This window comes from Centropristis striata, chromosome 23, assembly GCF_030273125.1.
Source record: "Centropristis striata isolate RG_2023a ecotype Rhode Island chromosome 23, C.striata_1.0, whole genome shotgun sequence".
Lineage (NCBI taxonomy): Eukaryota > Metazoa > Chordata > Actinopteri > Perciformes > Serranidae > Centropristis > Centropristis striata.
The window spans coordinates 5,010,695-5,154,873 of NC_081539.1; the positions used below are offsets into that span (position 1 = coordinate 5,010,695).

At 36.9% G+C, this 144,179-nt stretch overlaps 7 protein-coding genes across 10 annotated transcripts in view; 5 read left to right on the forward strand and 2 right to left on the reverse strand.

Moving 5' to 3' along the window:
* The first annotated feature begins 13,466 nt into the window (after nucleotides 1–13,466).
* On the forward strand, nucleotides 13,467–71,748 carry unm_hu7910 (un-named hu7910). 4 transcript variants are annotated; one of them, XM_059327082.1, is made up of 26 exons: nucleotides 13,467–13,668; nucleotides 20,170–20,370; nucleotides 25,111–25,155; nucleotides 27,411–27,479; nucleotides 45,489–45,542; nucleotides 47,157–47,270; nucleotides 47,638–47,682; nucleotides 48,958–48,993; nucleotides 49,169–49,213; nucleotides 55,277–55,306; nucleotides 55,396–55,428; nucleotides 56,450–56,485; nucleotides 57,696–57,743; nucleotides 58,807–58,905; nucleotides 59,798–59,839; nucleotides 59,964–60,049; nucleotides 61,086–61,172; nucleotides 61,791–61,941; nucleotides 62,875–63,011; nucleotides 63,598–63,696; nucleotides 64,127–64,216; nucleotides 65,080–65,217; nucleotides 67,299–67,434; nucleotides 67,681–67,772; nucleotides 68,960–69,093; nucleotides 70,229–71,748. In XM_059327082.1, exons 1-26 carry the CDS (start codon nucleotides 13,629–13,631, stop codon nucleotides 70,377–70,379), a joined length of 2,238 nt encoding a protein of 745 aa, XP_059183065.1. In that variant the 5' UTR covers nucleotides 13,467–13,628; the 3' UTR covers nucleotides 70,380–71,748. The 4 variants fall into 4 exon arrangements, with proteins under 4 accessions (XP_059183065.1, XP_059183062.1, XP_059183063.1 ...); XM_059327079.1 differs by lacking the exon at nucleotides 13,467–13,668 and adding an exon at nucleotides 15,952–16,625; XM_059327080.1 differs by lacking the exons at nucleotides 13,467–13,668; nucleotides 48,958–48,993 and adding an exon at nucleotides 15,952–16,625.
* On the forward strand, nucleotides 37,984–43,846 carry LOC131962117 (uncharacterized abhydrolase domain-containing protein DDB_G0269086-like). Its single transcript, XM_059327084.1, has one exon. The coding sequence runs from the start codon at nucleotides 39,303–39,305 to the stop codon at nucleotides 41,160–41,162; it is 1,860 nt and encodes a 619-aa protein (XP_059183067.1). The 5' UTR covers nucleotides 37,984–39,302; the 3' UTR covers nucleotides 41,163–43,846.
* LOC131962119 (E3 ubiquitin-protein ligase TRIM35-like) lies at nucleotides 51,660–53,492 on the forward strand. Its single transcript, XM_059327086.1, has one exon. The coding sequence runs from the start codon at nucleotides 51,900–51,902 to the stop codon at nucleotides 53,298–53,300; it is 1,401 nt and encodes a 466-aa protein (XP_059183069.1). The 5' UTR covers nucleotides 51,660–51,899; the 3' UTR covers nucleotides 53,301–53,492.
* A 632-nt stretch (nucleotides 71,749–72,380) lies between the features above and the next one.
* Nucleotides 72,381–84,699, reverse strand: LOC131962120 (clavesin-1-like). Its single transcript, XM_059327087.1, has 8 exons — nucleotides 84,341–84,699; nucleotides 80,235–80,786; nucleotides 79,008–79,178; nucleotides 77,875–77,993; nucleotides 76,709–76,883; nucleotides 76,138–76,248; nucleotides 75,198–75,430; nucleotides 72,381–74,292 (listed from the first exon to the last, which is right to left on the reverse strand). The coding sequence occupies exons 2-8, from the start codon at nucleotides 80,331–80,333 to the stop codon at nucleotides 74,214–74,216; spliced, it is 987 nt and encodes a 328-aa protein (XP_059183070.1). The 5' UTR covers nucleotides 80,334–80,786; nucleotides 84,341–84,699; the 3' UTR covers nucleotides 72,381–74,213.
* A 10,811-nt stretch (nucleotides 84,700–95,510) lies between these two features.
* On the forward strand, nucleotides 95,511–110,744 carry riok3 (RIO kinase 3 (yeast)). The gene is made up of 13 exons (XM_059327085.1): nucleotides 95,511–95,861; nucleotides 98,581–98,696; nucleotides 99,478–99,623; nucleotides 99,732–99,839; nucleotides 100,439–100,548; nucleotides 100,632–100,775; nucleotides 101,716–101,843; nucleotides 103,638–103,820; nucleotides 104,720–104,879; nucleotides 105,398–105,478; nucleotides 106,954–107,043; nucleotides 107,774–107,887; nucleotides 108,929–110,744. Exons 1-13 carry the CDS (start codon nucleotides 95,826–95,828, stop codon nucleotides 109,040–109,042), a joined length of 1,530 nt encoding a protein of 509 aa, XP_059183068.1. The 5' UTR covers nucleotides 95,511–95,825; the 3' UTR covers nucleotides 109,043–110,744.
* Nucleotides 110,745–111,726: 982 nt separating this feature from the next.
* Nucleotides 111,727–129,180, forward strand: rmc1 (regulator of MON1-CCZ1). The gene is made up of 21 exons (XM_059327083.1): nucleotides 111,727–111,964; nucleotides 113,228–113,304; nucleotides 114,131–114,215; nucleotides 114,381–114,437; nucleotides 115,350–115,436; nucleotides 116,469–116,609; nucleotides 118,257–118,360; nucleotides 119,186–119,275; nucleotides 119,524–119,629; nucleotides 119,744–119,852; nucleotides 120,797–120,841; nucleotides 121,414–121,467; nucleotides 121,854–121,982; nucleotides 122,594–122,700; nucleotides 122,781–122,900; nucleotides 123,949–124,026; nucleotides 124,127–124,231; nucleotides 125,986–126,054; nucleotides 126,152–126,239; nucleotides 126,797–126,934; nucleotides 128,128–129,180. The coding sequence occupies exons 1-21, from the start codon at nucleotides 111,866–111,868 to the stop codon at nucleotides 128,205–128,207; spliced, it is 1,968 nt and encodes a 655-aa protein (XP_059183066.1). The 5' UTR covers nucleotides 111,727–111,865; the 3' UTR covers nucleotides 128,208–129,180.
* Nucleotides 129,181–129,756: 576 nt separating this feature from the next.
* The window catches only part of LOC131961733 (NLR family CARD domain-containing protein 3-like), a 15,057-nt gene continuing 634 nt past the window's right edge, over nucleotides 129,757–144,179 (reverse strand). Inside the window, exons 2-8 of the mRNA XM_059326592.1 lie at nucleotides 142,978–143,094; nucleotides 141,965–142,152; nucleotides 138,784–140,587; nucleotides 136,905–137,081; nucleotides 131,956–132,129; nucleotides 131,178–131,351; nucleotides 129,757–130,652 (exon numbers count right to left, since the gene is read on the reverse strand). Of these exons, the coding sequence (XP_059182575.1) occupies nucleotides 130,646–130,652; nucleotides 131,178–131,351; nucleotides 131,956–132,129; nucleotides 136,905–137,081; nucleotides 138,784–140,587; nucleotides 141,965–142,152; nucleotides 142,978–143,094 (2,641 nt within the window). The 3' untranslated portion in view covers nucleotides 129,757–130,645. The remainder of the gene's footprint in view (nucleotides 130,653–131,177; nucleotides 131,352–131,955; nucleotides 132,130–136,904; nucleotides 137,082–138,783; nucleotides 140,588–141,964; nucleotides 142,153–142,977; nucleotides 143,095–144,179) is intronic.

Below are 144,179 nucleotides of genomic sequence, written 5' to 3' on the forward strand. Positions count from 1 at the left end.
TCACATTGGAAAATATAAACAAGTTGGAGATAAGAGGTTTCTTGATACAAGCAGTTTTATTGTGTTTTTTGCTGGAAAAAGTCGAGCAGATACACGTCACAGTTGGAGGGTGAAAACCTTGTAACAGAGAAAAACTATCAATCCTTCAAAGTCCAGTTTTGAGTGTTTTTCGCTTCATCGCTGAATACTTTTTAAACATGTATAATGTTCCGTATTTTTAAAGTCGATTGCAAAAAACATGCAGGAATGAGTTACAAGGTTTTCCTCTGACCTCAGTGGTTCTCTCGCTCCGCAACCGTTGGCAAAAACCGGTGAAACCTCGGTGTAAAGGAGGCGAAAGCCGTGCCTCAGTGACCCCACCTTGGTGTTTTAGAGACAATAATAATAATTACAATGATTATGATATGAATATATATAAATATATATATATATATACTTTTTAGTACTTTGAGTTGAAATACTTTTTAGTATTTTGCAAATACATGTCTCTGTATATAAAACAAAAGCCTCCTGTAATAAACGAGAAAAAAATTTAATACTGAATCTGTTGTGATGGTTTTATTTTGATGGTTTCAGTGTTCTCATACTTTGTTTTCACATGTAAATAATGTTTTCTGAAGAGATCTGAGGGTGAAAAAATGACTTTACGTTTACTTTATGTTCTAGCACCACAAACAATAAAGATTTCTAATGTAAATAACATAAAGAATCGGTGACACAATATGCAAGCAAGGGCTAAAAAGATATCAAAATGCCTGTAATGAGCTGAAAACATTTTTTTAAGCATTTAAGCTTTGAAATTATTATATAAGCAGACATGTTAGCTTTTAGCAAGCCAATGTTAGCTATGTGTTAGCAAGCTGATGTTAGCTACGTGTTAGTAAGCTGATGTTAGCTACATGTTAGTAAGCTGATGTTAGCTGTCTGTTAGCGAGCTGATGTTAGCTATGTGTTAGAAAGCCGATGTTAGCTATGTGTTAGCAAGCTGATGTTAGCTACGTGTTAGAAAGCTGATGTTAGCTACGTGTTAGCAAGCTGATGTTAGCTACGTGTTAGAAAGCTGATGTTAGCTACGTGTTAGTAAGCTGATGTTAGCTACGTGTTAGTAAGCTGACGTTAGCTATGTGTTAGCAAGCTGATGTTAGCTATGTGTTAGCAAACTGATGTTAGCTACGTGTTAGCAAGCTTATGTTAGCTATGTGTTAGCGAGCCGATGTTAGCTGTGTGTTAGCAAGCTGATGTTAGCTGTGTGTTAGCGAGCCGATGTTAGCATGTTAGCTGTGTGTTACAAAGCCGATGTTAGCTATGTGTTAACAAGCTGATGTTAGCTGTGGGTTAGCAAGCTAATGTTAGTTTTGTGATAGCGAGCCGATGTTAGCTACGTGTTAGCAAGCTGATGTTAGCTACGTGTTAATAAGCCGATGTTAGCTACGTGTTAATAAGCCGATGTTAGCTACGTGTTAATAAGCCGATGTTAGCTACGTGTTAATATGCCGATGTTTGTTTTGTATCTCAGTATTTTTAGATACAGGGGCGTCTAAAACATCTTACATTAAACAAGCAGTAAATACTTTATGTTCAAAGCTAACTGTGAGAAGTGAAGTTACTGTATACTGGAAGTAAAGTTAACAAAACGGATATCGACACTCTAAATTGCTACGCTGAAGATCTGATTCTGTGATAAGTATTGTTCTGCCCCTCACAGCTGGAGATCCACTTCAACAGGAAAACCTTTGAAAACCTTGAAGATGGATTGATATTAGAGTCAGAGGATCAGGACCTCTGAGACTTTGTGTGGTGCTTGTTTTGGACTGCTGCAAACAAAGTTGTGATTAAATGTGATTATCCAGTAAAACAGTTACTACCAGGTATAGACGGGGCCGGAGCTGCATGTCGTTCCCCTGACAAACAGATCAAAATCACTCGCTTTATGGCGTCCGCTATCTCTCACGGCATGCTGGGTAAGATTCGGGGCCTGTGGCAGATTGCTTTTGCACACTATCTCGACTCCACACGCTCGTCTGCATCCGTCTCTCTGCCGTTTCCTCCCTCCAGATCACGCTCGGCGCCGGTTTGTTCACCATGTCACGCTCGCCAGCGCTGGTCATGAAGCCCAACTCATGATGTAATGCTGTCTGAGTGTGTGTGTGTGTGTGTGTGTGTGTGTGTGTGTATACATGTGAGTTTGTTTGTGTATGTATGTATGTTTGTGTGTGTGTTTGTGAGTGTGTGTATGAGTGTGTGCATGTGTGTGTGTGATTGTGTGTGTATACATGTGAGTTTGTTTGTGTATGAGTGTTTGTGTGAGTGTGTGTGTGTGTGTGTGTGTGTATACATGTGAGTTTGTTTGTGTATGTATGTAAGTTTGTGTGTGTGTGTGTTTGTGAGTGTGTGTGTGTGTATGTGTGTGAGAATGAGTGTGTGTATGTGTGTTAGAATGAGTGTGTGTATGTGTGTGAGAATGAGCGTGTGTATGAGTGTGTGCATGTGAGTTTGTTTGTGCATGTGTGTGTGTGTGTGTGTTTATGAGTGTTTGCATGTGAGTTTGTGTGTGTGTGTGTGTGTGTGTGTGTGTGTGTGTATCAGAGCAGATTGAGGATGAGACGTGAAGTTGTTGTGTTTCTCTTCTTCTTGTCGTCTCCTCTGCTTTGTTTCCCTCCTGCTGGTTTTTCAGGAGAAGTCGATATTCTGTGTATCTTCCTCTTCTTCTGTGCCACAGAGCTCCATTGTTGTCCAAAAAACTAATAAACACACACATACACACACACACACACACACACACACCATGAATGTAATTTAAAAATGTTTTTTTTACTAAATTATATTACAAAAATGATGGCTAGAAGTGTGTGTGTGTGTGTGTGTGTGTGTGTGTGTGTGTGTGTGTGTGTGTGTGTGTGTGTGTGTGTTTCTATGAAAAAAAAATTCTTAAAATTTGGAATAAAATGGAATTTTTATATAAACACTTTTCCAATTGCCAACAAGTGTCACAAATGTTGTAAAATAAAGACACAAAATGACACAAATTTACCAAAAATTCAATCAATCAAAAAGTTACAACATTACCAAAAAATATGTTAAAAAAAACGAACAAACAAGACACATATTGTACACATTGAGGTATTGTCATGTTTCCAGCCTCTCCTGTCCTCTCCTCTCTGCTCTGTGTAAACAGCCTCTCCTGTCCTCTCCTCTCTGCTCTGTGTAAACAGCCTCTCCTGTCCTCTCCTCTCTGCTCTGTGTAAACAGCCTCTCCTGTCCTCTCCTCTCTGCTCTGTGTAAACAGCCTCTCCTGTCCTCTCCTCTCTGCTCTGTGTAAACAGATTCTCAGTGAATATTTGTCAGGTGACCGTTGGTCTCAGCAGAATCAATCATGTCTTCACAGAGTCTCTGAGGAGCAGAATTTAATGTTTTTAACAGGATCTGGTTCGTGCAAACACTGTATTTTAAATGACACATGGAGAATAAAGAGATTCTGACACAAATATCAACATTTTAGCACAAGTTTTGGAAGATAATGCCTGTTTTTACAGTTTCCTTCTACAATAAACGGGGTGTTTTGGCGACCTTTTTAAAAAAAAAAAACATACGTTTCAATCCTGCCAGCAGGACAGTGGGATGGTTTTACTATCAGGAAAAAATCTGAATCACAATAATAGTTATAGAGTTAAGTTTAATTTTCAGTTGTTTAATGAACATTACTTGATAGTTAAGCAAATTTTTTCAAATGCAAATGTGACGATCATCATCTCAGTGAACACACACAGGAACACAAGCTGTCCTCTCCACCGCCTGGATGCCCTTGAGCAAGGCGTGTGTGTGTGTGTGTGTGTGTGTGTGTGTGTGTGTGTGTGTGTGTGTGTGGCCAGAGACAGGGTTACATAACCAAGTAAACAAGTCAGTGCACACACACACACACACACACACACACACACACAGAGGGGTGCCAGAGTTCCTCAGCATATGTTAAATGGAGCTTCCCCATCTGTCTGCTTGCCAAAAAATCTGACTTTACTCTCTTAAACGAACAGTTCACTTTAGTGTCCTCCATAAAATCCTTAATTTTTACTTTAATCCATTTTAAAAACATCATGTGTGTGTTTATTATCCACACCAAACAGTCACTGAAGTTACTGTGAGAGTCACCAGTTAACAGGGTCACCAAGAGAAAACAAACTGAAACAGTCGTGGATCTGTGGATGAATCTGTAGATAAATCTGTAGATGAATCTGTAGATAAATCCGCTGTTGGAATATCGATTAGTGCTCCGTCAGCACTTCTCTAAGGTTAGGGCCAAACAGTTCCTGGTTTGGCTCTAAAAGACAGTTTAAAGAGGAAATAAATGATGTAAATGCTGGAAGTTAAGTAGTTAGGAGGACGACGTGACTACAGGAAGTGACATAGTTCAATAAAAACCTGATGCAGGAAGTTAAGAGATGTTTGAATCACATGCTGCACTTTGGTTTCACATGGACACCAACACTGCTCTGATGGGAGAGTTAGAGGCTTTTATGACTTAATATTTGGTTATTTTGTGTCTTTTTTGGGTAAATTACAGGGATTTTTTGTCATTTTACATATTTTTTGTGTGTCATTTTGTGACTTTTTGTTCACTTTACATATTTTTCTGGTGATTTTTCATATTTTTTGTGTCAGTTTTTGACCTTTTTTAGTCATTTTGCATATTTTTCTGGTGATTTTACATATTTTTGGGGTCAGTTTTTGACCTTTTTGGTCATTCTGCATATGTTTCTGGTGATTTTACCTATTTTTTTGTGTCATTTTGTGACATTTTTGGTCATTTTACATATCATATATTTTGTGCTGTATACTCCGCCTCGCTGTCATTCCCAATTAATACAGACACCAGCGGGCGGGGGAGGATGTGAACGTAAATTTGGGTCGTTTTCTGGTGCTTGTATAAATTTGCTGAGGCACCAAAAAGCAAATTTTTCCTGCCTCCACCTCAGAAATCAGCACTTCAATCTCACACACCATGAAAAGTTTCTAGTTTTTTTCATCAAATTGTTTAGCTGTTGTTATTTGGACAGCGTGCTGACACGTATTTGTAGGTTTATTGCATCGTGAGTATCCACCGGTCGATCCATGAGGCAGAAGAGCCTGTTTACATTCTCCCAGCATGCAGTGGGAGTCTGTTTATATTTACGTTTTACAGCATCCAATCGTCTTTGGAGTCAGGGCTGTAATGCAACTGAAAATATAGAAAACACACACACTCAAACACACACACACACACACACACACACACTTGACCTTGCACAGGGTCAGTTGTTCCTGTTGGATTGTGTGTGTTTTCCTTCCAGTGGGGCTGTACTGAGCGCGCTCAGAAGAACTGAAGGCTAAACAGGAACAGATAGACCGATCTGTGTGTGTGTGTGTGTGTGTGTGTGTGTGTGTGTGTGTCCCTGTGGTCTAGTCAACTTTTAAAACAAACTGACAGGTGTCAGCTGAGGTCAGCAGAGAGATTGTGTGTGTGTGTGTGTGTGTGTGTGTGTGTTTATGTTTGTACAAATATACATGTGTTTATTGGAGAATAAACAGTGAATCAGGAATATTTCTAATTTAATGAAAGTACATAATGATGTAATGATTTGATAATTCACTGTTTAGAGATCAATGCAAACAACATCACAACTGATTCATTTAGGAGAAGTGCAACTTTGACCATTTTTCAGGCAGATTCCTGCATTTTTATGTTAATTTTTTAAAGTACTGAATGGTAAGTAATGTCAAAATATCACATATCACATATTGATAGACCTATAGACCAAAAAATATTATTATTAAGTTATTTGTTAAATTAAGTGAATTTATCAAGAAAATTATATGCAGGTTTAAATTATAAGAAAATTATGTATCGGTAATTTTGATTTATTTAAAATCTGTTGTTTTTACGTCATTTTTGTGAAATTTTGTGACTTTTTGGTCATTTTACATATTTTTTTGGTCATGTTTGTCATGTGTTAAAAGTGCATTATCACTTCCATCTCAACACACTTTACATTCAGTAAAAAACATCAATACACATAAATTACATTACAATGATGTAAATGTAGGCAGATATGTATTTATTACCATCTTTAGCGACAATTTGTGAGATTTTCTGTTCAAATAAGTGTTTCTCCACAAATTTATGAGAATATGTCTTTTTTATTTTATTTTTATTTTCATCGTATCATATTATTCTGTGTGTGTGTGTGTGTGTGTGTGTGTGTGTGTGTGTGTGTGTGTGTGTGCGTGTGTGTGTGTGTGTGTGTGTGTGTGTGTCTGTTTGTACTCATTCTGACTGTGTCTCTCTCTGCTGGTTAGGATCAAAGAGTGACACCATTGCAACACACACATACACATACACACACACACACACACACACACACACTTTAAGTATATGCAGGACAGATGCTGACACAGCAAAAAAGTCAGTGATGCCATTTGTTTCTCTTAGTCATGAAACACACACACACACACACATAAATATATACAGCGGTGGAGGAAGTATTCCTTAGTAAAATAAATAATAATAATTAATAATAATAATAAAAATGTTCTGATTACACTTTAACTAAAGTATCACTTTCAGGGAGTACTTTTACTAGAAGTGGAAAAAAGGTACAAAAAAGTAAAAAACATTTTTTTTAAATAAATAAATAAAATAATATATATTATATAAAATTGAGTACAGTGGAAATTTCCAAATAAATTATATATAATTATAAATACGCATATTATATTTAAATATAAATAACTCATATGTTTAATAGTTTAGTTCAGTAAATATAATTCAACTGAAAAAAAGATAATTAAATAAAATAATAAAAAATTTAATTTATAATTGAAAACAGTGGATGAACAAAATGTATTTATTAAATATGATCAAAATGAAAAATATCAAAAACAGAATAAATAAAATATCTAATATAATAAATTATATATAATTATAAATATACATATTATACACATATAATTGAACACACACACACACACACACTTACAGTTGTTTACTGTTATTCATTGAACTTTTTCAGCTGTTTTACCTGTTTTTAAGATTTATTTTTAAAGTGTAGTCATGGTTACAGACTCTCTTCATTAAGATAAACTTTTTTAACCTGAACTTTTGAGTTTGATTTATTTGCCATAAAAATGCACAATAAACAAGATTAATTCAACTAATGCCATTATTATTATTATTATTATTATTATTATTATTATCATTATTATTATTATTATATTAATATTATTTATAATTTTCTATAGATATCGCAATAATATTGTTTTTAGGAATTATTTTAGCCATGATACTCATGTAGTGAAAATTCTATATTATTTATATTATTTTTTACATTAATATTGTGATATTGTGACAGTCCTAAGTGTAACATGATGAATAAGATGTGTGCATGTTGTTTTCAACACATTACTATTTATTTATAGTAAATAAGTTCTGTGAGGCTGAACATCAACAGACGACACTAACAAAGTAAATCAGATGTGTGCTGACAAGGCAAAGACAGACAGACAGACAGACAGAAAAAAGGTGAAAGAAAGAAGGAGAGGGAGGAGGAATAAAAAGAGAGAAAGAGTTGAATGTCAAGCCCACACTAATTGTTTCTATTTTAGAGAGCGGAGCTGCTTTCAGACTGATTTAAGGAGAGTCGGTGTAAAAGTGACCTAAAAACAAAGCAGAGAGCCGGCTGACGCTCACTGATAACACACACACACACACACACACACACAGACAGACACACACACACAGACACACACACACACACACACAGATAACATTCACTCACTCTCTGACGCAGGCTAACCACAAATTTTCTGTATCTTGCATTAATCATCCTCATCTCAATCATTATTATGTCTTTATTATCAGCAAAATATTAATCAGTAAACACGTTTAGAGAAACCGCTAAAAATAAAAATGTTATGGGATTGAACTGTCTGTTCAACAAAAAGAAAATAAATATATATTTAAAGACGTCAGTTTGGAGTCTGGGAAATAATTATATTACAATCTTATTAATGTTTGGGCGATATACATATATTTATCATCAGCAAAATATTAATCAGTTAACACGTCGATGAGGACGACAGAGACAAGAAGTCAAAATATTGAGAAAATAAAGAGAATGTGACACAGTGTTGGAGGCGGGGCCCCATTCATTCGTATGAAAGCTGCACAGTGATGCATGAAGCCAAAAAAGTTTAAGATCTGTGCATCAAAATTCCTCAGTCTTTCTCACCTATAAAGAGGAAACAATGACAAACTGCTAAAAATTGAAAATAAAATCAATACTTTGAACTATGACAACAAAGGTTCACATGCTGACCACTACTTGTGTTATTTTTTTAAGCAAAATGCCAAATATTAACTGCTTACAGCTTCTTAAATATGAATATTCTATTCCTTAAACTTTTACATAAAAAACTGAATATTTTATGGGTTTAAGTGTTTGCTCAACAAAAAATAAATATTTGAAGACGTCAGTTTAGACTCTGGGAAAAAAATTATATTACCATCTTATTAATTTTTGGGCCATAAACATATATTTATCATCAGCAAAATATTAATCAGTTAACACGTCGATGAGGACGACAAAGACAAGAAGTCAAAATATTGAGCCTGTAACCATGAACGTATAAAGAGAACTGGACACAGTGTTGGAGGCGGGGCCCCATTCATTCCTATGAAAGCTGCACAGTGATGCATTAAGCCAAAAAAGTAAAATACCCCGATCTTTTGCACCTTAATTATGATAACAAAAGTTCACATGCTGACCCTTCCTCCTGTCATTGCTGGATGCTTCTTTTTTTTTTTTTTTTTTTAAATATAATGGCAACTTCTGGTTATTATTCCACCTCCTGCATGAAAAGGTTATACATGAAGAGCCTGTAGAGATGATAATTTGAGACAAAGAACAGAATGGAAATGACAGAGGTGGATGTTAAAACGACAGTAATGAAGAAGAAGAATCACATGATAATTAAGTGGTGATTTCAGGATAATAGGCTTTCACTGTCTGACACTTTGAAAGAAAGTGTGAAACCTAAAACTTTTCTTCAACCAGATGATTTCTTCTGTTGTGTTAGTTATATTCCAGCAGACCTTTGTTTATTTATTTTTATTTTTATAGCAACATGTTGTTATTTATAGATGTTTTGTTTGTATTCTCTGTCTTTAAGCTTGTCTAATAATTTTCTATTGACACTTATTGAAAAATATTTTACATGCCAGACTTGGTTTTTGTTTTTATTTAATTTAAGAAACTATTCACGTGTTAATGAGGTTTTATGAGGCATCGCTCAGCTGACTGTGTGTGTGTGTGTGTGTGTGTGTGTGTGTGTGTGTGTGTGTTGAGGGGTTAATGCATGGATCGTGGCTGGTATGTGACACATGATCTCCATCAATAAACTGTGTGTATGTTTAGTTTGTGTGCAATTGTGTGTAAATATACCATGCACGTCTCTATGTGTGTGTGTATGTGTGTGTGTGTGTGTGTGTATGTGTGTGTGTGTGTGTGTGTGTGTGTGTGTGTGGGAGAGAGAGACTTGAACACCTGTCAGTCTGGCTGTAAAAGCTTAAATCCACCATCTAAACTGTTACTTACACCATCATAAAAAAAGCAATTCTGCTTTAAAACGGGTCATGTTCTGAAAAATAAACTTTTGTTATGCTTCATAATTACTCTTATATATATGTTATATAAATTCCATACAAGGTTATTAGTGCACAACATGGTCTAAAGTGACCCCACTAAGTTTTTATATTCTATATCTTTGCAAGAAATTAATTTCATCATTCAGTATTCCAGGTTTAACTCAATTAACTTGTTTTTGATCATCATGCGTCCTAAAGTTTTGTTTTCATTTCTTACTTTTTGAATAAAAACCCTTTTTTGTATCACTACGCTTCTAATGCACAAGGCCATTTTTGCCCCATGTGTGTAAACTTGATGTAATAATACAAAAACTATTTTTCTTCATAAAGTATGAAAGGAAAAATAGATATAATGATCTGTTGTAATAATAATAAAAAAAGATATTCAAAAACACAAACGCCAGCATGAAATAACATGGGAAATTAATGTGGGTTATTTTTTACCCATGTTGTGCATTCGAAGGTGTTTATATGTTGTCACCAATTTAAAACCTGACAAAGAAGACACTAATATTAACTATCCTATTTTGTTAAATGTGTGTTTTTTCCAATGGATTTTATTATTTGGTGGCTCTAATAAGTCTCAAATGTTAAAATATGTGATTTTCTAATGTAATCTGGTGGTTCTAACAACTCTTTTAAAGTTAAACCTTCAAAATAAGACAAACATAGTTACACATATACTCAATGCAATAAATTTATTTCATCATTCAGTATTCCAGGTTTTCCTCAAATAACTTGTTTTTGATCATCATACGTCCTAAAGTTTTGTTTTCATTTCTTACTTTTTGAAGAAAAACCCTTTTTTGTATCACTACGCTTCTAATGCACTAGGTCATTTTTGCCCCATGTGTGTAAACTTGATGTAATAATACAAAAACTATTTTTCTTCATAAAGTATGAAAGGAAAAATAGATATAATGATCTGTTGTTATATATAAAAAAAGATATTAAAACACACAGCCAGCATTAAATAACATGGGAAATGAATGCAGGTCATTTTTGACCCATGTTGTGCATTAGAAGGTGTTTATATGTTTTGCATCAAAGGGTTAAAAAAGTGATGATACTCGTGTTAATTCAGTCTAACAGAAGAGAAGGTGTCCATTTGTTATACTGCAGCGCCCTCTGCAGGTTGAAGCCATCACTGCTCTTCAAAACTTCCCTTTTTAATTTGTGCATTTAACTCTCATGTGTCAGAGATTTACCTTTCATACATTTTTATATTATTGTTATTATTGCAAATGACACTGGTGTTAAACTCAGCCCTGTAAGGCGTGACGAGGAAACTATAAATGCATCTATAAGTCTAATAATTTCATTTTCAATAAGGCAGTCCTGGAAGATTTACTGCAGACAATCAGAAATTCCCCAGGATGAAACATGATGACAGTAGGTTAACTCTATGAAGTCTTATTGGGCTATTTTTGAATCCTTTTCATGTCTTTTTGTGTCTTTGTAAGTCATTTTGTGTTTCTTTTGGTCATTTGTGTCTTTTTTGGTCATTTCGTGTCTGTTGTGTCTTTTTTTAGTTATTTTGTGTCTTTTTTTTGGTCATTTTGTGTCTTTTTGGTCATTTTGTGTCTTCTGTGGGGGTTTTTTGTCATTCTGTCTTCTCATTTTGTGTCTTTTTTGGTCATTTGTGTCTTTTGTGTCTTTTTTAGTTGTTTTGTGTCTTTTTTTTGTGGTCATTTTGTGTCTTTTTGGTCATTTTGTGTCTTCTGTGGGGTTTTTGTCATTGTGTCTTCTCATTTTGTCTCTTTTTTGGTCATTTTGTGTCTTTTTTGTGTCTACTTTGGTCATTTGTGTCTTTTTGTGTCTTTCTGTGTCTTTTTTGTGTCTTTTTTTGGTCATTTTGTGTCTTTTTTTTAGTAATTTTGTGTCTTTTTTGGTTATTTTGTGTCTTTTCTAAAGAAATTTAGTTTTTTTTCTGTCATTTTGTCTCTCTCTCTCTCTTTTTTTTCCGTCATTATGTGTCTTTTTTTTGTCATTTTGATACTGCCTCCAGCGGCCCCCAGGTAATTTGAGTTTGAGACCCCTGATGTAAATGAATCTGTCTTTTCTGTTGTAGCTAGTTTTGGCAAAAATGTATAGAAGAATAGAAATGGCGAAGAGCCAGATGTTCATAGGCTATGATGCACATTTCAGTCGACTAAAATATATTTTTTCCTGTCTATAGGGTACACATTTTTAAAATTGGAACATGTATGAATCACAACAATGATGTGGATTAAATTGTAGACAAGTTCCATATAATTTTGTTTTGGTCAAAGCAACAAGGAGCCACTGCAGACGGCCTGAAGATCCACATGTGGCTCAATGAGCAGCTCAGAAATGTAAAGCCTGGAAGCCAAACCACAAGCACTTGAGGTTTATTCTGTTTTGCACTAGGTGATTTAAGTGTGTGAATATTTTTAAACCTGATTGCAATAAATGCATGACCTAGAAGAAGCGTTTGTCACTACAGATAATGACATATAATGACATTAGGCTGCATATTTATATGCACATGCAGGTGAAAAATAGATGCAAACTTAAGATAGAATATGCTAAAATTGCACTAATAATAGGGCACTTATTGTGAAAATACTCTAGGGGGAGCTGCTCACTCAATTAATCAGCACATCCCTGTAATAAAACCAGATAATGGTGTTTTCTAACCCATAAGAACCCAGACCCAGTTATCCTTAAAGGGGAGTTATGGGGGATATACTACAGACCTAGTGGACCACATAGAACACATTTATTATGTTTTTTCAAAAATTCTACCCCTAAATGTCAAAGATCTGTGATGTGACATATACGTTGCAATGGGTGTTTATGGTATTTATGTTTCTTTAATATTTCTTATTTTAAAATTTTAAAAAACTAGACACATTTTCTGCTTACAGAGACACAAATTTGCCTTTTCCTTTGCATCTCCACAACATTTATCAAAATTGTGACATTAATAGTGCTGTTTAACAATAAATTAGTTTTCAGATTTGTTCTTAAGTAGCATAATAATAATAATAATAATAATAATAATAATAATAATAAATCAATACTAAATAAAAACAAATAACCATTTGCCTTTTTGTTTGCATCTCCATAACATATATCAAAATTGTGACTTTAATTTGTTCAGGAAATATGGTCAGAACATCCTATTAACGGATTAGAGTTGTTAAATGGGTTTAAACTGAGCCTTGTAACAAAAAATAAGCTCTCGAAGATTTAAAGTGTTTGTTACACGGGTGTCACCATGGGTTCTTATGAGTTAATTATAAAAATGTGATGAATGATGATAAAAATGTGATCATGAGGAGTAATTAGTGAAGAAGGATACTGATTCAGTTCATCAGTTGATAATACTGGAAGGGAGAAGAGCTTGGAAACAACATTAACTGATAGTGAAAGTATTTTTTGGTGAACATCGATGTCATAATTATATGTATTTCTCTTTAATAATGTGATTTCTCTTCTGTTTTGTCGTTTATTAGGCCGTTTAAATGTCGTTAAAACCTACGATTTAATGCATTAGCTGTCACAATAAACTTGATTAAATATTATAATGATTATTTGTGTTGATGTCACGTCTGCTCTCCACCCCAGATGTTTAAAACTCTTCTTCTGCTGCCACGTTTTTGCTCCTTTCCAAAGAGAGGGACGACGCTGGGAAGCTGTACCGCCACCTGATTGGTCCAAACTCGCAACCCGCCCGCCTTTGGTCCCGCCCCTGAGCCGTGTCTCTCTGGCTCTGATTGGCTGAGAGTGAAATCAATCACGGTTACTATGGACTTTGGCTTTGCTGGTATCCAAGTTGAGTACGTGATATTTGGTCAGTTCATCAGTGAAAGCAGAGGACATAAAGCAACGACTTCCTTCATGTTTTTGTCATAATTAAAGCAGAGTTAGCTTGTTAGCTCGTAGCAACATACCTGGAAAATTGCATCGCAGAATTTAGGGAGCAATGACTCAGAGAAAGAACCCCAGAACCCACTCCAAAAAAGGTCAGTACCCTTTTCCTTGCTGGTTCTCTGCCGCCTGCACGCGCCTCTTGTCTCCTCCGTCCAGAATCCCATTTACTTTTTATGCAATTTAAAGTTGTTTTCCATATCGGCAAAGATGTGTATCTGCCAGAACAACACAAAACATGTCTAACGAGTCATTTAGACACATGCTTTAATTCGGCTTACATACCAACACATTAATCCAACACAAACTACCGCTGACACAGCTGCATCCCCAGCGGTTTCCAGGCAGAAAAAGTGCGTCCTGCTAGGCGTCTAGTCGCAGCAAAACACAAAAAATAACTAAAAAGAAGGGTAGTTTGTGTATTTTATCTATGCCGAACTAAGCTATGTTATGTCTAAGTTAATGCACATGCCTCAATTTGTGTTTTCTAAAGAGTTTGTGTTGCCACTGAACGAAAGTATGTTAAACTGGAAGTTTTTTTGAATGGAGTCTGGTTTGACGTTCTCGCGATACTAGAAAACAGGGGCTGGTTTAGCCATTTTTTCCCCCTATATTCTGTCAATATTTGCAGAATATAGAGGACATAAGCTTTCCAATTGAACTAAATGGTTCAGTTGGAAGCAATGGATGCTCTGTGTGACTGCTGGATTGTTAGCAGGAAAGTGGCCCTGATTATAAATGACGCTAAGCTAAGCTAGCCATCAAAGATGACAATCCGCTAAGCTAACAGGCTAATAACTTTTTAATAGATGTCAGTGAGTGGTGATGTTCTGGTGTTAACTGCGTGTTTCTAGCCATCAAACTCAGATAAACCCAACATACTCACTTTATTTGTACGTCTATAAGCCTGCATAAACATTTAAGGTAATTCTAAAATTATATCACAGCTTAACCCTATAAAGCCAAGTGACCATATTAGATACAGTTATTTTTGAGACCTCTACATCATCAAAAACCTGATGTAAACATGTGTTGAAGATAAACAAACTGAGCAACAAATTGCACAAAAATACCAGATGTAGCAAAAATGATATGCAGGTTCCACGAATGGATCATTGCTGCATTAAAAAACTTCATATCAGCAGATGTATGATGTTGTGTTATATGGAAAAAATATGTATTTTGCATGTTTGAGGAAAAAGGAAAAGTCAAAGTCTTAATAGGTTAGAAATGTTAGGGTTTATATGTTTTTGTTAGTTCGAGAAAAACAAACTGTGAGCAACAAATTGCACAAAAAGACCTGATGTATCAAATATGATACAAATTAGAATTCATATATGCAATTCATTTATTTCTTAAAATTCGTCAGCAGGTTAATAAGCACTCAGTTTTTACAAAAATTGAATTATTGGCAATTATTTCATGGTTCAGGTTTTATAGGGCTAATAGATGTCAGTGAGTGGTGATGTTCTGGTGTTAACTGCGTGTTTCTAGCCATCAAACTCAGATAAACCCAACATACTCACTTTATTTGTACGTCTATAAGCCTGCATAAACATTTAAGGTCATTCTAAAATGATATCACAGCTTAATCATGATCATTATTACAAACATATTTCTTTTCATATAAGTGGTGAGTTCAGTGACCTTCTCATACTTGTATTTCAATCTTTGTTGTTACAGCAATTATTCCTGTGATACTCGGATCTACTGTGATATTTATGATATTATATTTACACAGTAGCATAATAAAAGTAAAATATAATATTCATAGTTTATAATTGGGAAAACACTTTGGGGTATGTATTTATTTGTTTATGGAATAGAATGTAATGCCTTTATTGTCCCTATATGCTTGTACAATGAGATTAAAAGCCGTCTCCAAAAAGCAGTGGAACAGTAAAAGAAATATATATATATAATATACAAATATACTATATAAACATAGGCAAGTAAATGCTAAAATATATATGGTATACTATAAACATGGGCAAGGAAGCACAGTCTTCATTTGCCAAAGCAGATATGATGCTATATACTGTATTACCCATATATATATATATATATATATATATATATATATATATATATATATATATATATATATATATATATATATTGCACATTATAGGGACAAATACTGCACGTTGCCAAGTATTGCACATTGAAAAAAAATATTGCACAGAGGCCAAAGTGAGTAAATTGTGACGGGACACTTACTGTCCCTTTAACTCAGGTGACATATCCTGTGTGTGTGTGTGTGTGTGTGTGTGTGTGTGTGTGTGAGAACAAACAAGTGTCAAGGTTATTTGTTGGGCTATTCTGTCCTCTCTGGCATCTCACCCACCCACACACACACACACACACACACACACACACACACTGAGTGTCCCCGGGTTTTGTCAGCTCTAATAATAGTGTGGATCAGGTTCTGGACGGCCAGTGGACTGTAGAGCTGCTGTGAGGAAGAGGAGGAGCTCTTTCTTTCTTCGGCTCAGCTCAGTCACTCTCTGATGTCCTCCTCGTCCACTGCTTTTATTTTAGTCACCACCTGTTGTTGGAATATTTGTTTTTTGGGATTATTTTCCACCTCCGTTGATTTTTAAACTTCTTGTACTGTTGTTTTAAAGTACTTGGTCATATTTTGAATCGCTTTGAATATTTTTATAACAGACTTATGATTTAAATTCAGGTTTTTTTTCTGGCGCTTGAACATCACATATCCACCACTCCACAATCTAAAATATATATTTTGATTTAATTTGATGGTGTTTTAGTGGGTTGGTGTGCTCTGGTTCTGGTTCTGGTTCTGGTCTGGCTCAGGCTGCTGTCTTTGGGTTGAGCTGAGACCTGAGACGCTCCATGCAGCGCTACCGCCACTATGGCACCTCCTACTCCTCCTCACCCCCCTCAGCTCCTGTAGAGGTGATCCAGGCCGAAGAGCAGGAGGTGCAGGAGGAGGAGGAGGAGGTTTACACAGAAGAGGAGGTGTGTGAGGAGGAGGCTGAGCCGCTGATACAGGAGGAGGTGGAGCCCGTGGACCAGGAGACAGGTAGGGTCGGTGTACAAATGAGGTTTGACCTGGTTTGGTTTGGTTCTTATCCAGCCTGCTTTGGCTCGGTTAGGAGGCGTTACTGAGGAGGAGGTCCCAGTGACGAAGGAGGAAGTGCAGCCTGTCGTCCAGGACTCAGGTAGGAAACGTGTCCGAGCTTGGTTTGGCATGGATTGGTTTAATTTGGCATGGTTAGACGGTGTGTAAAGCTCAATAATTCATTGCTAGATATCTGTCGGACTTTTGTTGGTTTCGTAGTGCAGCAGAGTTGTGTGTTGTGGTTTTGATTGGCCTGGATTGGTTTAGTTTGGCCTTGTATGTGTGAAGCGTGATTTTAATGCAAATTCAATATATCCTGTAACTTATTTTCACAATAAAAGCCTTCCAGCGAAGTAATTTGTGTAGTAAGCACTAGGGCTGGGCGTTATGGACCAAAAGTCATATCCCGATATATTTAGGCTGAATATGGATGTACGATATATATCCTGATATTTTTATTGCAAAGTAAGAGCAAAAAAACAATTAATTGGTCTGTGGCCTAGAGGTTAGGAAATCAGCTTGCTACCACAGGGGTCGCCGGTTCGAATCCCAGGACTCACGGGTCAAGAACTATTTGTCAACAATAGCAACTTCCTCGAAAATAAACTCATATTCTAGTATGTCTATTTTTGTCAAAAATGGTAAAAAAAAAATGCTTTAAATGGGTCAATTATAGTCTGTTGAAACATATTAGAGCATCATATGGCCAAAAATATTTATATTTATATGAGAAAAGAACAACAAACATTACAAAACAACTAAATATGACTTGTATTGATATATGCAATATGGTCAAATTCCATATCACATTTAAAAATATATTGATATATATTTGACATCAATATATCGCCCAGCCCTAGTAAGCACATACAATTTACAGTCAAATTGGATCCAGGTGTCCTATATTTATTAAGTCTTATATGATCAGGCACAAGATGGTTTATTTGGCGTTGTTTGTTATTTTTAATGGAAGGATTTAGATGGTGTGGTTTGTCTTTACATTGGTCCTTCTAACAGTATGAACCAATCACAGTTAACCTTGTGTTAGAGGCTTTAGAAAGTTTATTGAAAGCTGCTGATTATTTCTCTTCCACTGACTTTAAATTCTCGTTTCAAGTTTTCTTCTGTACTTGAGTCTTCTGGATAATGTAGCAACTCTATCGGTTTATAGCCACCAGTGTTTTCATTATTTCCAATAGGGTTTTTCTTTTCGTTTGGCCTAGCAGATGGCTATAAATACTGCCGTGTCCATGAACCTTGGTCATGGTTGTTGGGAAGAAGACGCCATTCAGAGGCATGAATCAGAGCTCTGTTGTAGCTCCTGTAAACAAAACCACAATGTCATAGCATGCAAATGAATCTGAAATTAACCCAGAGTCAGAAACTGAGTAAGTTTAAGATCATATCAGCATCGTATCAGCCCATTAGCTACGCAGATCACAGAATTAGAAGCTCTGTCGCTATCTTGTTATTTTTTTTCATTTTTTATCTTCTGTCCTGATGTACTGATCCAAAACTTGAAAAGCTCCAGCTGTCAGTCACACAACATGCGGTGGATGAGAACATGAATTTCTAAAATAGCTCCTGAAACATTGCAGCTCTATTGGTTGATGTTGTTTCTCTTTCAGACAGCACGCATGCTGTTACCAGTGGTGTAACAGCCATTTAAAACCTGGACCATGTCTTTGTGTTGCATCACTGCAGTAAAGAAACCTTCTCAAGGCTTCATTGCTTTTAAAAACCCAACAAACTAAGAGGCTAATAAAAGACCAGGCTGTGTTGGTGCTATCATAAACATAAGGCCATTAATTAGACCTGATTGTGATACAAACACAGACAGCTGTTGGGTGATTCTCATGGTGCAGCTCATAGCAAAAATCCAAGAGCATTGAATACATATTTTCTTTGACCCTTTATAACATATACAATCTAAAGTCACTGTTTAGTATGAATTTATATTCTATTTTAAAAATTTAAGGTATTTTCTGACAGTTTTACAGACACTGTGAGCTAAAGTCATTACTGTAACACATTTTTAAATAAAAAAAACAACTAAAGGTTTTTTTTTTCGTTTTTTTTTTCTTTGGCAAGCACTTAAATATGCTCAAGAGTAGCTGGTATCACCAAAATGTATTTTATTAAAATATACACATATTTTTAACGCAAACGATTCTATCATTACCGTAACATTTAACCATTTTTCTCATCAATTTTTTATTCAGATTTTGTTCTTTATACATTGTTAAAAACCATTACATTTTTTATAAAGTTTATTAAATATTTATTGTATGTAAGTTTGGGGAAACCATGACATTTTTATCTGGACGCATTGCGGGTAATGAATCTGTGAATCAAAAATATGTTAAAAAATACAGAAAATATTATTTTAACACAAAACAATGAATTGTGCCTCATTATGGCTATATTGTTCATTCATATAAAAGTGAAATATGTTTAGTTTATTAAAGTATGTCCTTATACTCTTCACAGACAGAACTTAGACTGACTTCATGAGAATCAGCCTGTTGTCTGTTCTCAGTGTTGGAGGACAAACAGCTGTTGTCAGCTCTCTCTCTCTCTCTCTCTCTCTCTCTCTCTCTCTCTCTCTCTCTCTCTCTCTCTCTCTCTCTCTCTCTCTCTCTCTCTCTCTCTCTCTCTCTCTCTCTCTCTCTCTCTCTCTCTCTCTCTCTCTCTCTCTCTCTCTCTCTCTCTCTCAGGGTCATGTTGACTCTATGTCTCTCTCTCTCGTCTATTCCTGGTCGGCCTGTCCTTTTTCCGGCTCGTCTTTTCACGTGTGGCTCATGAATACTTGATATCCCAACAGAAAACCACTGGATGTGTTCGGGTCTGTTTGTCCTTTTGTGCAGGATAGTTTTCATTCTCGAAAGTTTTGAGTTTTGGGATTTTTCATAACTAGACGGGTGATTTTTTTATGTTTTGTGTCTATTTTTGGTAATTGGAGTGGGTTTCTTTTGTCATTTTACCTCTTTTTTTGGTCATTTTGTCTCTTTTTTTGGTCATTTTGTTACTGTTTTGGTAATTTTACATGTCTTTTGGTAATTTTACGTATTTTTTTGTGTCATTTTGTGACTTACTTCGGTAATTTTATGTGTTCTTTGGTCATTTTACGTATTTTTTGTGTCATTTTATGACTTTTTTTGGTAATTTTCACATTTTTTTTGGGTCAATTTTGAAAATTTTACAAGGTTTTTTTTTACGCCTCCTGGTGAAAGTCCTGGTTTGTTTGACCCATTCACCTCCCCTCCCTAACTGACACTTTGGTGCTTTATACTCAGCCTCACCGTCATTCACAATTACCAGAGGGTGGGAGAGGACAGTCTAAAACGTAAATTTGGGTCGTTTTATTGGTGCTTCTATAAACATCTGAAGAACATGAATTTTTCTTCCTTTTGCTGAGGCACCAAAAAGCACTTTTTTTCCTGCCTCTACCTCAAAAAAATCCCCACTTCAATCTCCATCCTTGAACCTCATTTTATGTCCTCAGAGGGGAAGACAGCGTCGCAGGAAAGCAAGAATGGGAAGAAGACGGAGAGAGGAGGAGCAGGAGGAGACGCAGCAGCAGCAGCAGCAGCAGGAGGCTCCAAGTACTCCATGTTCACCTGGTTTGTGGTCTTGGCTCTGCTGGGGGTCTGGAGCTCCGTGGCCGTGGTCTACTTCGACATCGTGGACTACGACACCGTCATCGGTAAGTTAGATGAGTTGAATGTTTTTTTTTTTTTTTTATCATCTGCCCAGTCAAGCAAGTGGGTCATAAATCTACTTACCTGAAGTCAGTCTTTACTCGCACCAAGACTGATTTTTTTATTTATTTAACTAGTAGTGCCCGTAGGAAGTATGTATTTGTTAGCATGCTAATGGTGAGATAGCACATTACGCAGTATGCTGCACTAAAAGTACATTAACATGAACCCAATTAGCTGATATACTATATTGCATGTAAGTATCTCATATCAAATGATTATAGGCATTACGCTAAGCAACATGAATGTCATCCCTGAATTACATAGTAATGCAACATAAGAAGTGAATAAAGCTAAATCTCCGCTTAGCATGCTAATCGCAAATAACAGAATTTGCACATTACATGCAGACCGCTACAACGTCCCCTAAGAGGGGCGGAGCTCCCCTAAAAGGCGTCCGATCGGAAACAGTGCCATGCCGCAACACGTCCTACGTAAATAATGATATTTTTAAAAATGAATTCAAAAATCTTCCAAATCGAGGATGCACACCTTCGTGCCATGAGCAAGACACATACGAGATCTGAGGTCAGTCTGACTAACGGTCAGAGAGATATGAACTAGACACACACACACACACACACATAGACGCTTCTTGCTTTTATAGATAGATAGCAGCAACAAAGACAAACAAAGACACCAGATTAAACTTCTGTTTCCAGAAAAATATTTAAATGTTTGCTTTTGGCCTTGAACTTTGTTCCGCCATTTTCTTGCAAGTGCCCGATCAGTACTGCACATGTGCAAAACTTAACAAACATGAAAAGGAAGCAAAATGGATAACGTTTTAGTTGAGATAAGATCAGACTTTAATTATCCCACAGTGAGGAAATGTAGTTGTTGTAAAGATACAGACACAAACGGGTGCATCTCAATACATTAGAATATGATGGAAACGTTCATTTCCAGTAGTTCAAGTTGTCTTTAGATGGGAGCTGGTAGTTTTCCAGGAGTCTTTTCCAAATCTCCAAAAGTCTTCTGGTGTATAGGTGGCATAAAAAAGAAAATCATCAATTGGTTGATGAATCAACAATGAGTGGGCTGGTATCATAACCATTTGAAAAGAAATTGATGGATTTTTCACCTCGGCTGCTTTCTTTCTTTCTTTCTTTCTTTCTTTCTTTCTTCCTTTCTTTCTTTCTTTCGCTCTCTTTACATTCACAATATTTAGGAGATGTTAATGTCTTAAAAATGTTTTTAGGATGTTGACAGCTGGAGCAAAACAAATACTGTTGTCACATTTACTGGCCTAGTTTCTAGTTCACAGAACACACACACACACACACACACACACACACACACACACACACACACACACACACTCCCTCTCTCAGACATTGCACTACACGTTTGAAAACCTGCTTCTGTCTTTATGTGGTTCCAACAGTCATACAGGGCTTTCTCACACACACACACACACACACACACACACACACACACACAGACTCACACTACTGTACGTGTCAGATGACATGTCTTATCTGAGACCTGATCGAGCCAGAGCTGACTTCCCCTCAGAGCGTATGAGATCAAATCTCTTGTATATTGAGCTCTGTGTTCAGCAGCAGAGTGAGCTGACCTGTGTGTTTTTCTCCTCTTTGCTTTGTGTTTTGTATTGTCTTTCAGGGCTGCACGATCTGGAAAAATACATACAGTCATGGAAAAAATTATTAGACCACCCATGTTTTCTCCTTGCTTTTCCTGTTCATTTTAATGCCTGGTGCAACTAAAGGGATATTTGTTTGGACAAATATAATGAAAACGACAAAAATAGCTGATAAGAGTTTAATTTAAGAGCTGATTTCTAGACATTTTCCATGGTTTTATTGATAATAACCAAAATCATTATCAAGAAAACCATGGAAAATGAACAAGAAATTAAAGAAAACAAAAGTGGTCTCATCATTTTTCCATGACTGCACATTCATTGTTGGTTTTGTTGACAATAAGATGCAGAATATCATCAGACTTTAACAAAATGATTCAAGTAATCGTGTCAACAATTACAATGTGAGAAAATTAAGATAAAAAACCTGAAGGTGATATAAACATTCATACTTTTATAAAGACATGAGCCATTTATAAGTGTGTATGTGATAATAAGTGATAATAAGTTGAATAATTATCTTGATGATAATTTTGATTATAATCAAGAAAACCATGTTAAATGTCTAGATATCAGCTCTTAAATTAAACTCTTATCAGCTATTTTTGTTGTGATCATTTTATTTGTCCAAACAAATGAACCTTTAGTTGTACCAGCTATTAAAATGAACAAGAAACTGAAGAAAACAATGGTCTAATAATTTTTTCCACGACTGTACGGTAGGGTTGTCACGATACTAAAATTTTCAACTCGATACCGATACTCAGGAAAATATTCGATACTCGATACCATTTTCCATACCACAAGGATAAAAACAAAGAAATATTTTTAACAACAAGAAAAATGCATCATGTAAAAATGAACAGAACCACAGGTTAAATATCTATAATAAAAAAACAGTTGTGCAAAAAGAAACTGCAACTATGATAACAAGCTTCAGGTCTGAGGTAGTGCAAAAAATAAATAAATACAATAAACAATAACAACAATATTTTCGGCTGTGTGTGTTGCTGTTTGGTCGACTTTTCTCTGCTTCATTCTGAGAGAAAATAACACTTTTCAGTCACCAACATTTATGTAAACTTATTAACTCTTAATGCTTATGTATACTGACACTGTGTCAATTAACGTAATATTAGCTGCAGCTAATGGCTAATAATAACACGGGCAACATTAATGCGAGCCACCAGCCACGATAACATCAGTAATAAGTAAGTTTGAATCAACACTTTTGAAAATGAGTATCATATCCGGATACAACGTTTTAGTATCGATACATTTTTTAATAACAATACTTTTGACAACCCTACTGCACGGCAATTATACAACAAAGCAGATGAGGTGGGCCTCATTCAGAAACTTTTACAAAAAAATATAAGAGAAAAATCTGAATGTTGATGCATGCATACAGAGCAATGAATCGTTCTTACTCTTGTGCAAATGTTTTGTGAGTGCAGATAATTCTTATCTTGGATGCAAAGCAAACCTTATCAAGGAAATGTCTAAATAATCCTGTAAACTATTTACTGTTTGAACCAAAATGATGCCAAAGTGTCGACATCTCTTACTTGTTTTGCAAGTAAAATGTTGTGAAACATGCTGACTGCTTACCTCTTTTGTAATATTTTATATCTGATATTTTCCGGGTGACATTTGTTGTTTGGTGACCAGAACTGTGTGTGGTCCGACCCACTCTAAATTTGAGTTATTATCGGCTTTAAACACAGAGAAAATGTGAATAAATCAGGCAGATTATCTGAAGTTAAGATCAAATGTGTTTCATGAATAAGGCCATTGTCTATTGATTCTACAGACCACAGAGCCTGAAAATAAAATCACTGTTGGCTGAAAGCTAAATGCATTCATAGATCATTTCACTTTAACTCTATGGAGTCTGGGGCTATTTAGTCCATTCTGAATCCTTTTCATTCTGCCTGTATACAACACTTAATTTTTTTAAATGCCATGTTGGTATATTTTTTCACCTATATGACCTGATGATAATAATAATTTATTTTTTATTCTGACTTACTGGATCAACATTTGAACCAAAAAGAAACAAAGAAAAACCAACATAAATGTGATATTGTGATTGTGTTTGATCCTGTCATCAACTCTGGTTTTTATTCTAGTGGGACTCCATTTTATTTGTGTCTTGTGTGTTTAGCCTAACAGTTTTTGTCATTCTGTGTCTTTTTTGTCTTTTTTAGTTATCTTGTGTCTTTTTTGTGATTTTGTGTCTTTTTTTAGTCATTTTGTGTGTTTTTTGTGTGTTTTTTTGGTCATTTTGTGTCTTTTTTTTTAAGTCATTTTGTCTTTTTTTTTTAGTCATCTTGTGTCTTTTTTTAGTCATTTTGTGTCTTTTTTGTGTCTTTTTTGGTAATTTTGTGTCTTTTTTTAGTCATTTTGTCTTTTTTAGTCCTTTAGTCCAACATAAAATGTGATATTGAATCTTTTTTTTACTTTCAAAACACTATCATGCTCAATAAAGAATTTTAAATGTTGCAAATGTGAACAAAGGTGTCAAATCTAACATATAAGAGGGTTCCATCCAGTTCTATCATTTTATACTAAATCTATTTGAGCTTGTCTCCAGTTTTACTTGGTATATCATCATCAAACTGAAACTGGCCTCATGGAGTTTACAGCCAGAACTTTAGAGGTAAATTTACAGTAGGGCTCCACGCTGCTTTGTTTTCTAGTCTGGATGGAGGCAACAAGTCTGGATTATTGGGAGCTTTTGGAGACTCCAGAGGGTTAAACATTGGACAAGAGTAATAAAGATATTCTGTGTGTCTCGCATACATTTAATAGTGTAGTTTAACAGTGAAAGCCTTTATCCTTGCAGCACTGATCTTCAGCTGCAGTCATTAGACTTTAACACATTGCAGAAGCTAAATTCGTGTAATAAAATGATAAAATGACACATCTTGCTGCCCAGTGTCTCCTCTGTAATTCTGTGTTTACTAATCTGTTCTGTTTACTGCTTCACCACTGCAGCGCTCTAACCTTTATGCTCTAATCTGTCTTCTTCTGCTCCTCTTCCTCTTTCCTCTCTGCGTGTTGTCTCTGCATGCAGCCAGAGCCAAGGAGTTTCGAATGAACTTTTCTGAAGTTTTACAAGGTACGGCCTCATGATTTTAAACTGCATTTACAGCTCCACGTTACGCTGTGTGCTTCCATCACAGCCAGCAGGATGGGACGGGTTGTTTCAAAGAGGATAAGATGAAGTGAAAGAAGAGTTGAGATGAAGTTAAGATCAGCGATAAGATGTGTGTCACCCTCTGAAAGTCATTGCAAGCAGTTTCAGATTTCACACTTTACACACAGTGTAAAATGTGGCTATATATAAATATGTATATCCTGCACCGCGATGAAACAGCACAGTCATAGCGAGAAGTAGAAGAGAGAACTCAAACATTCCATTTGTGCAGAATAACACAGTTAGAAAACTGTAAATTAAGTTTATTATAAAGAAAAACTGCAGGTTGAATCTATTTGATCATTTTAGTGAAACAAAAATGGAATAAAATACAATTTATACATACATTTAGTAAAAAAAAAAAAGGGGGGGGGGGTTGCTCCACATATACAGAAATCAGAAAAAAATCAGAAAAAAATTGGAATTAAATTTAATTTACATATATAAACACTTTTCCAAGTGTCCACAAGTGTCCTGAATGTTGTTAACAAAACAGACACAAAATAACCAAAAAATGATGAAAAAAGACACAAAATTACCCAAAAATATGAAAAAGACAAAATTACCAAAAATTATTAAAACAAATACATAAAATTACAAAATTAACAACCCCACAGTTTTCTCCACATATATTGTCTTGTTTCCAGCCTCTCCTGTCCTCTCCTCTCTGCTCTGTGTAAACAGCCTCTCCTGCCCTGTCCTCTCCTCTCTGCTCTGTGTAAACAGCCTCTCCTGTCCTCTCCTCTCTGCTCTGTGTAAACAGCCTCTCCTGTCCTCTCCTCTCTGCTCTGTGTAAACAGCCTCTCCTGTCCTCTCCTCTCTGCTCTGTGTAAACAGCCTCTCCTGCCCTGTCCTCTCCTCTCTGCTCTGTGTAAACAGCCTCTCCTGTCCTCTCCTCTCTGCTCTGTGTAAACAGCCTCTCCTGTCCTCTCCTCTCTGCTCTGTGTAAACATGTATTGGTGCTTTTACTTCAGTAAGGGATCCGAACACTTCTTCCACCTCTGATTCAGAGCCATTAAAACATGATGTATGTCCTGCACAGCCTTCCAGACACTAAACCACTTAGATATTAATAAAAACAAATATCATAAACTTGTCTTGTGTGAATCAAAGTGCATGCTTGAGTTGTCCCGGTCTCTGTGCCTGTGAATGTGGACGTTAACCAGACGTCTGCAGCGATAGTGATGTGATGGTTGGTGGTGTGCCAGCATGCTTGTAGACCATCGTGCAGAGAGTCTGGATGCTTTGTAGCTGCAGTAGATTCAGATTCTGAAACTCAAAAGATGACAGACGACTCCACATCCTTCCTCTTTACTGTTCCTCTTTTATATTCTAAGAATTTGCACTTCGGCATACTCTTATGTGCTGCTATTAATATCTTGTTCTCTGTGTTCTAATTAGTAGCTTGTATAGCTGTTTCTCCGGTTCTAACAGGCGCTTAGAGTTGAAACTGCAAGTAAACCTGCAGCTTCAGTGTTCGGCCTCTGAACTCCGGTAACTTTTTATCCAAAAGCTCCAACAACTCCACAGATACATTCAGTCTTTTATTTGGAAATTACATTACATTTTATAGCATCTCATGATCTTTGAAATGCAAGAAAATCAACATAAGAGTTTAAAAAAAAACACAGTAGAACAGCAGAAAACATGAAAAGGATGAAACAATGAAAAATATTTGTATGTTATTAATTTTTTAAAAGTGAGACATCCTTGTCACAGTTACTGTCCTAAGATAAAATAAATTGCACCTTATTTAAGAATTTATTAGGGTTGGTAATTATCAAATTAACATGATATTTCAGGTGCATATTTAGTAACATTTGGATGTCTTGACATTTATTACTTTAAAAGTTTCCATTAGAGTTGCAACGATATATCCACTGATCCACTGATAACAAGTCATTTTTTAATGCAAAAATGCCACAAAATGCTGTTTTTAGTTTCTCATATATGGAGATTTCCTGCTTTTCTCTGTTTTGTATCATATTAAACCGAATATCTTTGGGTTTTAGACCGACCAAACAAGACCAATAAAGACATCTTCTTGGATTTTTTTTTGCTATTTTGTGACATTTCCTAGATGAGATCATTAACAGAGGAAAGCTAGTTGCATGAACTTGTTTCCGTGTGTGTCGCTGAGCCTTCATCTCCTCCTCTTCCTCCTCTTCCTCCTGCAGGGAAACTGACGGCCTACGACACAGACGGAGACGGAGACTTTGACGTGGAAGATGCTAAAGTTCTGCTCGGCAAGTCCACTTTCATTCCTCTTTGTGCTTGTGTCTGACTGATGTGGTTTACAGTTCTAGTGACCCAGTTTAAACAGTAACCAGTCTTCTTACTCTGGTTTAAAGTGAAGCAGTGAGCCTGATGATTGCTGCCTGTGTGACTCTGTGGACCTCCTCCTGTTCATAGGGGTCTAAAAGCAGCTCGTACTAACTGATAACGACTCTTCACTCTCTGTTTGGTCTTGGACGACGTCTTCTTAAAGTCCAACTCTACCCCTTTGACCCATTAGCGTGTGTGCACTGTGGGCTTGGACTGAGCTGGCACTTTGTAGTTTGGGTCTGGTGGTATATTATAGAGGTGGGTGGGGGGGAATCAATGCAGTATAAATGCCAAAAACGATGAAAAAAGGACACACAAGTAGCAAAAAAAAGACACAAAACTACAAAAAGATACAAAATTACCAAAAATGATGAAAAAAGGACACACAAGTAGCAAAAAAAGACACAAAATTACAAAAAGGCACAAAATTACCAAAAATGATGAAAAAAGACAAAAAGTAACCAAAAATGATGAAAAAAGACACAAAATTTGAAAAAGATACAAAATGACCAAAAATGATGAAAAAAGACACAAAATAACCAAAAATTATTAAAAGACACAAAATTACAAAAAGGTACAAAAATTATTTAAAGAAAGCCACAAAATTACCAAAAATTATGAAAAAAGACATAAAATTACCAAAAATGATTTAAAAAAGGCACAAAATTACCAAAAGATTTTAAAAAATTTAAAAAAGAATTAGTTTTCTCCACATATTGTACATATTCAAATATTGTCATGTTCCCATCCTCTCCTGTCCTCTCCTCTCAGCTCTGTGTAAACAGATTTTCAGTGAATATTTGTCACGTGACCGTTCGAGAACCACAGTGTCTCTGAGGACTGCTATGTTTTGTGTGGCAATATTATATCAAATCTTGGCCGCGAAAGTTAGTCTATTTTGGTGATTCTCAATGAAAATAGTCAGTAGTAGTAGTAGCCAGTTCACTGCAGTGAGGGCATTTCTTGAGTCTGGACCTCAGTGTATAGAATGAGCTGCTGTGCCCTCTAGTTTATGATTGTAACGTTTCATGAGGCTGTGATTATCCTAGAGACCCGGAGCATTCAGAGGAGGTGCAGCTTCCATAGGTATATTGACAATAAGAGAGTTTATCAGCAGTTTGTAGAACAGAAGTGCTCATCATCCAATCACTGAAAATACAGAAATCTACAAAATGTCCTATGTTGTTCCAAAGGTCTTGGTATATTGATGTTATATTCCTGAGGGTTTTTTGACCATTTATAGCATAATATTAATGTTATGACCCCTTATGCACCTTAATATATTTCAATAAATAAATAAATAAATAAATAAATAAATAATTAAGTCATTTTTTATTTGATCTTTTTGACCAGAACAACTTGACACACAGTGCTGAGCTGCATCTCAAATTAATCTTTCTAACAGCTTTCAGATGATGTCACCACTTCTATGTGGCATTTATGGTTGACCTGCTATCTCCCCCTAAACATCCACTGCCCACAACCACCAATTCTCAAAAAAAAAAAACCACACACACATTTATTGTTAAATGACGGTTCCGTGTACGCTCTAACCGCGGCTCTCACTCGGGTACTTCGTGGTGGATTCATTCAGTTCGGACTCTTTCTAAGAAAAAGAAAAAAACTATTTGAGATTGAGCCTGACGAGACTGAGACAGGAAGTAAAGGCTTATTTGTTGTCTGTGGTTCATATGCGACTTCTTTAACTCACTATCTTTCTCTTTCCTGCTTCTTCATCCTTTTATTTTTTGCCGTATTTGTTCTTTCGGTTGCTCTCCCTCCCTTTGTACCACCTCCCTGCTTCCCTCTGCCGCTCTTATTCACTGCTCTTCTCCTCCTTTTTCCTCCTCCACCTCCTTTCGTTCTTTTCAGCCTTTTTCCATCTCCACCTCTGCTCCCGTTGTGTTTTTTCCCTTTCTCCCTTTCTCTCCCCCTCTCTCTTTCGTCAGGCTTGACCAAAGATGGCGGCGGTAGTGCGAACGCCGAGTCGCTTGAGGAGGTTCTTAATATTTTAGCAGAGGAGGGCTCTGATTGGATCTATGGCTTCTTCACCTTCCTTTATGACGTAGTGTCCTCGCCCGTAGAGCGGGGCAAGGAAGAGGAGGAGGAGGAGGAGGAGGAGGGGAAGGAGGCGGCAGCTGAGGTGCATGAAGAGGGTGGCACCACCTCCTCTGATGGCGGGGAGGTGAAAGGGGTCATACTGGACCTCCAGAACCAGTAGGAGGACAGGAAGCAGAGCCCACAGCCAGTAGCAAGGCTGCCTGGTCCCACTGCCGACCAATGGGGACCAGACTGGGACCAGACTGGGACGTAGCCCGGTCCAGCTGGAGGAGCGTTGGGGAGTCTGAGTGGTGGAGGACTCGCTGGGTCCCACTGCAGGGCCGAACTGGGCCGAACAACGTTAAAAAGGACTTAAACTGTCCGAAAACACAAGTTCTGAGTTCATAATGCAGTACAATTATTGGATTCTGGTTCGTTTGATGGTATTATTACATAATTCAGTATCAGCCTCTACTCAGCTTGATATTTTACTATTTGTATATATGTTGCACAAATTAAACATAGTAAAATGCGTAATTAATTTAAGTTTAAGTTAAAGCTAAATTTCCAGCCACTTGAAGAAAGTTTTATATTTCACAGTAAAGTTCCAAGTTACCTGTCAGTTTTTAGATTTATTTATTTTTTCTGGAATAATCAACTTTTTTGCCCTCTGTGGATTTGTTTAAAGAAAACATGTTTTTTCAAAGCGGCTGGGGTTCAAAGTATGCCATTTATCACAGACAGAAACAACAACAAGAAAAAAAAAACAACTATTTTGTCAGGAAAAATTAACAAATCTCATCTTAAAGTAGTCACATTTCTTCTTCGTGCCTAATTTTTTTTAAAAATCCAAAATTAAACATCTTTCTCTTATCAGATCATGTTACGAAACCTAACTAAACTGCAGGCTGTTTACACAGAGCCGAGAGGAGAGGACAGGAGAGAAAAATGGAAATAATCCATTTATATGATGGTATTATGCCATAATTTAGTGTCAGCCTCTACTCAGCTTGTTTGTAAGATATTTTACTATTTGTATATATGTTGCACAAATTAAACATGGTAAAATGCATAATTAATTTAAGTTTAAGTTAAAACTAAATTTCCAGCCCCTTGAAAAAAGTTTTATATTTCACAGTAAAGTTCTAAGTTACCCGTCAGTTTTTAGATTTTTTTTTCTTTTTCTGGAACAATCAACTTTTTTGCCCTCTTTCTTTAAATAAATCCACAGAGTGACAGAAACTGATAAAAACAACAACAACAACAAAAAAAACACCTTCGTCAGGAAAATTAAACAAATCTCACCTTAAAGTAGTCACAATTCTTCTTTGTGCCTCACTTAAAAAAAATCCAAAATTAAACATCTTTCTCTTATCAGATCCTGTGAAGAAACCTAACTAAACTGCAGGCTGTTTACACAGAGCCGAGAGGAGAGGACAAGAGAGAAAAATGGAACTATATATATATTTCACTTGGTCTTCTTTTTATTATGACTTATGTCATTACGTTTTTTTTATTCTTGCTACTCTTCCAAAAAAACCCCAGCCTGACACCTCTTGAGGTTGACTTATTTGTATGAATTCATAATTTTAATCGTCATAGTTATAATATCTTTACATGAGGATGCAGTTAAAAGCAGGGGCTGCTGTTCTGATGTTAAAGCTGATATTTTTAAAGTGCAGAAATGCCTTAAATTTGTCTCCATGGAAGCTTGTTTGACTATTAATTACTTACATGAAATATAAACTTTAATTTCTAAGGAGATAATACAAATTATTATTATTTAAAAGGGGCAGAAAGCATAAAATCAAACATTCCTGTAATAAACTAGATAGACGTTGTGCTTCAGCGTTCCTGTGGCTCTGTGTGCTCCGCTGTGTTTCCTCTTCGCTGTCGGCTGATGTTGAACTCTTTGAAGCAGAAAATAACAACAACAACAAACAGACTTTATTTGTTGTTCCTGGTGACTTGAAGATGATGATGATGATGATCATAAATCTGGACATGAAGTCAGCGAGATGTTCCAGTCTTAAGTAGGGTTGCAAAAGGGTGGAAAATTCCCAGTAAATTTACAGAAACTTTCCATGGGAAGTTAAGATGCATAGGGAGTTTTGGAAATATTCCAAATCAGAAACTTTCCAGGGGAATTTTGGAAATGAATGGGAATTAACTGGTAATTGATGGGAATTAACTGGTAATTGATGGGAATTAACTGGGAATTTATGGGAATGAACTGGGAATTGATGGGAATTAACTGGGAATTGATGGGAAATTAATGGGAATTAACTGAGAATGTATCAGAATTTACTGGGAATGTAAGGGAATTAACTGGGAATTTATGGGAATTTATGGGAATTTATGGGAATTAACTGGGAATTGATGGGAAATTAATGGGAATTAACTGAAAATGTATCAGAATTTACTGGGAATGTAAGGGAATTAACTGGGAATTTATGGGAATTAACTGGGAATTCAAAGGAAATAAATGGGAATTAGCTGGCAATGTATGGGAATTAACTGGGAATGTAAGGGAGTTAACTGGGAATTTATGGGAATTAACTAGAAATTAATGGGAATGACCTGGGAATGTAAGGGAATTAACTGGCAATGTATTGGAATTAACTGGGAATTTAAGGGAATTAACTAGGAATTAATGGGAATTAACTGGGAATGTAAGGGAATTAGCTGGCAATGTATGGGAATTAACTGGGAATGTAAGTGAATTAACTGGGAATGTAAGTGAATTAACTGGGAATGTAAGTGAATTAACTGGGAATGCAAGGGAATCAGCTGGGAATGCAAGGGAATCAACTGGGAAAAGTAAGGGAATTAACTGAGAATGCAAGGGAATTAACTGAGAATGTATGTGAATTAACTGGGAATGTAAGGGAATTGACTGGAAATGTATGGTAATTAACTTGGAATTTATGGGAATTAACTAAGAATGTAAGGGAATTAACTGGGAAATGGGGATAATTTAAATGAACTGTATCATATCCAAACATCAATATAAACATTTTGTTTTGTCATAACCAGCAAAATAATACAATTAAAATAATTTCAGCCGATTTATTTGTAAGTTATCAAGTTATTATTATATATATTATTTAATTGAAAAATAAGTTAAATATTACTCATCCCGCCGACCCCACGCATTCAAAAAAGTAAGTAAAATGTACTTGTATGAAATCTGGTTGTTTTTAGTCAAAATTATAAATGTAATCTATAAAATATATATTACCCAACTATATCTAATTTTCCTGTTAAGGGCCAACCTTCAATTTTGTAAATTCCCTGTTTATTCCAGTTCATTCTCGTTTATTCCCGTTTATCCCAGTTTATCCCAGTTTATTCCCGTTTATTCCCCACTTTTACTCTGTGTTCTGTGAATATTAATGTGACTCACTTTATACTAACAACACTTTCCTGCCTGTTAATCATTAATAATCACATGAATAGATTACACTCTGCTTTGTGTTTGTGGAACAGTAATATTTAGAGTTCATGATAGTTACAATACTGACTTCTGAGCAGGATAATAGTGTCGGAGCTCAATAACTCCTGTGGTTTTTCCTGTCAGCAACACTTTATCCAACATGACAAACAGGTTTTCCAGACTGTTCTCAGACCCGGGCTCAGAGCCTGAGCATGTTTTAATAGAGAAGAGAAATAAAACATAATTTCTGCTCTCTTCTTTTATTTATTGATGATTTTTTTCTTCACATGCATCATGTGTGAATATTCTTAAGAATAAAAAGTTCATTGTTCTGTGAAAGGGTCTCCTTGCATTATAATCCTGTTATATTTTCATTATATCAGCAGCATAAATTGGTCTTAAAATTAAAATTATACCATTAATCACAACCATTTCTGGTTATGGTGACAACAGGCCTTTATTCAGAGTTGTTCTGATACTGCTGCCTAAAAATTGTAGCATTAGCATATTTATAAATATAGTACATTTCAGAAATTCAGGTAGCCTATAGGTAGGTAGACCTTTTGTAAACTAGAATACTTTGGTTTTTTAACTAAAACACAATCCATGCTAGCTAGCACACTAGCCGCTAGCTGCTATATGTTTAGCATTGAGGTGATACTTGAGGCTCGATGTGCTGCGGTGATATGTGAATTCCTTGTTGCATAGCAACACCACCATGCTCTTATCGACGCTTCCATCCGTTGGTTTTTTTGTAACAAAATGTCCCATCATCCACGGGGCCAACCAAAGCGTCTCATCAGCTTCTCCCTTCATGTTCACTGTGTTGTTCACTTTGTTGTTGTCTGAACTCATGAACGAGTGCGATTAAATGCTTCCATTTTTTTTAACGCATTTATTTTTGTGTAATTAATTCATCTTAATTAACACGTTAAAGTCCCAGCCCTAATATACATATACATATATATATATATAAATATATATATATACATACATATATATATACACATATATATATATATATATATATATATATATATATATATATATATATATATATATATATATATATATATGCATGTATCCCAATCATAAAATGCTTAAAATCGCAATAATATAGTATCGTGACACAAGAATCGGGTACCTCTGCTGAACCCAGACATTATATATGAATCACATCACATGATTATTATTCTATTATTTTATTTCTGCCTTTGGCCTGACTCTGCTACTGCAGCTGCTGCTGTCCTGTAACTGTCTGTCTGTTCTGTTCAGATGAGAAGAAGTTGAAAGCTCCTGCTGTCAGGAGAGACAGGCTGAGGAAAGGTACCGACCGTGATAAATGTGTGTTTCTGTGTGTGTGTGTGTGTGTGTGTGTGTGTGTGTGTTCACCGGTACCCCGCTAACCGCTCAGCTGACAGATGTGTGTGTTTGTACACCTTATAGAGGACAGGACAGAGGGGAAGAAGAGAGGTAGAAGAGAAGGTACTGTTTGAGTTTCTTCTGTTTCTGCACGACTGTTGTTGATCGTGAGTGATGACCTTTAAATCCCGCCGTGGTTTCAGGGCTTCAGGGAGCGACAGATCTCTTTCAGCCTCTAAACCTGCATGTTGACAGGGCACACTGATAATTCCTTACATACATTTTGAAATAATTTTTAAAGTAACAGCATCCTCATTTTTGCACTAGTTGTTGGACTCTTAGGTACATAGGTGGTCGCCTAGTGCGCCATCTGCTGGAGGGGCGTCGCCAGTCACCCTCGAGGGAGAAAAAAAAATAATAATAATAATTTTCGATGCCCATTGTCGCCCTCGCTTCGTGTTCTGTCTTGAAAATAATAAATATTAACAAAATAAAGAAACAGACAAACAATTACATTTTCTCAATTGTGGTGCTGAGTCACGTGATGTGTGGTCATTGCCTTGCCCCCCTTTAGACGGTCAGATCGGTGTGAGAGGTCAGGTCACCTTAAGTGACAGACACGTTTTGTTTTCATATATCTATCTATATAAACGGCCGTCAAAGCTCTCCGGTGTGCAGTATCGAAAGAGAAGAAAAGAGGAGGAGGAGATGAAGTCCCAATCTTTTTTGAAATGCTGTTTTGTGTGAAGACGTTTCATTTGTATTAGCTTGCTTGCTAGGTTGAAATAAAGCAACGCTAGCTTAACACAGTTAAGCACATTTTTCACGGGGTTTGCACTTTCATCGTCTCTCTTGTCTCTTAATTTGTTAGTGGTCTCCAGCTGTGCTTCTTTGAGAATTGACTTGTAAGTTAATAATTATATAGACAGACAGTTGTATTATATAGCCTGGTTGGCACCATGGGTAAACAAAAACAGGAGTTCAACCCTCCTTGATTTGGCAAGCGGAGCTGTTCAACACCAATGGATCTCGCCTATAGGGCACCAAATGGGCTAGAGCCGGCCCAGAGGTCAACTATTTGAACTCAAAGTAGCTTTAATATGCAGCAGCCTGTATGATGCATACAATAGCCCTGTTTTAGGGATCCAATCACAGAACGGGGAGGGACGGCACGGTACTACGGTACTACTCGGCAGAAGGAAGCTTGTAGTTTTGTAGTTTTCTTACGGATCCAACATGGCTGCAGCAGACGCAAAACTCTCTTTAGCTGTAGACGACGTTTTAAATAGTTTAGAGCGAAAGTTGATTTCAAAAGAAGAACAACGTTTGACTTTAAACTCCTGTTTCACCACGAAAAAGGATGTTTTAGCCTTGCTTCCAACAGGATTTGGCCTACCAACAAGCAACTAGCCCCGCTACCGCTCACTGCTGTAACGCCGGTGATCTCACAGCGAGCTAGGGGACAGCGGACCCGCCGAGCACTGCCAGTAGATTGTGAGCTGAAACTATAGAGCAGCCAGAGTCAGAACATGCTGCAGAAAAACGTTGCAGAAGCAGAATTGAGCATTTTAGTCTCAAAGTAGTAGGGATGGAACGGTTCATGAAAACCGTCAGAATTGTTCGGTTCGACTGTCTCGGTTCAATTTGCGTGTGTTGCGTTCGGTTCATGCGCTGCTCATTTTTCTCATGAGGGGCGAAGCGTGTACACTCCAGAGCAAAAGGTGGCGCTACTGCGCCTAAAGCCAACCACCAGTAGTAAACAAGAACAACAAGCGAAGCGGTGTAGCCGGGTGTAGCAGATAGAAAAAGTAGTGGGTCAGTTGTTGTGGAGAAATGTGTGGGTATGGTGAGTGGGAAAGAGCCAGAGTTAGAAGATGCGCCAGCAGCACTCTATAGGTCTGCTGTATGGGACCACTTTGCATTTAGAGTGACCTACGACGGCGGCGGTAAGAAAGTTGACAAAAGTGCGACAGTGTGCAAGCATTGTGCAACACGTGTTGTTTACGCTAACGGCAACACTATTCCGTTCTATTATTAAAGCACTGGAGCCACGATATAAAATCCCCTCCCGCAAACACTTCAGCAACACGGTAATTACCACACTTTATGAAGAGACCCAACAAGGAATTGTTTAAGAGTTGTCTGACACAGCCTCTGTAGCGCTAACTACTGATGGATGGACCTCTAGGGCTACTGAATGTTTCCTGGCTGTGACTGCCCATTACATTACCTCAGAATGGCAGATGAAAAGCTCCGTTTTACAGACACGCCCCCTTTATTAGAGCCATACTAGCGAGCATCTCTCTGAAGCACTGACAGAATGGAAGTTGCAGTGCAGTATGTGTTAGTTTGATTTAAGCTACATTTTATATTGATGATTGTTTACTGGATGATTTATTTTGTTATTTTAGATAGCACAGTGACACTTAAGTTTGATAAGAAATCCAGCCTTAATTATTTGATTTGTATTTCAAGCACTGCACTTTTAAGTTCAAGAGGAAAAAACTAAGTTTTCCATGAAGTACTGATAATCAGGCAATTGATACATGTCAACATTATTTTTGAGTTAATTTCAAACAAAAGGACCTCAGTCAAGTGTGTAGAGCCTATGCTTCTTTGTTAAAGATATCTCTGTTTGCCAAGTAAATGAAGCACATGTTGGAACTAGCAATGTCTCTTCTCTCACAATGATGTATCAAATGTTAGACTGCTTTATTCTTTCAGTTTTAACATGACTATACAAGACACAATTGATTTTCCTAACAATCAACGTATACCGAACCGAAAACCGTTACCATAAAACCGTGAACTGAACCGAACCGTGGAGTTTGTGAACCGTTCCACTCCTACAAAGTAGAGATGGGCTAGGTAAACATCAATTTCTGTCGCTCTACATACGTCATCTGGTATAACTGATACGATTGGCTAAGAGCTACCTACAGATGCTTTTGATAGACATTCATATCGCCCAATAAACGGCTCTGGAGGATCGTAAACCACACCTCTACGGAAAAATGAATGGCTGGTTTCCAGACTAATCTCATTTGTGATTAGTCTGGCGTTAGCCAGGCTAGAATCTTATAGCAACTCATTTATTATGTTTAGATGACTTGTAATTAGCTGCTTGTGTGTTGTGTGGAAAAAAAACAATTAACCTATTAATTATGTGAATTGTGCAATACGTAATACTAATGTGCTCAGCATTGGATCATATTTAGTTTCGTTACTATCACAGTTCCTCTTTTGTGTTTAAAATGGAGAAATAAAGTTGATGTCAGCAGAGACTTCCCCTTTTTTAAATCAACCTCTTTGGGAGAAGAAGTCTTCTTTTTTTTTGAAGGGAATGTTTTGTTCTTGTAAAATTAGTTAACTTGTTCAATTAAATAATCCACATTGTGTGTGTGTGTGTGTGTGTGTGTGTGTGTGTGTGTGTGTGTGTGTGTGTGTGTGTGTGTGTGTGTGTGTGTGTGTGTGTGTGTGTGTGTGTGTGTGTGTGTGTGTGTGTGTGTGTGTGTGTGTGTGTGTGTGTGTGTGTGTGTGTGTGTGTGTGTGTGTGTGTGTGTGTGTGGTTGTAGAAGACAAAAGTTGACATAATTTATTGCCTGTTTGCAGCAGAGAAAGTCTCACTGTGTGATCAATAATCTGATATGTGACCTCTAGCTGCAGCCGAGGAGACTGCTGCTCCAGAGAACACGACCCGAGGTAGAGAAACCTGCATTTTGTTGCATCGCAGAACCACAAATAATCTGATTTAACACTTTGAATCACTAATATATTCTGTGGCACTTTATAAACACCGTTCTGTTTATACCATTAATATCTCATTAAAAAGCTTGATTCTCACTGTGTGGAATCACTAGGACCAGCAGGCTTGATTTTAAGGTTGTTTTCCTAACAAATACATAGAAATGTACTGATTTGTTATTTATTAAAATATTAAATCCAGCAACGTGGTGAAGAAAAATCCTCAAATTTAACAGAGTTAACCCTCTATGGTACAGTATTGCTCCATTTTTGGCCTGTCAAATTTCTACAATGCATGTTTTTGAGTAATGCGATACTTTAAAAAAAGAGTATAGGGAACCAATAGCAATGCTTTAATTTGTCACATGACCCCCAGGAGGCCATATTGAAACCCTATTTTGCAGACCTTTGCCATTTTGCGCCACAAAAAAATCACTCAAAACGTCATTTCCTGGTCCTTTTCTATCTGGAAAAAATATATTTACTACTGATAGGAGAGTAAACCTTCATTTTTGATAGTTTCATACATTTTTTAACAATGACACATTTGACAAATTACATCACTGTAATCAAATATAATTTAAAGCAATTCTGATGGAAAATATTCTGTTAAGGAGTCCACAGATCAGTGCATCGTTCCATAGATGTTTGTGATCATTGTTGCAGACCAATAAGCGAAACAAGTGTGTTCCATTTAGCTTTATTAGTTTTCTGGAAGACTCTAATAACATTTGGTTTCACAGACTTAAAGATACTTAAGTTGACTTTGTTCTTTAACTCAGATTGTTTGATCTGATGTTTTTCTCATGATGGTTTTCTCTGAGTTTAATTTGAAGAAGTTACTGAAGTTGTGAGCATTGATTTAATGTCAGTTATAAAGTGTGAAGAGTTCTATAACTGATACAGTCAGTGATCACATTAACTGAATATTTTCCGTCATTTATAGACTTTTTTTTAACAATGACACATTTGACAAATTACATCACTGTAATCAAATATAATTTAAAGCAATTCTGATGGAAAGTATTCTGTTAAGGAGTCCACAGATCAGTGCATCGTTCCATAGATGTTTGTGATCATTGATGCAGACCAATAGGCAAAACAAGTGTCTTATGGCAGTTTGGGGTTTTATTGCAGAGTTTTGCAGGTTGTGTGTGTGTTAATGCATGCACGTGAGGATGCATGCACGTTCTCGGTTGCAGGTATTGCAAATTTATGTTATCAAAAGTGTATTTCAGACCATTTAGTTTTCTGCATGCAGTGTGTGATGATGCTTCCTGGGCTGATTTGTGCCGACGAACGCCGTGATTGGTTGATGTTTGAGAGCGATATGCACGCTGCGGTTAAAGCTCCGCCTTCAATCCAAACCTCAGAGCGGCCCGTCAGAGGATCCCGGCTGCGCTCCGCCCTGAGGGACGAGCTGAGGATGATCCATGAGAAGATGGAGGCCAAGAGGATCGCTCGCATCGCTCTGGCCGAGATCAGGGCCTTCCTCGCCGAGGAAGAGGAGGAGAAGGAGAAGGCCTGGGTGCTGAAGATGAAGACGCTGGAGGCTGCGCAGGAGCAGCTGAGGGAGGAGCGGAGGAGGGAGGCAGAGAGGGCGGAGAAGGAGAGGAGGGAGAGGGAAGCAAAGGAGGAGGCCGAGAAGGAGAGGCTGGAGAAAGAGAGACAAGAGATGGAGAGATTGGCCAAAGAAAAGGCGGCCAAAGAGGAGAGGGAAAGATTGGAGCAAGAGAGGGCGGAGAAGGAAAAGATGGAGAGAGAGCGTCTGGCCCGGGAACGAGAGAGGGCAGAGAGGGAGCAGCAGGAAAGAGAGAGGGCTGAGAAGGAGAGGATGGAGAGGGAGAAGGCAGAGAAAGAGCAGTTAGAGAGGGAGAGACTGGAGAAAGAGAGAATTGCCAAAGATAAAGAGGAAAAAGAAAGAGTGGAGAGGGAACGAATCGCCAAAGAAAGAGCCGAAAAAGAACGGCTGGAGAAAGAACGAATTGCTAAAGAAAGAGCTGAAAAAGAACGACTGGAGAGGGAACGAATCGCCAAAGAAAGAGCCGAAAAAGAACGACTGGAGAGGGAACGAATCGCCAAGGAAAGAGCCGAAAAAGAACGACTGGAGAGGGAACGAATCGCCAAAGAAAGAGCCGAAAAAGAACGAGCAGAGAGGGAACGAATCGCCAAAGAAAGAGCCGAAAAAGAACGTCTGGAGAGGGAACGAATCGCCAAAGAAAGAGCCGAAAAAGAACGAGCAGAGAGGGAACGAATAGCTAAAGAAAGAGCTGAAAAAGAACGAGCGGAGAGGGAACGAATCGCTAAAGAAAGAGCTGAAAAAGAACGAGCGGAGAGGGAACGAATCGCTAAAGAAAGAGCTGAAAAAGAACGACTGGAGAGGGAACGAATCGCTAAAGAAAGAGCTGAAAAAGAACGAGTGGAGAGGGAACAAATCGCTAAAGAAAGAGAACGAATTGCCAGAGAGAAGGAGCGACAAGAACGGGAAAGAATCGCCAAAGAAAGAGCAGAAAAAGAGAAGCTAGAGAGGGAACGTATTGCCAAGGAAAACGAGAGAATTGCGAGGGAAAAGGAGAGGATGGAACGAGAGAGGGCCGAAAAGGAAAGAATAGAGAGAGAACGAGTCGCTAGGGAAAAAGAGAGAATCGCCAAAGAAAAGGAAAGAGTTGCCAGAGAGAAGGAAAGGATTGAGAGGGAAAGGGCAAGAATAGCTCAGGAGAAGGAGAGAGCGGCGAGAGAAGAGAAGGAGAGGATAGAGAGAGCAGCGAAGGAAAGGGAGAGAATGGAACAGGCGAGACAGGAGAGAGAGCGAGCGGTGAGGGAGAAGTTGGCCCGCGAGAGGGCTGACAAGGAGCTGATGGAGAGGCAGAGGCTGGCCAGAGAGAAGAAGCAAGAGGTCGCCATCGAGAGAAAACCAAACGCCTCCCAGCCCAAAGCTCCGGCCGCCGAGGAGAGGAGCGAGAGAGCGAGCGTGGCGGCCGTCAGGAGGGAGAAGAGCGTGGCGGAGGGGAAGAAGAAGTGACGCCACGGGGCTGAGTGACTCTTAATGGTGCTAGAAGAGGATTAAAGGAGGTTTTGAGGAGTTTTTCACCAGATGTGAAATATATATATATATATATATATATATATATGTATATTTCACATCTGGAATCTTGAAATAAAGTGCAGTACTTGATGAAATTGAGCTGACTGGTGAATCCAGCTGCCATTAGTGGTGATTGTTGATATTCTGCTGGTGCAGTGGTTTTATTTCTCCTCAGAATTGAATATTTTCTAGTTTTGGGTGTTCAAATGTTTTAAAGAAATCCTGAAATGTCGTGTGCAGATAAAATGGGAGTTAAAACAGTGTAGTGTTCTATCCGTCCCACTGTTGGGAGCGTCTTGCTTCAGTGTGCATGTTGGGTTATTTAGAAAATGTTTGTTATTGTGAGTTTTATTTTGTTGAAAAAAGCGAGTAAATGTGAGGAGAAGAAGAGTCGTCTTATCTCATGATGCCAGCGTCATGCCGTCCGTGTGATGGATCCTTTTTCTGTCCTGTGGAGGAAAAAATACAGATATCAGGGTTACCGCTATATTAATTTAGTAGCAGCGGCCCACCATGTTAGACCTGCCTTCAAAATAAAAGCAAACACATGTACCTTTCAAAATAAAAGCACATGGATGTGTTAACAGAGTCCACTAAATCATTTTCAAGAAGACTGTTAAAATATGATGCCCTAAATAAAACGGAAGAACCCTTTTTCTCCGATACAATATTTCATTAAAATATGCAATGATCAGGAAGGAATAGTGGCATTAGAATGTGCGAGAGGCACCAAATTTACCCTTTTATGGCAAAAACATTCTCCGGGGGAGCATGCCCCCAGACCCCAATCATAGTCTCATAAAATCCTGTGGGAAACACTGGTTCTAAAGCTTGTTTTGCAGTCGAGTGTCATTTTTTATACTTTTTAAATAGCTGATTGATATTTACATGTGCAGATCATCCAGGGGACAGAAAACCCTTTACCCCCGCTGCTGAAAAAAAATCCTACAGGAAACACTGTCTAGTTTGGGGTGTTTCAAATGTTTGAAGAATGGTGTGCAGATCAATCCGGGAGTGAAAAGCGTGTAGTATTTATTTCAAACTCTTGAGACTTCGTCCCACTGTTGGGAGCGTCTTGCTTCAGTTTGCATGTTGGGTTAACTAGAAAACATTTGCAGTTGTGAATTTTATTTTGGTGAAGAAAACGAGTCAATCTGAGGAGTAGAGGAGTCGTCTTATCTCATGATGCCAGCGTCATGTCGTCCGTGTGATGGATCCTTCTTCTGTCTTGTGGAGGAAAAAATACAGATATGGGGGTTTCCGCTATATTCATTTAGCGGCAGCGGCCTGCCGTGTTGGACTCGCCTTCAAAATAAAAGCAAACACAAGTAGCTTTCAAAATAAGAGCACATGGATGTGTTAACAGAGTCCACCAAATAATTTACAAGACGACTGTTAAAATATGATGCCTTAAACAAAAACAGAAGAACTTTATTCTCCTTTACAATAATTCATTAAAAAATGCAATGATTAAGATGGAATAGTGGCATTAGAATGTGCGAGAGGCACCAAATTTAGGCTTTCATGGCAAAAACATTCAGACCCCCATCATAGTCTTGTAAAATCCTGTGGGAAACACTGGTTCTAAAGCTTGTTTTGCAGTCAAGCGTAATTTTTTATACTTTCTAAATTGCTAAATTCCAGGGGACAAATAACCCTTTACCCCCGCTGCTGAAAAAACTCTAGAGGAAACACTGTATATAATTAATGAGCATCCACTATGTTCCCATCAGGCTGTTACACTTGAGGATATCATATGAAGGATAGCAGTGAAAGTGTCACAGATTGGTGTTAAAACTTCACAGATTTATTTGAATCTGTTCATCAGTGTTGGAAAGGTTCAGTTTCAGAGCTGAACTTACAGATACTTGAGTTGAATTTGTTGTTTGTTTTCTGTCTTTTTGTTTGATCTGATGTTTGTCTCATGATGGTTTTCTATGAGTTTAATTTTAAGAAGTTACTGAAGTTGTGAGCATTGATTTAATAAGTGTGAAGAGTTATGTAACTGATACAGTCAGTGGTCACATTAACTGAACATTTTCCGTCATTTACAGACTTTTTTTTTTAACCATGACGGAAAAATCTGAAGGCTGTCCAATTAACACATTTGACAAATTAAATCAACTGTAATTTAAATCATTTCCAGCCCTGCCCAGCTGGTGGCCTGTGCACAATAATTATCTTCTGTATCTTTACTGGATATTTTCATGTTCATGTGTGAATATTCTTACAAATTAAAAGTCTGTTGCTCATTGAAACTTGCATTATAATCCTGTTGTATTCTCATTATATCAGCGGCATAAAGTGGTCTTAAAATGACAATTATATTATCTATTACAATACTTTCTGGGACAATATTTCTTCTTACAAAGATAAAGTTAAAGTGACATGTGTATAGTATTTATAGATTATTGTTGTTTACTCATGGAGATGAATCCTGCTCTGGTTTTTGTTGTTTACTTTAAAGTTAGAAGAAAATCTCATTAAAAAAAATACATAACAAAAACAAAAAATGTGTCCTTCTTCTCAGCTTGTTTCTGATTTTATTGAACAACCTTTCTGCTCTGTTCTTTTATTTATTGAGGAAATTTTAATATTTTTAACATTTATGTGTGAATATTCTTAAGAATTAAAAGTGTATTGCTCTTTAAAAGGGTCTACTTGCATTATAACCCTATTATATTATTATATCAGCGGCATAAAGTTGTCTTAAAAATACACAATAATATTGTTTATTATATATTTGTATATATATATATATATATATATATATATATAGGAGCGACATTAGATTTGTAGATTTGTGTTGTTTACTCATGGAGATGAACCCTGCTCTGGTTTTTGTTGTTGTTTACTTTAAAGTTAAAAGAAAACCTCATAAAAAAACCATAACAAAAACAAAAAATCTGTGCTAAAAAGAGAATAGTTCTTCTCAGCTTTCTGCTCTATTCTTTTATTTATGGGGGAAGTTTTGTGTGAATATCCTTAAGAATTAAAAGTTCATTGCTCTTTCAAAGAGTCTACCTGCATTATAATCCTGTTATATTAATATATCAGCGGCATAAAGTGGTCTTAAAATGACAATAATCATATTTATTGCAATAATTTTGAGACAATATATCATCTAACCTGATGTTCTTGTGAGAAAATATGTTGCTCCTCCTGCAGCCGCACATGCAAATCTCCTTTTTAACAGTTAAAACAAGGAATGACTTCCTTCTTCCTCTGCTCGGTGCAATCTCGCTGCACCACAGCTTCCTCCTCCGCTCACTCTGTGCTTTCGTATCGTCAGCTCTCAGTTTCCTTCCCAAGAAATATTATTATCAGGCTGCTGTGACTCCTGAACTCATTCTCCGCCCTCTAACGAGCGATATGAACGTGGTTAATAAAGTGAAGGCACTGAACTGTAAACCAACATCAGTCATGAAAAGCTTCTTGTGTTGTGATTTTCCTTCTCATGCTGTTTTTATGTCTTTGGTGGGGGTGAGAGAAGTTCTGATCAGATCATTACTTCAGTGGAAAATGTCAGAATCACTGTTAGAGCTGCTTTTTTAAAAACTACAATTATATTTTAGGTGAAGCTTCAGCAACAACTCTTTCTGTCCTTCACGAATTATATTAAATTATATTAAATTTCCAGAAACTTTCCATGGGAAGCTATGCTGGGGAATTTAGGAAATATTCTAAATCAGACACTCTCCATGGCAATTAACTGGAAATTGGGGGTACTTTAAACAAAACTGTATCATATCCAAACATTTTGTTTTGTCATAAGAAAAAATAATACAATTTAAATTTAATTAATTAATTAATTAATTTAATTTAATTTAATTTGTTCATTTTGGCCATGTCTTTACGTAATTTCCAACTCAGTTCCTAAGCGGTCAGACATATAGTAATAAAAAATTACAAAATGAACATATCTATTTGATCAAATAATCATCTAGTGATATTCTCAATAACTTTAAATGATTCCTTGACCCAGAAAATGTAGATTTTGACACCAAGATTGACCTTCTAAGTGGCTTGGAAGATATATTGGTTCTCATAGACCTCATATGGCTGCCATCAAAAATTGAAACCGATGGAGATGGAGAGCATGTGGAAAAAATGTGGTGCTTTTGTCCGACGTGTCCCCATTCTTCTCAAATCTGGTCCTCAGCCTTCTGACTATATTTACTATGGTGTTTTACCTTAGTAAAGACCTCAGCGCGCCTACATGCTAACTCATCTCCTCCACTTGAAACTCTCACCAACAAACAGGGCTGAAGCCGGCAGAGAGGCCACATGTGGGAGATTCACCTGAGGAGAAAACAGGTGAGTACACACACACACACACACACACACACACACACACACATTCTTGTACTTCTGTCTTTGTGAGGACCCTCATTGGAACAGTAAATTCCCTATCAAGGTTATAATTGTGATTTTTTGTTTTCAAATTCAGTTAGTTTTAATGAGTTTTTAGAGTGAGTTTGATAGTTCTAGTTTAGTTTTTATTTATTTTTTAAAAAGCTTTAGTTTTAGTTTAGTTTTTATTAGTTTTAGTTGTTTTGTAATGGGGTATTTGTTGGGTGAGAGATAAAAAGAGGTCACAGTAAAATTTTTTCCTTTATTTCCTTTGTCTGATGGATCTTCATTATGTATGAAAAAAGTTGACAAAGACGAAAACGAAGGACATTTGTTGGACATCAGTTTGTTTTTGTAACCACACAATACAGTTTCAGTTTATACATAAACCTGATTGTAACATTAACCCTAAAACAAAGTCTGAAATCTCCAAAAAGGAGTGAAAGGAGTTAAAGGAGTGAGGACCGGCCGAAATGTTCTCACTTTGCAAAAATGTCCTCACTCTGTTGGTTAAAAACCTGTTCTGGTCCTCACTATGTAGGAAGTACAAGAACACGAACACACACACACACACACACACACACACACTGTCTGTTGTGGAGCTGACCTGATACCTGAGGAAAACGTCTCGTTCCCACCTGAGAGTTTCAGCCCTGAGGGGAGTCTGCCTCACCTGACCTCTGCTGAGCGTAACTCTGATCCCAGATCTGCGTCACACCTCACTGTGAACTGGGTTACACCAACAATGCAGCTACACACACACACACACACACACACACACTTTTCATCAGCTCCACCCAACACTTAAACAATAACCTGCTGGTGCAGAGTAACTACTGTCTATTGTTATTTATACTTTTACTCCAACACATCTCAGAGGTAAATATTATGTTATAGTTTAATTTCTTTCCAGATCCAAACAAATAATAATAATCCTTTTTGATAATAAGACTGTTATGCTTTTAACCTGTAGCACTTTGAGATTACCTTTAATATAAAGTGCATTGTCAATAAAATGTATTATTATTATTATTATTATTATTAAAAATAAAACAAAATAAATAGATTCAGTTCGGCTGAATTATTTTGAAAAAACATCCAGTTGCGATAACTTAGATTCCAGTTAATACAGTGATTTTTATTTTTTATTTTTTAACCTTTTCTGTGTTGATTGTGCACAAATATGACTCTGCAAAGGTACACAGGATGATGCCTTCTTAAATAAATAACTTTAATATATAATATTCCACATAATTATATGCATTACATTGTCAACCACTTTTAGAAATGAAAACTGAAGAAATAAATATCATAAAAAAATCATAATTTCTACATCAATGCATTATTTTCACATTATGTAAAAAAAAGAATAAAAAAATAAAAAATATCAAAAAATACAGATATTCTTTATTTTTATTAGCGACCTCTTTAATACAAAAACAATGAATTGACATAATAATGATGTTCAGTAACAGTCATCTGTCAGAAACTATATGATGGTTATAAGCAATGGTTAAACGTTTAAAAAATATAAATGGATCATACTTGTATATAATATATCTTGTTCTTTATCTTTAGAAAAGATTCTGGCTGAAACGACCAATCAGGACCCTGCAGAGCCACAGGAGGCGGAGCCACAGGGGGCGGAGCCAGCAGAGGCCACTCCGTCTGAAACCCCAACACAGGAGACAGGTGTGTGTGTGTGTGTGTGTGTGTGTGTGTGTGTGTGTGTGTGTGTGTGTGTGTGTGTGTGTGTGTGTGTGTGGTGCATGTTTAAATTATTATTATTATTCTTTATATAAAATTAACCCTCTGAAGCTCAAAATGTGGGAACAACTCAAACATGTCTTTGTGCAGAATATCAGTTATAATGACATAAATCATTAAAAAACAATGTTTTTGGGAAGAAGAACCAAAAAAAGAATCTGTTCTGTCGTATTCTGGTATTCTTTTATTTTAATCAGAACATTATTTAGTGTGTATATATATATATATATATATATATATATATATGTATGTATAAACACTGCTTGAATTCAAAGTGTGCATGTTATTTCAGAGAGCGGCCCGTCACCTGTTCATGATGACGATGATTATGATGAAGGTGTGTATTTTATAACATGAATGAACTTTAAAGATATTTCCTCTACTAACTGATGAAGCAGACGAGCAGCTGAACTGTGTTTTTTTTTTTTTTTTACATGCTTGAATGCTTCTTTATTTCCTTCTGGTTGCACTTCAGATTATTTTGCTTGTTTTGTATTATTATCAGGTGCACTTTATGTCCAAAACTCTTCACTTACTTAACCCTCCGAACCCCAACAAGTTTCAGGGTGGTTTTTGTTTTATTTTTGCTCCTTTTTACATTTGCCTCTCTGTGTCCTTGTATTTCACTGCAATATATAAAATCGATATAAATCTATCTGTCTATCTAAAACTATAAATCCTGCAGCTCTGTGGAATCAGCACAATCAGAACAACTCAAACAGTTAGAATGACAGAAATCAGAAAAACAGGTTGAATTTCTCTGATGATTTAAAAAAAAAAATGGAATAAAATGTAATGTATATATAAGCACTTTTCCAGGTGCCCACAAGTGTCACAAATGTTGTAAAAAAGACACAAAATTACCAAAAAAAATACAGAATGACAAAAGAAAGACACAAAATTACAAAAAATGGAGAAAAGATGAACAAAATTTTCAAAAAGAGACACAAAATTAGCAAAAAATTACCCAAAAATATGTTAAAAATAAAAATCAGTTTTTTCCACATATTGTACATACTGAAGTAGTGTCATGGTTCCAGCCTCTCCTGTCCTCTCCTCTCTGCTCTGTGTAAACAGCCTCTCCTGTCCTCTCCTCTCTGCTCTGTGTAAACAGCCTCTCCTGTCCTCTCCTCTCTGCTCTGTGTAAACCATTTTATACAGTCTATGGTGTAAACAGACTTTCAGTGAATATTTGTCACGTGACCAGGATCTGGTTGGTGCAAACACTTTATTTTAAATGAGATTCTGACACAAATATCAACATTTTAACACAAGTTCTGGTCATTTTTTTTACAACCAAAACTTTCAGAACTGATGATCCATTCAGAGTTCAGATTCTCACAATAATGCCAGTTTTTACAGTTTCTTTCTACAACAAACGTTGTATTTTTGGTGATATTTCAGTTGTTGTTTTTTTTTATAGAAAACATGCCTTTCAAACCCGGCAACAGGTTTTGGGGTTCAGAGGTTTAAGTAAATGCTGAACACTTTGCCTGTGATGTCTGGATGCACATGTTAGCTGCTGCCTGCCCTCACTGTGATCAGCCCGTGTGATCAGCTGACATGATGATGTCGTGAAGGTAACATTATTACCTGTCTGTGTCTGATCCAGCCTCTAGATCTCAGGATGTGGAGTCTGAAATACAAGGTTGGTCCTGCAGTGAGTTTAGTGGCTGTTGTTTGGATGAGACGCTGCCTGCATGTTGGATGAACATTTCAGTTGATTTAAACATCACACACTTCCTGTTTATCTGCTGCAGGACTAATCATAACTCATTACATCACTCTGTGTGTGTTATAACCTGTGTGTTTGGTGTCTCCAGCTGCCGTCCCTCTGCCTCCGCTGGTGGAAGATGATTTTGTCCCAGGTTAGTTAAACAAAGTACTTAAACTTCAGTAATAATACTTCTTCTGTCGCTGTTAAAATACTCAACATAAAATAAAAAGCATTTATAATTCTGCTTGGGGGGACAATTATGTCTCATAAGTTGCTGCAGACATTTTTAGGTCGATACCATTTGTTACACAGATTTGGTGCTAGATTTTGCAATTTCTTTTACCCTTAAATTAATTTTAAAAAATGGTCAAAAATCCTCCAGAATCCCACATTAATACACCAAGACTTTGAGGTACACCAGAGAAAATTTCAGTATTTTTGGCAATTGGATAGCAAGCACTTCTGCAAAGATTTCTGCAAGATTTGCATTTTTGGGGAAATAAGAAATGATTTAATCACTTAAAATCAAGTGTATTATAACAGTTTAGATCAGTGTGAAATCACTATATGAAATTTGTTCTCATGCTAAATTATGTCTCATAAGCAATTTTTGGGTTGGTTCCATTTGTTGCACACATTTGGTGCTAAATGTTATCATTATTTTTACGTGAGAATTGATAAAAATGGTTAAAAAACCCTCCAGAATGTCACATCAAGACACCAAGACCTTTGGAACAGCAGAGAAAACCCCAAGCTGTGATCTGGTTTCAAAAACTTTTCACAATTTCCCCACTATTCTTGTGTTATGTTGCATGCTGGGCAACCCCTTATTGTCAACATAGTGTGTAAAGCCATCCATCCTCTGAATGCTCTAGGTCTCTATGAGGCTATGATTATCATATTATTAAACCAACACTGGCCTGGCCCAGGTGGGAAACTACAGACCTGTCTCAATCCTACCATTCCTTTAAAAAATTCTGGGGCGCACAGTCTTGAACCAAGTCTCCGGGTTCCTTTCAGAGAACAACCTGTACGATCCAGATCAGTCTGGCTTCCAGCAGGGTCACTCTACTGGGCTCTCGGCTCGTATCTCTGCTTGTCTTGCTGATATCTCCACATGATGACAGAACATCACCTTCAGCTTAACCCCTCAAAGATGGAGCTCCTCGTCATCCCACCCCGTCCCACCTTATATCAGCCTATCAATCTTCAGCTTGGATCCATGCAACTGGTGCCCACAAGCTCTGCACGAAACTTGGGTGTCATGATTGATGACCAACTGACCTTCAAGGTTCATGTATTCTCAACTGCCCGATCTTGTCGATTCTCCCTGTACAACATCAGGAAGATCAGACCCTAGCTGATCGAGAAATCGACACAACTCCTGGTTCAGGCCCTCCTGACATCACATTTAGACTACTGCAGCTCTCTACTGGCAAGTCTTCCTGCTGCACCACCAAGCCTCTGCAGATGATCCGTCTGGTCTTCAACCAGCCCAGGAGAGCTCATGTCACTCTGCTCCTCATCTCCCTGCGCTGGCTCCCGGTCGCAGCCTGCATCAAATTCAAAGTTTTGTCTCATACTTACTAAATAGCAACGGGCACAGCTCCTGCTTATCCTTGGTTCAGGTCCACAAACCCTCCCGTCCACTACGCTCTTCCAGTGAAAGACATTTGGACATCTCTTCTCCTCTGTAGAGCCCCGGTGGTGGAACGAACTTCCAAACTCCGTCCGATCTGCAGAGTCCTTATCAGTCTCTAAGAAGAGACTGAAGACCCAACTCTTTGGGGCGGCTGGGGCTCAGTTGGTAGAGTGGTCATCTTCTGATCTGATTGTTGGTGGTTCGATCCCTGACCCTGGCAGCCTACATGTCGAAGTATCCTTGAGCAAGATACTGAACCCCAGATTGCTCCCTATGCTGCGTTCATTGGTGTGTGAATGAATTCCCAATGGTGGCAGGTGGCACCGTTTAGGGTAACCTCTGCCACCAGTATGAATGTGTGTGTGAATGGGTGAATGAGCCCAGTCTGTAATGTAAGTCGAAAAGCACTTGCGTCCTAATGGACTCAAACTGAACCCACGGCACTTACTCTTGCTATGTTTCTTGACTTCATCCTTGCTAGTGTTGCATTAACTCTCATTTGTACGTCACTTTGGATAAAATCGCCTGCTAAATGACATTGTAGAATTGTAGAATCCTAGAGCTCACAGCATTATTATTATACTCTGAGCTCAAGTTTCACTGACTAACATCATCACAAATAAAGAAAACTGGGCTCATTGAATCCACAAGAGTCTCAGCTTTCCAGTCAGACCCGATTTATGCAGCTCACAGACTGTTTAGGGACCCCAGGATGTACAAAGATTCACACACAACAGGACTCAATAACACATTTCACTGCATGTTACAGCATGTCTGTAAAGAGATTCAAAGCTTGTTATCATTCAGATATCTGCAGCTCAGAGTTATGAACCAGTTTGGAATGAGACTCTGACCTGATAAACTGTTGTGTTAAAGCTCCGCCCCTCAGCTGAATCACCTGAGACAAACCAGGAAACAGCTGTCATTCTGCCTCACTGAGACGAAGACACACACACACACACACACACACTCTGAGAGACGGAGGATAAGATTCAGCTTCAGACTAAAACCTCCACTTTGACTGAAAGAGGACGACTTCAGGAGATTACTGGGAATACTGGAACAGCTCCACTTCACCAGCTGCTGAATCCACAAACTGAACGACAGTTTTACAGGAAAGTGAAAGTAACTTTGAGAGAACAGGGAGCGGCTGAGCTGTTTGTCTGCTGTGTTTTCAGCTTCACTCAGAGACTAAATGGCTTCCAGATTAGAGGAGGATTTCTGCTGTTCTGTCTGCCACGACATCTTTAAAGATCCTGTTCTTCTGTCATGCAGCCACAGCTTCTGTAAAGACTGTCTGCAGAGCTGGTGGACGGGGAAACAAACCAAAGAGTGTCCGGTTTGTAAGAGAAGATCTTCGAAGGATGATCCACCCTGTAACCTGGTGTTGAAGAACCTGTGTGAGAGTTTCTTACAGGAGAGAGATCAGAGAGCTTCAGAGGCTCTCTGCAGTCTGCACGCTGAGAAACTCAAACTCTTCTGTCTGGACCATCAGCAGCCAGTGTGTGTCGTCTGCAGTCACTCAAAAGAACACACCAACCACAGATTCAGACCCATCGATGAAGCTGCACAACAACTCAAGGAGGAACTTCAGGAAACTCTGAAGCCTTTAAAGGAGAAGTTAGAGGAGTTTGAAGAAGTTAAAGTGAAGTTTGATCAAACAGCAGAACACATTCAGGACCAGGCCCGACGCACAGAGACGCAGATTAAGGAGCAGTTTAAGAAGCTTCACCAGTTTCTAGAAGAGGAAGAGGAGGCCAGGATGGCTGCACTGAGGGAGGAAGAGGAGCAGAAGAGTCAGATGATGAAGGAGAAGATGGAGGCTCTGAGCAGAGAGATAGCAGCTCTTTCAGACACAGTCAGAGCCACAGAGGACCAGCTGAGAGCTGAACACGTCTCATTCCTGCAAAACTACAAGGCTGCAGTGGAAAGAGTCCAGCAGCGCCCCCTGCTGGAGGCTCCACAGCTGCCCTCAGGAGCTCTGATAGACCAGGCCAAACACCTGGGCAACCTGGCCTTCAACATCTGGAACAAGATGAAGGACATGGTCTCCTACAGGCCTGTCATTCTGGACCCAAACACTGCTGGTACAGAACTCATCCTGTCTGAAGATCTGACCAGTCTGAGACCAGGAGAGGAACAGCAGCTTCCTGATAATCCAGAGAGGTTTGGTTACTGGTCTGTTCTGGGCTCTGAGGGCTTTAACTCAGGGACTCACAGCTGGGAGGTCCAGGTTGGAGACAATACAGACTGGGAACTGGGTGTGTTAGCAGAGTCTGCCCCGAGGAGAGGAGCCAGGAGGTCTGGATTATGGAGAATATATTTATATGAAGATGATTACTACTCATGGTCACCACCAGATGAAGTCACTGTTCTCGTAGTGCAGAAGAAGTCTCAGAGGATCAGAGTGAATCTGGACTGTAACAGAGGAAAGCTGTCGTTCTCTGATGCTGACACTAACACACACATACACACCTTCACACACACTTTCACTGAGAGGATGTTTCCATATTTTTACAATGGGGATGATGAGGATCATCACCCACTGCAGGTTTTACCAGTGAAGGTCTCTGTGGCTGCAGGACAACAGATATAGACGATGTTTGTTTCTCCGTCAGTGAGAGGAAATGATGTCATGATGATGTAACAACTCAGATCAAAGAGCTGTCAATCACTCTGTGACTTGCAGGCGTCTCTGTGGTTTCCTGTTTGATTATTGATCAAATCTTTAAAGTGAATTCTCTGCTAAACTTGATTCTCATTGATTGTTTTTTTCTTTTATTAGTGTTTGAGAATGTTGTTTTAAAAATACTGTCAATTAACAGAAAACTTTTTTGTTTGATAATTGATGTAAAAAATAAAGATACTATACAGTTAATATCTGTATTTAAAATATCTATCTGTAGAATAACTATATTGTTTTTATTTTAACTCGACGATAAGTGTCTGACAACTTTTGATTTCTTTTTACATTTTTTTTACGTTAAATTTTAAAGTTTTACTGTAAGAAAACAAAAAGCAGCCTTAATCTTAATCTTAATGATGTGTATTTTTTGTATTTTTACATGGAATTTACTGTCATTTAACATTCAAGACCATTAAGCAATTGAAGAGTCCTGTAAAAAAAAAAATCTGTCCCATTGTTTTAATTTACAGATGTCATCTTCCATGTTCTGGTTAATTTTTGTAATTAAAGTAGTAAACTTTTTGGCATTTGCACTGTCCTTGCATTATTGGGCTTTTATTGTGAAGGGTGGAGCAGGTTTGTGACAGTAACCAATAATCCCACATTCAGACTCCAAGAGAGAAAAATCCATGCTGTGATTTGGTTTCAGAAGCTTTTGACATTTAGTAGATTTCTGTACTTTGTGCGATAGTATGGCAGCACTTGTGTTCTGCTGCTGCTTATAGTGAATGTAGTGTGTCAGCCATCCATCCTCTGAAAGCTCTAGGTCTCTAGTTTGTGGTTGTAAAGTTTCATGAGGCTGTGATTATCCTAGAGGTCACAGCAGCTCATTTTATACACTGAGCTAAAGTTTCACTCACTAACATCATCACACATGAAGAACATTGGGCTCATTGAATCCACAAGAGTCTCAGCTTTCCAGGCAGACCTGATTAATGCAGCTCACAGACTGTTTAGGGACCCCAGGATGCACAAAGGTTCACATGCAACTGACCGTTCGCAAAACTCTTCCCCCTAACGCTCCTCGTCCAACCATATCTTAGCAACCATATCTTAGCAACCGTTACTAAGAGAAGAAGGTCCGTCAAGCTTTGAGCTCTGAGCAACAAGGTGAAACGTGTGTAAATCTGATGAGGTACCTCAGACTTGAGCTGGAGTAGTCTTTTTTTTTCCCTTTTCCAAAACTCAAAAAACGTGGCGCATTGCTGGCTGTGGAATAAATCGTGTGGGAGAGACCACTCCAACTTAATATCTCCAAGATCAATAGACACACATGTCTGCTCCAATGTAAGCTTCTAGCTAGCTGACATGAGCTAACTAACGATTGTCTAGCTGTTAGATGAAGTAACCCAAACCAGATTTAACAGCTGTGGTTCCTGTCAGCTAGTATTCTTACCACTACTAGTGCAGAACTAGTCCAACAAACTGATGTTAATGACACCGTGTGTAAAATTAGCATGCTAAGCTAGCTAGCAATGTTGCTAGAAGCCTAACATGCAGTCTTGGAAAAAATGATTAGTATTTAAAAGTTGACTTACAACCAGTGGCTATATGTATGAGAAAGATCACTCCCTGCAGATACATAGTTTTTTGTTTAATTTAGTTGTTGTTCTTATGGTTGTTTGTTTTCCTTCTCATTACTTGTATATAAACTAAAATATAATTTCGGAATTTAGGGCAGACACCAGATGCAAGAAGTATGCTCACACGATGTATACATTGTACATGTTCGATTCTGAATGTCAATAAAAAAATAAATTACAAAAAATTCTGAACATTTTCCCTAATTTCAACATTTCCTGCAAACTGTTTCTAAAATAATGTTTATGTAACTCACACTAATAGACAATTATAACATACGTAAAAAACATCTCTGTGTGTTGCAGATGATCCTCGAGACAGCCGGCATCCTTATGGTGAGTCCAGTTTCTTCTTCTCTGTCCTCTGCTTTTAATTAAAGTTCTCATCATTTTTCACTGATGGTTGTTTTTTCTCTTTATTTCAGAAGATCAAGCTGAGAGCATCGACACGACTGGAGGTGAGGCGTTCAAATAGAGGATCATCTATATATAAGATTATTATTACTAGTTCATTAATGTGAAAGCAGGATTTTACAGTTTTTGTTGGTCTGAGGTGGAGCTTGATCGGAACTATGATTGTTTTAATTTTTGAATTATTTTCTCCATTAATGGATTAATTGTTTCATTTTATGAAAATAGTGAGAAATGGTGTCACAATTACCCAGAGCCCCAAGTTTTGTGCAAAACTCAACATTATTACTTGTATATTAACATTATTAGCATTATTGAAATGAAATACAGCCGTGCCATGAAATGTTTTTCTTGAAAAATTACAATTTTTCTCTTAGTAGATTAATCGTTTTATCGTTTTACTTTTAAATTCTCATACGTTTAGTTTGGAAGTAACTTATTTAATTATTATGAAGACGCCTTAAAATGAAAACAGAAATAAATCATAATGAAATTATTAGCTGATTTTTCGAACATATATTCAACTGAAAGCTATATTTAATGTTTTACTTTATCTGATTGGATTTTTGCAGTGCTGGAATAAGTAACCAGTTTACTTTACTATAGTAAAAGTATTAATATCACACTGTGAAATTACTCCACTACAAATAAAAGTCCTGCACTCAAAACTTTAAAACTTCAGCATCAAAATGTACTTAAAGTATCAAAAGTATCAAAAGACCTGAAAAGAAACTAAAGCTGTCAGTTAAATGTAGTGGAGTAAAAGTATAAAGTTACATAAGATGGAAATACCTCAAAATTGTGCTTAATTACAGTAGTTGAGTTAATGTACTTAGTTACATTCCACCTCTGGATTTTTGGAATTTGTTCTTATTCTGAATTTTATGAAAGCATCCAAAAAATCCAAATCAAATAAGCTTGTTTGTGAAGCTCTTTGCAGCTCACACAGGAAGGAAAACAGAGAGAAAGAAACACACCAGAGGAGAATAAAACCAGAGTGAAGAAGTAAAACTGTGATAATAAAGGTGGAGAAGCTGTGAGAGCTGAGTTCATGTTGTTCTGTTGTAGTTCTGGTGGAGGAGAAGCCGCCGGAGGAGAGCCTGGGTGAGTCACGCCGTCAGCATTTCTAACTCAGTTTGGTTCATTCAGACACAGCTGATGTGGTGTTTTATCCTTTGGTTTCATAATTAAACTAACTAGTGCAGTGCCCATAGGAAGTATGTATTCATATAGTGCCAGATTGTATTTTGTAGCTAATGCTAATGCCTCTTGCTAGTGTTACCTTAAATAACACAGAAACGCTATCTTTCCATCCGTATTATGCTTAGCTGTCAGTTAATAAAGTTTTGTTTTTACTGTTTTCAATGGATCAAACTGATGCAGAAGAAAGGGCTTAACTCTCTTAGCTTAGCTTAGCATGCTAATGGTGAGATAGCACATTAGGCAGTATGCTGCACTAAAAGTACATTAACATGAACCCAATTAGCTGATATACTATATTGCATGTAAGTATCTCATATCAAATGATTATGGGCATTACGCTAAGCAACATGAATGTCATCCCAGAAATCAGATGCTCACAAAGTAAAAAAACTGAAGAAAAACACCACAGGTACTGCAGTCTGCAGGGACAGGGGAGGGTTGCTTTTAACTACATGTTTTCATGAGATCCAGGGTTCATAAGTAACGTTTTTATTTTATTTTTTATCATCTGCCCAGTCAAGCAAGTGGGTCATAAATCTACTTACCTGAAGTTAATCTTTACTCGCACCAAGACTGATTTTTTTTTTATTGAACTAGTAGTGCCTGTAGGAAGTATGTATTCGTTAACATGCTAATTGTGGGTTAGCACATTACGCAGTATGCTGCACTAAAAGTACATTAACATGAACCCAATTAGCTGATATACTATATTGCATGTAAGTATCTCATATCAAATGATTATGGGCATTACGCTGAGCAACATGAATGTCATCCCTGAATTACATAGTAAAGCAACATAAAGAAGTGATTTAAGCTAAATCTCCGATTAGCATGCTAATCGTGCTACAACAACGTCTGCAACTCCATAAAACACTTACTTTTCATAAGGTACCACACCATCCAGCACATACACATTGAACATTGATATTCACTGGAAACTGTTAGAATATTATTGGAAAATTGAACCTTGTAGCCACTTTAAAACTCCTAAAGATAGGTAGGCTAAATAGACTTCCAGATGAGATGAGTCAGGGTGTAAATCCAGAGTGAGTTGTGTTACTGACCAGGTGTAGGCCTATTACACAATTTTCTGTTTCTGTTTGTTCTGCAGTCGAGTCGGGACAATATGTAACGAGCTCCAGGTTCACACAGGAAGCAGGTACATTGTCTGACTTTAGTCTCATTTATGGCTCATTGTTGCCTTCAGGAAATCTAGAAAATGCTGCTTTACCTCAACACGCTTTTGTTTAACTGAGGCGTCTCAGTCTACATATCGTTTTGATATATTTTAACATTTTATTTAGATTTTTCGTGTTTTATTTGTTTTTAATTACTTTTTTTCTTGTGTATGGTCATTAAGTGGGAGCGAGGAGAGGAAAAAAGATAAATATTCTTTACAAGAATTTTTCTATTTTTTATTTTCTATTTATTCGATTTTTAATATTTTCTTCCTTTTATTTATTTTTTAATTTTTTTATCTTGTGTATGCTCATTTATTTAAAAAAAGAGCGAGGAGAGAAAAAGGAGAAATATACTCTCCATTTATATATATACATATATATATATATATATTTCTAACATTTCTTTTACATCTTTAATGTTTTTTTCCGTTTTATTATTTTTTTATTATTCTTGCGCATCTTCATTTATTTGAGATTATTCATTTATTTGTTAAAGAGAAAAATTCTCAACATTTTCAAATTTTTAAATATTTTTATGTTATATTTATTTGATTTTTAATGTTTTCTTCCTTTTATTTTTATTTATCATGTGTATGTTGATTTATTTAAAAAAAGAGAGTGAGAGAAAATTAGAAAAAAGATAAATATTCTCTTCTATTTTTTTAATATATATATATTTCTTACATTTATTTTACATTTTAAATGTTTTTTTCCTTTTAACTATTTTTTTATTTATCTTGTGCAACGTTTAAAAAATATTTTTTATTTCATATTTATGAGATTTTTTAATGGTTCCTTCTTTTTATTTATTTATTTAGTTAATATATTTCTTACATTTCTATTTATTAAATTTTTAAATGTATTTTAATTTTATTTTCAGTTTATTTTGTGTATGTCCCCTAAAAATTCAACAAATTCTTATTTATCTTCAACTGTATTTTCTATTTTATTGTATTTGTAAGTTTTTACTTTCAGTTCAAGATTATAAATTCCTGAAACTTTATTCTTTGACGTTTTTTTCGTTGTTTATTTATCGGTCAGATCCAGCTGTGGAGAAACAGTCAGAACCACCAGCAGAACCAGAACCAGAACCAGAACCAGAACCACAGAGTGAAACACCAAAACACACTGAGACTGAGGGTGAACACACACACACACACACACACACACACACACACACCGAGCAGTGAAACAGCACCATCTAGTGCTATATATATATATATATATATATACATACATACATATATATAAATAAATACAAATTAATAATTGAACAGGACTAAAAATACATTTAATTCTATAATTTTGTACAACTACATTTATTTATTTATTTATTTATTTTCATGAAGTAATGCAGAAATACTACAATATTTATAAATAAATGAATGCATAAATAAAGAAATGTTGAAATAAATATAGAAATAAACTGATTATCAACTTTTATTTTTTTAATTTACACATTCATCTAATAGGACATAAATAAGTAAATATCTTAAATTTAGTACTATATCTTTTTATAACTTCATTTATTTCTTCATTTTTTTATGTAAATGGAGTACAGTAGGAGATCCAAATCTCTGCATTTATTTCTTTGTTTCTGTATGTATTTCAACATGTTTTTAGTATTGAATATATAAAAAATTATGGGTACTTATGAATACATAAATAAAATAATTAAATATTTTTTTTAAATATACAGATATAAGAAAAGCATAAATAAATGGATTTCAAAATGAATGAATGCATAAATAAATGTTGAAATTAATATAGAAATAAACTGATGAAAACGTAAATAAATTTAAAAAATGATAATCAAACAGGACATTTACTATCAGCATTTATTCATATTATATTTATTGATAATATTATTTATTTATGTGTTTGTTTATTTCTTCATTTACTTCCATATTTATGTATTTATTTAATTCTTTATTTATAAAATTTTTCATATAATTGAGCGACAATTAGTCTTCACATTTCCACAACTTGCTCTTTGAACACTGAATATAAAATGTGTTGTCTTCTGTCGCAGGAACAAAAACGAAACTTGTCGAGGAGAAGCTCAAAGAAAAAGGTAAAAGCTGGTTATTAAGATTATAAGCAAACACATGAACAATGTGCAGCTTTCGCTTTTTCTCTCCTCACCTCTTCTTCTCTTCTTCTCTTCATCTCTTCTTCTCTTCTTTTCTCTCTTCCAGTGAAGAAGAAGAAACCAAAATTCTTCAACAAGTTTGATAAAACCATTAAAGCCGAGATCGACGCTGCAGAGAAACTTCGCAAAAAGGTACCGACACGACACAGACAGAGACCAACATGAAATAAGTATAAATAAATAAAAAATAGAAAACATTGATATGAAAACAAATGAATTAATGCATAAATAAAAGCAGAGGTTAGAACCTCCTACTGTTCCTTGGTAGCATCCAGACACAGAAATATATGAATAAAAAAATAAATAAAGGAGTGAAGATATTTATTTATTTATTTATTTATGAAGGAATAACATTCATTCTTTGACTGTTTTATTTATGTATTTATTTCAGCATGGTTTATTAATTTATTCTTTTATATATTTATGTATTTATTTTTCATATATACATTATATTTAACTGTTTTTATTTATTTAGTACATTCATTTTATTATTTATGTATTTATTTATTTATTTATTACTGTGGTTATTTATGTATTTGAAGAAAATAGATATTATTTTTATATTATTTATATATTCTATATATATTTATGTAGGAAATTAATTTAATTGTTTGTGTATTTATTCATTCATTATTAAATACATATGCAAACATACAAACCTACATACATTTATTTATTTTTAAATAATAATTTTTCATCTTCCATAATTCTGAGCTATTTTTGTATTAATTAATTAATTCATTCATTTTATTTATATATTATTTTTTATACCTGTATTTATTCATACATTCTTTATTGTATTAATTATTTTTATTATTATCATTTATATTTATTTATTCCTGTATTTATTAATTATTTTTATTGTATTAATTATTATTATTATTATCATTTATATTTATTTATTTATATTTATTTATTTATTCCTGTATTTATTAATTATTTTTATTGTATTAATTATTATTATTATTATTATCATTTATATTTATTTATTTATATTTATTTATTTATTCCTGTATTTATTAATTCTTTTTATTGTATTATTATTATTATTATTATTATTATTATTATTATTATTATTGAAGTGATTTTTCATTCTCCATCATTGTGAGATTAAATAAGTAACATTAATGTCTCTAACAGTCATTTCTCCTGCTGATCTCTCCATCAGGGGAAGCTGGAGGAGGCTCTGAGAGCGTTTGAGACGCTGGTGCAGATTCATCCACAGAGCCCCCGATCTCGCTACGGAAAGGCCCAGGTACTGCATAATACACTACTACTGCACAGTACTACTGCACCGTACAGTACTACTGCACCGTACAGTACTACTGCACAGTACTACTACACAGTACTACTGCACAGTACAATACTACTGCACAGTACTACTACACCAGGGATGGGCAACTGGAGGCCCTGGGGCCACATACGGCCCGCACCCTCACTTGAAGTGGCCCTCAGTACAACTACATGCATTTGAGCATGAAATCTTAAAAGTGCAGTGTAAAAATGCACAAAATTACTTCTTGCTATTAATGTTGTTCTGCTGTTCTTGCACTGAAAAAAAATAAATCACAGTAAGTGGTTATTTTTTATTTGCTTCAAACCTTTTGTATTCCTATTTATACTGTTCTACATGCATTTGAGCATGAAATATGTTAAGTTACTGCACTGTAAACATATTTAAAATTGCATCTTCATCATATCTGGTGAAGTGCACGCTCCTATATGTGGCCCTGTGGTAGTGTTGATGAAAAATTGTGGCCCCCTGCAGCATTTAAGTTGCCCATCCCTGTACTACACAGTACTACTACACAGTACTACTACACAGTACTGCGTGGTGGTACTGCTCTCACTGCGTGCCCTGGTGTGTTGACAGACGGAGGACGATCTGGCTGAGAAGCTGCGCAGCAACGACATGCTGCAGAAAGCCATCAACAGCTACAGAGAAGCTGCTGAGCTGCCTGACGTGACCTCTGACCTCCTGAGAGCCGCTCTGAAGAGACGAGCTGAGAGGCAGCAGTTCCTGGGTAACACACACAATACACTAATACTACACACACACACACACACACACACACACACACACACACAATACACTAATACTACACAAACACACACACAATACACTAATATTACACACACACACACACACACACACACACACAATACACTAATACTACACAAACACACACACAATACAATAATACTACACACACACACACACACAATACACTAATACTACACACACACACACACACACACACAATACAATAATACTACACACACACACACACAATACAATAATACTACACACACACACACACAATACAATAATACTACACACACACACACACACACACACACACACACACACACACAATACAATAATGCTACACACACACACACACACACACAATACAATAATACTACACACACACACGCACACACACACACACAATACAATAATACTAAACACACACACACACAATACAATAATACTACACACACACACACACACAATACAATAATACTACACACACACATAAACACACACACACAAACACACACACACAAACACACACACAAAAAAAACACATATTAACACATATTTACAAATTTAAATCCACACACACACACACACACACACACACATAAACACAAACGCGCGCACATAAATGCATACACACATAAACACGCACACACAAATCCCACATAAACACACATTTGCAAATTCAAACACATAAACACACACATGAACACACACACACACACATAAACACACGCGCACACACACACACACACACACACACACACAAAGACACATTTGCGAATTTAAACACACACACACACACACACACACACACACACATAAATACACATTTGCAAATTTATTGGAGCAGAATCTCAGCTCTTGCCCTTAAACCTTTTACCTTATCTGACGGCTGGTTGTTGCCCCTCAGGTCGGATGCGCGGCTCTCTGGCGACTCTGGAGAAGTTGGTTGAGATCTTTCCAGACGACATCGGGCTGAAGAACGAGCTGGGCGTCGCCCATCTGCTGCTGGGAGACAACAAGGGCGCCAAGAAGGTCTACGAGGAGGTCAGTGAGCCGTCCATCACAGATTATTATTATTATTATTATTATTATTATTATTATTATTATTATAGATTAGAGAGACTGAAGCTTTTAATGTTTGTTTTCTTCTCTCAAAGAGAAACTCTCAACATTCTCACATCGTAGTGTGAGATTCTGACTCAATCTCTCTCTCTCCCTACTAGGAAAAGAAAATATTGCTTACTGAAAAAAATAAAATAAAATAATTATTTAAAAAAATCATAATAATAATGAATTCGTAAAAATAAAAAAAATGTAAAACAAACAAAATAATAATAGTAATTTGTAAAAAAAAATCATAATTATGAAAAATAAATAATGAGTAAAAAAAATTATAATAATTAGTGGAATATATATATATATATATCAATGTAGGAATTACAAAGTTAATTCAAGGAATTTAAAGTAATGAAAACATGCTGAAATAGATACAGAAATAAAATAATGAATACTTGAACTCATGTTCAATGTTATCAACAACTCAAACAGTCTTTGTGCAGGATAATGTTTATATTCCTGCTGTTTGTGTTGAGAGTCTGTCCTGGTCTCTGATTGGCTGTCTGGCCCTCAGGTCCTGGCGTCTGCTCCGGCTGACGGCTTCGCTAAAGTTCACTACGGATTCATCCTGAAGTCAGAGAACAAGATCGCAGAGAGTATCCCATACCTGAGGGTACACACACACACACACACACACACACACACACACACACACACACACACACACACACACACACACATATACACACACACACACACACACACACACACACACACACACACACACACCTCATATAAACACGCACACACATAAACACAAACATAAACACACACAAACACACATAAAACACACATAAACACACACACACACACAAACACATAAAAACACACACAAACAAACACGAATATAAACACACACACACATTAACACCTCAACACACACACACACACACATACGCACACACACATAAACACACTTAATTTTTTAAAGTTTTATTATAATATATTTTTTTATTCTGGATGTTCCTTCAGTTAGTTTATTATTTTTATACATTTCTTGTTAAAACTGAAACTTGATTTAAATTCCACGTCTCTCTCTGCAGGACGGTCTGGAGTCGGGGGAGCCGGGGACGGACGACGGACGGTTTTATTTCCACCTGGGAGACGCCCTGCAGAGGGTCGGAGACAACAGCGTGAGACACACACACACACACACACACACACTCATAACCAACTACAGAGGAAGAAAAATGACATGAGAATAAGTTAATAAATGAAAAAATGGAAATGCTCATTAACATACAGACACAAAAATACAGAAAGAATTAATGGTATATATAATAAATTTACATTATTAGATATTTATTTTTTCATGTCTTATTTAATTATTAACTTTTGATTTTTTATTTATTTGATTTTTTGAATTTTTAATTTATTTATCCATATATCTTTTTCAAAATGTGTTTAATTTTTTTAGGCATTTTTCTTTTATTTCTGTTTTCATTTCAGCATTTTTCTATTCTTCACTGTGTATTTATTTAGTTTTTCCTGTATATTTTAATCCATTTATTTATTTTAATTTTTTGTGCCTATACCAATTTATTTCAGCATTTATTTATTCTTTATTGAATTATTATTATTAATACATATTTATTTGTTTTGTTCTGTATTTAATCTATGTAGTTATTTGTTTGTTTGTGCCTATATTAATTGTTCTTAGCATTTATTTATTCTCTATTACATATTTATTTGTTTTGTCCTGTATTTTTTAATGAATTAATTAATTAATTTGTTTGTTTGTGCTTGTATATAGTTATTTCAGCATTTATTTACTGTCTTCTACATATTTGTTTATTTTATCCTGTATGTTTTCATCCATTTATTTATTTGTTTATGCCGATATCTTTTTATTCCAGCATTTCTTTATTTCTTTATGACATTATCTTTAAAATTCATCCTCAAGAAAATGTCCTTTGAGGCTTGTTTTCTGTCCTCGGTCTCTAAAAGCGGGACACAGAAGCAGTTCTGTCTTCACACGGTGTCCGTCTGTCTGCAGGCGTATCACTGGTACGAGCTGGGTCATAAACGTGGTCACTTCGCCTCCGTGTGGCAGAGATCGCTGTACAACGTGGACGGGCTGAAGGCTCAGCCCTGGTGGACGCCTAAAGAGACGGGATACACAGACCTGGTGAAGGTACGCTGTCTGGTTGTGTGTCTGTGTGAGGCGGCCGGGCGGGTAGAGGGGTTTTTTTTTTGTTTTTTTTTACAACTTTATTTATGATTTTTTTTCATATTGAAAACATTGACATCATTGATTAAGCATTTTTTTTTTTACCAAACTTGTGAAGAGTGAAAGAATTTTTTTTTATTAATTATTAGATAAAAACAGGAAGTCAGGCAAAAGGCAGGCATGAGTTATGAACTGTGACCAGGTTCTGTCTAAAAAAAAAAGTCTGGAGACTCCTTTTCTTCGTTCAAACCTTTACTGAACAAACGTGCAGTATTGCAGAGGAAAACAATGAACGGCATATAGGGATGGGTACCGAATTCGGTACTTTTATAGGTACCGACCAAATTCCGTCGGTACTACCGAGTACCGATTCATGTCAAATCAAACGGTACCATGTTTCGGTACCTAAACGGCGTTACCTTTAAACTGATCATTGATTTCAACCTGTTTTCATTTGATGTCTTGATTAACAAGCGTGCTGACGATCGCACTATTTTTTTTTTTTTTATTTACCTCCTCGTCTGGTCCTGTCTGCTCACCGCGGCCACTAGCTGCTGCCCTCTTCCAACCCAATGCAGAGACGAACAGCCGGCTCTAGTCCTGCTAGCCGCCAGCTGCTATCTCTCCAATGTCTCTGTCTCCGTTTGCTCTCTCCATTCTTCTGTAGACCAGTCATTAGCAGCTAGCAGCTAGCTGCTGCATCTCTGGTCCTCCGCTAATACTCCGCTCTTCAACTCAGGAATATTACCTGCCAATTTACTCCAAACTGCCTCGCTGAAATTAAATCCCTCGGACTCCTGCGTCATCCTCGATATGTGCACAGAGCAGCCCGACTCAACTTTGTTTATTCCATCATGCTATGCCCACAATACTGTCTGACCGGTGCTGCGCCGCACAGCTACGACGTCATCACAACAAATCACACGTGCACTTGCAACTTTTTTTTTTTTTTCTCCTCCGTGCTTTGCCACCTGAGAGCTCCTCTGCATTCTTTGGTAACACTGCAACCTTCATGTTACAAAATGCACGTTCGCTCAACAATAAAGCACTGCTCATCCTGGATTTTATATTGTTTTGATATATTTTTTAAAGTTTATATTTTGCGAAATAGTAAAAATAGCAAAAGTACCGAAAATTGGTACCGTTGAGTACCGGTACCGATTCCCAGGTACCGGGTATCGGTACCGTATCGGTTCAAATGTGAAAGGTACCCATCCCTAACGGCATAACACTACTGAAAACATCGTTGTTGTTGTTTTTACTGACTTCTTCTCCTAAACCAACACTACTTCTTAACCTTTTACTCTAGAGTAGAACGCTACTGCCACCTTGTGGTCTGTATGAGTCACTGTACACAGTATTTTAACTTGCGTAAACAATAATGAAATAAATGACTCCTTGTAAATATTTTATCCCTTTTTTACCCTTTTAAACTAAATGCATTACACATGAATTACTCATCAATTAACTATTAAATGAATAACTATATCAATGAAATAAAGATACAACATCTGTCATATTTATCCTCCAATCCATGTACTGCATACCTAGTTTTTTCCAGGGCCAATCCCAACATTACCTCTCTAACCCAATGAACATAGGCAGGAGGGACAACGGGCATGTAACGATGCAAAGGCGATGGCGTTTTTGTGGAAGCGGGACAGCTTTAGCTCATCCCTAACGACACCGAAGATAGTTATCAAAGGGTCAGGCTGCAGTGTTCTGCCAGGTATGGCTGAGAGTGATTGGAAGATTGAAGACCAGAAACATTACAGAGAAGGACATGTCCAAAACATGTGTCCCAAAGAAACAGGGGAGGACTGACATCTAGGACAGTTCGGTGCTACGTTAGAGTAAATCTTTGACAGTCTGTCATTTGAGTAATGCAACAGAGGGTTTTAAAACTGTATGTGTGTGTGTGTGTGTGTGTGTGTGTGTGTGTGTGTGTGTGTGTGTGTGTGTGTGTGTGTGTGTGTGTGTGTGTGTGTGTGTGTGTGTGTGTGTGTGTGTGTGTGTGTGTGTGTGTGTGTGTGTGTGTGTGTCAGACGCTGGAGAGGAACTGGAAGACCATCAGGGACGAGGCTCTGGCTATGATGGACCAAAGCACCGGATCGTTCGTACCGGAGGAGGAGAACCTGAGAGAGAAAGGAGAGTGGGGCCAGTACACCATCTGGCAACAAGGTACACACACACACACACACACATCTTTTATCTATGGATTTTTAATGAATCTGTATTTTTTGAAAATAAGGAAAAAAATAAGAAAAGAAGCTTTCCGTTTTTGTGCAATTTTAAAAATACATTAAAAATGTATGAGATGTTTTAATGACTATTGTGATTTTTTTTTTAAATGATTTGGCACATTAATTAGTTTTTTTCTGTACTTTGTGGGTGGTTTTTTTTAATATGTTTTTTTTTTTTTTTTAGGTAAAAAAGTAGGAAGTGCTTGTCAGGGTGTCCCGAAGACCTGCTCACTGCTGGAGAGATACTCTGAAGCTACAGGCTGCAAGAGAGGACAGGTACACACACACACACACACACACACACACCACACTCAGTGTAGTTTTTCAAGTGTCCTAATTTTCTATTTAAAGCTGCATTACTGAGCCACACATTAAATTAAAAATGTTTTACAGACATTATTTTATTTGCTTACTTTATGGTTTTTAAATATTTATCTTTTCACCTATTCTCAAATATATTCATTATTATGGCTATTTTTTTAGGAATTTTTGATTATTATTAATTTTTTAAAATATATATAGCTTTTAAATCTATTTATTGTTATTATTTTTAGAGACATTTATATTTATCATTATTTTGATTATATTTTTTGTAATTTTTCAATGATTTTTTTTTGTATTATTTTTATATAGCTTTTAAACCAGTATATTGTAATTATTTTTTCATATTTGTTTTTATTTATTATTATTATTATTATTATTATTATTATTATTATTATTATTATTATTATTATTATATTTTTTGGGTAATTTTTCAATGATTTATTTTTTATTATTTTTATATAGCTTTTAAACCAGTATATTGTAGTTGTTTTAAAAAATATATTTTTTATATGTATTATTGTTATTATTATTTTCATTTTGATTATATTTTTTGGATAATTTTTCATTTACATATTTTATATTATTTTTAAAAAATCTTTTAAATCTATTTTTGTAATTATTTTTTAAAGATATGAAAGATTTTCATATTTATTATTATTTTGATTATATATATATATATATTTTTTTTTTTATTATTAGTTATAGTTAGCTTGATTTATCTTGCGTTCTAAAGTAAAGCTTTAAAGTTTTATTTTATCTCAATCATGACTCTCTTCTCCTAATAATAATATCTCTGTAAAGCCTAAATCTGAAAACAGAAATAATCTGAAATGATCTCAAAGTGCTTCCTGCAGCTGTTATGTGGGTCCATATGCTGTTTTTTTTTTTATGAGGATTTTGTTGCTAAATGTATCCCAAAACTCTTCAGCTTGCAAATTATCAGCTTAATGTTGACCCTGTGAACCAGAACTGTGCTGAAATATGTTAAAATAACTGTGTGTGTGTGTGTGTGTGTGTGTGTGTGTGTGTGTGTGTGTGTGTGTGTGTGTGTGTGTGTGTGTGTGTGTGTGTGTGTGTGTGTGTGTGTGTGTGTGTGTGTGTGTGTGTGTGTGTGTGTGTGTGTGTGTGTGTGTGTGTGTATTAAGTTCTCGGTGATGCAGCCAGGCACTCACGTCTGGCCTCACACCGGTCCCACCAACTGCAGGCTGAGGATGCACCTGGGCCTGGTGGTCCCCAGAGAGGGCTGCAGGATCCGCTGCACCGACCAGACCAGGTACTCTCTCTACGGGCTGGAAGCTCTGGTCCAACCTGCCCCACAGCTCTCTAACCATGAAATCATTACTGCATCTAGCTATCTATCTATCTATCTATCTATCTATCTATCTATCTATCTATCTATCTATCTATCTATCTATCCATCCATCCATCCATCCATCCATCCATCCATCCATCCATCCATCCATCCATCCATCCATCCATCCATCCATCCATCCATCCATCCATCCATCCATCCATCCATCCATCCATCCATCCATCCATCCATCCATCCATCCATCCATCCATCCATCCATCCATCCATCCATCCATCTATCTATCTATCTATCTATCTATCTATCTATCTATCTATCTATCTATCTATCTATCTATCTATCTATCTATCTATCTATCTATCTATCTATCTGTCTATCTGTCTGTCTGTCTGTCTGTCTGTCTGTCTGCACACACACCAGACACACACACACAACACACACACAACATGCACACAACACACACAAAAAAACATAGATACCACAAACACAACACACACACAAACACACATACATACACACGCACACAACACATGCACACACAGAAACGCACACAACACACACACATAAACACACACAAAACACATACACACACACACACACATAAACACACACACTACACACACACACAAACAACACACAACACGCCACAAACACACACAAAATACATACACACATGCACACAACACACACACACACACACAACACCACCTACATACACACACACACACACACACACACACACAACACCACACACACACACACACACACACAAACACACACACACAACACACAAACATAAACACACACAAAACACATACACACACACACAACATGCACACGACACATACACACAAACACACACAAAATACATACACACATGCACACAACACACACACCACATGCATAAAATGCACACAACAAATGCGCCACACACACAAACACAACACACCGCACACACTTCGGCAGATCGTCTCTCAGGGATCTTTTTCCTGACGTTGGGAGAGTTTGATGGTTTGACAACGTTTTTAAAAACAAATCTCTCGTTTTTCTCCTCCTCCTCCTCCTCCTCCTCCTCCTCCTCTGTGTTTGGTGTTTCAGGGAGTGGGAGGAGGGTAAAGTCCTGATCTTCGACGACTCCTTCGAGCACGAGGTTTGGCAGGACGCCGACAGCTACCGCCTCATCTTCATCGTGGACGTTTGGCACCCGGAGCTGACGGCGTACCAGCGCCAGACCCTCAGCGCCATCTAGACCCACCCGGGACCCACCCGGGACCGGAGCGGACCTGGGACCAACCGGGACCGGAGGAGGACCAGGACCCTCCACAGAGCGGGTAAGAACCATGTGACAGACTAATGGGACCAGCTGATTCTTCTTCTTCTTCTGTGGATAAACTGCTAAATAAAGACAGCCGGGAAGAATCACGTTTTGACTGACGGATTTTTGTTTTTACTTTTTGTGGATAAACTACTAAACCTGCCTGTGGAAGGATCAGAACCATCAGACTGAAGGATGGAAACTACTGACTTTACAACCAAAACCAAGCCAACGGTACATTTTAACCCCTGATTCACCAGGTGAACCCTCTTTGACTGGATTTAGGTTTTTTTTCTGCACCTGGAGACGTTTGGAAACTGGACGTCATCTTTATTTCTTCATAGTCGTCGAGCTGTTTCTCAATCGGCTCAAATCCATCAATAATTTAGAGATAAATTGTGTTAAAACGCTTAAAGTCGGAACAGGATCTTCTTTAAAACGACCCGCCCACTTTTGATAATGTTGTTTATGAGGTAATGAGATAAAAAAAAAGCCTTAATTTCTACCACGATGCATTTTTCTTTCAGTTCATCCAGTCGGGGGTTTGCTTGTTTTTTTTGTTTCACTTTTTCATCACATTTGCACAGTAAACAAGGAAACACAAACATGTTATAAAAGATGATTTATATTTATATTAAAAACAAATAAAAATGTGCAAGAAAAAAATTGCAATCACAAAACAAAAGTGTTTGTTTCTTTTTGCTGATTGTTTTTTTTGTTTTTTTGTGGACTGTTTCTATGGAATCAGAAATGTGTCAATATAAGCAAACAAAGTTTCTAAAATATCAAAGAAAAGAACAAAACAAAGAGAAAATCCTCCCAAAGTAAAACAAAGAACTTCCAAACTAATGGTGTAAACTTTTGTTATGTAAGGTTTTTTTTTTTATCTCAGTGGAAAGTTTTTCCTGTGAGATGACTTTTCAATGGAGTTTTATTCTCTCTTCAATTATAGTTTGGAGAAGAGGATTTTTAAAAACTTAATATCCTAGAAATCATTCTAAAAATCTTCATAAAACATAAATTAATTAATTAAAATGTTAGGACCTAAACTTTTTTTTAAAAAATATATAAATTCATGAAAGACCTCAAACCATTCAGAAAAAATATTAATAATGATAATAATAATAGTATTCAATATTAATATCTAAAAATATATTTTTTTAAATTAAAGACAAAAAACTTTAATAAATCATAACATAAAGGTCCAAAAACTTTTAAAAATAAATTAAAAAATAAAAACACAATGACCTAAAATTTTCCAAAAATTAATAAATGAAAATCTAAAGACCTAAACTTCTTCTTTTAGGAAACTCTTCTTTTAGGAAAATCAATTAAAGACAAAAAACTTTAATAAATAATAACATAAAGGTCTAAAAAAAATGTTTAAATAAATTAAAAAATAAAAACACTGACCTAAAAAATTCCAATAATTAATAAATAGAAACCTAAGGACCTAAACTTCTTCTTTAAAATATAAAAATTAATGAAATACTTGGAAAAAAAAGAAGTTTTGTTTGATATTTCGGAAACACTGTTTGATTATAGTGACACAAATCTGTTTTTTACGTTCCTCTTCATGTTCCCTTTCAAAATAAAATCCCCCACAGTTGAATGAACCACGACACAGTCCCGTTGGTGTAAATGTTTACTTCTATACATTCATTGAAAGGAAATACATTACAGTCGAGTGGAGACCAGATCACTGCTCAGTGTAGCCCTGATGATGAGTCAAACACACTGCAAAAAACAATCAGCACACACTCGGCCTTTATATTTTACACGTAATCCACATTTTATATCATAAAGTGAAACTATCAACCTGCACGTGTTCCTCCGTGGTTTTTTTCTCTCTAAAATGATTATATATAACAATAATTTCACTTTAAATACTTCGGGATAAAAGCGGCCAAGAGTGTGTGTGTTTTTTTTGCAGTGTCATAATACTTATAACAATAATATACAATCTTCATAATAATAAGTTAGATTCAATAAAAACAATCTTTCCCTTCTCTGCAGTCGAGGTTAAAGGTGATATTTTGGCATCCTGTCGTGTCTTCACAGCTCTTTTATCCAGACAGAAACGTTTCACTCTGGTAGAAACGTTTTCATGCACGTGAGCCGCTTTTAATATCTGCCGGCTGGTGGCGACGTGTGCGGTGCTTTTATTTTGAAATGCTTGTGCAAAGTAGATTTTTGTTGTTGTTTCTTGAGGAGGAAAGGTGGCGTTATTCTACCAGAGTGAAGCTTCTTTTCCTTTTGATTACAGATGTGGACGTGTTTCCTTTCAGATTATCAGGACATAAAAGTTTTTAGTTCACATGTTGAGGAGAAATAATCCAGCAGGTATAAAGAACGAAGAGGAGTGACGGAGGAAACCAGCAACACTGGAGATAAAAAAACATTTCAAGAGTTTCACCAACAAGGATTATCTTTAATCAGGGATTAAATCATGATTTGTGTTTTAATTCTGTCGCACCACAAATTTAAGCCGAGCGAGCGTTTTCACTTCTAAAACCCAGAAAACGACACAAATGTTTTATTCTACAATGTCAGAAAACTGAGAAAATGTTTGTGAAAAAAGGGGGAAAGTGTTCAAGGAGAGGAGACAAGGAGAGGAGATAAGGAGAGGACACAAGGAGAGGAGATAAAGAGAGGAGACAAGGAGAGGAGATAAGGAGAGGAAGTAGGGAGAGGAGATAAGGAGATGAGACTAAGAAAGATGAAGAGAGGAGACAAGGAAAGGAAGTAGAGAGAGGAGATGAAGAGAAGTTGTAAGGAGAGGAGACAAGGAGAGGAGATGAAGAGAGGAGACAAGGAAAGGAGGTAAGGAGAGGAGATGAAGAGAGGAGACAAGGAGAGGAAGTAGGGAGAGGAGACGAGGAGAAGAGATAAAGAGAAGTTGTAAGGAGAGGAGATGAAGAGAGGAGACAGGGAAAGGAAGTAAGGAGGGGAGACAAGAAAAGGTGACAGGGAAAGGAAGTAAGGAAAGGAGACAAGGAGAGGAGATGAAGAGAGGAGACAAGGGGAGGAGACAAGGAGAGGAGACAGGGAAAGGAAGTAAGGAGAGGAAACAAGAAAAGGAGACAGGGAAAGGAAGTAAGGAGAGGAGACAAGGAGAGGAGATGAAGAGAGGAGACAAGGAGAGGAAGTGTTGTTTTGTCCACAGCTGGTTTACATCATAAATAAATAAATAAATAATAAATAAATCAGTTTTTCATATTAAACCAGAGTTTGATCCATTAAAGTTTCTCCTTGTTGGTGTCAACCGCGACAAATGTTTCTCACTTATTATGATTGAAATCTGTTCTCTCTCATCCTTTCAGTGTGTGTGTGCGTGCGTGTGTGCGTGCGTGTGTGCGTGTGTGCGTGTGTGTGTGTGTGTGTGTGTGTGTGTGTGTGTGTGTGTGTGTGTGTGTGTGACTAACAAAACGTTGAGGAGAGATGCTGCTGGCTGGAGAGGACGAGGCTCCGCTGGGAGGCATCAGACGGCTCAGAGACAGGACAGACTGTGTGTGTGTGTGTGTGTGAGAGAGAGAGAGAGAGTGTGTGTGTGTGTGTGTGTGTGTCCTGTACAGGAAGTTGAGTCGCTGTCAGAGTTCAGGTCAACAGGACGAGTTCAAATCCACCAGCTAAATACGCAGCTGTGTCAAAGTGGGTGTTGTGGTTTGTTGTTGTCTGTACATGTGTGTTTAATAGATCTGTGTGTGTGTGTGTGTGAGACGGCTCTAGTGTGTGTGTGTGTGTGTGTGTGTGTGTGTGTGTGTGTGTTCAGTCCAGGGCGAGTAGTGGCGTGCTGGTCTCTCTGTCTGTTTGTCGGAGAGTTCCTGGTTCCACCGCCGACTGAGACCTGAAACACACAGACGTTCAGATCCTTCACTGCAGTAAAAGTCCTAATAAAATCAGGATCAGGACTCGTTTCCTTTCACAATAAAGCTGGGCTTAAACCAAAAGATGTCCCCGGTCCCAGAGTAAAAACTGAAAGTCTTTAGTAAATCTAGGAGTTTTACTGGAGTCATCTCCATGGTTCAGTTTCAGGTAGTAATCTGTTTCATATCAGTCTTTTCTAGTCTTGGGTTTGTCTCAGTGACATAACACAACATGGTTTTATTCATAATGATTTTGGTTATTATCAAGAATGTTTCCATGACTGTAGATGTAAAAATGATACAAAAAAGGACACAAAATTATCGAGATAGACACAAAATGACATAGATGTAAAAATGATCAAAAAAGATAAAAAATGACCAAAAATAGATGTAAAAATGATCAAAAAAAAGACACAAAATGACCAAAAATAGATGTTTAAACCTTTTAAAAATATGCAACTTAATAAATAAATAAATAAAAAGAAAGGACATTAATTTCTTCTAAAACATAGAAATTAATTAAAAAAAATGTATATATAATGAAAAGATAATAATAAAATGACCTCGAAATCTATATTTAATCTCCACATAAATTAATTTGCTTGCTTTGCTTTGCTTTGTCGCTGTTTTCAGATTTGTGACTTTTCCAGCCAGCAGATTTCTTTTATATCATTTTAAAGGAGAAAAATAAAGTTGTAAGTCTACATTTACTCATGAAAACATTAGAACAATGTGTGGTCAGTTAGAGAGAAAAACTAGGAAATGAAAGGAAATAAAATGGGACACAAGAATGAACTAAGAATACAATACACAATATAATACACAATATAATACACAATATAATATACAGTATATTATACACGGCCCAGTTGACCGTCCTCCTCACCTCTTCATCATGTCCTTGTCTCCTCCTCCTCCTCCTCCTCCACAGTTCTCCCTGACGTGCAGCGCGTCGTAGGTCAGCGTGTACTCCGTCTCGTCGTTGTAGTCGGGTCCCAGCAGCGTCCGAGCCCACATCCCCATATCGTACGGAGGAAGAGTCCCTCCAAACTCTGAGGGCAAACACTCAGGCTGCAGGAGCTGGTGGAGGGAGTTCAGGTTGTTCCCGTGGAGGAAGATCTGAGGAGGAGAGGAGGAGACAAGGAGAGGAGACAAGGGGAGAGGAGACAAGGAGGGGGTGAGGAGAGGAGGCAAGGAGAGGAGGTGAGGAGAGGAGGGGAGGAGAGGAGACGAGGAGGGGAGGAGAGGAGATAAAGGGAGGGGGCAAGGAGAGGAGATAGGGAGAGGAGACGAGGAGACGAGACAAGGAGAGGAGATAAAGGGAGGAGACAAGGAGAGGGGGTGAGGAGATGAGGGGAGGAGAGGGGAGGGGGCGAGGAGAGGAGACACGGAAAGGAGGCAAGGAGAGGAGGCAAGGAAAGGAGACAAGGGGAAGAGATAAAGAGAGGAGACAAGGAGAAGTTGTCAGGAGAGGAGATAAAGAGAGGAGACAAGGAGAGGAGATAAAGAGAGGACATAGGGAGAGGGGGCGAGGAGGGGAGACAGGGGAAGGACAGAAGAGTAGGAAAGGAAACAAGGAGAGGAAACAAGTGGAGGAGAGTAGACCACGGGTGGAAGAGCAGAGAGGAGGTTAAGGAGAGAAAGCGAGGAGAGGAGATAAAGTAAATGAGGAGAGGAGTGTTAATCAAAAGGAGAAGTGTGAAATATCAAAAGACAAAGTAAGAAGAAGAAGAGATGAAAAGAAAAGGTGTGTGTGTGTGTGTGTGTGTGTGTGTGTGTGTGTGTGTGTGTGTGTGTGTGTGTGTGTGTGTGTGTGTGTGTTTTACCCGTTTCCTGGTCTTGTCCTTGAGGAAAGGTTTGATGATGGTGTACATGGCGTGGATGTACCACGGCTGGTTCACAAAGTGGATTCCTCCAAACCGGGCCGGGAAACTGTCCTGAGGACACAGAGAGGAGACGAGGAGAGGAGACGAGGAGAGGACATGAGGAGACGAGGAGAGGACACAGAGAGGAGACGAGGAGAGGACATGAGGAGACGAGGAGAGGGCATGAGGAGACGAGGAGAGGACATGAGGAGACGACATGAGGAAACGAGGAGGGGACATGAGGAAACGAGGAGAGGGACATGAGGAGACGAGGAGAGGACATGAGGAGATGAGGAAAGGACATGAGGAGATGAGGAAAGGACATGAGGAGACGAGGAGAGGACATGAGGAGATGAGGAAAGGACATGAGGAGACGAGGAGAGGACATGAGGAGATGAGGAAAGGACATTAGGAGACAAGGAGAGGACATGAGGAGACGAGGAGAGGACATGAGGAGAGGAGACACAGGAAGAAGTATGAGCAGCAGTAGAGAGTAGGTCAGGTCTCCATGGTAACCAGGTGTGGCGTTTACCTGGAGGCCCTCGATGGCCAGTTTGAGGATGTTGGGCGTCAGTTTGGACGCCTGTTTGAAGGAGAAGTTGCTCCAGTCGATGATGAGAACAAAACCGTTGATCTGGAGCTCCGGGTTCTCAATCAGCACCTCCAGAGAGAGGAGGATCGCCCGCAGGATGTCTGTGAAGGAGTTCCTGAGGAGGAGCAGGAAGAAGGAGGAGGAGGGGGAGTAGAAGATGAGAGGAGGAGCATTGGGAGGAGGAGGAGGAAGAAGGAGGAGGAGGAAGGTGGAGGAGGAGGAAGAGGAGGGGGAGTAGAAGATGAGAGGAGGACCATTAGGAGGAGGAGGAAAGTGGAGGAGGAGGAAGAAGGAGGAGGAAGAAGGAGGAGGAGGGGGAGTAGAAGATGAGAGGAGGAGCATTAGGAGGAGGAAGAAAGTGGAGGAGGAGGAAGAAGGAGGAGGAGGAGGGGGAGTAGAAGATGAGAGGAGGAGCATTAGGAGGAGGAGGAGGAAAGTGGAGGAGGAGGAAGAAGGAGGAGGAGGAAGAGGAGGAGGAGGGGGAGGAAGGAGGAGGAGGAGGAAGAAGGAGGAGGAGGAAGGTGGAGGAGGAGGAAGGAGGAGGAGGAGGAAGGTGGAGGAGGAACAGGAGGAGGAGGAAAAGGGGGAGGAGGAGAAGGAGGGAGGAGGTGGAGAAGATGAGAGGAGGAGCATTAGGAGGAGGAGGAAAGTGGAGAAGGAGGAAGAAGGAGGAGGGGGAGGAGGAAGGTGGAGGAGGAGGAAGAGGAGGGGGAGTAGAAGATGAGAGGAGGAGCATTCGGAGGAGGAGGAAGAAGGAGGAGGAGGACGGTGGAGGAGGAGAAGGAGGGGGAGGAAGGTGGAGGAGGAACAGGAGGAGGAGGAGAAGGAGGGAGGAGGTGGAGAAGATGAGAGGAGGAGCATTAGGAGGAGGAGGAAAGTGGAGGAGGAACAGGAGGAGGAGGTGGAAGAGGAAAAGGAGGAGTGGGAGGTTATCATCAGTCCATCAATAGTTAAAGAGAGTGTGACGACGTTGTGACTTTTAACTACAACAACGATCCAACTGAACGACTCATCAGGCTCCTTGTTCTCACTCAATAGTGTGTGTGTGTGTGTGTGTGTGTGTGTGTGTGTGTGTGTGTGTGTGTGTGTGTGTGTGTGTGTGTTACCTGCTCTGGTCCCAGTTGGAGGCGAACAGAATCAGGATTTTCCGGCCGTGTTGGTCCGGATTCTCCAGCACGCCGGGGAAACCGTCCATCAGCGCCCGCTTGATCCCGGGGTCGTCCACCTGACAAACAAACAAACAAACAAACAAACAAATAAATAAATATTTACACTTTAGTGACTGAGAGAAAAGGAAACGAGGAGACAAGGAAGGACACAGGAGAGGAGATTAAAAAAAGGAAGGGGAAGGTAGCAAGTAGAGGAGGCAAGGAGTGAGAAGAAGGAAAAAAGGAGAGGAAACAGGTAGAGGAGACAAGGAGAGGAAAGAAAAGGAATGGAAACAAGGAGAGAGAAAACGGAAACAAGGAGAGAAAAGAAGGAAACAAGGAGAGGTAAGACAAGGAAACAAGGAGAGGAAAGAAAAGGAAAACAAGGAGAGGAAAGAAAGGGAAACAAGGAGAGGAATGAAGGAAACAAGGAGAGAAAAGAAGGAAACAAGGAGAGGCAAGAAAAGGAAACAAGGAGAGGAAAGAAGGAAACAGGGAAAGGAGACAAGGAGGGGAAAGAAAGGGAAACAAGGAGAGGAAACAAGGAAATGAAACAATAAGAGGAAACAAGGAAAGGAGACAAGGAGAGGAAAGAAAATGAAACAAGGAGAGGAAAGAAGGAAATAAAAGGACAGGAAAGAAAATGAAACAAGGAGAGGAAAGAAAAGGAAACAAGGAGAGGAGACAAGGAAAGGAAACAAGGAGAGGAGACAAAACAACAGGCAACAAGTGAAGGAAAGGAGACAAGGAAGGACACAGGAGAGGATATGAAAAAGGAAGGGAAGGAGACAAGGAGAGGAGACAAAGAAAGGAAAGAAAAGGAAATGAGAGCAGAGGAGATGAAATAGGAGGAGAAAATTAACTAGGAGAGGAAAGGAAGCAAGGAAGGAAACAGGAGAGGAGATGAAATGAAATGGAGGGGAAGGAGACAAGGAGAGGAACCTCAACAAGGACTGAGACCTCGTTTCTAGTTTTCTGTGATAATTAAAGTTTCCTTTGTAGCGATTTAAGTCAAACCGACGTCAGTGGAAACGACGTTTGACCACGTTTGCGCCTCCTTCTCCGGAGGGTGGAACCGAGAGCGTTCTAACCTTGAAGCTCTGGAACATGTCGAGGTTCTGCTGCCTGAACTGGAAGTACTGGGCCAGCAGCCTGAAGGTCTCCAGCTGGTCGAACTTCCTGGCTCTCAGGAAGCGCAGGATGAAGTCGTCGTCCGTCCGCAGGAAGCCGATGTCCGGACGCGTCACGATCATGTCCCGCACCTCGAGGAAAGACAAGACACAGAGCTGCTGTCAGGACATTTAGCTCCCTACAGGAGGTCACCACCAGGAGGCGCCACAGGAGGGAGGTCTAAAACTCATAAAAACAAGTAAATAAAACCTGTAAAATAATACGTTTATGGATAATAACTTTATATTATTAGTTCTCCAACATAAACGGGAGAAGAGGTCGATGGTTGGTAACACAAATTATGACATGTAGGTACAGGAGAGAGGGAGGAGGAGGAGGAGAGAGGAGGAGATAGGGAGGAGGAGAGAGGAGGAGCAGGAGAAGGAGACAGGGAGGAGGAGGAGGAGAGAGGGAGGAAGAGGAGAGAGGAGAAACAGAGGAGGGAGGAGGAGGAGAGAAAGAGGGAGGAGGAGAGAGGGAGGAAGAGGAGCAGGATTAGGAGGAGAGAGGAGGAGGTGGGGAGAGGGAGGAAGAGGAGCAGGAGGAGAGAGGGAGGAGGAGAGAGGGAAGAGGAGGAGGAAGAGAAAAAGAGGGAGGAGAGACAGGAGGGAGGAGGAGGAGGAGAGGGATGAGGAGGAGGAGGAGGAGGAGGAGGAGGAATTATTAGACTACCCTTGTTTTCTTCAGTTTCTTGTTCATTTTAATGCCTGGTACAGCTAAAGGTACATTTGTTTGGACAAATATAATGAAAACAACAAAAAAATAGCTGATAAGAGTTTAATTTAAGAGCTGATATCTGATATTTAGACATTTAACATGATTTTATTGATAATAACCAAAATCATTATCAAGAAAATCATGAAAATTGTCTAGATATCAGCTCTTAAATTAAACTCTTATCATCTTAAGAGAGATGTAGAACAGTGAAAGTTTAATATATAATATGTAATATATTTACATTATTGTGTCATTATTTGGGTTAATTGTCCAGTTTATCAGTTGTTCTGTGCTGTTATTGTTATAGATTAAATATAATATGAAATAATGATAAACAGGAAAAGTGTTGGGTTCCACTGATATACAGACTGTAGTTTTTATTTTTCATGATTATAATAATGAAATAATGTGATTTAAGCGGCTGTGTGTACCTGCTGGATGTCCTGGTGCAGCGTGTCGGGGTTCTCGTTGAGCTCGAGGCGAGCCTTCTCCGTCGTCTCGGAGCTCAGGCCGGCGTGGAGGTGCGTCATCGCGGCTCCTTCTCAACTCCTCAAGTTTTACTCCAGCGTGGTTTGTTTTTTACAATCTCGTGTGATTGATTTGGTCGTCTTTAACACAATCTTATTGTCTGTCTTTGATTTTTTTTTTTTTTTTTCACTGAAATGGTTTGGAGAGACAATCGTGGTCGTGTTTGTCGTTTTCCAGCCGATGAATCAACATTCGTCGCTGCCGTCTTCCTCTACATGTTAGAAAGCTGCCAGTTTTTGGTTTCCTTTGACGTCTTCGGCTCCACACTCACATGGTTTTTGTTTACTCTTGAGCTCCCTCCTCCGCCGGCTCTCTGTCATGGTTCAGGCGTTAGCAGTGGACGATCTGCGGCGGTGGCGGCATCGTGAAGGAGGCTCGATGGAGAGGAGGCTGGTGTTCTGCAGCGAGGTCAAAGGTCAGTTAAGGCAGCGGGGTGTGGTGAGGGCGTCTTCAGCCTGCAGGAGGGAGACACGGTTACACAGGACGCTCATTCAGTGAATCCTCTCCACAGGGGTTCCCCAGGGCTCAGTACTGGGGCCCCTGCTATTCCCTATCTACACCACCTCTCTGGGTCAGGTTATCCAGCTCACATGGCTTTTCCTATCCCTGCTATGCAGATGACACTCAGCTCTATCTGTCATTTCCTCCCTGCTAAACCTACAATACATCACAACATCAACATTGACTCCCTGTGTCTTGTAGGATTGTCACGATACTAAGATTTTCAACTCGATACCGAAACTCAGGAAAATATTCGATACTCGATACCATTTTTGATACCACAAGGATAAAAACAAAGACCCCAAAATTTAACAGAAATATTTTTAACAACAAGAAAAATGCAACATGTAAAAATGAACAGAACCACAGGTTAAATATTTATAATAAAAAGTTGTGCAAAAAGAAAACTGCAACTACGATAACAAGCTTCAGGTCTGAGGTAGTGCAAAAAATAAATAAATACAATAAACAATAACAATTAGAACAATATTTTGTATGCTGTGCAAAATATTAGGCAAGCTTGATAAGTCGACTTTTCTCTGCTTCATTCTGGGACTTCACGAGAGAAAATAACACTTTTCATCGATACTTTTGAAAATGAGTATTGTATCCGGATACAACGTTTTAGTATCGATACTTTTTTGATTATCGATACTTTTGACAACCCTAGCCTCTCCACAGGGGTTCCCCAGGGCTCAGTACTGGGGCCCCTGCTATTCCCTATCTACACCACCTCTCTGGGTCAGGTTATCCAGCTCACATGGCTTTTCCTATCGCTGCTATGCAGATGACACTCAGCTCTATCTGTCATTTCCTCCTGACGACCCCTCGGTCTCTGATGCCTCTCTGACATCACCACATCAATGAAGGCACATCACCTCCAGCTGAACCTTTCAAAACTGACCTGCTGCTCCTCCCTGCTAAACCTACAATACACCATGACATCAACATCAACATTGACTCCCTGTGTCTTGTAGGGTTGTCACGATACTAAAATTTTCAACTCGATAACGATACTAAGGAAAATATTCGATACTCGATACCATTTTCGATACCACAAGGATAAAAACAAAGACCCTAAAATTGTATAAAAAGAAACTGCAACTATGGCAACAGGCTTCAGATACTCGATACTTTTGAAAATGAGTATTGTATCTGGATACAACGTTTTAGTTTCGATACTTTTTTGAGTACCGATACTTTTGAGAACCCGAGTGTCTTGCCCCCACCAGGGTGGTGAGAAACTTAGGTGTGATGATTGATGACCAACTCACCTTTTCCAGTCATGTCGCCTCAGTTATCCGGTCATGCCGCTTTGCACTTTACAACATCAGAAAAATCAGACCTTACCTAACTCAACACGCCACTCAACTCTTGACACAAGCTGTCGTCATCGCAAAACTTGTTTACTGTAACGCCTCCTGACGGGCCGCCAGCCTGCACAGTAAAACTGCTTCAGATGATCCAGAATGTGAAGAGTGGCCCAAAAAATCGGCAGCACATATCAGGGATCGGTTAAGATTGATGTCAAAATAATTGGTATCGGCATCGGCATTAAAAACCTGTATCGGTCGACCACTAATCCAAACTCTTTGCATTTCTTGTTCCCCGTTGGTGGAACCACCACCAGTTCCTACCAGAGCAGGGGCGTCCCTCTACCTTTAAAAACCTCCTTTAGTAGACCCAGCTCTTCAGAGAGCATCTTCTTTCCGAGCACCACACCACAACTCTACTCCTTAAAGAATCCTCACTAGACCTCATTGCTGCATTAACGGCTCTTATTGCACTATATCTTGATTGTTCCCCTTTTTTCCTGTAAGTCTCTTTGGATAAAAGCATCTGTTAAAAGACTAAATGTAAATGTAATGTACAGACAAAAATTATATTTAAACACAAAATATTCATATCAGCTTAATAATAGCATGGGAATAATAAAGTTTTTTTTTTTTTTAAAGAAGCCTATTAATTATATTTGATTGTTAAAAATATAATGAAAATACCCAAAATAATACAGAAATTTGTATTAAAAATTCCTGGAAATAATCTCATGATTACTATAATTTTTTGCACAAATCTGTCTCGACCATAACTGATATTTAAAAAATAAAAACAATAAAACAATTAATTGTTAATCAACTAATAATTTCAGCTGTATTTGAAGTAATTTAATTTGTGATAAATAAATGTTATATATTATTACAATTAATAGTATTATATTGTTTAATTATTATTATTATTATTATTATTATAGATTTGATATAGACTTTTTTTGTCATTTTTTAATAATAGTGCAATTGTTGATAAACTGATTATTTCAGCTGTATTTGTAGTTGTTTAATTTGTAATAAATTAATATGTTATACATTATTATAATTATATTGTTTTATTATTATTATTATTATCAATAATAATAATAATAATAATTTAGATTTGATATTGACTTTTTAAATATTTTTTAAATAAAAGTTGATATTTGTCAATTGTTGATAAACTGGTCATTTCAGCTTTATTTTGAATCATTTAATTTGTAATAAATTAATGTTATACATCATTATAATTAATATAATTATTATATTGTATTATTGTTGTTTAATATCAATATTTTAGTATTTTTTTAATAATAGTACAATGGTTGATCAACTGATTATTTCATCTGTATTTTTAGTCATTGAATTTGTAATACATATATGTGTTATATTGTATATTATATATTGTTGTATTATAATTAAAATAAGAATTATATTTTATTATTATTACTATTAATTTTTTTTTTAAATATATTTAATAATAATCAGCTCATTACTGTATCATTATTTGGGTTAATTGTTCAGTTCATCAGTTGTTGTTAACTGCACTTATGCATTAAATATAATATAAAAAAATTATAAAACATGTGATTTAATCAGGAGTTAACACCGAGGGTCACTTCAGGGCTAGATTTAAATTTTTTATCCTCATGTATTTGCAGCTGTTGTTAATTGTGCTGTTGTTAAAGATCAATAAAGGTTATCTTTATCTCAGATGACCCCCCCACCACACACACACACACACACACACACACATACACACACACACACTCATCCCCATCTGCCTCCACATTAACTGTGTCAGATGTCCAATCTGTCCCCTGACTGAGACAGCATAATGAAAGACACAGAGACCCTTGAAGGTCCCACAGGGCTCAGTCTGATGTCCAGACCTGAGATGAAACACAATAAAAACCTCGGAGATGCGTCTATGTGTGTCTGTGTGTGTGTGTGTGTGTGTGTGTGTGTGTGTCTGTGTGTGTCTGTGTGTGTTGCTTTCAATGCACACAACGTTGAAGTGTTTAAATTGAACGCAAATGTATTTCCCATCGCTGTGAGAGGTAGAAGTCACCCTGGTGGGATGTAGGCAGTGTGTCACCAGATGTCCTCACAAGGAGGCAGGGACCTGCTCCATCCTGCAGGAGGCAGCTCCGGTGAACACACAGAATAAATAAATGTTAGAATAAAGAGAGAGGAGGGACCTGCTAGGTGTGCTGGTTGGATCCCGGCCGTCCTGGCTGGCCCGACGGCCCTCCGCTGCTGCTGCTGCTGATGCTGGGGGACGGTGGCGGTGGTGGCCATCGGTATCCCACGGACAAAAAAAAAAAAAAAAAAAAAACAGAGAGAGAGAGAGGGAGAGATATATTTGACCGTGCGAATTAAAAACGAAGCAGCCGGGATTAAAACGGGAATAAAAATGGTCCCTGAAGGCGTCGCAGGTTGGAGCCCGTCCTTGTGAGGCTGTGTGGGCTTTGTAACGTGTGAGGAGGACGAAGCGGAGCTCACAGAGATGCGTTTTCACTTTGTGCTCCGAGAAGACGTCAGGATGCTCCCAGAGCGTCAAGCTGCCAAAATAAAGGCCAAGACTTCCGGTCAGCGCTTTCAAAGTATTTTTGATATTTTATATATATAAATATATATATATTTATATTTATATATTTATTTATTTATATATTTATTTATATTTTTTTATTATATATATGTATATGTATAAAAAAGTCGCAGATTTACGAGAAAAAAGTGGAAAAAAAACAACTTTTTTCTTCCAGATTCACCATATATATTATTTAATTTTTTTTCTCCAGGAATTTTGAATAGAAATTTCTGTATTACTTTGTATGTATGTATATATATGTATATTTATTTATTTATTTAATATAATATATATATATTTTTATTTTATTTTATTTATTTATATATGTATTTATTTATTTATATATATATATATATTTATATAAGATAAGATAAGAATAAGAAATACTTAATTCATCCCAGCAGAGAAATGTAGGTGTTCCAGCAGCCAACATACACACAACACAACACAACACATGTCTACATACATATTCCACCTATACAGATCCATGTGCATTAGTAGCTGTTACTCATAGATAACAGTTACAGCAAGTGTGCAAATATACAGGTGTGTAAATACATAAACAGGTGTGCAAATATACATGTGCAAAAATACAGTTTGGTAAATACAGTATAAGCAGCTAAGCTAAAATTTAAATAAATATTTTTAAAAATTCTTCTGTCCTTACTAAAAGGAGAGTCATTATAAAGTGCAATTGCAGTAGGTAAAAACGTATATAAATCTATATATTTATTTATTTATATTTATTTATTTATATATATATATTTATTTATTTTTATTTATTTATTTATATATATATGTGGATATTGATATTATATAGCGATAGATAGATTAGACTTTATTGTCCTCCGTGGTGGGAATTCCTCTTTGGCTTTTGACCTCATTGCTGCACTAACGGCTCTTATTGCACAATATCTTTATATTGTTCTCCTTTTTTCCTGGAAGTCTCTTTGGATAGAAGCATCTGCTAAATGACTAAATGTAAATGTAATGTACAGACAAAACTGATATTTAAACACAAAATATTCATATCAGCTTAATAATAGCATGGAAATTGTAAAGTTTATTGATTTAAAAAAAAGAAGCCTAATAATTATATTTGAGTGTTAAAAAAAAATAAAAATAATAATAATACAGAAATTTCTATTCAAAATTCAAAAAAAAAAAAAAATATATATATATATATATATATATATGGTGAATCTGGAAGAAAAAAGTTGTTTTTTTTTTCCACTTTTTTCTCGTAAATCTGCGACTTTTTTTGCGCAGATTTGCCACTGTAAATCTCTTTAATCTGCGACTTTATTTCTTGTAGATTTGTAGATCTTAGACAAACACTCATGATCAGCATCAGCCCCAACATATGTATATATATATATATATATATATATATTTTGGGGGGCATGTTAAATAAGTAGACCCTTTTTTCAGCACATTATTTGACTTGTCATAAGGAGTGGCACAACTGTCACTAATATGATTGAAGTTGGTTTAATCAAAATGAGGTCTTCCCTGCTATTACCATCATTTGTAGTTATATCTGTGCCTTTCCTGCTTTGACAAGTCAAAAAGTTATTAAACGTTTCAATTTCCTGGTCATTACACTCATATATCTCATATCAACAACGTTATGGAAATATAAAAACATCACCTCTTTTTTTTGAAGTATTTATTTAGTGATAAAGCAGCACAAACATTAGGCCTGCTCAGCTCCTGGAGAGAGGTTGGTGAGTCAGCAATCACACACTGCACCACCTAAATACAGGCCTTTTTTCCTAGAGCAGCCATTCTCAACCCAAGCTAGATGATTTCTGGGGGTCGCCAAATCATTTTGGAAGTCAGCTCTGTCTCCACTGTGTTAAAGTGTTCATGTGTTTTAGTCTTTTTTTGTGTGTCTTTTTTTTTTGGTCATTTTGTGTCTTTTTTGTAATTTTGTGTATATTTTTGGTCATTTTGTGTCTTTTTTGATAATTTTGTAGTCAATTTGTGTCTTTTTTGTAATTTTGTGTATATTTTTGGTCATTTTGTGTCTTTTTTGATAATTTTGTAGTCAATTTGTGTCTTTTTTGGTCATTTTGTTTCCTTTTTTTGTCATTTTGTGTCTTTTTTTTGATAATTTTGTAGTCAATTTGTGTCTTTTTTGGTCATTTTGTTTCCTTTTTTTGTCATTTTGTGTCTTTTTTTTTTGGTAATTTTGTGTCTTTTTTGGTCAATTTGTGTCTTTTTGGGGTCATTTTGGGGTCAATTTGAGTCCTTTTTTGCTTAATTTTATATCAATTTCATATCAACTGAGTTTGTATGATCTGAACTGTGCGTGTGAGATTCTGTTCAATGAGTGGGGGTCTCGGACAACATGCATGTTAAATTGGGGGTCACAACTCAAAAAGGTTGAGAATTACTGCCCTAGAGAACATGCTTACTACAGAATTAATGCAATAACATAAATGCCTGCATTATATTCAAGGGCCTGTAGTAGGCCATTGTGTGTAGAGTTGTTTTCCTATGGTAAGTCAACATGTCTGCTGTGAAAAAGGCCTGAATGTGTCATTAGGAGCTGGACATTAGCCTCTCAGTACAGCATGGACACTGGAAAGCAGTGTTGTAATAATGAACAAATGAATTTTATGTAATTTTTGGTCATTTTGTGTCTTTTTTTTATTATCATTTTGTGGTCAATTTGAGTCCTTTTTTGCTTAATTTTATGTAATTTTTGTTCATTTTGTGTCTTTTTTTTAAATCATTTTGTGTCATTTTGTGGTCAATTTGATTCTTTTTTGGCTAATTTTGTGTCTTTTCTGACAAATCCCAAAGTATCAAGTTTTTACTTTCGAAGGAGTCTCTGGCTTGAAGCTGACTGTTACACACTCAAAGGACTTAATTAAAATTAACAATAAAATACAACAAAAATATATATAAATGCACAGACAGAGAGATGTTTTAGTTGTTGTCTGCTTCATTATTTGTCCAAAAGTTGTATCAACTGAATTTGTCTGATCTGAACTGTGAGATTCTGTTCAGTGAGACAACATGCATGTTAAATTGGGGGTCGCCACTCAAAAAGGTTGAGAACTACTGCTGTAATGCAAAAATACAAAGATGACAAATGTTATTTTTCCGTGGTAGCGGTTGTCCCAGCGTCCAGCGTGATCTTTAACCTCAGGAGCCATGTTCCTGCAAAGCCGTCTCTGAGGACGGCCCTAAGCTCGTTGCCGCGGCAACATCTTCCTCAGGTACTGGGTGCCGCGCCGCGGCTCGGGCGCGGCGTCCTCTCCGCCTCCGTCCTGATTTCATTTCAGCTGTGAGGAAAAGAAAAGGCCACTGTGAGTCACGTCATGTGCAGTATAATGCTCCGCTAATCTCACCGACCTGCCTCTTTACATAATGATAACATTAACAATGATGGTGTTTGAGCAGGTTGATAAATAAATTGATATTTGATCAAGTTCGGCACAGAACGTTTGAACAAAACAAAAGACTTGAAAGAGTCAGGCAGGGAACTGTTAACATTTAAGGCCTGGTCTCTCTTTTGGTCATTTTGTGTCTTTTATAGTCATTTTGTGTCTTTTTTGAACATTTTGTGTCTTTTATGGTCATTTTGTGTTTCAGACAGTAATATGCTCTATTTACAAAAATGACAAAAAAAAGACACAAAATGACCAAAAAAGACACAAAATGACTAAAAAAAGACACAAAATGACTAAAAAAGACACAAAATGACAAAAAAAAGACACAAAATGACTGTAAATAGACACAAAAAGACCAAAAAAGACACAAAATGACTATAAAAAGACACAAAATGACTAAAAAAAGACACAAAATGACTATAAAAAGACACAAAAAGACCAAAAAAGACACAAAATGACTATAAAAAGACACAAAATGACTATAAAAAGACACAAAATGACTATAAAAGACACAAAATGACTAAAAAAAGACACAAAATGACCAAAAAAGACACAAAATGACCAAAAAAGACACAAAATGACCAAAGAAGACACAAAATGACTAAAAAAGACACAAAATGACCAAAAAAAGACACAAAATGACTATAAAGAGACACAAAATGACTATAAAGAGACACAAAATGACTATAAAAAGACACAAAATGACTAAAAAAAGACACAAAATGACTATTAAAGACACAAAATGACTAAAAAAAGACACAAAATGACCAAAAAAGACACAAAATGACTAAAAAAAAAAGACACAAAATGACTATAAAAAGACACAAAATGACTATAAAAAGACACAAAATGACTAAAAAAGACACAAAATGACCAAAAAAGACACAAAATGACCAAAAAAGACACAAAATGACCAAAAAAAGACACAAAATGACCAAAAAAGACACAAAATGACTATAAAAAGACACAAAATGACCAAAAAAAAGACACAAAATGACCAAAAAAGACACAAAATGACCAAAAAAAAGACACAAAATGACCAACAAAGACACAAAATGACTATAAAAAGACATACCATTACAGTGAAGACAGCACTTAATTCATAGTAATTGGCTTTCAGACAGTAATATGCTCTATTTCCAAAAAAAATGACTGCATTGTGTACTATTAATATTGCAACTAGCTTCAGCACTACACTGTGTTTTAGTTTAAATTTTAGTAAAAATCAATGAAATGCAGGATTTTACTGTAATTCAGTGTGTGGTTTTATCACAGTAACATACTGTAAATAAAGTAAATAACAACAGGGGAACTGTAACCCTGCTGCCAGTATCTTACTGTTTATTTACAAGACGATTGTTGACAGTGTTCCTCTTCCTGACTTTACCTTCACTACTTGGTGTTTCGGCGGGTTTTTCCTCCTTCTTCTCTCGAGAAGCCCGGATCTTCCGAGCCGCGTAGACACTCGCTAGGATGAGAAACAAAGAATCTGAACATGTACTGGAAATAAGCACACAACATTAAAAACATCTTTTCTTTAAAGAAAACAATACACATAGGCCATGTATATCTATTATTAATATGTTTGTTTGTTTTTCAAATTACCTGTCTTCACATATTGCATCTTCAGAGGTTATATCATATACGTAAGCATAAGCAGCATGTAATGTAGAAATACAGTGATGCATTAAAAATGCTGAGTATATTTATATTTAATTACATTTATATTTAACTCTATGGAGTCTTGGACTATTTTGTCCATTTGTGAATCCTTTTCATGTCTTTTTTGTGTCTTTTTTGGTCATTTTGTGTCTGTTGTTGTGCCTTGTTTTAGTTATTTTGTGTCTTTTTTTGTTGTTTTATGTCCTTTTTTGTGTCTTTTTTGGTCATTTTGTGTCTTTTTTGTCATTTTGTGTTTATCTTTTTAAGTAATTCCAACTTGAGTATTTCCAATGAGACTTTTATAGCTGGACTAACTCAAATAGTCTAGTTACAACCAACATGATTAGTTTTGTCCTCTACAAGTTTAATTATGTTAATTCAAGTGGTCAAATGACTCTATTTAAGTTGCTATAACTCCTTTATTTTACTTTCTTTCTACTCCGCAAAGTCCATGCAAATTGTTACCTCAGTTTTATTGAGTATAAGTAACTTATTTAACTCAAGTCAGTCATATTGTAATACAATATTAAGTTCCATTACCTTAATACGTTTCCTTGTCAAGTGAAGGCAGAAATGCTTATCCTAAATGGATATATTTCTGAGTTGAGACATCTTTCTTCATTTTTAAATTTGATCAACTTTTTTGAAATAAGTTATCAACTTAATAAAACAACGGACATGTAACAAATTGTATTTTTTTTATGCTGAAAAAGCTCATGTTTTTAAGACATACTAACTAACCTCCTGAATCTTTTCTTAGAGTGTGATACTTTGGCGCTTTTGGTGACTCCAGAGGATAAATATACAATAAAAACGACAAACAAAGCCTACCTTTAATGATCAGTAAGGTGGTCATGGTTGTTTCCTGGTTGGACCTGTTGACAGGTGGTGAGATAATCTTCCTTAGTAGCGATTTGCGAGTAAAATGTTGCTCTTTCTACCGTCAGCGCTCCAATATTTATAGCTGTGCTTTTTTGTAAAAAAAAAAAAAACATGCATGCAGCCAATTACACACCGCGGATCATTCCAGGGGGCGGGACTTAAATCCAAACCATTTTCCTCCATTGACCCAGAGCCGACAGGTGTCGTGCCAAAAAGTGATTGCCTGCCAGAATCTGATTTCTGGCCGCGGGAGCGCGCACGGCAGCCCAGTGAGTGAAGAAGTGTGAAGAAGCCTTTGGCCCCTGCTGTGGCCCCTGTGTCAAATTAATAATAAAATGATCAATTTATAACAATGAACAATGGAACAATTCTAACCTTTTTTTTTTTTGTTCAAACAATATCTCATTGTACACAAAAGGAACCCAGAATGTGTACATTGTATAATAGTTTAACTCTATGGAGTCTTATGGGGCTATTTTGTCCATTTTTGAATCCCTTTCATGTCTTTACGTGTCTTTTTTGGTCATTTGTGTCTTTTTTGTGTCTTTTTTTGTCATTGGTGTCATTTATGTGTCTTTTTTGTGTCTGTTTTATTAATTTTGTGTCTTTTTTTGGTCATCTTGTGTCTTTTTTTGTGGTTATTATGTCTTCTAATTTTGTGTCTTTTTTGGTCATTTTGTGTCTTTTTTAGGTCATTTTGTGTCTTTTTCAAGACATCCAAAGATTTTGAATGCTTAAATATCATCTTTGCCATTTTTTCATGTGCTAATGTGCCCCTCTGATTAAACACTGGCCCCTCCTTGGCCCCCACAGTAAAATTGGTCTAGAACCGCCACTGCGGTCAGATCTTTACATTATGAAGTTCATGAATGAGATCAAGTCATATTTAGGCAGAAATAACCTTTGAGTAACTGTATCTGGCCTTCAATCAATTTTTGGCAGGTAAAAATGCCTATTTTGTGTTGTAATGGTCCTTTAAAGGGATTCCAAGCTGTCCTGTGAGCTCTAGTGTTTACATTATGAAGCTCATGAATGAGATCAAGTCATATTTAGGCAGAAATAGTAACTCAGTAACTATACTATGCCTTCAATCAGTTTTTGCGAGGTGAAAACTGATTGAAAACTGCAACACACATCCAAACATGGGAAGCAAACGCTATGTAGGGATCAGATCAGATAAAAAAACAATGCAGAGTCACGAGGATCATTGCAAAAGTTATCATATCTTTATTGAAACCCCACCGTCTCTTTTTAGTCATTTTGTGTCTTTTTTGGTCATTTTGTGTCTTTTTTTAGTCATTTTGTGTCTTTTTGATCATTTGGCAATTTGTGTCTTTTTTTAGTCATTTTGTGTCTTTTTGATCATTTTGTGGTCATTTTGTGTCTTTTTTTAGTCCTTTAGTCCAACATAAAATGTGATTTTTAATTTTTTTTCTACTTTCGAAACACTATCATTTTCAATGAAGACTTTTAAATGTTGCAAATGTGAACAAAGGTGTCAAATCTAACATATAAGAGGGTTCCATCCAGTTCTATCATTTTATACTAAATATATTTGAGCTTGTCTCCAGTTTTACTTGGTATATCATCATCAAACTGAAACTGGCCTCATAAATAACACCAATGCAATAATAATACAAATAATACCAATGAATGAATGATGTCCAGGGTGTTTTTTAATCTAAAAATGTATCACATTCAACTATAGAGTGACCTGGGGTTGATTTACACAACAATCCAAATGGTAAAGCAGTATTATTATTATTTTTTTTATTATTTTTGAAAAACGTGAAAACATTCCTTTATCTTGGCGTTGTTGACGTAAAATTGTTTTTTTGTACAATAATATATCTTTGATCATATAGAAAGTGTCACTCATGCATGCAAAATATTAAACAAAATATGTACATATTTTTTGTTAATTGCTCTTGGGGGCCCCTAGTGGCCACGGGGCCCTAAGCAGTCGCTTAGTTCGCTTATGCCTTGGGCCGGCTCTGCATTGACCTTTAGGTAAACATTGATGTTAGCAGACCATTGCTGAATAAATGTTAACAAAATAAAAGAAGGGCTTAGTTTTAGGGTTGCGAAGATTTGGAAGAGTCACAACTTCAGTGCAAAAGTTTAAAACATTTTTTTAAAAATCACAGTTTGCATTATTCACTTTTGCTCTTTGGCTTTTGAGAGTTTGGATACAAAAATCCCAATAAATCTCAACTGTGTTCATATCTCTGAGAAACTACCAGAGAAATGGCTAAAATTGAAGCAGCTGAGTGAAGAAACAAGAGTTTAGGGTAACGCTTTATATTAAGGTCCTTGTAATAACCATTAATTAACAAGTAATAAGGCCCTTGTAAGTCCTTACAAGATGCTTATTAACATTATTGTGTGTTTATATTATAAACACAACCTATAATGTCTTTGCCATGCCTTTATTCATCTTATTTTGTTTGCTTATTGATATTAAAATATACTTTATTGCTCATCTATTATAAGTTAACTATGTTTTTTGCAACTACCGGATCTAAAGCGAGAACAATGCCTTATTACTTGTTAATTAATGGTTATTAAGGACCTTATTATAAAGCGTTACCGAGTTCAGATTTATACATTAAGGAAAGAAGGATACACAAAGTCTAAGCAATAAAAACCTGATAAAGACCTGATTATTATAGTAAAAATATGTTCTAATAAGTGACACTTTATATATTAATAATTTTTATTTGTTGCAAAGTATAGCAATGAAACTATGATCTTTTTTTTGCAAAAGTTTGATCTTGCTTCCAAACTTTTGCCCTGTAGTGACGATAGATTAGACTTTATTGTCCTCCGTGGTGAGAATTTCTCTTTGGCTTCTCCAGCATTTAGGATACAAACATGACACACATAAAAACATACAATCTATGAATATATATAAATACACATAAGTAATAAATAAATACCCCCCTTATAAATACAATAGTCAACATATATGTGTTGACACGTGGGCTGGGCGATAGGGCCCTAAAAGAATAGAACAATATTTCAGGGTATTTTTAATATAAATAACAATATTCTTCACAATAGGGCAAAAATACTGAAAAACATATATTAAAAAAAGATTTATTTTAATTATTTTAAACAAATAATACTACAAAAAACTAAAAATCAACCATAAATCTAAATTGGAGAGTAAAGTGCAAAACTCAACAGCTGCCAAATAAATAAATAAAAATGTACTCTTGACTCTTCAGTGCAAAATGGAATTATTAGAAAATAATAAAAAATAATACTCCATAATAATCCATATAGTGGTGGAATATAACTAAGTACATTTGTGTTTACTTTATACACTACTACCTGAGAAACTCCGTGCTTTTATTCTGAAGAGACGATCTAGTCTTTTCCGGTCGTCCGTCTGATAACTTGACTCACCTGCACGCGCCTGCCTGTGTAACAGCAGCTAACGGCCACGCGCGTTCACGAGAAAACCTGGACAGATTGTAGGTTGCACGAGCACGCGCGTTGACTGGTGCGCGCACAGGATGTCGGTTAAACACGATATAAATGTGTTATTATACACAATATTTTGGTTTATTCATCTTTACATTTGTAAATTTCACATGTGTATGCTTATTTTACTGGATTTATTTTTGTGTTTACACTTCGTTATCTTTTCTATTTTTGTATTCATAATCAAATCAAATACATCCAGTGCAGTAAAATGTTTAATATTGATGGAGTGAACGAGTAGAAGTAAGAAGTAGTATAAAATAGCAATACTAGTAAAAGTGCGCTAGACATTTTCCATGGTTTTCTTGATAATGATTTTGGTTATTATCAAGAAAACCATGTTAAATGTCTAGATATCAGCTCTTAAATTAAACTCTTGTCCGCTATTTTTGTTGTTATCATTATATTTGTGCAAACAAATGTACCTGTAGTTGTACCAGGCATTAAAATCAACAAGAAATTGAAGGAAAAAATGGTCTAATATTTTTTCCATGACTGTATTTTTTAAATATTGCAGTGAAATACAAGGCCACCGTGAGTAAAACGTTAACAGAGCAACAACAAAAACGCCTTTTTGGGGTTCAAAAGGCATCTTAAATCAGCTATTCTCAACCTTGGGGTCGGGACCCCAATTGGGGTCGCGAGATGATTTCTGGGGGTCGCCAAATCATTTTGGAAGTCAGCTCTGTCTCCACTGTGTTAAAGTGTTCATGTGTTTTAGTCTTTTTTGGTCATTTTGTGTCTTTTTTGGTCTTTTTGGTTCCTTTTTTGGTCATTTTGTGTCTTTTTTTAGTCATTTTGTGTCTTTTTTGATCATTTTATTTCTTTTTTGGGTCATTTTGTGTCTTTTTTGCTAATTTTGTGTCTTTTTTGGTCATTTTGTGTCTTTTTTGGTCATTTTGTTTTCTTTTTTGCTCATTTTGTGTCTTTTTTGATCATTTTGTGTCTTTTTTTTTGGTCATTTTGTGTCTTTTTTTGGTCATTTTGTTTTCTTTTTTGATCATTTTGTGTCTTTTTTGATCATTTTGTGTCTTTTTTTTGTCATTTTGTTTTCTTTTTGGGTCATTTTGTGTCTTTTTTTGCTAATTTTGTGTCTTTTTTGCTCATTTTGTTTTCTTTTTTGCTCATTTTGTGTCATTTTTTATCATTTTGTGTCTTTTTTTTTGGTCATTTTGTTTCTTTTTTGGGTGATCTGAACTGTGCGTGTGAGATTGTGTTCAGTGAGCGGGGGTCGCGGACAACATGCATGTTAAACATGTTAAATTGGGGGTCGCGACTAAAAAAGGTTGAGAACTACTGTCTTAAATAACAGCGGAAGGACTTTTATTATGAAGGCGCCTTGGAGCCTCCCCTAACAGTGACGTATTTCCTGTTGAACCAAGGTTCGCTAACTGAAAACCGTCTCTGTCTTCTCTTCAACCGTCAGATTGTGTTAAACCTCCGTTACAGACTTCTAAATCGGCTTTTTTACAATCACTAAAGTCCTAACAACTCTTGTGTGTCCTCGTCACATCGCGGGACGTTGTTGTCAGTCTCTTTTTCGGGACATTTTCGTCGACAAACCTGCCCTCTGCGGACCGTGCTAACGTTAGCATCAGCGGCTAGCCAACCATTCACTCCGAGGGAAAAAAATCGATTATCGATATCGTTGTAATCATGGATCAAACAGGAGTCGCAGCAGAAACGCGAAAGGTGAGTTTAGTAGTTGTTTTCTGTGGTGTCATGTCCGTTTATTAACTCTGCACAAAGCTAAGTGAGCTAGCTGGCTAGCCGGCTACTGTTAGCGGCTACTAGCTGTCATCCAATATGGCCGCTTCACCGGTCCTTCTTCTCCTTAAAAGGCCGAAATTATCTCTCTGTGAGCGGACACATGAGTCAGCGGCGGTCGGTCTCGGGCTGAGCCGTGATGAGAGACATTCTGGGTCAAGTTACACCTGAAAATAAACTGTTATTTGTGGAAAACCGCGTCACCTCAGATGCCAATGAGCCATTATAGCTATGAAGTTATTTCTCAACCTTGATTTACCCTTTTTACATGTCTTAATGTAAAAAAAAAAACCATAATATTGAGGGTTCCTACGGCTGCTGGAAATCAATGAAAACACTTGATTTGATTGTACTTGAAACTGTTTTAAGTTTCTGTAGAATAACAGTCCTAGACATAGTTTTGGTTGTTTTATAACATGATAACATCTAATTTAATGTGATGAAAAAGTAATATGCTTGGGAAACTTGAAAATGATTGAAATTGTACTTTTTAAGAGGTGTAGAAACCCTGAATATATTGTTCTTTTATTGTTTCTGTCCAGTCGTGAGTCACTCTGTGGGTTAATCATACTGTAAATATGACATAATAAGGTGGTTTTATAACTGAATGTATGCCACCTTAAGGGTTTTGACTAATTTATTTCAAGAGTCGCCCTTAAACAGCTCTGTGTTTTTGTTCTCTTCTCTCCCTGTGATCTCCAGTTTTGAGCAGTTTATTCTACATTTCACTGTACTTATTGTGCACATGCCAATAAACACATTTATGTTTATTGGCATATGCACAATAATTACAGTGAATTATTTGCTGGCAGTGGAAGTCTCAGAGTTCAGTCACTCCAGAAATGCTCTTACAGATATGAAGAAAAGCAAATTTTTCAGCTAAAATATAAAACATAAATAGTCCAGCAGCTAAAATAGTTACACCTGAAAATAAACTGTTATTTGTGAAAACCCTGTCACCTCAGATGCCAATGAGCCATTATAGCTATGAAGTTATTTCTCAACCTTGATTTACCCTCTTTACATGTCTTAATGTTTAAAAAAAACATAATATTGAGGGTTCCTACGGCTGCTGGAAATCCCTGAAAACACTTGATTTGATTGTACTTTAAACTGTTTTAAGTTTCTGTAGAATAACCTCCCTAGACATATATTTGTTATTTTATAACATGACAAATAGGCCTGTTACTATAACACATTTTTTAGGACAATATATTTTCCCAGAAACTATCACATGTCGTTTTAGTTTTACAACGATATTACAGCATAATAACTTCATCCTTTTCCACAGCAATTAATTTTCAAATCTCCAGAATATTAAACATTGGAATTGAAATGTGGAAAAGAAATATTAAAATATCCTAGATAAACTTCAACCAAAACAAATAAAATAGACTTTCAGGCTCTGTTAGCAAAATATTGCAATGAGATAATCATTATGTATTATATTATTTTATTATTATAATTACATACAAACAGCTGAAATGGGCAATTCCTACTGCCTGTCAAACATCTGCAGCTTTACTTTAAACACAACACAAAAAGTCAATATATTTTGAGTCCAGAAAAAAAAATCTATTTTTATATATCAAACGATAAGTCGATATAGTAATTATCGTAACAGGCCTAGTTATTTCTCAACCTTAATTCATCCTCTTTACATGTCTTAATATAAATAAATAAAAACATAATATTGAGGGTTCCTACGGCAGCTGGAAATCCCCCAAAACACTTGATTTGACTGTACTTGAAACTGTTTTAAGTTTCTGTAGAATAACAGTCCTAGACATAGTTTTGGTTGTTTTATAACATGATAAAATCTAATTTAATGTGATGAAAAAGTAATATGCTTGGGAAACTTGAAAATGATTGAAATTGTACTTTTTAAGAGGTGTAGAAACCCTGAATATATTGTGATGGATTGTGACCAGTCTTGTTATGGCTGTCAATCAACTTCAATATATTTCTTTCTTTAGTTTTAATGGTAACAAAGCCATTGTTTAATATGTCCATGAGCAATATTCCATTTAATATAAATGTACAGATATTTTCATCATGAATAACTTGGCCTCTAAATGTTGTGGGTGTTACCCATAAGGCCTTGTCAGGACAGTGGGCGGGACTCAGCTCAGGCATGTCTGAACTTGTCTCACTTCTTCTTTTATTGTTTCTGTCCAGTCATGAGTCACTCTGTGGGTTAATCATACTGTAAATATGACATAATAAGGTGGTTTTATAAGGTCATGAGGTGGTTTTATAACTGAATGTATGCCACCTTAAGGGTTTTAACTAATTTATTTTAAGAATCGCCCTTAAACAGCTCTGTGTTTTTGTTCTCTTCTCTCCCTGTGATCTCCAGTTTTGAGCAGTTTATTCTACATTTCAAGTTAAATGTGTTTATTGGCATATGCACAATAATTACAGTGAATTATTTGCTGGCAGTGGAAGTCTCAGAGTTCAGTCACTCCAGAAATGCTCTTAGAGATATGAAGAAAAGCTAATTTTTCAGCTAAAATCTAAAACATAAATAGTCCAGCAGCTAAAATAACTTTGACTTTATTGTCAGAGTTTGATGTAGTTTAAATGAGGTTAGTGTGTGTTACCGAGTTGGATAACAATGTGTGTGTTTTATGTTGTGATCCAGAGCCCGTGGGGTTCGGCGGCGCCGGCGGCCCCGGCCTGCTCTCTGGCTGATGTGATGAGCGAACAGCTGGCCACACAGCTGGACGAGGAGAACAACGCCTTCCCTGCTCTCAGCGAGTGAGTTCTCACCTGCTTCACCTGTGTGTGTGTGTGTGTGTGTGTGTGTTACCCACCTGGGTTGCAATACTTTCCAGTCGTTGTTTCCTTTTTCACTTTAATCAGCCTGCTTCTCTTCAGTTAAATTTGGATGAAAATTTTAAAAAAAAGCAGACATTTTAATCTCGCCGGATGGTTTGAGGTTAAATTAGGCGCGTTCCCATTAAGGTACTTTTCCCTCCAGAGCCGATAAGGGTGTGGTTTGTGAGAGAGGATCCGCCAAACTCCGCCGGTTAGCGGCTCAGAAAAGTACCTGCCTCGGGTCGGTACTTTTCTGAGCCGCTACTAACTAGTCGATGCTGATTGGATACGGTTGAGGTTGCGATTTCCCGCGTGATTCATTTGCAGACTGGACGCTGAGGGGTTAACATCTCCTGCTCTGACTGCAGCTGGGAGATACTGCTGCAGGAGTACTCGGCCGCTTGTGAGTGCTTTGGGATGGCGCCTGCTACTCGTTAAGAGTAGGAACGAGTTTCCAAAAGTCTCCAGTAACACCAGAAAAAGTCACTAGATTTGTTGCTGGCAACACTGCTGGCCGTGTCGGTCTGTTGTCACATTAACTCCGTTGGTTAGCCGCTACAAAAGTACCTGTATTGGAACAGAGGCGGAGGGGAACTAACTAGTGGGCGGAGCCAAAACACTCGCCGCTTTACAAAAAGTACTCAGAAAGTACTCAGTGGAAACATGTTTATCGGGTCTTTTCCCTCGCGTGTTCTTCTGATAAATTACCTTTTTCTGTCAGTCCGGGAGCAGATCTGTTCATGTCAGATGAGGTTTCTGAAACGACCAGCGACCTGATGCTCGCCCAGATGCTGCAGATGCAGTTCGACCGCGAGTTTGACGATCAGCTCCGCCGGGAGGAGAAGAAGTTCAACGGCGACAGTAAAGGTAGAAACACAACTGTCTGAAGTTCACCGAACACGAGTTAAAATACAGCCGGATCAATGACCGACTGCAGTTGATTTAAAAATAAAATGTTTTGATGTTTGTGTCCAGTGTCCATCTCCTTTGAGAACTACCGCATGGTCCATCCGTATGAAGACAGCGACAGCTCAGAGGACGAGGTGGACTGGCAGGACACCAGACACGACCCCTACAGAGCCGGTAACTTACACAGCACAACACATACAACACAAATATTCACCGAAAATCTGTTTACACAGAGCAGAGAGGAGAGGACAGGAGAGGCTGTTTACACAGAGCAGAGAGGAGAGGACAGGAGGGGCTGGAAACCTGACAATACTTCAATATGTGGAGAAAACTGTTAATTGTACATACATACATACATTTTCGATCATCTTTATTCATAATTTTTGCAAAATTTGTGTCTTTTTCATCATTTATGACTATTTTGTGTCTTTTTTCCAACGCTCATGACACATGTGGGCACTGGTTTAAGTGTTTATATATAAATTACATTTTATTCACATTTAAAATATAATTTATCAGAGAAATTCAACAAATCTTTCTGATTTCTGTCATTCTAGCTGTTTGAGTTGTTGTGATTGTGCTGATTCCACAGAGCTGCAGGACTTATAGATTTATAGAGATTTTATATGTTGCAGTGAAACACAAGGACACAGAGAGGAAAATATAAAAACAAGCAAGAAACGCCCAGAAACAGCTCGTTGGGGTTCAGAGAGTTAAAGTCTTAATTATCACATCAGTTCTAAAGTTGTGTGTTTGTGTGTTTGATCCATCAGAAAAGCCCCAGACGACCCCCAGGAAAGGCTTCACCGGGAAAGGCAAGAACATCACCACCAAACATGACGAAGTGACCTGCGGACGCAAGAACACGGCGCGCATGGACAACGTGAGACGCACGCTGTGTTGTGTTTCTTCAATTATGTTCACCGACGTCCCCACAGAGCACTAAAACCAGTTAATGTGTTTCAGTTTGCTCCAGAGGTCCATGTGGGAGACGGGCTGGGGATGGACCTGAAGCTGTCCAACCAGGTGTTCAACTCCCTGAAGCAGCACTGCTACAGCGAGCAGAGACGCAGCGCCAGGCTGCACGAGAAGAAGGAGCACTCCACTGCTGTACGTATTCATATAAAACTATATATATGATAATAATAGGGGGGGGGGGGGTCCATACAGCATATTATCGCCATATTTTGCATGGCAATATTATATCGATTCATGGCCGACAAGTATCGATATTTAGCATTCAGACGGCCCGATATTTTCAACGTTTTTTTCCTCACTTTTATGAATATACTGGAGATACTGGTGTCGTATGAAACTAGAAGATCTAAGGAATCTAAAGGCACCATGTAATCAGGATATCATATTGGGAAGTTAATGCCAAAATAATGCTGCAAAATGTGCTTTTTTATCAATTTTTTAATGTTTTAATGTTTTATCTTTCTACATTAAAGCTCCAGTTAATCTGCCTTCAGTAAAAAGTATAAATATCAGAAAAAAAGCTAAGATTACAAGAAAAAAGTAGAAATGACCCCCCCAAAAAAAATCAAAATTACCAGTGAAAAAGTAGAAATTACCAGTAACGCTGCAAATTTCGGCCTTTTTACCATTTTTTTTATGATTTCTTTTTTAAGATAAGTAAAAGTAGAAATACCAGAAAAAAAGCTAAGATTACAAGAAATAAGTAGAAATTACCCCCCCCCCCCCCCCAAAAAAAAAAAAAATCCAAATTACCACTGGAAAAAGTAGAATTAACAGGAAAAAAGTAGAAATTGTGCGTCAGGATATCATATCGGGAAGTTGTCGAAGTAATGCTGCAAAGTTATTTTTTATGATTTATTTTATTTTTACATTGATTCTTAAATTTTACTGTAAGAAAAACAGTTAAACTGCCTTCAGAAAGAAATCTCCATAGCTGAGAGGCTAAAACAGCCTTTTCTGACATCGTTGGATGAAAATGAAATCTGGTATCTGATTCACTGATTCACACCTGTAAATGATATGAAGACACTGGTTGTTGCCTCCCCGTCACTCTGGACCTCTGTCTCCTCAGGAACAAGCGGTGGACCCTCGCACTCGTCTGCTGATGTATAAAATGGTGAACGCCGGCGTGCTGGAGAACATCAACGGCTGCATCAGCACCGGGAAAGAGTCGGTGGTCTTCCACGCCGACGGAGGGAGGTGAGTCCACGGCACAGCCCCGTTTGGTCTTATTATATCTTTTAAAACTTAGATTTCTCTCTGTGTTTTGGCCTTTAGTCCACAAACACAGTTTAGTTCAGATGTTTGAGTTCTTATTCATGCCTGACTGTTGTTCTGTGTACCGAGCATTCCTCTAAATCAGGGGTGTCAAACTCAAATACACAATGGGCCAAAATTTAAAACTTGAATAAAATCGCGGGCCAACATTGAACAAATAAACCTTTTAATATATACCAAACATGTTTTGCTTTAACATTAAATATGGAACCAGCAACGCTTATAAACATACAGTATATAACTAAATAGAGCAGACATCCAAAATCAAATTTCAAATAAAAAACACATGAATGTCATTAATTTATTAAATAAAAATCGTATGCCTCTTTTCTATTTGCATCCTTCTGATTTAAATATCAAAATAAACTTTTTCAACAGGTTAATAAATTCTGCCTTTCTTTTCACCATTTTTGGGAAGGGTTAGCTCAGAGACAGCTCTAGCTTGAGGTTGCTATGACGACTGTCACAGAGGAGCGTTTCTGGGTCCTGTCCTGATTGACGCGCCAAAATAACAGCAGGGCATTGTGGGATTTGTAGTATTAGCGGTAAATGCGCCGTATAATACCGGCGGGTCAGCTTTTATAGTACAATAATAATATAATCATTTGGTATTGCCTCGCGGGCCAAATAAAATTACACTGCGGGCCAAATTTGGCCCGCGGGCCAGAGTTTGACACCCCTGCTCTAAAACAACAAAAACAACAACTATGGTGCTCTACCTGTTTACAGGTGCATCTTAATACATTAGAATGTGATAAAAGTCCATTAAGTCAAACAGCCCCAACCAAGTATTGAGTCATATAGATGGACATACTTTTCAGAGGCCAACATTTACATATTAAACATACTTTTAAAATTGGTCTTTTAGGTCTTCATTAAATGTAAGCCATAATCATTATAATTAGAAGGAATTACATCAATTATAGACCTATAAAAGTCCATAAAACATGACTTTTCTACACTTAAAAATATTAAAATAAGTAAAAACAATGTTTTGTCCTCTTCAAACTGCTAAAAACTAATTTTAAATAAGTGAAAATGGGATATTTTGTCCTCTTCAATTCTCTTAACAACCCTTCAAATAATATTGATGTTTTTGCCTCTCTAAATCTCTGACAGAAGATTTTCTCCTCCTCGGGCATCTCAATAAATTAAAATATCATAGAAAAGTTTCTTTATGTCAGTAATTCAATTCAAAAAGGTGAAATAACACACTATATAGAATGAAACATTTCACGTCTTTTATTAATTGAATTTCTTCTAATTTGAACGATTATGGCTTACATTTAATGAAGACCTAAAATTCACTGTCCCAAAAAATTTAATGTTACAAAAGACCAATTTTAAAAGTCTTTTTAATATCTAAATGTTGGCCTCTGAACAGTATGTCCAACTATATGACTCAATACTTGGTTGGGGTTATTTGACTTGAAATGGACTTTTCCATCATATTCTAATTTATTGATATGCAAAGATTTCCGCCTGTGGTAAACGGTGTATTTTTGTCCATTTAAAAAAAAAAGTAAACATACTTTCATGCTCAGATGAGAGCTGTGAGCCAGTCCGGCACAAGACCCATGTACAGCACCTTAAAAACCTGAAAACCACAAGACGATCAGGGACAGCTGCTTGTTTGGTTTTTTGTAAAAAAAAAAAAAAAAAGGTCAAAAAGCGTCCAAAAGCTGTGTGGTTTATGGTTTATGTGATGTGTGTCAGCCTGGAGGAGCAGCCTGTCCCTGATGAAGTGGTGCTGAAGGTTTTCAAGACGACGCTCAACGAGTTCAGGAACAGAGACCGCTACATCAAAGACGACTACCGCTTCATCGACCGCTTCAGCAAACTGAACCCACGCAAGATCATCCGCCTGTGGGCCGAGAAGGAGATGCACAACCTGAGCAGGTACACACTCTGAGCAGGTACACACTCTGAGCGGGTACACACTCTGAGCGGGTACACACTCTGAGCAGGTACACACTCTGAGCGGGTACACACTCTGAGCGGGTACACACTCTGAGCAGGTACACACTCTGAGCAGGTACACACTCTGAGCGGGTACACGCTCTGAGCAGGTACACACTCTGAGCGGGTACACACTCTGAGCGGGTACACACTCTGAGCAGGTACACACTCTGAGCAGGTACTCACTCTGAGCAGGTACACACTCTGAGCAGGGACACACTCTGAGCAGGTACACACCCTGAGCAGGTACACAACCTGGCACAAAATTACTGTAAAAGACACAAAATTACTAAAAAATTATGGAAAAAAAGACACAAAATAATCAGAAATGACAAAAAAGAGAAAAAAAACCCACAAAGTATGAAAAAAGTACACAAAATTACCATAAAACGCAAAACATTACCCAAAATTATGAAAAAAAGACACTAAATAATCAGAAAGGACAAAAAAGGCACAAAATTACAAAAAAATACACAAATTGCCAAAAAAGAAACAAAATAACCCAAAAAATACACAAAATTACCATAAAAGACAAAACATTACCAAAAATTATGAAAATATTTATTGATTTTTGCCACATATTACATTTTTTGCCACATATTAAAATATATATATATATATATATCCATGCCTGTTTTCAAAGTGTCTGTCAAAAGGTTTCTGAGTGTATGAATATGACTCTATAGTGTGTGTGTGTGTGTGTGTGTGTGTGTGTGTGTGTGTGTGTGTGTGTGTGTGTGTGTGTGTGTGTGTGTGTGTGTGTGTGTGTGTGTGTGTGTGTGTGTGTGTGTGTGTGTGTGTGTGTGTGTGTGTGTGTGTGTGTGTGTGTGTGTGCTCAGGATGAGGAAGGCGGAGATTCCCTGTCCCGAGGTGGTGCTGCTGAAGAAACACATCCTGGTGATGTCGTTCATCGGTAAAGATCACGTTCCTGCTCCCAAACTCAAAGACGTCATGTTGAGTTCAGAGGACATGAAGAACGCCTTCTACCAGGTCCTACATGTACGTACACACACACACACACACACACACACACACACACACACACACACACACACTCTGCTGCATCTAGACGACATGGTTTGTTTCTGAAATGTCGTAAACATGTTGATGCTATTGACGTTTCTATCAGAACTGATTTGTTATTTATAACTGGTTTCAGCAGTGATCACGTCAGAGAACTTTAGGTCTTCAATTTAGTAATTCACTAACAATGAAAATTATTAACACTTTGAAGTTACAAATAAAATAAAAATAAATAAAAAATATTACATTTCATGACTGAAATCTGGCAAATCAAATGAATTATTTATATTTTAGTCTTTGAAGTGCATCCTTTCAAAACAAAGTGTTTGGTTTTGTGCTTTGATGTTGCTGCTGTGGTTTTTGGATCCTAATACTATTATTCTGCTACATTAAACTGTGTGTGTGTGTGTGTGTGTGTGTGTGTGTGTGTGTGTGTGTGTGTGTGTGTGTGTGTGTGTGTGTGTGTGTGTGTGTGTGTGTGTGTGTGTGTGCAGGTGATGCAGCAGTTGTATCAGGAGTGTAACCTGGTTCACGCTGACCTCAGTGAGTACAACATGCTGTGGCACGAAGGAAAGGTACGAATCACCTTTTTATCTTTTTATTCGCTTCAGTTTGTTTCTGTCAGCTGATTCTCTTCCTGTATCTTTTCTCATTTATTTAAGCATTAAAATTAGATATTTTACAAGAAACAAAACATAGTGAGTTCCAGAAGTTTTCCAATAATAATTTAAAAAATAATAATTATTATTATTATATTATATATAAATATGTTATTTAATTTGTCAGATTTTAGTCATAAAATGTATTGTATTTTTTTTTTTTTTATCAACCAAGAACTTTTGCCTGACAAAGGACAAAATCTATCGTTAAATAAAAAAAGAAAATTATGCATTTTAAAAAATTACTAAAGTAAAAACAATAACATCAATAAAAAAGATATTATTACGATTGGAAAAGTACTGAAATGTAACGATAAATAAGAATAATAATAATAATTATTATTGTAAATTATTTATACTACTGTATAATACTGTTGAATGCACTTATTGTAAGTCGCTTTGGACAAAAGCGTCTGCTAAATGACATGTAATGTAATGTAATGTAATGTAATACTATACGTCACATTTTAAAGTAACGTTAAATGGTTGAAAAAAGATTAAAATCTCATAATTAAAATAAAACTTTATTTTTAAAATTGATTGTCAGAGAATTTAATTTTAAAAAAATTACACTAATGCATAATAATATATATTACTACTGTTATTAATAATCATCATACGTATTTATTATTATTACCTTTATTCAGTTAAAATAATACAAAAAATAAATGCGTAACTAATTAAAAATATTTATAATTGAATCCAAATAATTTCTTACTTTTTCCAAATATTCAAAAATGAAATGCATAATTATTATTATTATTTTTATTATTATTAATACCTTTATTCAGTTAAAATATTACAAAATTTAAATGCATAACTAATAACATTTATAATTCTAATCTAAATAATATATATATATATATATTATCTTTATTCATTAAGAATTTTTACCAAAATTAAATGCAGAACTAATTAATGATATTTATAATACTAGTCTAAATTGTATTATTATTATTATTATTACTATTATTACTATTATTATTACTATCCTACTAAGGATATAGAAATAATAAGATTCCATTATTTAGATTATGATTATATATATATATATATATATATATATATATATATATATATATATATATATATATATATATATATATATATATATAATCATAATCTAAATAATGGAATCTTATTATTTCTATATCCTTTATTCAGTTAAAATATTACAAAAAATGATTAAATTAAATTATAATCATAATAATAATAGTAAGAATAATAATAAGGCCAAACTTTGTCCCTCACTTTGTTTCGTTCCCTCTTTACTCCTTATTCTTTCTCTTCCTGCCTTCAATCAGCTGATAATAAAACAACACTGAGAGACGGATTGACTCTTGTGTGTGTGTGTGTGTGTGTGTGTGTGTGTGTGTTGTGTGTGTGTGTAGGTGTGGCTGATCGATGTGAGTCAGTCGGTGGAGCCCACACACCCCCACGCCCTGGAGTTCCTCTTCAGAGACTGCAGGAACGTTTCCACAGTGAGTTCCAGTTTCGTCTCACACGCCGACACGTCATCCTGAATCCTGTTCCAGAGGCTGTAAAAGCTGCAGGAATCAGAGAAGAACTGCAGTTTTACACAGACTTTGGTCTGATGTTGGTGGTTTCTGACTTCTCGCAGTCTATATAAATTTAGATATTATACATATTTTATTTATAGAACTATATTCACTAACTTCTATAAGTAAATTCATAAATAGGTTTCTTTTTCTTCAGAATGCCACATCTATTTCAAAGCTCTTCTTATTTGTAAATGTGGAAAGAAAATGACCTTAAATAAATTAAATAATTCAAATGTCCCTGTTTCAAATAAAATATGTATTTATTTAACTATATTTTCTCATATTTATACTATATTTATTACTTATTTATAAATTGAATGTATTATTTTTTTTATTATTACTTACTTTTTTAGACATAATTTAACTTTCTATGGAATGCCTGAAATAAATACAAGAGGCAGTTATAAATAAATAAATAGTTATGAATAAATATTTATAAATGGGTACAAATATAGAAATAGATCAGTGTTGTTCAATGAATAAATACATTTTTTTTAAATGTATTTCAGCTGATTATTTTAATTTATTTGAGGAGGTTTTTTTTTTCTTTGGCTTTTTATTCCAAGTTAAAATATTTTTGCCGATGTCTGCTGCAGATACGTTTTTTTTTTTAAACAACTAAATGTGTGTGTGTGTGTGTGTGTTGCAGTTCTTCCAGAAGAGAGGAGTGAGTGAGGCGATGAGTGTGTACGAGCTTTTCAACGCTGTGAGCGGACTGAACATTAATGTTGAAGAAGAAGACGAAGCAGAGTTCATCGCTGAGGTCTCACACACACACACACACACATTAAATTACAATCACATGCATACACAATCACACACACGGGGCGGGTCTCCCTCGCCGAAACGCCTCTAATGTGAGCTGCCCTAGCGGCTGTTTGACTGGCCATTTTTTTCCCCTGGAAAAAGCCTGGTTGCTGATTGGATAGAACGCTAAGCGAACAACAACATGGAACATTTCTAAAAGCCGGCGAAGCAGCGAGTAGTCACAAGCGAGAAGAAACATAAGCCCCTTTCATAGTGTGGTCCCGCAAATCCTGCTATGCTGCTGGAAAGATCTGTGCCAGCTCTTCACCTCAGGGCGTCCATAGTGATCCTGTGAAGACAAAGTGATATTCGTGTCCTTTCATAGTGCAGTCTGGAATGAGGTGCACAGTAGCACCGTGCTAACAGTTAGCTCTGTAGCAGTACAGTGTCTATGTGCAGCAGCATGTGTTCAGTTAGTGACCTCTGTTTGTTTACAACAAGCACCAGACACTCGGTGTACAGTTAGCGTGCCAGTTTCTTTACAATAAGCGGCGGACGCTGTGTCCAGTTAGCGATTGGCCCAGTTGTTGTGCAGCTGTTACAGCAGCTCTGCTCCTTCCATCTCTCGTCTCTTTCCTTATTGTTTACATTTGATGCTCTTCCCGTCACGTATGTGATCACAGATCACAGTCAACACTGTTGCTAAGCGATAACGTGACGATCGAAAACCGTACGTCACCTCCAGAGTCTCATAAATTCTTCTGGGGGCCTTTTTGTAGTGGAGACACGCAGAGTGAGCGGATTTTTGAGAAGGCGTGGCCTGAGACTTTCCTGGTGACCACGCTTCTCCCTAAAGGAAACACGGCTATACACACACACATCTATGCACACATGTACCCACACACACATGCACATACACACACACACACACACACACACACACACGCATGCATACACAAATATGCACAAACACACACATATATGCACACACACACGTATACACACACACACACATGCATAAACAGCAGAGTTAATCTCTCTGTCTCCCCCCCCCCAGATCGTGGCCCTGGAGAAGAGGAACGAGGACCACGTGCAGCGTCGAGGAAAGAAAACCTTCCCGGTGTCGTGTGAGGACGGCGGTCCTCCTTTAGAACCCGACGCTGACGACTAACGCCCGCCCGGCTCGCTCTCTCTTCACGATCCCGCCGTGTTGAAAAAAAATCGCTGTAACAGGAGACGGATGGACGAGGCGCCGCTGCCTCCTCCGCCCCTCCGCCCTCGCCACCACCCACCTACTGCTTCCTTTGAACGGGCAGGACGGAGCGCCCCCTGCAGGCTGCAGGAGGAGCCTCTTTCACCGTGTTGGATGATGAAGTCAGAGCGTCCTGAGAGGCACCGACGGCTGAGACCTCGTCTCATGGCGTCCTGCTGGGATCGACCCACGCCGGACTCCACTCTGTGTTTTTGTAAGAATCGCAGTAAAAAAATACTAAACGGACTTCTTCTATCCGGCTGCAGAAATCTCTTTGAAGTTGATTTTAAATTCTGAGTTTGTGAAGAATTTGATGATGCAGAAGACAACTTGTCTTCTTTTTCTCTTTTTTTTTTTTGGATGTTTTTTTACCTGATGGTGTTTCAACATTTCAACGTGTAGCTTCATCGCGGAACAAAGAAAAACAGCACAAATTGTCTAAAAATGTCGCCTGAATTTAGTTTTTAAAAATTCATACTTGTATATTAAATCAAGAAATATCTCATCATCAAAGAAGGAGACCTTGCATCATGTTGACTTTGTATTTGATAGTTTATAATATTTGATTTTAAATCAAATAATTGATTTGTCACAAACACAATCATCCATAGCACAAGAGAAACAACCATTGCACAGAGAACATGGAAAATAATAAAATAAGTAAAATGGGAAATTAAAAAATTAAATGTTTCAATTTCAGAAAGATTCTTCACTCGTTTTCTTATTATTATTATTATTATAAACTATTTACAATACAGCACGATTCAAAGTCAGGTTACAGAGTTCCATGGTCAAAAAAATTACAATAATAAAAAAAATTTAATTGAAAAATGTACTTGAAATAATGGCAATAATGACAGTAACAATACATTATTATTTTTATTATAATTATTATTAATAATAAAAATATGTATTTATTAGGGTTATTATAGTCTTATTGAGATAAAATGGTACAAAAATGTTATTGAATGTCTAACTAATTCATAATTATTTAAAATAATTTTGAAAATGATTTGTTATGAGTATTATTACTTTATTTAGTAAAAAAAATGTAACCATTTAATTTAATGTCCAATAATAAAATAATGATAATAATAGAGATATGATATGATATGGTGGAAATAAAAACAGTGTCTTAATTAAAAAAAAAGGTTTTAAATAATTAGATTCACTACTAACTTTACTTTTCCAGATTTACAGCTGAGAAAGTAAAATATGCATCAAAGGTAAACACCAAAAAAACTTTTTTTTCCTTTTTTTTCCTGTCTGTTTCATCTCATTTTTTGGGGTCAAACATAAACGGTGGAGGTTTTTAAGGTCACAGCAGTTCGGATTGGTGTGGAAGCTGACGGGGGTAAAACTAAAAAAATTATTTAGTAAATGCTTGAAATTAAATTGCAACAGAAACGTTTGTAGTCGTCTCAGCATCTTGTCATTAAATGTAGAAGATAGAAACAGCTTCAGATTGTTTGCAGTAGAAATAATAAGAAAATCTGGTGTGTTTTTGAACTTAGTGGAGAAAAAGTGAAGGTTTCTGTCCTCACATGAAGTTTATGGTAGATTTAATCGTATAAATTGCTGTAAAACTGCACTATTAACATTAAAAGGTGAAGATGAAAAATGTGTCTTCTTTATTGTGTTTATATAAAATATTGTTTTTGATTATCAGTTGGGAAATTTGGCCCAAAGTGAATTAAACTAATAATTCTCTTCATGAGTTTGTTGAACACGTGATTTTGGGACGGTCACATGACTACAGCAGCATCAACAGATACACTTCCGACCTGACTCTTTCAGAATAAAAGTCAACTCCACATACTCCACATAATGCATTAAAGTCCAAATAATAAGAATTTGTGTAGCACTTTTATATAAAGAATGAGAACAAAAAAGCTAAAAAATTCGGAAATTATGTGGCAATCATAGAAAGAATGAAAATAATAAACAATTCATGGTAAATAAAATTGGGGAAAAAAGATAGTAAAAACGGGATTGTACAAATGGCAAAATGGTGGGATATCAAACCAATATGATTTCATGAAAATAATATTTATTTAAAATTTAAAAAAGAAAATGTTTGAAAAACATGGAAACAAATCAAATTTTTAAAATTATATGGCATTATTTGTGCATTTCAGGGCAGGGATTGTATTCATGAATAGCACCTATGAAGCAAATTTGAATAATTAAACAACTAAAAAAAAAAAAAAATTAAAGCAGGAATGAACATATCTAATAATAGCCCAGGAATATTCCCATTACATTTCAATTAGTTAAATAAATGTTCAGTTGAGAGTTTAGTTTAGTTTTAATTTATTTCATTTAGTTTTAATAAATTTATTCATTAATGTCGAGTATTTCCATCCTAATAATAAATAATAATAATCATAATAAAACATTTAAATAAAATAAATCATTATCAACAACAACAATTTCGAAGGAGTATTAAGGTCACATTTTATAAATGATATTTACATCTTTCATTCTCGTAATTAGTTAATAAATGTCGACGTTATTCCCGTAACTAGTTCAATATTTACCACTATTTATATTTAAAGACGAAACTAAACAGGATAAGTACGACTTATTCTGCGCTTTTATTGTGAAGGAAAGCGGAAGTGTGCTGTCCAAGGAGCGCTCTTCCTGCTCCGCCTGTCAGACTCTATATAATATAAAACAGGGACTCTAAACTGAGCCCAAACTAGATTATTCCTCCCTAAAACCAAACATTAAGGAGCGAGGATGAGTGAGGAGCACTACCTGGAGCTGTGTGAGAACCCGGTGCAGTTTGAACACGCCTCCAGCGTCAACAACGTCTTCTTTGACGAAGCTAACAAGCAGGTGAGCTAAGCTAGTTAGCATCCATGTTGCTAACTCAGTTTGAGGAACATTTAATGTTATTAAACATTATTATCGGCGCCTCAACAAGAGTTTTAACGACAATATATAATGTTTACTTTCTGTGTACATTTACCGGTTGAAGTGACATTTCTTTTCTCTCCTGTCCTCTCCTCTCTGCTCTGTGTAAACAGCCTCTCCTGTCCTCTCCTCTCTGCTCTGTGTAAACAGCCTCTCCTGTCCTCTCCTCTCTGCTCTGTGTAAACAGCCTCTCCTGTCCTCTCCTCTCTGCTCTGTGTAAACAGCCTCTCCTGTCCTCTCCTCTCTGCTCTGTGTAAACAGCCTCTCCTGTCCTCTCAGTTCTGTGTAAACAGCTTCTCCTGTCCTCTCCTCTCTGCTCTGTGTAAACAGCCTCTCCTGTCCTCTCCTCTCTGCTCTGTGTAAACAGCCTCTCCTGTCCTCTCCTCTCTGCTCTGTGTAAACAGCCTCTCCTGTCCTCTCCTCTCTGATCTGTGTAAACAGCTTCTCCTGTCCTCTCCTCTCTTCTCTGTGTAAACAGCCTCTCTTGTCCTCTCCTCTCTGCTCTGTGTAAACAGCCTCTCCTGTCCTCTCCTCTCTGCTCTGTGTAAACAGCCTCTCCTGTCCTCTCCTCTCTGCTCTGTGTAAACAGCCTCTCCTGTCCTCTCCTCTCAGCTCTGTGTAAACAGCCTCTCCTGTCCTCTCCTCTCTGCTCTGTGTAAACAGATTTGTCATGTGACTGTTGGTCTCAGCAGATTCAATCATGTGTTCACAGTGTTTGTTTATTATTTTAATAATGAGAGTTTAGCCGATAAAACAGCTGGTGTTATGCCTTTAAGTTGAGAGAAAGAAGAAGAAGAAGAAGAAGAAGAAGAAGAGTGGAGGACTCGAGAGTGAAACATTTACAGTTTTAGAGGACGACAACACATTTGTAGTTTTCAAAAAAAGAGGCAAAAAAACATTTTGAAGTGACTCGATGAAGATGACTTAAGTCATATTTAATTTCATTGTTTTCCTTTATTATTGTCATGTATGCATTTAAAATCATTTGTGACTGAAGAACAAGTACTCATAATGCAGAATAATGCCTTTTTTCCCCCCGAGATTTACAGTATTATATGTTCTAACATTATTAGATAATAATGAGCTGTATAGAATCAGTTATTAGGGCTTCAAACTAAAAGCATTAAACACAGTTTTTTGTTGGTTTACTAACGGATATTTTTACGTCCTGTTTTCTGGCTGCAGGTGTTTGCGGTGCGTTCAGGCGGCGCCACGGGGGTGGTGGTCAAAGGCCCCGACGACAAGAGCAGCGTTGCCTTCAGGTACGTCATCATGTTAAGGGAATTATTGATGGGATCACTTTTAGGACAGAGCTTAACCCTAAACGACGTTTTTTTGCTCTTTTTACATTCTCCTCTCTGTGTCCTTGTGTTTCTCTGCAACATATAAAATCTCTATAAATCTATAAATCCTGCAGCTCTATTAAATCAGCACAATCAGAACAACTCAAACAGTCTTTGTGCAGAATAACACAGTTAGAATGACAGAAATCAGAAAAAAAGAAAAAATGCAACTAGAATTTTTCTGATAGATATATATATATTTTTTTAAATTTGAATAAAATAGAATTTATCAACAACAGAAGTATCATGAATATTAGGAAAATAAAACAGTTTTCTCCACATATTGTAAATAAAGTATTGTCATGTTTCCAGCCTCTCCTGTCCTCTCCCCTCTGCTCTGTGTAAAAATAATAATAAACACAGAAATAAATATGGACTAAGATAACAAATAAAACATATTGAATTACATACATACATATTGAATTATTTTCTTGTTTCCAGCCTCTCCTGTCCTCTCCCCTCTGCTCTGTGTAAAAAGCCTCTCCTGTCCTCTCCTCTCTACTCTGTGTAAAAAGCCTGTCCTCTCCTCTCTGCTCTGTGTAAATCTCTCTAAAAAATCACTATTTTCCGTTTTGTTTTGGTCACTTTTTTCTGATGGAGACGTTTGAAACCTTTGAACTGTTTCAAAGATTGTTGGAAAGTTCAAATTCTAACGATAACGTCTGTTTTTAGAGTTTCTCTCTTTGATGAACGGTGTGTTTGTGGAGAGCTCTGAACCTGTAATAATGTGTGTTTTCCTCCACAGAATGGACGATAAGGGAGAGGTGAAGTGCATCAAGTTCTCCATTGGAAATAAGATCTTGGCGGTTCAGAGGACTTCAAAGTCTGTGGTGAGTTCGACTCAAAAGGACTTTAGAGGTTTAATTCTAATCATGATTTAATCTGTAATAGTAACCAGAAGAAAACAAGTCATTGAACTTCCCGTAAACAAACACTGGACCTGTTGGAGGTTTTCCGTGTGGTTTCCTGAACGCGTTTTATTATTTTCTCTGCAGGATTTCATCAACTTCATCCCCGACTATCCGCACACAGAGTTCACCCAGGAGTGTAAGGTAAGCCACTTAGACATCAATCAATCAGTAAATTAATAAATTAATATTGTAATAAATGTTTGGATGGACGCAGGAATTAATAAATGCATAAATGTATATATAAGTACAGGAATACATTCAAATAAATATGCAAATCACTTAAATAAATGTATTTTTAGACAGGAATAAATAAATGAGGACAAAAATAAGTACATTTACATTAAAGTACAGGAATAAATATATAAATCTTCTAATCAATCAATAGAAATGTATAAATAAACAGCAATAAATTAATAAATATGCAAATAAATAAATACAGGAATAAATAAATGACTGCTAAAATAAATAATATATAAACACAGGAATAAATAAATAAATAATTACAAAAATAAATAAATGTATCTATAAACAGGAATAAATTAATAAATCTGCTAAGCAATGAATAAAAATGTAATAAATAAATAAATATGCAAATCAATCAACAAATACATATATAAATAAACATGGGAATAAGTCAATATCTTTAGAATTGTACAAATAAATATATAATAATAATGTATGAATAATTACGGGGAAGCAAGATATAATATTTTAGATTTATTTCAATTTTTTTGTTAATTTTTTTATGTTTTAAGTTTATTTATGTAAGTTTTGTATGTAAATATATGTATATATAATAGTATGTATGTGTGTGTATATATATGTATTATACATGCAGTGTATGTGTGTGTGTGTGTATATATATATATATATATCAGCATTTATTTATTCTGTTATTTTTTTCCTGTATTTATTTACAAATGTATTTATTAATTGATTGATTGTTATGTAATTTAATGTCATTTTGTGTTCTCTGTACTTTCTCTTTTTTCTATTTTTCTGTGAATAAACAGTTTTTGTTTGTTTGTTTGTTTGTTTGTTTGTATCCTGCAGACGAAGAACGCCAGTGTTTTGGGTTTCTGTTGGACGAACTGGAATGAGATCGTCTTCATCACCGACCAGGGAATCGAGTTCTACCAGGTGAGTGAAAGCAGAGAACAGGAACCAGAACTGTGTTAAATGTCTCAACCACAAGCAGCCACAGTAGGACCTGGTTCAAACTAAAGATCATTATTCAATAGGAACTTTCTGATTCTTCACAAAATATTCTCAGCAGACTTTAATGTCACAGATTTAGATTTTTGCTGCACATTTTTGTCAGTATATAAAAATATTTTGGCGGTTTGATATTCAACATGTGACAGGCTGAGATGTTCTGAAGTGGCAACCGTGAAAAATGTTAACCGTCTGAACCCAAAACAGCTGTTTCTCCTGTCACTTTATACTTGTGTTTCACTGCAACATGTAAAATATCTATAAATCTAAAAGTCCTGCAGCTCTGTGGAATCAGCACAATCAGAACAACAAAATAAATAATAAGTTAGAATGACAGAAACCAGGAAAACATGTTGAATTTATCTGATACATTTTTTTTTTTTTTTAATTTGCAATAAAGTGGAATTTACACTTTACCAAGTGACCACAAGTCTCACAAATGTTGGAAAACCAGTTTTCTGGACAGACAGAAACACACACACACACACACACACACAGACATACACACAGACACACACACACACACACAGACACACACACACACACACACACACACACACACACACACACACATATAGACACACACACAGACACACAAACACACACACACATACACACACACACACACACACACACACACACACACACACACACATACAGACACACACAGACACACACACACAGACACACACACATACAGACACATACACAGACACACACAGACATACACACACACAGACACACACACACACAGACATACACAGACACACACATACACAGACACACACAGACACACACACACACACATACAGACACATACAGACAGACACACACACACATAGACACACAGATGTTGTTGACCACCAGGTGTCTGTGTGTGTGTGTGTGTGTGTGTGTGTGTGTGTGTGTGTCTGTGTGTGTGTGTGTGTGTGTGTGTGTGTGTGTGTGTTCTCTCAGGTGTTTCCAGACAAACGCAGTGTGAAGCTGCTGAAGAGTCAGAGCATCAACGTGAACTGGTTCCAGTACTGTCCAGAGACGTCGGTGCTGCTGCTCTCCACCACCGTGCAGGGAAACGTCCTGCAGCCGCTCGCCTTCAGGGTGAGACTCACTGCACCGCCCACACTATACTATCCTCATTTATTATTCACTTTACAGCCATTTATAATCTTTTTTTCATTTTAATTTTACTATTTTTAAATTAATTATGGAGTCAATTATTGTCTTTATTTTTTAGAGTTTTGGTTGCAGCCATTTTTATTCATACATATTTCTTTATTTATGTTCTAATGTTTTATATGTATTTTATTTTGTGGATTATAGATTAATTTATAGTCTTAAATATTAGTTATATTAGGTATTAGTTCATGTTCCTCACTCAAGCTTCTCATGTTGTCACTTTTGCTTTTAATGCTGGTATCTGCAGAATCACAAGTCATCTGTTGGTTTTTACCCAACAAAAAGTGCAATAAATGTGATTATTTATGCTTTTTTTTAACATTAAATTATATATATATTATATTATAGGCAAAGTTATTTTTAATAAATGTATATTAAGGATTAATTGAGCCCAAAGTCTCTGCAGATTGTTAGTGGATGATTTTATATTTCCAGCTGTTTCTTCTCAGTTATTTTTCTTAGAATTAAACTTAACAGGAAAAAGGTGTAGAAGATACAAAGTGACTTAAGTATCAATTAATAAATTAATTAACTAATAAATACAGGAATAAATAAATAGAACAAAATAAATTATTGTTGAAATAATGATGTCAATAAATTAATAAATGCATAAATAAATAATTAAACGCAGAGGTCAGACCACATTTACATACAAAACATGCATAAATAATAAAAAATAATAATTAAATTAAAAAAAATGTAGAAATTAATTCAAGATATTTCTGTATTTCTACATTTATTTATTTATGTATTTCTTTTTTTGCTCCTGTATTTACTTGCTTATATATTTATTTATTTATTATTTTCTTATTTGCTCCTCTATATACTTACTTATTCATTTATTCGTGTTTATATTTCAACATTTATTTATTTATTTATCAACTCCTGTATTTACTTATTAGATTTATTCCTGTATTTATTTATTTGCTCCTGTATTTACTTGCTTATACATTTATTCCTTTATTTATTTATTTAGTTATGATTTTTTTTATTTGCTCTTCTATATACTTACTTATCATTTATTCTTGTATATATTTGTACATTTATTTATTTATTTATTTATCAACTCGTGTATTTACTTACCAGATTTATAGATTTATTCCTGTATTTATTTATTTGCTCCTGTATTTACTTGCTTATACATTTATTCCTTTATTTATTTATTTATTTTATTTGCTCCTCTATATACTTACTTATTCATTTATTCTTGTGTATATTTCCACATTTATTTATATATTTATTTATCAACTCGTGTATTTACTTACTAGGTTTATAGATTTATTCCTGTATTTATTTCTTATTTGTTTGTGTGCTTCTGTGTTTTTTTTTACTTATGCAATTATTGTTATTATTTGTTATTTTTTTATTTCTACATTTATTTAATTATTTAGTTGTTTTCACTCAGAGGTAGAAAAAGTATTCAGAACTTTTATTTCAGTAAAAGTTTCCCAAAGCATGAAAACATATTTAAAGTATTCATTCTGCAGACTGTGCCGTTTTTTTTTGAGTATGTGCATAATTTATTTACTGAATCAGCTGTAAACTTTTCAGTGTTTTGTTTGTTTTCAGAATGGGACGATGTCCAAGATGTCAAAGTTTGAGATCGAGCTGCCGGTCGTCCCCAAACCTGCCAAACTCAGCCTGTCGGAGAGGGACATCGCCATGGCAACCATGTGAGCTGAGTTTTATTTTTGTCCATATTTTTATTTATTTAATAATATTTATGTTCATTTTTATCATTTACTTTTGTTTGTTTGTTCAAACTTTATTGTAAAACTTGAAAACTAATAATAAAAATATTTATGTTCATTTTTTATTAAGTTTAGAATCATTATAAAGTAATTTATAATCTTTTTTTTATTATTATTTATTTATGTTAGTTGTGTTTGCAGAGATTTTTATTTTATTTTAATAATTGTTGATTTAATTTTACTATTTTTAAATTCATTACAGAGTCAATTATTTTCTTTATTTTTAGAGTTTTGGTTGCAGCCATTTTATTCATACATATTTCTTTATTTATATTCTAACGTTTTATATGTATTTCATTTTGTGGATTATAGATTAATTTATAGTCTTAAATATTAGTTATTTTTTTATATTTTATTTAGTTTATAGAGACGTTATGAGCCCTTTCCATCTTTATTTTTAAAGAATGTATTAAGTATTTTTTTACTTATATTTATTTAAATTTTTGTACTTTTATTATTTTTTTTATATTCATTTAATTTATAGAGTTTTGATTTTCAGGTCTTTCTATTTTTCTACATTTTTTATTGTTCATGTCTAGATTTTGTTGCTTCTCTGAGGTTCTGCTTATTTATTTCTATGTATTTCTACATTTCCCACATGTTTCTAGATTTCACTGTTTCTATATTAATGTTTTTATTCCAGGTTTTCTTCTTCCAGTGCAGCTTTGCTCCTGTTTCTCAAAGTGCTGCTCTGTTGTTGTTGTTGTTGTTGTTGTTGTTTAATTTGTTCTCTCTCTCTCTGGTCAGTTATGGTCAGCTGTTTGTGATGTACCTGAAACACCACTCAAGAACAGCCAACAGCCCCAGTGCAGAAGTGGTGCTGTATCACTTACCCAGGTACACACATACACACACACACACACACACACACACACACACACACACACACACACACACACACACACACACAGCTTTTGGATGGTGTAGATTGTAGAGGTGTAATTTCACTTTTTTGTGTCTTTTTTCGTAATTTTGTGTCATATTTTGGTAATTTCACTCTGTCATTTTGTGTCTTTTTTTGGTCATTTTCTGTCTTTTTTGGTCATTTTCTGTGTGTGTGTGTGTGTGTGTGTGTGTGTGTTCAGGGAGGGAGCGTGTAAGAAGAGTCACGTGTTGAAGCTGAACACGACGGGGAAGTTTGCTCTGAACATCGTCGACAACCTGGTGGTGGTTCATCACCAGAGCTCGCAGGTCTGATCCCGATTTATTTTCACAATAAAACAAGAACTAGAGACACAACAACCAGGAAAGAAAAGAAAAAAATAAATAAGCAGATAATGTTTGTTTATGTTGTTTTTGTTCCAGACGTCTCTGATCTTCGACATCAAGCTGAAGGAGCCGGACTGTGCTGTCAACACACACCAACCGGTTCTACCCGCCAGATCCATACACCCCTACAGGATCCCACTGGCAGGTACACACACACACACACACACACACACACACACACACACACACCCCTACAGGATCCCACTGGCAGGTACACACACACACACACACACCCCTACAGGATCCCACTGGCAGGTACACACACACACACACACACACACACACACACCCCTACAGGATCCCACTGGCAGGTACACACACACACACACACACCCCTACAGGATCCCACTGGCAGGTACACACACACACACACACACACACACACACACACACACCCCTACAGGATCCCACTGGCAGGTACACACACACACACACACACACACACACACACACACACACATACACCCCTACAGGATCCCACTGGCAGGTACACACACACACACACACACACACACACACACACACACACCCCTACAGGATCCCACTGGCAGGTACACACACACACACACACACACACACACCCCTACAGGATCCCACTGGCAGGTACACACACACACACACACACACACACACACACACACCCCTACAGGATCCCACTGGCAGGTACACACACACACACACACACACACACACACACACACACACCCCTACAGGATCCCACTGGCAGGTACACACACACACACACACACACACCCCTACAAGATCCCACTGGCAGGTACACACACACACACACACACACCCCTACAGGATCCCACTGGCAGGTACACACACACACACACACACACATACACCCCTACAGGATCCCACTGGCAGGTATACACACACACACACACACACACACACACACACACACACACACACTCACACACACTGACACCCACAGATACACACTCATACAGACACACACACACTCACTCACACACACTCACTGACACAGAGTTTTGTGTAGTGTGTGTTGATGTGTGTGTATTGATGAGTGTGTGTAGTGTGTGTTGATGAGTGTGTGTTGATGTGTGTGTGTCTCTGTAGGTCCAGCAGTGGTTCCCTCTCAGCCTCCGGTTCCGTGTCAGCTCTGTATCCTTTTAAGTACAAATCTGAGGTTCTTATACTTCGTTGGAGTATTTTCTTTTCATGCATTTTCTTCTTCGACTCTTAAAAGTTATCACAACTTTATAAACTCAGTGGTATAAAGCAGCCAGCTGGTGGGGACAGGAGCCAGCCACAGACAATTTTTGCAGTAAAAGCCCAAATTTTGTGGTACATTTTATTATTATTTACAATTATTTATTATATTTATTATAATTTATAATTATTGTAAAGCAGAAAAAAGGCTTATTGTATGTTTTATTTAAGGCATCATATTTTTACAGTGTTCTATGGTGGAATCTATCAATACTTCATCATGCTCTTATTTTGAAATGTGTTAAGCGACAGGAAGTAATTCATACGGATACACTTGTACTTTTGTATGTAGATTTTTGCATTAAAAAAAACGTATCGTATAATAGAAGAACAGTCACGGCCTTCAGGGACATTTATATTTTATATAAGACCTAAACTATATTTTCTTAAATTAATTTTACTTTTTTTCTTGTAATTTGTCTTTTAAAAACATTTTTATGGCTGATCTTTAACTGAAACTGCAGACTCGTCATCCTGGAGCGTCTTCCAGCCCGACATCATCATCAGCGCCAGTGAAGGTGTGCAACACACACACACACACACACACATTTCTTTCATTTTTTAGTGGCTCATAAAGAAAAGAAAATGTGCATATTCAGATTTATGAAAAAGCTATACATTTTTTTATTGGGAAGCATCATTTTCAAAGATAACAGAACAGAACAGAAAATGAATAGAAAATACATTTAAAAAATTACTATACAAAATAAAATAATAAATATTAAATTAAGTCAAAAGATGTCTATATTCTAATATAATTTCATTATAATAATTAATTAAATACAAAAAAACAACATCAACCGTCTCCACTTAGAGCAGATATTTATTCATTTTACTATATTTATTTTTATGATTTATCAGGAGAGTGCAGCCAAATGTTAAACTGTGTGTGTGTGTGTGTCAGGTTACCTGTGGTACCTGCAGGTGAAGTTGCCCCCGACTGTGAACCTGCTGCAGGACAAAGGAAAACTGATGGACTTCCTGTTACGGCGCAGAGACTGCAAGATGGTCATCCTGTCTGTCTGCTCACAGAGTGAGACTGTCTGTCTGTCTGTCTGTCTGTCTGTCTGTCTGTCTGTCTGTCTGTCTGTCTCTTATACAACTTTTCACAGAAAACGTCATGTCCGAAAAAAATGTTAAATGCCTCAACAACAACAACAACAACAACAAAAAGACGATCAAGAAGAACCATATTTAAATGACAATAGTTTATTTGAAAGTTTTGATTTAATTTGAGGAAAACAACCTGTGCGTCAGGTGATCTCTGAGCAATTTCTACAAAATTCAGGGTTTGAAAAGGAACAAAATCTGATCTGAAGTCGACAATAAAGTAGTAAAAACAGCTTCGCTCCTGTTCAGAAACGTTTTCTTTTTTGCTTTTAGTGCAGCTTGTTGCACAACAGAGCTGTAATAAATAAACAGATAAAAATTAGTTATTCAAAAAGGCAAAAGGTGGAAAAAAGTGTCCCACAGAAAATTAATTCTATCATTGATTCTTCAATTACTTTTCTGATATTTTAGGTTTTTGCCGTGGTGTCGTTATATTTAGGCAATCTCTGTATTGAGACATAATTAGGACGTATGGTAGTGTGGAGGTAGGACATAGAAGATAATGTTGCATCAACCTGTGTGTCTTCCTCTCAGTCCTGGAGGGCGGGGAGAAGGGCAGTCTTCCTGTGGTGGCGACTGTGTTTGACAAACTCAACCAGGTGTATAAAGAATACCTGGAGGCCGAGCAGGCCTACACTGTGGTGAGGGCTGCCGTTTGATCTGAGAGCACAGAGTGTTTGTGTATGTTTTTAGATGTTTAAATGTTTTTCTGCGTGTGTAGGCGATGGAGTCCGGGCCGAGTCGAGGCAGCGCGGCCCAGAAGCGTCCAGTCAGAACTCAGGCGGTCATCGACCAATCAGACATGTACACACACGTCCTGTCGTCGTTCACAGAGAGGAAGGTACGAACACAGACACACTGAAACTGAAACCGACACAGGAAGCTAAAAGCTTGTTTAATGTGTTTGTTCACACTCTGAACCTCGAGTTTCAGGGTGTTTTTTGCCCATTTTACATTCTCCTCTCTGTGTGCTTGTGTTTCACTGCAACATATAAAATCTGTATAAATCTAAATAATAAATAAGTCCTTCAGCTCTGTTGAATCAGCACAATCAGAACAACTCAAACAGTCTTTGTGCAGAATAATATAATAATAACACAGTTAGAATGGTTAAAAAACAGAAAAAAAAATTGAATAAAACAGAATTTATATTTAAACACTTTTCCAAGTGACCACAATTGTCATGAATGTTGGGGGGAAAAAGACACAAAAAGAGACAAAAAATTAGCAAAAATGAAGTATTGTCATGTTTCCAGCCTCTCCTGTCCTCTCCCCTCTGCTCTGTGTAAACAGATTTTTTTTTTTGTGAATATTTGTCACATGACCGACAACATTTTTGAAAAAGACACAAAATTACAAAAAAAAGGTACAAAAATGCCCCAAAAAAGAAGTAAAATGATCCAAAATATGTTTTTAAAAAACAGTTTTCACCACATATTGTACATATTGAATTATTTTCTTGTTTCCAGCCTCTCCTGACCTCTCCTCTTGGCTCTGTGTAAACAGATTCTCAGTGAATATTTGTAACTTGACTGACAAAATTTCAGAAAAAGACACGAAAAAGATGTAAAATTACAAATAAAATTCCATAAAGACACAAAACTTCCCAAAATTACCAAAAAAGATACAAAATTACCAAAACATATGTTGTGTACTCTCTAAACAGCCTCTCCTGTCCTCTCCCCTCTGCTCTGTGTAAAAATAATAAATACAGAAATAAATATGGACTAAGATAACAAATAAAACACTGAATAAAACCTACAAATAAAAATAAAATAAAAAAAACTAGATTTATTTATGCAGAGAGAAATAAACTACAGTTCTCATTTTACAGACCTGTATATTTTTAATATATATATATATATATAATTTTTCTGTGTGTTGTGCAGGGTGTCAACCATAAATTCATCATCGCGGTGCTGATGGAATATATCCGTTCTCTGAACCAGTTCCAGATCACGGTGCAGGTAAAACATTTATAATCTTTTTGTGTTAATGTCCGTCAGGACTTTAAAACTTTACATTTTGACCTGATAAAACTGTGATGTTCCCGTTTGTTGTTTGCAGCATTACCTGTACGAGCTGGTGATCAAGACGCTGGTGCAGCACAACATCTTCTACATGCTGCACCAGTTCCTGCAGTACCATGTCCTCAGTGACTCCAAACCTCTGGCGAGTTCCTCTCAAACCACTTCTGTGCATGAACAGTTCACATCATCAACATCATTTTAACTCCTTATGACCGACGGGAGCGCCCACAATCTCATTTGTATATCTGTTTTTAAATGCCGGTAGAATTGCAACCAAATAAGAGAGAACAATAATTCTTTCTGCAGATAAAACCAGAGGATTTACCTCTATATATCACCAGGGTTTTAAATTGACACCAGCCAACCAAAACTTTACTTTGGCGGGTAGTATTTGTAAATTTCAAAGCTAATTTGGCTGGTGATGAATGAAGAAAATAACACTGCGTCTGTTTGAGTCGGCAGGCTGCAGAAACGATGAGACGTCAGTGTTTTCCGCCAAGAAATGTGGGCAGTTTTGTGTGTGTTTTTCACGGGAAATGTAATCTTTATCTGACAACAGCGCTTGTAGAACTATTCCTACATTGTCGTGACGTGTCATACGACCGTTGGCTAGCGCTGAGCGGGCGCGGGATCGATTACGAGCTGATACGGAGACACAACTTTAACAAAAATGCTTCTGTATACAGTGAAATGTTGCCATTCAGATGCTCTGATTTTCAATTTAAGACCAAGAAAAACAATGTACAAAAGTTTCAGTATGGACAGTATGTGAGGACGTTTTTGTTCCATTGAGTGTGAAGATTTGAAGGAGAGAAAGGACAATGATTGTTATAATTATTTGTAAAGTTAACATAGTTCGGCAAAACAAACAAACGTGGAGATATTTACCTGGAGTAAAAAAAAAACCAGAAGAGCAAAAGAGGAAGGCTGAAGACACGGAGACAATGGAGATGAAAGAGGGATAAGAAGACTTTTAATTTGAAATGGCTTTGTGGCAATACTCCCGGAAAAGCCTGGAGCTTTTTATTTTATTTTCTTCCTTCGATTTTTGGCTTTAATAGACTTTATTATACTAATTTTCCTTCAATTGATAATTTATTTTATTTTATTTTATTTTATTCATATTATTTTATTATTCATAGTATTTGATAATGTATTTGATTTTACATTTCTTTTATATTGTTTTATTATTTCTTTTATTGAGTTTAAAGATTGCAATTTCCCTTAACAGGGGTTTTTATACGGGTCAATTGTGCCCTCTGCTGGTCAAAAATGTGTATTGCATTTTCAGAAGTTTCAAAATTACAAAAGACAAGTTTGTTAAAGCTCCACCTTCAAGTTCATTATTAGAAAGGAGGCGATTATTTCACTTTTATAAATATACACTTTTTACACCCTGTGACGGTTAGGATTGCCGGATCGACACAAAAGACACTTTTAAGATGAAAAATGTGGCTTGTGGAAAATCCGATTGGCTTGTAACTTTAAAAATCTACCAAAAGTTAATTTAAAGTCCTTTATGCATCGTGTCCCAGAGCGCTGTTCCCTCCCACTAATGGGTTTGTAGAAATCCAGTAAAAACTACACAACAAAACTTTATAATCCAGACCAGTCGGCAGGTATTCACAGCACTTCCTGCGTTGGAAAACTCATCATCACGCTGTGAGCATGAACTGTCACGTTTTTTTTTTCGTGTCGCTACCCACGACAACGGGATGTGATGTCATTTTCCCGGGAGATGTAGTTTTTCCACTGGAAAGAGTCTCTTGCCACATTATTGTGCTCATCATTTTGCTGTTCACTTGAGACCAAAAGTTCAGTTTTGTTGGTTTTTCTCCTTTCAGATAATTTCAATTTTTAACAATTAACCCTTTGATTGTCTTAATGTGTGTTCAGGCGTGTTTACTTCTGTCTCTGGAGAGTACATATCCTCCTGCACACCAGCTGTCACTGGACATGCTGAAGGTACACACACACACACACACACACACACTCCCTTTAATAGCAGTGTACTGTGTGTAATCTTGTGTATTTTCCCGTGTGTGTGTGTGTGTGTGTCCAGCGTCTCTCCACGGCCAACGATGAGATCGTGGAGGTTCTGCTGTCGAAGCAGCAGGTTCTGGGCGCGCTCCGATTCATCCGCAGTGTCGGTACGTTTCATCATCATTCTCACTGGAGTTTATTCATAACATATTTCATAAGTAGATGACTCCATACATACAAAAAAAATTGCACTAAAAATGTATTTATAAAGGAAATTATATATATATATATATATATATATATATATATATATATATATATATATATATATAAAATGACAATACTTCAATCTGTGGAGAAAACTGGTTTTCAGGACACTTGGAAAAGTGTTTATATATAAATTCTGTTTTATTCTAATTTTATATTGCAGTGAGGGAACTGTTTGTTGGGTTTAGTGGGTTAAAGTTTTCCTCTGGACGAACACATGTCCGTCTCTATGCAGATGATGCTGCTGTTTACTGTGAAAAAATGACTTCAAAGTGGCCCTAAATGCTGATAAACTGAAGTCGTGTTGTTTATAAATTCGTATTAGTTTTGATTGATCATGATTGTGCTGATTCAGACTTATAGATTTATATGGATTTGATATGTTTTTGGAGGTTCAGAGGGTTGATTACAGACTAACAGCTCGTATTTTCTGTTTTTGTTCTGTTTTGTTGACAAGGCGGCCATGACAACGTGTCCTCCAGGAAGTTTCTGGACGCGGCGCGGCAGACCGGAGACCAGATGTTGTTCTACACAGTGTTCAGGTCGTTCCAGCAGAGAAACCAGCGGCTGAGAGGAAGTCCCAGCTTCAACCCCGGTGAGAGGAAACACACAGTCCGTCTGACCACATCTAACACCTGCTGTGATTGGCTGCTACTCATCACTGTAAACTTTAAGAGTTATTTAACATTTTCTGCTGTTCTGGTCTCTTTTCTCAGCCTTTTCCTGCCTGCTGTGGTTGGTTTTTAAGTGTCAACATGGTTTAATATGAGAACTTGTTGCCTTCCCATATTAATTTAGCCATAAATGTTAAATAAATATTGTTTAACATGTACAGGGACGGCATCACAGCACACTGTGGGCGTTGTTGATTCTAAAACCTTTTCAGTTGACAGTTCGTTGCACAGATTTTAGGGATGTGAAGCATTTGAAGGTGCACCTTTTATTTTGAAATTCCCAGTTTATATATATATATATATATATGTATTTTAGTTTTTCTTCTAAATGTTTCGAAGAGCTCAGGGTTCAAACTGTCAGATCAGATGTTAGTTACTTTCTGAGAATTTATATAAAAGCAACTTTAAATGTTTATGACCAACTTTTTGTCTCTCTCCTTCTCCCTCCTCCCTCTCCTTCTCTCTCCTTCTCTCCCTTCTCCCTCTCCTCCATCTCTCCTTCTCTCTCTCTCTCTCCCTCTCTTTCTCTCCTTCTCTCTCTCCCTCTTTCTCTCCTTCTCTCTCTCTTTCTCTCCTTCTCTCTCTCCCTCTCCCCTTCTCTCTCTCCCTCTCTTTCTCTCCTTTTCTCTCTCCCTCCTCCCTCTCTCTGTCCTTCTCCCTCTCTCCCTCTCCTCCCTTTCTCCTTCTCTCTCTCCCTCTTTCTCTCCTTCTCTCTCCCTCTCTCCTTCTCTCTCTCCCTCTCCTCCCTCTCTCCTTCTCTCCCTCCTCTCTCTCCTTCTCCTCCCTCTCTCCTTCTCTCTCATCCCCCCTTTCTCCTCTTCCTTCCCGTCTCCTTCCCCTTGCTCCCTGTCTCATGTCTTTCTTCCACGTCCGTCTCCTCACCATTCTCCTCTCTTTCCTCCCACCTCTCTCTCATCCTCCTGTCTTTCTCCTCCTCTTCTATCCCCTCCTCATCCCCACTCTTTCTCCTCCTCCTCCTGTCTCCTGTCTCTCCCCCTCACACTGCCTCTCTCATCCTCCTGTCTCTCCTTTCCTCTTGCTCCCTGTGCCCTTCTGTCCCTCGCTCCTCCTCCTCTTCCTCCTCCTCCTCCTCCTCCTCCTCCTGTCTCTCCAGGGGAGCACTGTGAGGAACACGTGGTTCACTTTAAGCAGCTGTTTGGGGACCAGGCCCTGATGAAAGCTTCCACTGTGTGAGCTCAGAGGGACAGTTTGTGAGTCGGTCTCATTCTCATCGTCCTGTTTGTTTGCACCAATAAACATCGTGTCCTGGTTCCACCTGATCTCTCTGAGGCGTGCAGTGGCTCATTGATGCTATAAAAAAAACATATTTTGACCAACTTATCGCAAATATATTTACGTTAACACTTCATCAATACCGGAGTTTTTTACCTTATTTTGATACAAAGTCAGAAAAATGTGATTGTGAAATATCGGCAGACATTAACAAAGACTGCTAATCAGTATGAAGGGGAATAAAGCTGAAAATACAATAATTAATTTGAGTGCTATTTGTCTTGGAAAACCCAGGAATCGAGAATTAAAACAATACAAAATTATTAAAAATAAATACAAATTATATATTTTATTATAACTCTATTATACTATTACAAAAAAATCAAAATATTGTATCTTTAATTTTGTAAAATTAACAAAATTTAACAATTTTACTCCCTCACCATTACACGTTTATTCTCAAATATTGGGACTTTTATTTTGAAATAAATTTTGAACATGGGATACTTGAGGAATAAAGTCAAAATGTCTTTGAAAAAACGATGAAAACTGTGATGAGTGACCTGCTGCGTGTCTTTCTGTTGGACGTGGAGCCAAAAATGTAACTTACATTAACACAGGACGAAAAGTTATATAAATGTTAACAATCGCTGTTCGGTGGCTAAAGGCAGCAAATGGCATCCCTGTTTGAATAATGTATATATGACTTCTTTCATTATTGGAATGTGTTTATTTTGTACATATAAGAATTATTACTAACAGCTGCAGAGTGTTAAATATTTTTCTTTTGAATAAAGCAGCACAGAACTGAATGAAGTCGCAATGGAAAAATGTTTTAATGCTCTGAGTCTTAATAAAAATATCAATATATGTGCTGTCTGTACATGACTCTGCTCAGATTTGTTCAGCTAATAAAATATTCTGTGCTGTGGTGCCTCTGTTTTTCTGTAATTTCTGCGTAAATTATATGATAATATGCATCAACAATAGGGTCATTTTTTTTACATTTTAGAATTTGACCATTTTTGACAAAAACATTTGTTTCTTAAAATTGTGCACATCCTATTTTATGGTGTTTTTATGTCCCTTCTGCATACATTACATGATAATATGTATCAACAGACTATAATGGGGCCATTTTTAGGCATATCGGAAAATTACACTTTTTGACAAAAAAACATGACTTTTTTTGTTTTCTCCAAATTTTGCACATCCTATTATCCTTTTTCTCTGTCATTTCTAGATAAATTACATGATAATGTGTATCAACAGACTATAATGGGGCCATTTTTAGGCATTTTAGAAAATTACACTTTTTGACAAAATAACGACATACTATAGTATGACTTTTTTTGTTTTCTCCAAATTTTGCACATCCTATTACATCTTATTTTTCTGTCATTTCTAGATAAATTACATGATAATATGTATCAACAGACTATGATGGGGCCATTTTTAGGCATTTCCAAAATTATTGGAAAATATTCGTACATCCTATTATATATTGTTTGTCATTTCTGCATAAGTTACATGATAATATGTATCAACAGACTATAATAGGGTCATTTTTTAAATGGTTCCCGGTGCTGCATTCATCGGTGTGTGAATGAACTCCCAATGGTGGCAGGTGAAAGAGCGCAGTCTGTAGTGTAAAGCGCTTTGGATAAAAGCTCTATATAAGTGCAGTCAATTTTTAGGAACAGGAAGTGAGAACTAATTATTTTTATATATAATTAAATTACCTTTTAAAGAAATCTCAGAGTTGACAAAAAAATGGATAACAACTTTAATGAGTCACATTTTGTAAAGATAATGAAATTTCAAGCAAGAAAAAAATATTCTGATAGTAAATATTTATACCCATGTTATCAGGAGATATGTTTAGAAACTCTTTCAAGACTCGAGAGTTGTGAATAATTGTCTGGTGACAGGACAAGTACTTTAAACATAATCTGTTAGTTTTCAGCTGATAAACTTTATTAAAGCCTTAAAGGTTTTATCTTCTACAACAAGCAAATATTCATCTGTTATTATATGAGAAACTGCCAATATGGTAGTAATAAGGTAAGATCAACTTCTTTGGTTATTTACAAATCTGTGGAAATTAACTACAATTCCCCTTTATTCCACAGGGTGGAGCTGTAACAGAACACAAAGCAGACATATGCATCTAAATGTGTTGATGTACAGTCATGTTGTCATGAAGAGAACTAATGTGCAGAGGAACTCTGAGACTCCTCCACCTCCGTCTGTTGTTTCATTCATTCATATAATCTGAATTCAGTGTGTCTGCAGAGAGAAGGACAGAGCAGCAGCAGAGCAGTCCACATCCTCTGATGATACTCTGTCACATCAGAGGAACACAGGGACCATGCTGGACTGGACTTTACTGGAGATCACTACCAACTGATGAGAGAAGAAGACAGACAACAGAAGAGATAAATCAGAGACTCTCTTCATCAGCATCAAGTCTGTTTACTCTGCAGATTTCACTGAAGTACACAGTCTAAATAAACAGAGAGCCCTGAACGCATCATTACTGCAGAAACAGAGAGATATGCTGTTTGAGTTCAAAGCTGTTAAAAACCAGAGTCTCAGTCACACTTGATATCATCAACTCTTAAACATTATAAATATTAAAATATCTTGACAAATCAAACATATTTGATGAATGAGGACAGCTGTCTGTTCATGTTGTGATGCTGTCAGCTGTAATACAGATTTATTTCCTGGAGACATGAACACAACAACTCAAACACATGATCACAACAAGCTTCTGGCTGATCTGATTGGCTGACTGTTCTCTCTGTGTTTCTGTCACCGTTCTCCTCTCACAGCTTCACTGAGAAGGTCGGAGGTTTACAGGAAATACTGGATCTTTCTCTGATACTAACTGTGTTCAGTACAATACTGCTGAAACCCTCTACTGACCTCAGAGTCTCCAGTCTGCAGTGTGGACTCTCCTTCAGATCACACAGCAGCTTCACGTCTGACTCCTGCAGGTTGTTTCCATACAGCCACAGCTCTCTCAGATGGGAGGGGTTGGACTTCAGAGCTAAAGCCAGAGAAGTACAGCTGATCCCTGTCAAACTGCAGTTCCACAATCTGAATAAAGAATAAATTATGCAGATAAAAATAGATTTATAATCCAATCAGATGTGTTCAGGTTTTAATGTGCAGCTCAACATTACTGAGTCATAATCAATGAGCTTTTCTCTAAAATGAGTAGAGTGACTGTAATTGTGTTATTGTGGATCATCATGATGTCAGCCTTCTACAGACATCATCCAAATGTCACCACAACATTCATAAAACTATTCATGTCAACACAGATTAATAACATGCTGCTGCTCTCAGTCAGGTCTGTCATTAGAGGATCAATACTATATTGATCCTTTAAACAGCTGTGTGTGTTCTGAAGGATCAATGTTCATGATACAACATTATTTTTGAAAAGATATTAAAATTACTTTCAATTTAAATCAAACATTAGTTCAGAGGATCTTCTGTATACAGATGTGACCATTAACAACAATTATTAACATGAGTTTACTTTAACAGTACTTTTTTAGTACTAAAAAAATAAAAAATGAACCAAATTAAATGTACTACTTTATGAATGTTATGAAATGTCATGTTTATAAATGAATTAGGTCCCATTGTTGATGAAACATATGAGATCTATAAAAGTAACAGTTAGTGAACTGACTTCAGAGTCTCCAGTCTGCAGTTTGGACTCTGCAGAAAATCACACAGCAGCTTCACTCCTGAATCCTGCAGCTTGTTTCCTTCCAGCCACAGCTCTCTCAGATGGGAGGGGTTGGACTTCAGTGCTAAAGTCAGAGAAGCACAGCTGATCTCTGACAAACTGCAGCTCCTCAATCTGAATAAAGAATAAATGATGTGACTTTAGAAGACAAAAGTTCCTGCTTGAAATCATTCAGTGTTTAATAATGTGTTCAGAGCTGAAGAAGCTTTAGAATGAACAAGTTTAGAAAATGGAAACTCCTGAAAACACCTGAACTCAACATGATGGAGGTTAAAACAAGTTGTGTGAGAACACTGACATCAAATCAGACATGATGGATTCAAAATGAACTGTTGTTACTTTCTTTATTTTCCTTTTTCCCCTTATTCAAAACAATTATGTCATATTATGAAAATACTAAGATTTTCTTTAAAATGAAGCAAACAAGACTTTATCAAATAAATAATAATTGAGGTAAATTCACCCTCTTCATATTCTCTCATTTCAAAGCACAGATTGAGGCTATTCTCATCAACACACAGCTGACTGAGTGTGAGCTGCAATTACAAACATGTCAGAGGGACTAAAGGTCGGAATAGTTACAAAATAAAACGATGAATAAATATTTTTTAAAGCTTGTGGTTATACATTTGAACAGGTTTATGTATGAACATTGATTCATATGATGTATAGAATATAGTTATTATTTGATATGAACAGTCAGCTCTGAAAAAAATAAATGTGGATTTGTTAATAGAAAATGTAGTAAAAATATCAACCAGATTAATGGATCTGCACTCAGAGACAGCCATGATGAAATAAAGAGGTGAGACACAGAGCTGGAATATATCAAACCAAACTGGGAGCACTCCACAGTTAAAGTGTTCCTTTTCTATGTGTTGTATCAGATATTTAAAACAGATTAAATCAACCATCAAATGTTCTGCTCTCCACTGTTTGTGTTCTAACAGCATTTCTTCATCACGTTTCACCTTCATATTACTTCTAACGTCACATTATTAGAACAACAACATTCTCTTACATTCAGACTAACTTGCTGTATTTCATCTGATATAGTATTCATCATTCAAAAGAGAGAAAATATACATCACCTACTTTGTATAGTAGGTAGATAACAAAGTTTCCAAACATGACAAATATGTCAGAATGAATGTTCTGTTGATCCAAAGAAATGGACAGAGACTTATGTTATGAAAAAGACAGGCTGAGAAGCCCATGTTGCTGCTTTTGGAGACAGAAGCTGATTTCTGGAGGGACTTTGCTTGCTGGTCATTTCCAGAGATGCTACTGGTGGAGAAATGGTTTTAGGTTGTATTTGTTGCAAGTTGAATGCATATTTGATGGTAAAATGCTATTGTAGTTCATTTCTACATTTCTAAATTCACTTCTGGTATGATAGTAGTAGTACGGTAAAAACAATGTTATTTGGAGTAATGTTGGCCTGTTGAAGTTAATGTAAGGTTTAATGGTAATTTTATATTTGTGTGTATATTTGATGTAAGGCAGTTTGACTAATTGCAGTATTTCGTGTTTCTTTTCTTTTTCTCTTGTCAAGGTTTTCAACCTTAATGTCTTAACTGAGTGACTTAATAACTAAACAGAAGAAAGAAGAAGCGTTTGAGTTGATTACGTTTAACCCTGTAGATGGTCAAGGCCTTTATCAAGTTTGGGCAGAAGTAAAGTGAAATCCCCTGAGAACTTGACAGTGAATTTTGGGAAAATGGAAACAAAAGATACTTATGATATTTCTTTTAGGAATAGTGGAGTCATACATTCAAGGTTTCTTCAGTTTAAACTATTCAGTCAGAGAGCTTCATAACAATGGTGGAAAAAGAAAATGCTGAATATATAATAGTTATTAACTGACAGTTTAAAGAGAGATAATTTGATACATGTTTGATATTTATGTATTTTTGTATGATTATGATGTTAAATAAAAGATGAAAATCAGATTGAATGATCCAGTGGAGGATTTGACTAGTTTGACTAATTGCAGTATTTTGTGTTTGTTTTCTTTTTCTCTTGTCAAGGTTTTCAACCTTAATGTCTTAACTGAGTAACTTAATAACTAAATAGAAGAAAGAAGAAGCGTTTGAGTTGATTACGTTTAAGCCTGTAGATGGTCAAGGCCTTTATCAAGTTTAGGCAGAAGTAAAGTGAAATTACGATATTTCTTTTAGGAATAGTGGAGTCATACATTCAAGGTGTATTCAGTTTAAACTATTCAGTCAGATAGCTTCATAACAATGCTGGAAAAAGAAAATACTGCATATATAATAGTTATTATCTGACAGTTTATGTTATTATGATGTTAAATAAAAGATGAAAATCAGAGTGAATGATCCAGTGGAGGATATTTCTTCTCATATTCAGGTTTTAAATGTGCAGCTCAACACTGCTCTGCCACAGTTAAACTGAAAATGGAAACTCCTGAAAACACCTGAACTCAACATGATGGAGTTTTAAAAAAGTTGTGTGAGTACACTGACATCAGATCAGACATGTTGGATTAAAAATGAACTGTTACTTACTCTCTTTTCTGTTTCCCCTGATTCAGAACAATCATGTCAAATTATTGAAAACACTAAGACATGAATGAATATGAATGAATGTGACTTTATATAATAAATAATAAGTGAGGTAAATTCACCCACTTCTGATTGTCTCATTTCAAAACACAGATTGAGTCTTTTCTCATTAACACACAGCTGAGTGAGTGTGAGCTCTGCTTCATCCTCAGTCCTCATTAGAACTGGATCAGATGTTCAGAGTAAAGTGAGATACATGTTCTCTTCATCTCAGATTTAATCTAGTAGCTCCCTGAACAAACATACCTGCAGCTCATTATTTATGCTCCTGACAGAAAGAGACTTTCTCAAAGTTTTCAAAGTGTTTCTTCCTTTTGATTACTGACTATATTTACAGAGAAACCAGCTGTTCAGGTAACCTGACGCTGCCAGATGTTTTGTTCCACAGAACCGTCTGAGAAGCCGTCATTGGAAACTGTTTGGAAAAAGGCAGAAGCTTTCAAAAATATCTGCCAGCTGATTGGATAAACTATGTGTCCATCAGCGTCTATCACAGGCTGCTGAAGCCAGTTGGGAGAAGAGCTAAAACATGTCTTCCATGGGGAAAAGCCTTCAGTGTTCTTTGATCTTCCTTTAATGAAGAAATACTCAGTTTGAATACAACTGATATTATTGCAGCACCTTCGCTCGCCTCTTTCTCTGTTTCATTGTTTTATATAACAACAAGAAAGATTTGGCCTGAGCCCACATTATTGTTTTCAACAAACTGGAGTCATCACACACATCTAAAGAGTCGCCGTAGCCATAGACATATATACATAGACGCTGCATCGACTGTGGAGGGACGTGCCTAAAGCGCTGCCATCTTGGTACAGGGCTAGCAGACGCAGTGGTGAATCAATTTACAAAGGAAAGAGGTATTCCTCAATCTCAAAGTAGAATTATTCGCTGAATTTTGGACCGATTTCCAAACGTATTGATTTGTTCAAAACATCACTCATGAAGCTATGATACAGGGTGCTTGGATAATCTAAAAATACTGCTTTTATAACCCAAATACAAATTCTACTTAATGTTGTCAGCAGACGAGCTTCTGACGGAACATCTGTGAATGAAAAGATGACGGTGTTGTCCCGAGTTAAGTCTGTCCGCGGAGATCTGCTGCTCGTCACGGGAGCACACACAGCGAAAATTACATTGTGATGATTTCTAAAGTCCGAATTAAAAACCATATAACAGTCTTTGTGTGCTTCATCAATGACGATATATAACCTGCTGTATGAAAGTTTAGACTCAACAATGTATTTTTAAACTGTCACTTGTTACAATTGGGTTTTTCTTCTTTTTTTTAAAATCAAAGTCGGTCAAATAAGTGCTGATAATACCTTTTGATTCCTATCGCAGTTTATTTATTTTATATGCATCATCCCTACTTCCTGTTACCTTGTTATTAAATGAATGTAACTCACACTATCAATCAAAAATGGCTCAATATATGTGCTGAAATAAAGTTACAATGGTGATGCAATATACAGAAGTGGGACTATATTTTATTACCTGCCGAGATCTGCATCGCTCCTTTCTCAGACCAGGTAGGTATTAAATGTATGAACCGTCCATTCAAAACAGTCTAAACTATAAACTGGTAAAAGCATTTCACTCCTAGATGTCCAGAGACAAAGTTATGGTGCATGCATTATTTGGCAAGACTCATATTTTACCTGCTGAGATCTGCATCCCCCAGTTATTTCAGTCATAGATGATAATAGTGATATCATTATTATAATAATAACAATAATAATATAATATTAATATAATAATTATACCAATAGCGACAATAATGATAAAATAACATAATTATAATTATAACAATAGTAATAACAATATAATAATTATTATTATTTGCGTGTGTGTGTATATATATATATATATATATATATATATATACATATATACAGATATATATATATATATATATATACAGATATATATATATATATATATATATATAGATATATAGATATATATATATATATATATATAATTTTTTTTTCTTTTTTTTTCGTTCTATCTCTCAAACAAACTGAAAATAGCTTGACAACTGAGTGATTTATTATCACTTTTATTGTTAGAAACACCATTCCTCCATAGACTGCCCTCCTTCTGGCCCTGTTCCAAGATGGCCGCCCTGTAGGCACGCCGCTCCAGTGGGCGGCAGCAGTCAATGCGGCGTCTATGTGTCTATGGCCGTAGCAACCAGTAGCTCCTCACAGGACACTGATTGGTCCAAACCACTGGTAGTTCAGACCCAAACACAAGATGGAGATATACACTGTGTGTGAGCACAACACAGGAACTGACCTCAGAGTCTCCAGTCTGCAGTTTGGACTCTCCAGTCCAGCACACAGACGCTTCACTCCTGAATCCTTCAGGTCAGAGTTGGAGCTCATGTACAGCTCTCTCAGATGGGAGGGGTTGGACTTCAGAGCTGAGGCCACGACTTCACAGTGAGTCTCAGAGAGTTCACAGCCAGAAAGTCTGTGATTACAGAAAATATAACATTTTAAATATAACCAATTCTTTTACCTTTTCTTCTCCCATTTAGTTATTTTAATTGCTCCAGTTGCATTCATAGTATATTTACTTATTGTAATATTATAATTTCTTGACTTGAGCTTTCCTCAAGTGGAGTTAAACGAGCTGAAGTTCATGTTTTGGAGTTAAAAATGCGACCACTGGACTGAACTGAAGTTCTTGTTCACTGGCAGAATGAACCTGGAGGTCCCAGCAGCTGACTGTGTGATGAGCTGCTGTCTGAGGAAATCTAGTTAATTCAGGCTTTAATAGGGTTGCAAAGGGGTGGAAAATGTCTGGAAAATTAAAAAACAAGTTAAACACTAATACCATACATCAAATATATTTAGCCCATAATATCATCAAAACTAACTAAACTTTATGCAGTCAAGAGGCTCAAATGTGTGACTTCAATAGTCTCGTTCTCTGGGCTCAAAAGTGGTCCAGAGGTCTAGAAATCATCTGTGCACGTGATGGAGGAATGCAGAGTGCACGTAGGGGGCATGGCCTCAGTGGCCCTGCAGTAAGACTAAGTGTGCTATGTGCATGTGATATATATCTGAATACCATAGATATTCAAGTGGACTTTTCCCCAAATATATTTAAGTTTCCTGTTAAGGGCCAACTTTCAATTTAGTCAATTCCTGGTTTATTCCCGTTAATTCCCATGGAAAGTTTCCAACCCTAAGTTTGAACTGGGCCAAAGACTGTAGCCAGTCCGGTGTATCAGCTTAAACCAGTTTGATTCTGTGCCAATTGGCTGAACCTGGATTTGTCATTTCCACATTAAAAATGATCCGACATCAAGCGACATGTGCCAACATCGTCACAGCGCCTAACCAAATGTTTTCCAAACATGAAAACTACACCTGGGCGGGCTGCCGAGGTTTATTTACACAGTTAAAGTATATCTGGTCACAATTATTAGCATTTTTTGATTCATTTTTTTTTACATCCAGGGCAAGACACCAACTGTGACTGATTCCTGTATGTCCCCTCGCTGATGGGCACCTTTATCTGTGAGACGAGGTGTGCATTGGTTCCTTTTCATTTATTAAGTGTTGATAGGCAACCTGCCACCACACCTCAGCACTTTACTAAACTGGTCACATAGTAATTATCCAACATGCTCAAGGGATGCTTAATGTTCAATGTTCCAAGTTTGTTCTTTCATTATTTTATGTTGTTTCATTATCATTGTAAATGAGGGGTTGCCCTAAATGATTCCTCGAGAAATAAACAAAGGATAAATGAAAAAATGAAAATGAAATCACAGATGCTCTGCAGTCACACCCATGGATAGATAGATAGATAGATAGATAGATAGATAGATAGATAGATAGATAGATAGATAGATAGATAGATAGATAGATAGATAGATAGATAGATAGATAGATAGATAGATAGAGACAGACAGAGAGAGAGAGAGAGAGAGAGAGAGAGAGAGAGAGAGAGAGAGAGAGGATAGCATCCCTCCACATATTGCTCAATACAAGCAATAATTTTTCAATAATTTTCAATACGCAGGTTTAATGGTAGTTGAAGAAAACTTTGATAGTGTGCAGGTTTTATACTGTGCATGTGTGTAAAGTGTGTATCTTTACTCTAACACTGATGCTTCAGCTTCACATTGCTGTATAATGTTGATGATCACATCTGGACTTACTCAGCTTTCCTGCAGTTCCTCACAGCTGGAACCAGTCTCTGTTTTCCCTCCCTTGTTGTGTTGTAATTATTCAGGTCCAACTCATCCAGAACCTCCTCTGACATCTGCAGCATGTAGGACAGAGCTGAGCAGTGGATCTCAGAGATGTACTTCCCTGATCCGTTCTCTGACTTCAGGAACTCTTGGATCTCCTGATGTACTGAGAGGTCGTTCATCTCCATCAGACAGTGGAAGATGTTGATGCTTCTATCAGGAGAGATCTTCTTAGTCTTCATCTCCTTCAGGTTGTTGATGGCTCTCTGGATGACTTCTGGACTGTTGTCTGTGTGACCCAGCAGGCCTCCTAACAGTCTCTGGTTGGACTCCAGAGAGAGGCCATGAAGGAAGCGAACAAACAAGTCCAGGTGGCCATTTTTACTTTCGAGGGATTTCTCCATGGCTCTCCTCAGGAAGACATCCAGGGATGGGTCACTGTTTTTCATGTCCCAGTCTTTCCCCAGAAAAGCCTCCAGTACCTCTGTGTTCCTGGTGGTGTAACAGTGGAACATGTAGACTGCAGCCAGAAACTCCTGAACGCTCAGATGAACGAAGCAGTAGACTGTTTTCTGGAAGATCACACTCTCTCTTTTGAAGATCTCTGTACAAACTCCTGAGTACACCGAGGCCTCTGTGACATGGAGACCACAGCGCTCCAGGTCTTCTTGGTAGAACATGATGTTTCCTTTCTGCAGCTGTTCAAACGCCAGCCTCCCCAGCTTCAGAAGAACTTCTCTGTCAGCCTCCATCAGCTCCTGTGGACTCATCTCATGTCCCTCATCGTACTTCTGCTTTTTCTTCTTTGTCTGAACCAGCAGGAAGTGTGAGTACAGGTCAGTCAGGGTCTTGGGCAGCTCTCCTCTCTGCTCTGTAGTCAACATGTGGTCCAGAACTGTAGCAGTGATCCAGCAGAAGACTGGGATCAGACACATGATGTGGAGGCTCCTGGACGTCTGGATGTGTGAGATGATTGTGCTGGAGCGCTCTTCATCACTGACCCTCCTCCTGAAGTACTCCTCCTTCTGGGCGTCAGTGAAGCCTCGTACTTCTGTCACCCTGTCGACACACGCAGGAGGGATCTGATTGGCCGCCGCGGGTCGGGAAGTTATCCAGACGAGAGCCGAGGGAAGCAGATTCCCCTCGATGAGGTTTGTCAGCAGCACGTTGACCGATGACTTCTGTGTGACATCAGACACAACCTCCTTGTTGTTGAAATCCAGAGAAAGTCTGCTTTCATCCAGGCCGTCAAAGATGAACAGAAGTTTACAGACGGCGAGCTTCTCTGCTGTGACCTTCTGTAATGTTGGATGGAAAACATGGAGCAGCTCCAGAAGACTGTACTGCTCACCTCTGATCAAGTTCAGCTCCCTGAAGGAAAGCAGAATCACCACACTGACATCTTGGTTCTCCAAACCCTCTGCCCAGTCCAGACTGAACTTCTGCACCGAGAAGGTTTTTCCAACGCCAGCGACGCCGTTGGTCAGAACCACTCTGATGTGTCCCTGTTGGTCAGGTAAGGCTTTAAAGATGTCCTGGCACTTGATTGGAGCGTCGTGGACGGTCTTCTTCTTGGAAGCTGTCTCCAGCTGCCTCACCTCATGTTGGGTATTAACCTCTTCACTCTGTCCCTCTGTGATGTAGAGCTCAGTGTAGATCCTGTTGAGGAGGGTTCCACTTCCTGTTCCATCACTTCCTTCAGTCACACGTTCACATCTCCTCCTCAGACTGATCTTATGCTCATCTAAAACCTCCTGCAGACCACAAGGCACTAAAAAAGGAACAAGATAGACAAAGCAAGAAAGAGAAAAGCAATGAGTAAAAGTGATTATTTTTTATTACCAATATGAAAAAAATAAATTTAAGAACATATAAAGTAGAAAATGCTATAAAGCAATCATCAATTCTTGAGTTTAAACAATACATTTGTTTTATAAAAGAGAAGAAAAGATGTTTTCTGGGGGAACATCAGTAATGCCCCTTTTTCTCTCAGCCTCTGACTGTGTCAGTGTAAATGTTTGATTGACAGCAGGAGGCTGAGCCTCAGCAGCTCCAGATGCTTTTGTCAGTGGAAGGTTTTTATGTGAAGCAGCAGCAACAGGAAATGTTTGTTTAAAACAGCAATAAGTTAACAAGGCTCTGAAATGCTGTATTTTATGTTTTACTGCTTGCTTTTAATCAGTTATACATATATTAAAGCTGATATATTTAAGTACAAACCGGGACACAGGAGGAAACATAAACTCCAAACCACAGAGATTCAGTTAGAAGCTCCAAAAGCACTGAGAGTTGAACACAGAGAGTTTCTGTGGTTTGAACACAGACACAAGTTGATCCAGTCAGTTTAACTACAGGCTTGGCTTTGGTTTGAGGGAGGAGATAATCTCAGGTCAGCCCCTGTTCCACGTAAAACCAGCAAGAGACAAAGTAAACAAACACGCTGAAAGCTGTAGTTTATAAAGTGACAGCAGACAATGTTTTATTAGCAGAGGCTGTTGAAGTGAGAGAACTGTTAAACATCTAAACGGGCTGATGTTGATGTCAGCAGGAACATTTTTCAGCTCCTTAATGTGCTGAAACTGACTAGCTAACTAGAGCTCCACTGCAGCTTCAAATACTGTCGGCAGTGCACTTTTCCTCAACGGATGTTTGGTCACTTGTTCAACAAGTCGATCTACAGGACAAGAAGTGTGTTTGTGTGTTAGAGAAGGAGGAAACATTAACACCTGGATCTTTTTCTGTGTCTGTGGTAAATGTCTGTCTATGATAGAACAGTGATGTTACTGCTTTAAGCTGTTTAATAGTTACCTTATCTAAGCAGAGGGAGAACAAACAGCATGCTGATTAGTTCATGCAAAGACAGAGGGCCCTATCATAAAACCAGAACATATAAAATATAGATCTATTTCTTCTGAGTTGTGATTTTCTCTAAACAGAGAACACAGAACAACTGATACATGCTGATAGAGCAGATCTGTCTGCTGGAACAGAAACAACATGCAGTTCAATTCCTAAGTTTAATTGATAAATAAAGATGATTATAATGTTCTTAAGAGCCTGTGCTGTATGACACAACAAATGTCTCTATTAAAACAACTAGTTGTGTATTCGGACAGGAAGACATCAGCAGACAGAGGGACAGTCTTACTGGTTCTGGATCTTTGTCCACACTGGGGACAGGGGGAGTCTCCTGGTGAAGCAGACTGGTCCCAGTATGAGCTGATGCAGCGTCTGCAGAACCAGTGTCCACAGCTGGTAGAGACGGGATCCTTCAGGACGTCCTGACATAAAGCACAGCAGGACAGCTGCTCCTCCTCATCACTCCTCTTCCTCTTCCTGTTAACACATTTCTTTATTTTATTCAACATTTCTAGATGGGAAATGTTCAACTATTGTAGCTACAAAAACAGGTTTAAATTTGTGGTATTCTGAAAACAATAACTTGAACTGAGTATTTTATACCTCCAACAAGGAGGTTATGTTTTTGGTTTGTTTCTCTGTTTATCAGCAGTTTTACAAAAAAAAAGCCAAATTTTTCATGGAACTAGCTTTTTGTTTGAAGGGGTCTGTTAAATTTTGGGGCAGATCAGAATCACAGGGTCAATATACTAATACTAATACTTTTCTACTCTTTTGTTAACATTGTGGGATGGTCTTGTTGTTGGATCTTCAAGTGTTTTTGGTTTATTTGCTCCCATATTTATATGAGGTATGCATTTCCCATAAACAGACTCTTTTATTCGCAAGTCCAGACGGGATATTCTGTTTCCTGTCAGTCTCTATTGTAAACTATCTAATGAAGACATTCATATGATTAAAATTTTCTCAACATATAAGTGCTCCAAATATTCATTAGTGTGTAGTTAATCAGCTAATAATCTTTAGATCAGCACAAGCCATGGATGTTCATGTTGGTTCTTGAGCTTCAGGAACAATAAATGGTGAAGAGAATCTAAGCTCAAAATTCCACTTAATAATAATTAAAAACTTTTGACTACAAGCTTTGAGTTTTTATTAAGTGGACTTTTGACCTTAAATTCTATTCACCATATTTACCAAACTACCAAGTACTTTGTGAAGAAGCTCAAACTCTTCATACACATCTCCTTCCTTTATGCATAATCTTCTCTCCAATCAGTGTGCAGTAAAACAGTCTCTTACTTTGTGTCTGAGGGTCCAGGTTCATTACTGAAGACTGGAGGTTCATGTCTGGACCGGTCACTCTTCATAGACAGACAGCCGGACATGACAGACTCTGCTCTCTGTCTGTATGAAACTCTGCAAACACAAAAATAGTTTTGGTCATATCACATCAATCAATGATGATGAGGTTTAATAGTTTGTATTCGTCCTCTTGGATTGTATTACAGGTTTTCTCTGTGACTAACAGCTGTCAACAATATGAAGAGGAAAATGGAACAAATTATGTCTTTGTGTCAAAAGAAAAAGATTGCATTGGCAGACAAAACTGAAAATGGGTCATTGAGATGTAGTTTACTGGCTCTCTGCCTTCTAATGTGGCTCTGTGCACATATGTGTGTGTGTGTGTGTGTGTGTGTGTGTGTGTGTGTGTGTGTGTGTGTGTGTAAATGAAGACAGATAGAGAGAACTTTCAGGATAGTTTTTGTTTCTTATCATGAGGCAAAAGTGCTGTCAAAAAACAATTACTCTCAATCAGATGCTCTCAGGTACTGAAATTAGGTTCCGATTGATTTAACGTGAATCGGTACTCTGTAATACCGAAGTAATTAGTTGGGTACCTAACCCAGTGTTTCCCCTACCATTATATTAGGGGGCGGCTTTGCAATTGGGTTTCAACTTTTAAATGTTATGGGTTCAATATTAGTATATAGCAGCTGCCTAAAATAATATAGCTCTTGGTGTTAAATATTGACACAATATGATGATATTTAAGAGATTCAGATGTTTAACTGAGGCTGTATAGTTATATGGTGCAATGTAAATTAATTCAGTAATAAAACACTGTCACCAAACACCTCCTGGACTTCAGTCAGTCTGAGAGACAACCAGTAACACTGAGTATGAGCTCAGAACACAATCACCATGAGAAACTACTTTCTGTTTGAATTCAGCATTCAGTCTGGTCTGAAAATGTTCCTTTAATGTGTTCTCCTGCTTTAATAAACACTTAGTACCTGAATTTCCCTATCTGGCTGTCTTGTTAGACATTTATTTATCCGTCTGCATTTTGTTTGTTAATACAAACTCAACACTCTCTACAAGTTACTTAAAAAAACTCCATTAGGGCTGATTATGCTCTCTACTGATTTACTGGGACTTTGAGCAGCTGAACTTGAGCGATTTATGTTTGAACTGAGGTTAGAAGTGGTCCAAACATTGTG

Excerpts from the sequence above, each read along its gene's own strand:
- LOC131962119 (XM_059327086.1), top strand. The coding sequence starts at position 51,900 with ATGGCTTCCAGATTAGAGGAGGATTTCTGCTGTTCTGTCTGCCACGAC.
- LOC131962120 (XM_059327087.1), bottom strand. The coding sequence starts at position 80,333 with ATGACGCACCTCCACGCCGGCCTGAGCTCCGAGACGACGGAGAAGGCT. Across the intron at positions 76,249-76,708 it reads TGGCCATCGAGGGCCTCCAG|GACAGTTTCCCGGCCCGGTT; the intron begins GTAAACGCCACA and ends CTGTGTCCTCAG. Across the intron at positions 75,431-76,137 it reads AGGACAAGACCAGGAAACGG|ATCTTCCTCCACGGGAACAA; the intron begins GTAAAACACACA and ends TCTCCTCCTCAG.
- rmc1 (XM_059327083.1), top strand. The coding sequence starts at position 111,866 with ATGAGTGAGGAGCACTACCTGGAGCTGTGTGAGAACCCGGTGCAGTTT. Across the intron at positions 116,610-118,256 it reads TGCAGCCGCTCGCCTTCAGG|AATGGGACGATGTCCAAGAT; the intron begins GTGAGACTCACT and ends GTTTGTTTTCAG. Across the intron at positions 126,055-126,151 it reads TGTCACTGGACATGCTGAAG|CGTCTCTCCACGGCCAACGA; the intron begins GTACACACACAC and ends GTGTGTGTCCAG.
- unm_hu7910 (XM_059327079.1), top strand. The coding sequence starts at position 16,436 with ATGCAGCGCTACCGCCACTATGGCACCTCCTACTCCTCCTCACCCCCC. Across the intron at positions 16,626-20,169 it reads GCCCGTGGACCAGGAGACAG|AGGGGAAGACAGCGTCGCAG; the intron begins GTAGGGTCGGTG and ends TTATGTCCTCAG. Across the intron at positions 61,942-62,874 it reads TGAGAGGCAGCAGTTCCTGG|GTCGGATGCGCGGCTCTCTG; the intron begins GTAACACACACA and ends GTTGCCCCTCAG.
- riok3 (XM_059327085.1), top strand. The coding sequence starts at position 95,826 with ATGGATCAAACAGGAGTCGCAGCAGAAACGCGAAAG. Across the intron at positions 95,862-98,580 it reads TCGCAGCAGAAACGCGAAAG|AGCCCGTGGGGTTCGGCGGC; the intron begins GTGAGTTTAGTA and ends GTTGTGATCCAG. Across the intron at positions 100,549-100,631 it reads ACACGGCGCGCATGGACAAC|TTTGCTCCAGAGGTCCATGT; the intron begins GTGAGACGCACG and ends AATGTGTTTCAG.
- LOC131962117 (XM_059327084.1), top strand. The coding sequence starts at position 39,303 with ATGCATGCACGTGAGGATGCATGCACGTTCTCGGTTGCAGGTATTGCA.